The 133937-nt window shown below is 43.8% G+C and overlaps 2 protein-coding genes and 1 non-coding gene across 5 annotated transcripts; 2 read left to right on the forward strand and 1 right to left on the reverse strand.

Annotated features, from left to right (window-relative positions):
* The first annotated feature begins 7453 nt into the window (after positions 1-7453).
* HSPA12A (heat shock protein family A (Hsp70) member 12A) lies at positions 7454-99786 on the forward strand. 3 transcript variants are annotated; one of them, XM_084841963.1, is made up of 12 exons: positions 7454-7787; positions 21507-21592; positions 32654-32781; positions 44705-44891; positions 46317-46421; positions 55191-55307; positions 80946-81117; positions 84620-84706; positions 86183-86287; positions 88122-88380; positions 89223-89326; positions 92463-99786. In XM_084841963.1, the coding sequence occupies exons 1-12, from the start codon at positions 7760-7762 to the stop codon at positions 93095-93097; spliced, it is 2013 nt and encodes a 670-aa protein (XP_084698089.1). In that variant the 5' UTR covers positions 7454-7759; the 3' UTR covers positions 93098-99786. The 3 variants fall into 3 exon arrangements, with proteins under 3 accessions (XP_084698089.1, XP_084698090.1, XP_084698092.1); XM_084841964.1 differs by having other exon boundaries at positions 7473-7787; positions 32657-32781; positions 92463-93893; XM_084841966.1 differs by having other exon boundaries at positions 7473-7787; positions 32657-32781; positions 84626-84706; positions 92463-93893.
* LOC146350993 (U6atac minor spliceosomal RNA) lies at positions 43586-43686 on the reverse strand. The gene has a single exon (XR_014789748.1). It is a non-coding gene; the product is annotated as a U6atac minor spliceosomal RNA (small nuclear RNA).
* A 1535-nt stretch (positions 99787-101321) lies between the features above and the next one.
* SPMIP5 (sperm microtubule inner protein 5) lies at positions 101322-125547 on the forward strand. The gene is made up of 6 exons (XM_084846119.1): positions 101322-101585; positions 106348-106416; positions 111971-112192; positions 118068-118254; positions 120293-120390; positions 124132-125547. Exons 2-6 carry the CDS (start codon positions 106359-106361, stop codon positions 124290-124292), a joined length of 726 nt encoding a protein of 241 aa, XP_084702245.1. The 5' UTR covers positions 101322-101585; positions 106348-106358; the 3' UTR covers positions 124293-125547.
* The last annotated feature ends 8390 nt before the right edge of the window (positions 125548-133937 follow it).

A 133937-nucleotide genomic window follows, 5' to 3' on the forward strand; every position in this document is an offset into this window, starting at 1 on the left:
ACAAGTGGGTAGTACTTTCTGTATTCACAGGTTCCATGGAGATTTCCCTAAGGGGGGATGTGCAACTCTTCACCTTGGACATTGATCATAAGAAAATTAGAATGTAAAACATTTCTCCCTTAAAGAAAAACCTAGGAGAGAAAAATAATATTTCATTGGCCATTTTTATGAAGCCTTTGTGTATGAATGTATGTACACAGACAGAATGAAGACAAAACAGGATTTTCCACAAAGTCCTAGTAGGGTCTCAAAGAAAAGAAAGGTTATTTCATTTAACCATTACTTCTTTTTTCAGTGTTTTATCAACAGGCACTTTGGCATTGGTAATATTGGGGGTGGGGGAGGCACAGATGAACGGAAGAAACTAAAAAAATATGGCAAACTACTATACACATACAATGCTCTGTACAAAATTTGAAAATAAATAATGGAACAGTAGAGTATGTCTTAATACATCAGTTCCACTCCAGGAACAAGACCAGATGATATGGAATGCCAAAATCCAGAGAGAAATTAGGATGAGAATTTTGAAAGCATCCCTAACATAACCTCATCTTGATATACGAAGGGCTGGGGGTGGGAGGCCTTCCCTTGTTGCAGCTTATGTATTCTGATGCTCTGCAGTGATTGGCTACTGAATAAATCTGTATCTTATCCACCAACATGGCTACGGGGACAGAAGGAAGAGGAAACACCATGATTGGGGGCTCCAATGATTCCAGTGGGAGTGCTTTTATGTAAGCCACATTTTCTGCAGGACGAACATTACATCATTGTGGGTGGGACAAACCTTTACAAGCATGGGATTCTGATTAAGCTTCATTTTCCCCCTCCCAGCCATGCCCCTAGCTTTGCTCAGTTTCACTATTTGTGCTTGTGGTGTCCTGCTGGTGTAATGGTTGTAACCAGCACAGCATTATGCCAGTGCAAAAATGCTGCTATGCCATCATAAATCTACTAGGTAAGCATAATGTCTTCCTTGACACAAAAGGATCTAGTTGCTATGCTGCTTGTCCAGCAGGATAGGAACATGCTGTTAGTTCACGGGATCTCCTTACTTATACCTGGCAAATATTTCCCAAAACTTAATGCTTTGTTTCGCAAATTGGGCAGGGGGGGGGGGCTTTCCACCAAGAATATCTTTGAAAAGGATGCAACTCCCAATTAAAGAAGGTGCGTTTGGCTTTCTGGATCTTCCTACATATCATCGGGTCTATCTGCTGTCCTGTAATAAATGTTGGTCTTTACCACTTAGATTTGATTTCCACCTTGGTCAGTGTTGGAATCCTCCAGTCTGGAGCCTCTCTCCAAATGGATGGCATTAGGTTCTTGGCATATTAAGGTGGACAGAGCTCTTCCCACAATCTCAGAGAAATGTGGTGTATAATGTCACGCCAATTACAGTTTGACCCATTTTCCCATGCCAAATTGACTTTATGGGGAAATCCAGATTTAAAAGTGAGAAAGAAAATGTTTTTGTGGTGGACCTGGACAGATAAGATTATTTTTATCCTCGATCAATTATTGGGTGTTGATGAAGAGTTTTTGCCATTTTCAGCTTTGCAAGATAAATTTGATTTGCCTGCTACAGCTGAATGGCAGCATTTGCAACTGAAACATTTGTTAGAATCTAGACTAGGTCCTGCTGCTTTACTGCCTCGCAGTCCCCTTTGCTATTGGAAACACTTACTGATGCTGACCAGGTATATCAACCCACAATTCATATTTATAAATACTTATTATCAGTGAATAAATTTGATACATGGAGTCTTCAGCAGGAATGGAACAGGGAATTGGACTGTCCTATTTTGCATAATCAATGGACCGCCATTTTGGCATTTGTACCTGATATGTCTTTGGACCTCCAGTTACGTCTTATCCAGCAAAACTTTTGTTTCAGGGCCATTGAATGCCACAACATGTCCCTTTAATAAAAGTTTGTCTAACTCAGCTAATTGCTGGAGGTGTAATACAGATAATGCTTCCATTTATGTTTTGGAAATGCCCAATAGTTGCCTTCTTTTGAGAGGAAGTTAACATACGGATAAACTTTGTACTGGAAAGCTGTTTAATATTTACTGACATATATGTTCTCTTAAATTATTTACCTGCTTCTTGGAATGTAACACATGGTCAGCATAAATTGATTTTTCATGCCCTCTTGGCTGCTAAGTGACTGATACTACCATCCTGGAAGAATAAAAGCTCACCACTCATAATGCAATGCATTGAAGACCTAACAACACTAGCAACATTTGAAAAAATGGTATATAGGCACCACTTGCAAATGAACAAATTTGGATATTTGGTCTGTTTTTACTGAAGTTTATGTGTACCTTTTTTCCTTTTTTTTTAGAATGCTGTAATATTTGAAGCTGAGGCCTTTAAAACATGTGAAACACTTGCGATTTTTTGTGGTTTTTTCTTTTTTGTTTGTTTTGTTGAAACTCACAATAAAAAATTGATTAAAAAGGATCATGCTGTTAGTTTTGTAAACATTTTTTTAAAAAATGCAATTGTTTCTTAGCTGCCCAGGAAAAGGTTTTATTTTTGTACCCACTTGTGATGCACATCCAACTATGCTCCTCCTGCATTATTCACAACACCTACAATCAGGCCTGTAACTTAGGCAACCTGACTTGAAAGAGATTAACGGTGTCATGTGCTTGACATTCAAAAAGATGGTACTCCCTAGCAAATTCCATTTTTATGTGGATTTTGGGGCTGTTTCAAGATTCAAGAAAGAGAGAGAGAAGAGAAAAGGAAAAGGGATGCCTATGTGCATATGTTTTCATTCCCTGTTACATATATTCTTGGTGTTCTCAAATTATCTCATTTCAAAGCCCCATGTCAATAATATGATTGGGCGCTGTGGAAGTTTTTTTGCTATTAGGAAACTAACATGCAATGAAAGTTGTCTAGCTTCCTGTTTCCTCTGCGTTTGCCGTCAGATTCTAAATATATAATTGTAGCAGTTGAAAGGCCAGATGTTCTTCCCTGCTGCGTGGTATCGAAGGGGAGGAGACAGCAACCCGGAGCTCCATGGCACGCTGTCCTTATCTTCCTGGGACTTTCTTTCATAATGATGAATAGTTGGTTCTCCACAGTCAGAGCAGCTGATGTTTAATTTAAGTGCTGAGCCTGAAATCCTTGATGGTCACTGGTGTTCAACATAGAGATGTTTCCAAAGCTTTTTTTTAAATGGTAGAAGCCTTTCTCAACTCTGCCTCCCATCCCATAAATCTGTCTCTTGAAGCCTTTTGTACTAGGGCTGTTCCCAGGGCTTAATTTGACCCAAGGCCCTGGATTCAGAGCCAAGGCTCACGTCTGGAGACTGGAACATGTGAAGCAATATTGAAGAAGAACGGAACTCTGAGCATTTGCAGGCATGTTCAACCCTCAATCCCTACAAAAAGGAGGTGAAAGGGCAGAGCTTCCAGCTTTCTGACAATTTGGCTTCCTGCAGGCTGGCAACACTGATTCTGCCCTAGAACTCACTATTGAAAGGATATGAGAACATAAAACATCGAATATAGCTACTTTCCTTTTGCAGCATAATAGTATACTAGATTTCTTCTAAGGTTTTTTATGGCCCTCTGAGAGTTTTTTCATACATTTAAAAAATGACACTGTTTTGGCTCACAGTTCAGAGCACGTCTGGGGTTTATGTTTTGAAGACTTTCAGCAAACATGCAGGGGTTCTCCCCCACCCAGAGATTAGCCACTTACTCACTATTTGCGCACCAGCTTTACTGAATACTTACAGACACATGCAAAAAGTGAATGCAGGGTACATTCATTTCAATAACTGTTAGGTCTGACTACAAAAACAAAACAAAACAGAATTCATGCCCATGTTTATTTAAAGCACGGTACATGCTAAGCCAGCCAGGCAGACAGCACTGATTATAAATTGAACAAAATGGTTCATTAATACAGTATTTATTCAGCACATCAAGTTGCTTGCTTGTCACATTGGCTCTAAGCCATCTCTGGTCCCTCACTCATCTGCATTGCAGATGAATACCATCCAACCAAGAGTACAATATAAACATAAAGTTTACCTACATCATGGTTCCTTTTTGTTCAAGATAAATTCCCCTATACTTCAAAAAGCAGGACCTTCCACCAAGATTCTTACCTTTTGGTGACCTTATATAGGGAGAGGCAGAAATACTACCTCATATTTATTTATTTATTTGTATACACACACACACACACACACACTTTCTTATAAATGGCATTCAAAGGAGTTCAACAAAATTCCATTAAAACATCAGCCATCATCTTACAAATACAGGGGGGGGGGCAATTGTTATTTTAATTCAATGGCATGACATTAGCTGACTTCTTTTTATTTGTATCCCCCTCCTTGCTTTTTGCTAAATGACATTTCAAGATAGTTCAACAAACTTCCATAAATACCATCAGCCATCATAAAAGGAAGACAGCAAACAGAATAAAACGCCATGTCACTGCATAAAAAACAATACATAAGAGTAGGGATTAATTCTTCAGCCAATAAACCACCTACAGCTAGGGATGTACGAAAGTCACTTACCTTTTCGAAGGGTGACATTCGTGGGGGGGGAGGTGCTCCGTCACTCCCCTCGAAATTCTGGCCAGGGGGGGAGGCGCTCTGCCCCCCCCCAAATTCTAGCCGGGGGAGGAGGCGCTCTGTCCCCCCCCCCCGAATCCTGGCCGGCCGGCTCCGCCAATGGCGGCGGCCATAGCCGCCGCTGTTTGCGTCCCTGCAGTCAGCCGTGATAGGCTACGTAAATGTTTACATAGCCTATCACGGCTGATTTAAAAGAAAAAAAACACGCACGTACGTAAATGGCGGCGCCCATGGGCGCCACCATTTGCGTTCCTTATTTTGACATGTCTTAGTCTACGTAAACATTTACATAGACTAAGACAGCGAAAATAAGGGGAACGCAAATAGCAGAGATGCTATGCTATTTGCGTTCCCCTTATTTTCGCCGTCTTAGTCTACGTAAATGTTTATGTAGACTAAGACATGTCAAAATAAGGAATGTTTTTATACGCATGTTTTTTTTCTTTTAAATCAGCCATGATAGGCTACGTAAACATTTATGTAGCCTATCACGGTATTTTTTAAAAATCAAGCCGTGATAGGCTACATAAATCTTTACGTAGCCTATCACTTTTTTTTTTTTTTTACTGGAAATGGCAGCAGTGGCAGCTGGTCGGAAGACCGGCCGCTGCCGCTGAACCGCCGCCGCTGCTGAACCGCTGCCGAACTGCCACCGCAGCCGCCGCCGCCAGGAAGATTCGCCCAAGGTAAGTCCCGTCCCGGGGGGGCGTGGGGGGGCAGCAGACCGTTCCGCCACCGATTTCGGGGGGCCGAATGCGCTGGCATTCGGCTTCCCCGAGATTCGTGGAGAAATTCTCTGACATCCCTACCTACATCCCAAATCAGCTAGACAAGCATAGTGAAATAAAGAAAAAACTACAATAAATGAAGTTAAACCACCACAATTAATGACCAGAAGCCAAAATAAACTCTGCCTGGTACCTCAGGGATAGTAACAAAAGGTACCAGAGAGATCCTCCTTGGGAGAAAATTCCACCGTCGGGGCACAACCATAAAAAGGCCCCTCTCTACATAACCACCTGTCTCACCCTGGGAGGCCAGGGGACCCAATGAAGGGCCTCCACTGACCATCTCAGCAGCTGGGCAAGTTCTTGTGGGAGCAGGCATTCTTCACATATTCTGTTTAGGACTTTAATGGTCAAAACTAACACTTTCAATTGAGCTTAGAAACAAACTGGGAACCAATGAGGCTCTTGAGTATAGATTAATACAAGTGCCTGCAACAAAATGTTGCAGTGTGGAATGTTCTTGTTCAGTGTTCCAGCCATGCCTTTTTTTTCAAGGTACTCCATTCTATGGGGCACTCAACACTCTGTAGCCACTGAGTATGTTTGATCCTTTGTGGGATTGGGGGGGGGAGCTTGGTTCCCCCCCCCATTTCTGCAAACCTTGTAATTTCTTGAACATGCTGGTTCTTCCTCCTTGTTCTCAGCAGCCCCATTTTGGCTACGTAGCTGCTGTAAGTACCTGAGATTTCTATCAGTACATAGGATACTCACACCAGCAAGCTCTTTTCAATAATCTGATTGCTGAGTTTGAAAACTGTGGTTCCGAAGACTTTTCAAAGGCACCCCACATAAAAACAGATTACCGTAATTATCAGCAATATGATCAAAGGACCTATAAAGGACATAGTAAGATATACAAGGCCTTCTCTCTCACACACACAATTTTTGGATTATGTGGATTGTGGGAAGCTCTTCTAGCAGCTCTGTTAATGCGTTAGCAGGAAAGGGGGAGAGTGCTAAGGCACCTTCATGCAACCAAGATGCACGTATTGTGTGCAGATTCCACATTTCTTTCCTCAGGGGTTGCTTTGTTGCAGGGATATTGGTCCCTCAAGCACTCAGTGAATTATTTTTAAGCTGAGAGATTGGGTGTGTGAGAGAGCACGTCCACTGCAGTTCTGCTATGCTGTGCGGAATACAGAAGTCTCTGTGACGTATTTAAAAACTAATGTGACACCCCAAACGATGTCTGTCACTGCTGTATATATATATACCTTTTAAAAAGTTTTGCTTGTTCTTAATTCTTTCAATGCTGTGCACTCCACTCAGCGCTTATTATAACTGCATTGGAGTGCACATCTAGCCAGACTCTGTTTAATGGTAGCAAACAGCTGATCTCCACCCCACCCCCGCAACAAACCTATATCACTCTCATCCATGCTGTGCAGATGGGACGTCATGCTACTGTCACTGCAGCCTCTGACTATTCTGCAGTGGCTCCAATATACGTGTGATACAGTGGAGGCTGGTGGCTCTGGTTCCGGTGGGGCTGTGCATCCATTCTGCACATGAATCAGAACCAGCCAGAACTCTAAAGGAGCTATCCAAAGTGCTGAGCCTATTTTGAGGATAGAGTTCAGCATCTTGGATAGCTCCTTGAGAGTTCTGACTGAAACCCAGAACGGATTCTTAACCCCACCGACATCAGAGCCACCAGCCTCCACTGGCGTAATGCATCTTCTGTGATCACCGGAGAAGGGCCTTAAACACCAACAGATTTATCTGTGGCTCGGGTGTTTGATGTCTTAATTACACAGATGCATCAAGCGTAGACCCGAATTTATATTCAGTGTAGGTGCGGTTAAAACAAACAATCCACCAAGCCAACAAGCCAGAAAACCGTTTAAGGGGCAAGCTTTGAAACGAAGGGAAGCATCCTTTTTAACACAAGGCCATCTGGGGGTCTGGACAGCCCCAAGCCTGTTCCTCGGAGGTCCGGTTGCAAAAGCTCCTTTGTCACTTGCGTCCTCGCTTCCCCCCCGCGCCAGTGCGTGGGAAGGGGTGGGGGTGGGAGGCAGGCAAGCAGCTCGCTTCGAAGGGGAGGGGCGCTGCAGAAATTTGAGCATCCAGAGCCTTGCAGCAGGGAAGAAAGGCTGCTGGGCGCCGGGGTCAGACGCGAAGCCTTCCCTTTGGCTGCCCGCACAGCCAAGCCGGGGGTGGGGTGGGAAGGAGGAGGAAAGCAGACGAACCTTGGCTGGTCCGCAGACCGGGGAAGGACGCGAGCGCCGCAGAACAGCGGCACGCCAAATGGCTCCGGCTGCCGAGTGAGGCGAACGCTCGTCGGTCCCCTCCCGGCCACCTCGCCTCGCGGAGCCGAAGGGCAGAGCCGAAGGTGCAGTCGACGCCTCCAGCCATGGCGGGGACCGAAGGCGTCGCGGCAGGTAACGGTGCTCGAAGGAGCGGGGCCGGGAAGAAGCAGGTCGTTGTCTTGGTCGGAGGCGGATTGTACTTTCACGGCACCCGCCGCTCCGCCCGGAGGCAAGGCTCGTAGGCAACGGAGAAAGAGCCCTGGCTGGTTACGCGCCGCGGGTCTCTTGGCTGCCGTTGTGACGGATGGGGGGGTCGGTCTCAGGAGCCGGGCTTAATGGGGGCGGGGGCAGCGGCCGTCCCCGGCTGCATCGGGCGAGCCCGAGACAGTCGCTGCTCATGCTGCAGTTCGCCCGAGAAAGGAAGCTCTGTAGGCCGGAGCAAGAAGCCATCCAGCTCCTGCATATCTCACCTAGGAGAGCGTCTGTGGCTTTAGAAACGAAGCGCTCTGTACGCTTCTATAATACAGACTCCATATAGACGTGTGTGCGCAGTGCCCTAGACACAAGACAGGAACGGGGCGTGCATAATGGTGTACGGGCAGACAGGGGCACGTGATTCACATACGAACAGGTCCTCCACAGAAAGCAACGCACCCGCGTGCATACATGCGTGTACGAATGCATGCGCAAGTGGCGTGCAGCGAGCTCGTATGTGGGAATCCTTCCATGTGCATTCGATATGGCGATGGCGAACGGAGGAATACGCCATACATCCGCGTGCGCGTGTGTAGATGTTGCTTTGGGCCACCAAACGCCTCTGTAGCAGGCGCGTACCGCTGCCTGAGAGGGCTCTGCGTAGATCCAGCTGCGCCCCGAGCGATTCATTGCAGCGCGCCCACGTACAAAGCCAGTGGAGGCAGGCGGCTCCGATTTCGGTGTGGCTGGGCATCCATTCTGGGTTCCAGTCAGAGCCAGCCAGAACTCTAAAGGAGTTCTTCAAGGTGCCGAACCACAGCCCCCAAATAGCTTCAGCACCTTGGATAGCCCCCGTAGCGTTCTGGCTGGCTCTGACTGGAACCAGAGCAGATGCGCAGCCCCGCCGAAATCGCAGGCACCCGCCTCCACTGCATTAAGCGGAGGGGCGTCTTCACCGCCAGCTAGCCTTTTATTTGTACGGGCGACTGTTGGAAGCCTCTGGAAGGCTCCTTGGCTCGTCTGGCGAGCCGAGGAACCCCGCTGGCCTTTGCTGTCCGTGTGCCGGGCGCCCACCGGGCTCCGCGTCGTGCAGCACGTCCAGGCCTGCGCCGCCGCCGCTCTAAGGCTTGGCCGGGGCTTCCCTCCCCGTCACCCTTTTCCTCGCGGGCTCCGCTTTGCGCCCAGAAGGCCCTGGCCTCTCTTCTGCCGAGGCCGGCCCGTCCAGCCGTCACGTGGTGCCTTCGGGAGGGGGCGACGACGGCTGCGGCCCCGGCTTGTCGCGCGGCGCCGCGGCGGGAGAGAGGACCCAGGTGAGCAAACACTGCGGAGGACGCCGAGGCGCCCCTCCCCCGCGGCGCGTCTCTCCGGCGAGGGAGGGGGGCAGGGAGGAGGCGGGGGTGCTCCGCGCCTCTGCATGCGCCCTGCGGCTGGGCGGGGCTCGGGGCCGCGGAGGGCTACGGCTGGCGATGCAGCGATTTCCCAGAAGCGGTGACACGGCCGCGGGCGGGCCAAGGGGGAAAGGGCTCTGCGTTCTCAGGAAGCACATGAGGTCCCCGGCGCAGGAATGGCTCTTGAGGTCATGGGGAATATAACAGCAGCTGGGAGCCGAGTGCACGGAAACAGCTTCTTTCCGCAGTTCCTGATTCAGGGGAATTTTCTCTCTCTCCCCTCCAACCTCCCCCCCCCCTTAAATCAGGCTAGAGCAGCCTCTCCATCTGGTGCCCTCCAAATGTGTTGGACTACAAGTCCCAGCATCCCCTGCCCAGCCTGGCTGACTAGGAGATGGTGGAAGTTGTAGTCCCAGACAGCTGAAGGGCACCAGGTTGGGGAAGTCTGTGCTAGAGTCTCTTACCAGTCAGATAATGCAGAGGTGTTTCTTTTATGAGGAGAGTTAGCTGAACAATTCGGTAAAATCGGGGGTGGGGGTGGATTTTGCGGAATCCAAAATTGCTGACAGCCTCTAACTTAATTGCACAAAGGCCTGTTATTTCTGCCTAACCCCCACCTTTTGGTCCTTGTTTAATAAAAAAAAAATACTGCATGTCACAAGCACACCAACTTTTTTTAAAAAAATTATATCCTACATTTCTTTCGCCATGGAACTCGAGGTGACTATCTGCAGTTCCCAGGTGTCTCCTCTCCTAGCGCTGACCAGACCCAAACCTGCTTAGCTTTAGCAATGTGGCTGCCTCATGTGCCTTCAGACCTTGCCCTGGGAGTTAGATGCCTTCCCATCTCTGTGGGCTTATTTTAAGGGGGCACCCACAACTCGGCTCTTCTGTTTCCATAGCACGTAATAAGCATACCCCCCAAGTCCATTTTTGTAAGGTTGCTGCATAGGGCCAAGTATCTTTCTGCCTTAGGTGAAAATAATGCTGCCCCCACCTCGCATCTTGTTGCTAATGAGTGGGAGAGCATGTTCCCTTCTCAAAGATTCTTCCTATTGCACTCCCTTTCTCCTTCTCCATTAATGAATAGCTTGAAGACAAGTGACAGCAGTTTGGGGGAGATCATGAGATGTAGGATAAGCCTCGACCTGACCCTGAATGCCCCAAGGTTCTGGTACGGGTGGGGGGGGGCAGATTCTGCCCCCCTTGGGGCTTTCCAGAGTAGCTTCCAGTGGCTCCTTGATTTCTGGGTGTGGCTGGTCCATGCTAGTGTATGATGTACCTCATATTTGGGAACTGAGAAAGTGAGACCGTGTAATTTGCTTCACAGTTGTGAGCTGCACAGAAAATGAGAGACCCTGTAACTTTGAATCCTCTTCACAGTTCTACATGGTGGTGGTGATTTAGGGGCCATGTGGCTGGAGATGATGGGAGCTGCAGTCCCAACATACCTGAAGGGCCCAGGTTGGGAAGGATGATGTAGGGGAGACTTAAGTATCTAAGAGCCATTTAATCTGTCTGCAGTCAGCAGGTGAATGATGTATAATGAAGTCTTTTAAATGCAGGATACCTGAAGCAAGAAAAAAGGGACAGAAATTGTGAAAATTGGGGGGAAATAGCCTTAAAGATAGTTGCTTTTTATGTGTTGAGGGGGTACAGAAAACTAATGTCTCTCCCCCCCCAATTAACATTGATCTTTAAAATCTGATTTCTAATGGGCAATTTGGAAGGGAGGGTGCCTTTTTGGGGTTGTAAATATTTAAAGCGTCAGAGGGTAGACTGAAGTAATGGCAAAAGTGAAAACACCGATTTACTCACCTGTCATATGATGGATGTTGCATATTTTTTCACATGATTATTGAATCTGGTAGAAACGGATGCTAAAATAAAGCCCAAGTAGGAGGGCTTCTATGGTAGTCAGGCATGTGATTCAGTAAAGTACTCGTTTGTCATATGAAAAATTCTGACATCTGGCTTATTGTCTTTGACACTGCGAACAACACTGTTTGGTTTTTTTTAATGTGAAAAATGGTGTTGCATTCTGACATCATTATATGGCAGGCCTAATAGTGATGAAAACTGTTGCAGTAAGCTTTGCTACAGAGACAGAAGTGCCTAAATCAAACTGAAAGCAGTAAAATGTTGCAGCAGTCATCCGCTATTATTTTTTATGGTTCCAGGTTGTACAGCACTGCAGTCTTTCCAGCATAACCTGAGCAGAGCTGATATGCTAAAGCTTTAAATGCCATCAACCCGCCAAAGCTGCAATGCATTTGGTTTGAGCGATGCCCATTTAGCAGATGTGCTTCCTTGCTCGGAGCATTGTGTGACAAATGACAATCTTTTAGTTAAAAACATAGTGTGTGCTGATTTAGAGGTCCAAACTATTTATAACAAGCCCCTAGGAAAGTTATCCCCACGCTCCTTCTCTCCTAGCTGTATTACTGGGAGGAGAGTGAGGTTAAAGCCTCCCTCAAAGCAATCATTAGCAGGAGCAATGGGATGGGCAGAGCGTTAACCTTCCCCCATTCCAGTGGCCTGGATCAAGACTGCTGGAAGGAGGACGAGGTTGAAGGTTCTCCCTCCTTCCAGTGATCTGGATCAGGGTATTTGTGTGTGGGGGTGGGGGTGCAGCCTCCAGCTGCCCACCTAATGTCACATGCAGCCCACCCATATCCTCTGTCTGCCCTCTTGAGAAACACCAGAAGGTGATGGTGGCAGTTCTACTGCTATTGCACCAGCCTTACATGGTGGTCTTTAAAGGAGTGAGATTCAATGACCTCTCTACCACAGCTGCAGTGGGCCTCTGGGGAAGCAGCATCCAGCACAGGAGAAGCGTTTGCCTTACACAAGTAAAAAGAAGCAATCAGTGGCTTGCAGAATTGTTGTGTCTTTAAGGTGTTGGAATCCTGCTGGGGTAGGGGGTGGGCTGACTCTTGTTGGAGCAAAGTAATATAGCCTCTTGAGAAGTGATGGTACTACTGCCTCAGGACACATCATCAGTTCTGCTGACATTAACCCAGGTGTCAAAGACTGAGGATGATGGGAGTGGTAGTCAAATACATCTGGAAGGGCCCAGGTTGGGGAAGGCTGCTACAGAAAGTGGTTTGCTATTTATTACATTTAATTAAATGCTTTTACAAAGAAGGGCTGTGCAGGAACCAAAACCTTTCTATGTAAGATGCAATAGAATCATAGTGTTTATTAATATAGCTTTCTTCCTGATGTCTCTTCTGCTATATATCTAAATCAGTCCACGTTTATTCAGGAGCACATCCTGCATAACTGGGTGGGCCTTACTCTCAGATGCATCCTAGATAATTATTCAGTGTGGGGAGAAGGAAGTGTGTGGCCACTACTGCTTAGCAGCAAACAAGGCAAGGGAACCTCATCCTCTTTCTGGGGTGGTGCTGCAACGGAGGCAGGGGCAGCTGTGGCAGCACCATGCAGGTCCTTGGCTCTTGAATGGGCAGCAGTGCCCAGCCTGACATCATTTGCCTGTGCTGGGTGCTTCTAGTCATTTGTTAGTCATGCATCTGCATTGCTGCTCCTTCCTCTGCTGCCTCCAAGTGACGCCTGCTGGAAAGGGCATGGGCACCCTCCCCTTTGGATGCCACTTAGCCGCCACATACATTCTTCATCCCCACTGTATCAGCTGCTACTATAATTATTCTAATTCTCTTGTCTAGCTTCAGAAACTTGAACATTTCATGGAGCAAGACTATAAACAATTTCATTGCAAACAGTCAGTATTTGGGGGCTAAATGCAGTGATTTCTCGTATTAGATGTCATTTCTTTCTTTTCCTATTACTGATATTCTTGCTGTCTTGCAGGTACAAGTGACAATAGCTTCTTGTTCACTGTTTGTTCAAAAGCAAAATGTCTTGCCATCATTTTGCTTCAGGCTCCGTGGGAGGTGGGAAGAGTAAACAACAGATCCTGAATGTAATGGGAAAGTTCTACAGAGATCGGCTGTTGCAACATATGCTGAACAGCATGAATTACTGTTACCCTAGGTTTTAAGAAGCCAACAGACCTGATGTGCCGTGTCACAACTCACAGATGTAGGCCAAGATCTGGAGGGGTTGCATCCATACTCCATGTATAGTGGGGTTGGGAGGGGGGAATCTGTGGCTCTGATGTTCTCAGACCACAACTCCCATCATCCCTGGCCATTGGCTATGCTGGCTGGAGCTGATGCAAATTGGAGTCCAACAACATCTGGAGGGCTACAGGTTCCCCACCCCTCGTGTATACGCTTGACATTTTTATCAGAGCGATCATTTCAGAAGCTGCTTCTGCAGAACTCCCAGATGGCTCGTTAGACTACCTTTGAGTTCTAAATGTGGAGATTTGGCATACGAATGTCAAAGATAAAACCAGAAGAAAATGTCACATGTACATACTGGAAGAAGTCTCCCTTTAAAAAGCAATTGCAGAAAATCCCCAAACTGCTTCTGGGTACTTGGGCATGTTGCCTCCTTCCCTTATTGTTGCTTTCAGTGATCCAGTGTTAGTTCTACTTACAGTAGGCCCATTGAAAGGAATGGGATAAACAAATATACCGTAATAGCAGCATAGCCACCACTCTGATAGACAGGCAAGTCAGAAAGATCTATTTACTGAGGAGAATTATAGGGTTGTATCCAAGTGGTTATATCCATCAGTCTAACTTAATATTGCCCTTTGCAAAACCTACCCCGGGGCAGTTTAGAGCATGAAAACAATACAATATAAAGCAAACCAAAACATGAAATCAGTAGAATGAATGTAAAAATAATTAAAATGCCTGAAAGAAATGACTTAAGCACCTAAAGGATAACAAGGTGGTCACCAGGCAGGCTTCTTTGGGGAGGGCATGCTGCTACCTTCCTTACTTTTGATGGCGGGGGCACCTGGAGGTGGGCCTCTGCAGAAGCTCTAAACATCTGGACAGGTGAATATGGGAGCAGGCAATCTTTAGGGTACCTGGTTCTGAAGCTGTATAGGGTTTTAAAGGTCAAAACCAGTACCTTGAATTGGGCTCAGAAATGAACTGGTAATTATGTTTGACATAACTTCTGAAGCAGGGAGCCTCTTGCGCTCGAGTTGGCTTCCCTATGCGATTTGGAATCTTGATTATGCTACACGAGCAGTATGTGAATAGGACTTCAGCGGCATTGGTATGGAGAACTCTTTTCAGCCCCTGCATCTGGGGTATGGGGTAGTGATGTAGGTTTTCTAGACAATTTTGAATGGGGAAATTTTCTCGGTCATTCACATCAGATGTCCAAGAAAGTGATCTAATTCAGCAATTTATTTTACTTGTATTTAGTAAAGAACAACACTTATGTTTTGTCACAAAACACCACAGGTATTTGACTTGAAATATTTGAGGGTACATTAAAGCACTCTTAATGTGATTTAAAGGTTATATCATGTATATTTTTTTATTGGAATACTTGTACAAATTTAAAGGCAAGAGCATGTGCTTCCCTTACATTGTTTAAATTTAAGGGGGAGGAACGAAAGGTGCTGAAAAAGTTGGCACACTACTAAATTCTAGTATCCAAAAGAACTGTGCATGATATGCTGAAAACCATTCATCTCTTTCAACAGAGTTCAACTTTCTTCCACTAAGTTTGTTGGGGTGCCTTCAATTTCACTGTCACTACTGATTAGTTCCCTTTAACACTGAGACGTATATGTATTTGAATGACATATCTCTCACATACATGTTAGGGAATAATCACCTGGAAAACATGAGTTACAACTTTGAAACTGCCAAGCTTGCATAATATTGTGTTTGCAATTGGCATCCATTCATTGTTACTAGTGAACATGAAATGGAAAATTCTCCATGGAAAAATAAAGCCCTGGAAAAAATTCTACGAAACATCACTGGTGGGGGTTTACAATAGTTAACTAGGAAGCATTGTAACACATTTGCAGCATGACTCTGTGCATGCTTGCTCAGAAGGAAGCCTTACTGTGCTCAGTGGGGCATAATCTCCATTAAATATGCATAGGATTGCAGCTTTAAACTCACCACTTGTTTTCTTCCCTGTAGCACCTTAACTGTACTCTGCCTTGAAGCATGGGTCTTCCCTTGAGCAATTGCTTAAATCAGAGGGTGTGATTATGAATTTGGATAAGATCGTATTCATGCAGTTTTCCTGGCAAGGAGAATTTGGTCATAGCATTTACTCTCCGTAACAGTCTCTAAAAGCTTTTTTCCTCTTATTATGAAACGATCACAGGCAAAGGGCTGCATCATTGTCCATGATGCAGCAGTTCTGATGATAGAAGTGTTGCTGTAATATTTGGGACAAAAGTGGGATTAAAAAAGACTGAGAACAAATCCAAAGCCAAAAAGTTGCTTTAGTAGCAGTTTGTAACTTTATAATCCCCCAAATAAAAGAGTACGGTCTGTGCCAGCAACTGCAGAGGATGGGGAAAAAAAACCTTCAGCCTCATCAACCCACCTGTGTTGGTAATGGCTCTCTGTAAGAAACTGAAAAGCAGACTGGATCAGGATTATAGGAAGCTGCTTTATACGGAGTCAGACCATGGGTCCATTTAGCTCAGTATTGTGGACACTGACTAGCAGCAGCTCTCCAGCAATTCAGGCAGGAGTTTTTCCAGCCCTTCCTGGAGATGCCAGGGATCAAACCTGGAACCTTCTGCATGCAAAGCAGCTGCTCTACCATTAAGCTATAGCCCTTCCCATAGTTCAGTAGTAGCTCCCCATTATAAATAGCCCCCATTATAAGGGGGCAGGTAGGAACTATGACTGGAGGCCAACATTCATCTTTAGTTGTTGCAAGGTGGTGGAGTAGCAACGAAGTGGGAAAGATGGGAGAGAGCTGCCTGTCACGACTTTCAGCCATAGGCTGAAAAGGTCTTCTCTGCTTTGTTTTCACTGGGCTGTGCCCCATAATCTTCTCACAGATTTTGAGAATTCTTTTGAATAAATATGCTACTACAAAACATTCTGATGGGGCAGACCTTCTTGCAACTACTCCTTCCGAACCAAGTCACTGAAGAGCAGTAGCAAAAGGAGTTTAAAGCTCTACTAATGAAAAATGCTGTATAAATACACAGAAATAATGCTGTTTCATCAGGCAGCAAGACTTATCTTCCTGTAGTTATGCACTGGTAGAATCTAATTTTTTTAAAAAAAATCCAAGTGAATGCTGAGAACTCAGTTTCCTACTTTACTGTACAGACCACTGAGGACCTGGTGAAACTAAAACAGAAGGGAAGGGAAAAATAGCTATAATGGAAGCTTTCTATTTTTTTTTTAATGTAACTACCTCTTATGTCACTGCAAGCTTTAAGTAGACCCCCCCCACACACACTGTTTTGATTATAGGATGTGTGCTCCACTGTGGTGTCCATGGAAACCCAAGAGAAAGGTGCTGAATTAGTTAGGTTGAGCTAAAGTGGAATACATTCTATTTAGACAAGTCCAAATCAGCTCCTTCCTCCTCAACAGGCATTAAAGAAAATGGTAATGGGCATATGAAGGACATTTTGTGTTTCCCTGAGCCTTTGCAAATGTGTGAAATGGTGATAGTGAGACCAGAGTCCAATAAAAATCCATGAATTGGACCATGTGCAATAACGTGTGTCTAACATATGCCTATTATACTAATGTTTGTGTTTATATTGTTAAATGTAACCCAGGTAAAATAGGGTTAATAGTATGCCTGAGAGTGAGTGACAGGTGGGAAGGTTCTGAGGTTGTGTGAGGATTCTAGGTTATATAAAGGGAGAGCTAACAGTCCCTTGGTCAGATAGGGCCTTAGGAAGCAACATCTAGTTAGTAGGGTTTGTGTATAGGATTTCAGAAGGGGTAGAGTAGGTAAGGACATTGTTTTTATAAATCCAGATTCCCATGTGTTGTTTGATTTTACGCTACCTTTTTTATATCTGTTTCCTGGTTACTTCTCCTGTAGGATTGAGAGGACCAGTAGATCATATTGAGTTTCTCTGGAACTCAGAGAGGATAAAAGGGCTGGAGCTTGTGGGACAGTGGGTACAGATGTCCCAAAGTGAAAGCAGAAATTCCTGAGGGGTTTGGTGCTCAGTTTCTGAGGAGGAGGCTGGGGAAAAGGTAAAACCTCCGGCTGTAACATCACAGTGTGCCTTTGCAATATCTGATGTTGACAAAAGAGACCCAGGCACAGCAAGTGATATGTTTGCCACCTGATCATCTGTCCCAGGCTTGGTGTGTGTTTTTTAGAAATAGCAGCTGCAGTCCTCCCCGCTTCCCCTAGTCTACATCAGAAGTATGTCATACAGTGTTGCCCCATTCCCCCCAGCCTCCAAATCCCTGCAAAATTACTATTTCCTTAAAGGTGCCATTGCAGAAAATAACACCTTTTTGGAGCAAATAGCAGCTTGGTGGGTGATTTTTGGCAAGGAAACAAAGCAGCCCCCCTCCCCCATATGCACTGCAGTCCCAGTTTGGATTCCCATCCACCCTATAGCTGCCACTTCTAAAAAAAGAAGAAGCTCTGGATAGACAATCACATAGCAAATACATTACCTAGTCCAGGCCATATTCTCTATGTTTAGAAAGGACTATTTGGAGGGGAGAAGCCCTCAAGCCATTACAGTTCTTAAATTATCTATTGAAGTATTACTGTGTGTTGGATCCTTAGTCATACATAGGGCCAAAACAGGCATTGCTTTAAAACTGTGTCTAGCAGCCTCATCTTTTTAATGTAATGTAATGTAATGCAATGTAATTTTATTTATTACATTTACTTTATTACATGTCTAGCTGAAGCTCCCTGGGCAATTTACAAGACAAAGCTTAAAACCATAAAATACAACAACACAATAAGGGTGCAATCCTATCCAGATAGGTGGCCGTCTCTGAACTCGGAAGTGACCGCCTATCCAAAGCAGGGCAGGAGAAACACGGAGGGGATTGTTCCTTCTGTGCTTTTCCTGCCCTGCATTTTTGGCTAGACAGCCGATTGCGGGAGGGCTGAGCAGGGAAGGAGGCTGCTGTACGACACATAGGATGTGTCATACGGGCATTTCCGCCTTCCCCCACCCCGGAACGCCCCCAGCCATGCCCCTTTTCAACCGCTCCGTGCTCCTCTTGCAAGCACAGAGGACGGGGCTGTTCCACACTACCTCCGAGGCAGCGCGGAAATGGGGGGAGGTCAGTTCCCAGATAACAGAATACCCTATGGCTGTCTATCCACTGTCTAGCGGCCATAGGATTGCTCCCTAAAACATATTATAAAACCATAAGTTTAAAACACAATAAAACCAAAGTAGTAACCAAGATAAAAGCCAGCAGCAGTGCAAAGATCTAAAATGCACTAATGCAATTTGTAAAACTGAAGGGCTAAAAGGCCTGGGAAGATAAAGAAGTGTTCCCCTGGTACCAAAAATACCACAATGTAGGTGCCAGTTGAGGTCCTTCCACAACCAGGATGCCAGCACTGAAAAGGCCCTCGCCTTAGTAGCCACCTGCCTCACATCATTCAGCAGGGGCACCCAGAGAAGGGCCTCTGAACATGAACTTACTGTCCAGGCAGGTATATATGGAAGAACACAATCCTTCAGGTATTCCCTATGCTAGGATCCTGACCTGAACTGCGGTACCTGCACCTACTCTCGAGTAGAAATGAAGAAAAGACGTAGCTGCTAGACACAGATTGAAAGTAATGTGTCATTTAGCCCCTAGAGTAGACCGATTGAAATCAAATGGGACTTAAGTAAATCATGACTAACTTAAATCCCATAGATTTTGATCTATGAATAAGTCTGGAACCAACCCATTATCCTCATGACTGCTCAAAGCTAGTCTTGTTTGTTGCGATTACAAAAGATCACTCTGATAACCTGTCATTGTCAGTAATCATCAGTTTTGCTTTTCTTGACCCATTAGTTTTTCTGCTAGTTTGGATGCTGTTTTGTACAAAGAATCTACAAGCAGTGTGTATAATTTTCTGAACTGTTAAAAAAAATCTGTATATTTTGCGACAACAAAACCCTAAATTTGTGAATATATTGCAAAAATGCAGGGGCATTACTAAAAGGGCTTCCTGCCTGCCTGCCTGCCTGCCGGCCTGCCTGCTTTTTGTCATTCAAATGAGAAGAGCAAAAGTTAGGAATGAAGCCATCACTTTGCCATCAATAAACTGTATTAAAACCGTAAAAATTGTAGGGTCTTCTGGGATTCCAGAGGCAGTCATGTAGCTTAAAGGTTTCCCTGCCAGACTGTCCGCCTTCCCTAACCTGATGATGGGAGTTGTAGTCCAACATACCTGGAGGGCACCAGGTCAAAGAAGACTGATCTGGGTGAGCTGGGTGACATTTCAGATCATAATGTAAATCTCAGTACATTCACTAGCTGTTTAGAACGTTAGTCAAGGTTTGGACGTTTTAACTGTTAAATACACAAGGACCGCAAAGCATCACACCTCATGAATAGTAAGCAGAAAATTAGGGTTCAGAAGCTCCCCCACCTTCATTCCCTGCTAGCTACAGCATGGAAGACTCAAGTTCAGCTTCCCAGCCAGCAATTCTACAGGACTGGGAAAAGCGACGCCATTCCCATTAACTTGCTGCCCTGGAGCTTTTAGGGCAGTACTTGCTGTCTGAGCTTGGGGCTTTAAAAGGTTCTGACAGCTGAGTGAGTTCATTTTGTTCCTGAAAGCAACTTAACATACATGCCCAGCTTACACTGATCTATCAGTTGTCTGCGTGGGGGAATTGTGGTATCAGCTTTGGTAGCCCAGTCTCAATGGATGTAGGCACCCTGAAGCCCCACAACATGTTGCCTTCGTGTGTGTGTGTTTCCCATTTTTCCAGTTGTGCGCTAAGTGATACACCACAATCATGGGGAGACTGTGGTGTGATATAGGGGATCTCTACACCTCAAGTTTATTGCGCGTTCATGGTTGCTCACTCACTGAATTGTGCGGGTCCATTACATGATGTTGTCGTTGGCCAGTCATTATTCCACTATTTCCTCCCACCTATCCCATGTTTTCCTAAAACAAAAAAAATGGGGTATTTTCCCAGATATGCGCAAATGGAGCACCATGTCCTCCCCGTGTATTTCTCCCCTAGCATGAATAAAGTGCTGAATGTGGTTGTTGGGGGCATGGTCATGATGTTGAAGGTGGTGATGAAGGTCTGATGGGTGTTCAGCCTTCCCGCGCCTGCGCCATTTTGGCTCCTCATCATTTTCAGCTTGCCTGGTCAAAACAAAGCAGCAGAGTGGCAGCGCATGGTGGGGGGGCAGAGTGGCAGGGACTGGCTGCATGGAAGAGGGGGGTGGGGCCTGGGAACATCAGTGGGGGGGGGCTGTCTGCATGTCAGTCCCCATCCATCACTAATCTGCAAGGGGAGGGAAAGGGTCAGGAACCCAGGAGCAAGTCTTGCTGAACCTGGAGCGTGTGTAATGCCTCTTCACGGAAACATAACACTATGGGAACGGCCATCTACAGAGAAGGAAGCACATGTAAAGGGAATCAGCTGTGATCCTACATTTAAAATGGAAGTGGAAAGCCCTGTTTTAAATGCAGGATTTTAGGCTGGTGTAGAAATCCTCATAGTCTTAGAACAAAAACAGATTTTTTGCCTCACTCTGGCACTAAGTGAAAGGAAACAGAGAGGAGAAGATACTTGCCATATCCTAGGGAAAGGCATTAGTTGGTTGGGGAAATCGTGCGGAAAGGAAAAAAAGAGAAGCTGCATCCCCCACCTCAAATTCTCTGCACTGACAATCAACAGCAATGGCTGGGCACATTGGTTCTTGCCCTGCACTGATTAGGGGACAGGGGTATTCCCTTTACCTCCAAGCCCAGTTAAGATACTCACTGGGAAAGCTGCTTTGTGAATCATTGCCATCGTTGGTGCTATATCTAGAAGGGTTTTTTTTACTACAACTCCCATAATTCCTGACCATTGACTATGCTGGCTGGGGCTGATGGGAGTTGAAGCCTAAAACATCTGGATGGCACCAGGTTGGAGGAGGCTGACGCTATGTGACTTTTAATACCAGTCAAAATGAATTTGTTCCAGTGCATTTTTTTAACTAGAAGAATGTAATTTAATTGTAAGATTTCAATAATTACATCAATTGTAAGATTTCAATAATTACTTCAATAACAGAGACAAGTAATGGTATTTCTGGAGTTGTTTTGGCACACTGGGCAAACTTGGTGTCATCATGAGTGAATGTGTCCTTTTCAACTGTTTTTCCCTTGTGAAGAATATACAGTTAACTAGAAGACTCCCATGTTATTTCAGATGCAGTTTCAACTTCTGTCTATGCATCTCCAGCACGAAGCCTGGGAGACCCGGGAATAACACCACTCTCCCCATCCCACATTGCGGTAAGCATATGTTTCTGGTATTATTTTCTCCCTGGCAGTTTTAAGGAGGTAATTCTAAACATTATCTGTGGGTTATTTTCATGCCTATTTTCATGCCTATTTTACTTATTTTTAAGCACTTTTAGGGTGCAATTCTATGTATGTTTAGACAGAAAAATGTCCTATATCTCCCAGCATGCCCCAGCCAGCCATGTTGGCTGGAGGATGCTGGGAGTTGTAGGACTTTTTTCTGTCTAAGCATGCATAATATTGTGCCCTTAGGCTGCTTTACAGGAGAGTGTCCTCTCAAGGTGGCTTACAAAATGTATAATACTATAAAATCATAATTCAGATAATACAACACAATTTAAAACAAATGACTTATCCAGAATTCCACAGACCAACAAAAAATAGCTACAGTCTAGTGCCTTGAAAACACTGTTTAGTTCTGCTTAAAGAATAACTAATAATATTCCAGACCCAACAATCTAAATGAATAATCTAAAAGTTAGCAGCAACTTTAGTCGAATCATCTAAGTTAAAAGCCATTCAAAACAGAAGGCCTCCAAATCCTTTTTGAAAGCTGAAACTGACAGGACCAACTGCATGCCCTTGGATAAGAATTCGGTAAGTTAGGAGTCACCGCTGAAAAAGCACTGCCTCTGTTGCCCGTCAGTCTGTCTGATCTTAATCGTGGGCCAATCAGCAGGGCCTCCTTTGATTTTATAGACTATGCTAGAATCTTCACCATAAATATTTATTTTCTGTGTCAATCGGACTTTTTTAACACCATTCAAGACTAAGGTATGTTACATGCCATTCATTTTTATTTTTCCCCGTCTCACCATAGGGGAGGAGTATAGAAGATTAGTTAGCTTTGGTGAGGGCCCATGATGGTTTCCTAATTGTTAATGTGATGGGCCCTTGAGGGAGGCATTCCAGCTCCCCAGGTGTATACCAATAGTCCAATCACTTACCAATAGATTTCTAAGTTAAATGCAAGCTTTACTGATCCGGAAGAAGGGAGGAGATTACTGCAGAAGAGAACTTCTGGAAGAGATCTGTTCTGATACTGTCCTGGAGCTGAGGATCACAAAAACTGTGTCAGCGACACTGACCTTCAGTCTGTCAAGGCCTGGAAGGCAATAGCAGACCAATGTCCTAGACTGAGTGATTACATTGCTTGACAAAGTAGAGAATGTTCTGAGCCTGCAAACATTCACAATGTCAAGCTTAATCTGCCACAAGGAGACTTATTTTGACATTTTGTGTCATTTACTTAATAAGCATTCAACATTTCTATGGTGATGGCAAGTAAAAGTGGTAATTGATGGTAATATTTTTTCCATGGTAGTTTATTCCACAGATAGTTCTCAGAAGTATGTTGGTTTTCTTCTTTCTTTCAAGTCTGTAAACATTACTAACACATAATAATGTATTATTAATACATAATATTGTACACCTGCTGATTGTCCTTGTATTTTCCCAAATTCTACTGCCACTATATAAAATAAATTCTTTTTTCCCCAAATTACCCTGTGTCCCTTACCATAGCTGGTTTCAAGCATGGGAAAAAATAAACCAGAGGTTCAAATAATGTAAACAAAGAGATAATACATTGATTTAAAATTACAATTATATAACAATAGTCAGATGTGTTTTATTAAATATAAAGGGCACTACAAGTTTAATGATCTGTTGATTATAGAATCATAGAATCATAGAATAGTAGGGTTGGAAGGGGCCTACAAGGCCATCGAGTCCAACCCCCTGCTCAATGCAGGAATCCAAGTCAGAGCATCCCTGACAAATGGCTGTCCAGCCTCGTCTTGAAGGCCTCCAGTGTGGGAGAGCCCACCACCTCCCCAGGTAATTGGTTCCATTGCCGTATTGCTCTGACACTCAGGAAGTTTTTCCTGATGTTCAGTCGGAATCTGGCTTCCTGTAACTTGAGCCCATTATTCCGTGTCCTGCACTCTGGGATGATCAAGAAGAGATCCTGGCCTTCTTCTCTGTGACAACCTTTCAAGTACTTGAAGAGCGCTATCATATCTCCCCTCAGTCTTCTCTTCTCAAGGCTAAACATGCCCAGTTCTTTCAGTCTCTCTTCATAGGGCTTTGTTTCCAGTCCCCTGATCATCTTTGTTGCCCTCCTTTGAACCCTCTCCAGCTTGTCTGCATCCTTCTTAAAGTGTGGTGCCCAGAACTGGACACAGTACTCCAGATGAGGCCTAACCAGTGCTGAGTAGAGGGGAACTAGTACTTCCCGGGATTTGGAAGCGATGCTTCTATGAATGCAGCCCAAAATAGCATTTGCCTTTTTTGCAGCCACATCACATTGTTGGCTCATATTCAGCTTGTGATCGACGACAATTCCAAGATCCTTCTCGCTCGTAGTGTGGTTGAGCCACGTATCCCCCATCTTGTAACTGTGCATTTGGTTTCTTTTTCCTAGGTGCAGAACTTGGCATTTGTCCCTATTAAATGCCATTCTGTTGTTTTCTGCCCAGCACTCCAGTCTATCCAGATCACTTTGAATTTTGTTTCTGTCTTCCAAAGTATTAGCTATCCCTCCCAATTTTGTGTCATCTGCAAATTTGATCAGCATTCCCTGCACCTCCTCCTCCAAGTCATTAATAAAAATGTTGAAGAGCACTGGGCCCAGGACTGAGCCCTGCGGTACCCCACTCGTTACCTCTCCCCAGCTTGAGAAGGTCCCATTGATAAGCACTCTTTGAGTCCGATTCTGTAGCCAACTGTGGATCCACTGGATCGTTGTTTCATCTAGCCCACTTCGAGCTAGTTTGCTCATCAGGATATCATGGGGCACTTTGTCGAAAGCTTTGCTGAAGTCGAGGTATATGATGTCTACAGCATTCCCACGGTCTACAAGGGAGGTGACTTGATCAAAAAATGAGATCAGATTTGTCTGGCAGGACTTGTTTTTGACAAATCCATGTTGGCTTCGAGTAATCACTGCATTGTTGTCAAGGTGCTTCCAGATGGATTGCTTTATGATCTGCTCCAGAATTTTCCCAGGGATTGATGTCAGACTGACTGGTCTGTAGTTCCCAGGTTCCTCCTTTTTACCCTTTTTGAAGATAGGGACAACGTTAGCCCTCCTCCAGTCATCTGGCACTTCCCCGGTCCTCCATGATTTCTCAAAGAGAATAGACAGCGGTTCTGAGAGCTCTTCTGCCAGTTCCTTTATGACTCTAGGATGCAGTTCATCTGGCCCTGGAGATTTGAACTCATTCAAAGTAATGAGGTGTTCCTTGACCATATGCCTGTCGATCTCAAGCTGCAATCCTGCCCCTTCAGCCTGTACTTCGCCTTTGCCAGGGGGGTCATAGACCCTCTTTTGGGAGAAGACTGAGCCAAAGTAGGAATTGAGCACCTCTGCCTTTTCTTTGTCATCTGTTATCATTTTGCCATCCTTATTTAATAGCTGAACAACCATTTCTTTCCTCTGCCTTTTACTATGCACGTAGCTGAAGAAAGCCTTTTTGTTGTTTTTAGCATCCCTCGCTAACCTCACCTCGTTCTCCGCTTTAGCCTTCCTGACGCCATCCCTGCAATTCTGTGCTACCTGCCTGTACTCTTCCTTTGTTACTTGGCCTTCTTTCCACTTCCTATATGTGTCCTTTTTTGTTTTCAGGTCATCCCTAAGCTTTTTGTGAAGCCACATTGGCTTCTTCTGTTGTCTTCCACCTTTTCTTCTTGTTGGAATTGTTTGTGATTGTGCCTTGAGAATTTCCTTTTTTAAAAGTTCCCACCCATCTTGGACTCCTTTTCTCGCTAGCATTGCTTGCCATGGGACCTTACTGATCATTGTTCTGAGTTTGTTAAAATCAGCTTTCCTAAAATCCAGGGTACGCGTTTGAGTACACTCGGCTTTTGCTTCCCTTAGAACCAAGAACTCAAGTACAACATGGTCGCTTTCCCCCAGAGTTCCTGTAACTGCTACTTTATCCACTAAGTCATCTCTGTTGGTTAGGATCAAGTCAAGGATAGCCGATCCTCTAGTTCCTTCCTCTACTTTCTGTAGGAGGAAGTTATCCGCCACACAAGTCAGGAATTTCCTGGAGGGGCCATGTTTTGCAGAATTTGTCTCCCAACAAATATCGGGGAAATTGAAGTCCCCCATTACTACTACATCATGCTTCCTTAAAACATTGGCTATTTGCTTTTCAAAAGTTTCATCCTTGGCTTCTCCTTGATTGGGTGGCCGGTAGTAGACTCCGACCACCAGGTTCCTTTTATTCTTTGCTCCATTTATTTCAACCCAGATGCTCTCGATGGGGCTACCAAGCTCCTCCTCCTGTATTTCTGTGCAGAGATATGTATTTTTCACATACAGTGCAACCCCGCCTCCCTTTCTGTTCCTCCTGTTCTTTTTGAACAAGTTATATCCTTCAACTGCTGTATTCCAGTCATGAGAGTCATCCCACCAAGTCTCAGTTATACCTATCAAGTCATAATTTCCCTCCTGTATTAAGAGTTCAAGTTCGTTCTGTTTGTTTCCCATACTCTGGGCATTAGTATATAGACATCGAAGACCATGTGCTTCATAGTCTGGCTTTCTTCCTACATGTGTCTGAAGACTATTATTGGGCGCTATCAGCGCTGTTCTCTCCATTGCAGTGCATGCGCCTACGTCCATTGTTACCCCCAACATTACATCTCCCTTCCCCGTAGGATTCAGTTTAAAGCCCTCCTGATGAAGTTCTTCATGCTGTGGCCAAACACATTCTTCCCAGCCTTTGTGAGGTGCAACCCATCCCTAGCCAACAGCCCATCTTCCAGGAAGTATAGCCCGTGGTCCCAGAATCCAAATCTCTCTCGTCGGCACCACCTTCGTAGCCAGTCATTCACCCGGAGTATTTTTCGTTCCCTTTCTATCCCTCTTCTAACTACTGGAAGGATGGATGAGAAAACTATCTGGGCCCCAAAGTTCTTGAGTTTCCTTCCCAAAGCTTCAAAGTCTGACGTGATCTCTTCGTAGCTCCGCTTGGCGGTATCATTTGTTCCCACATGGATGAGAAGAAAGGGATACCTGTCAGTGGGCTTTATGAGTGCAGGCAACCTTTCAGTCACGTCTCTAATCTGTCCTCCCGGGAGACAACATACCTGGCGAGTCCACGGGTCTTCGCGACATACTTGGGTCTCGATCCCACGCAGCAAGGAGTCTCCCACTACTACCACTCTTCTCTTCTTCTTCTTGTAGGCCTGGGTTTCATCGCCTCTGTTTGACTGACCTTCAGCCTCTTGCTCACTCTCATGCAGGTTCCCCTGTGATTCTTCCTCTGCAGGCTGTCCTCCAGTCTCATCTGCAAGTACCTGGAATCGGTTCCACAGCTCCACCGCTTCCACTGGTGCAGAGTGGCGTCTAGTTCTTCTCCTAACTGTCACCGTTTTCCAAGGAGTATCCTCTACTCCATTTTTCTTCACCTCAGCATTTCCCACTGCCTCATCTTGCTGTTGCTCTTCAAGCTTCTGGTCTGCCCTTTGCTGCTGTAGTTCCCCCATTCTGTCCAAGAACTCTTCGTGTTCTCTTATTCCCCGGAGGGTTGACAGTCGCCGCTCCAGTCCACTTACTTTTTCCTCCAGCAGCGTGATCAACTTGCACTTGTTGCAGGTGTAGGCCATGTTGTTCTCAGGCAAGAAAACAAACATTGCACACACCTTGCAGGTCACCACCACTGGAGAGTCTTGTCCTTCCATAGCCTCTTTTCCCTTTTTGTGTCTAGCTTTGTGATTGTTCTAGACTAGCCTGTGCCTGCTCCTCTACTCAGTAGAGGTTAAAAGCAGAGTCCCACTGGTGTGGAAGTGTGTGTTACAAGACAAATAAATGAAAAAAAGTTAGTAAAAAAAAATAAAAAAAAATGTTAGGGGCCTCCCCCTTGACCTTCCCTGCCAAACTCCCCTGGCCAACTCCTGTTTGCTCCCCCTGTTCGCTCGCTCTGTTCGCTCGCTCTCTGGGAGCTTGCCTGCTTCTGTAGTCCCTGGACCAGCTGGAGCAGCTTGCTCTGCTCTGCTCTGCTCAGCTGGGAGGCGGGAAACAGACTGAAGCTTCCCGCCCAGTCAGCTGCTGGGAGTACTCAGGCCACACCCCTCCAATTCAGTTGGAGCTCTCAGAAGCTCCTGGTGAGCTCACAGCCAGTCAGAAGGATAAAGGGCAGCGCCCTGGGCTTCCTGCAACCCACTTACCTCTTAGCCTCTGTCTCCTTTGTCTCCTTTGTCTCTTCAACCACTGCAACTCCCCTGGCCAACTCCTGTTTGCTCCCCCTGTTCGCTCGCTCTCTGGGAGCTTGCCTGCTTCTGTAGTCCCTGGACCAGCTGGAGCAGCTTGCTCTGCTCTGCTCAGCTGGGAGGCGGGAAACAGACTGAAGCTTCCCGCCCAGTCAGCTGCTGGGAGTACTCAGGCCACACCCCTCCAATTCAGTTGGAGCTCTCAGAAGCTCCTGGTGAGCTCACAGCCAGTCAGAAGGATAAAGGGCAGCGCCCTGGGCTTCCTGCAACCCACTTACCTCTTAGCCTCTGTCTCCTTTGTCTCCTTTGTCTCTTCAACCACTGCAACTCCCCTGGCCAACTCCTGTTTGCTCCCCCTGTTCGCTCGCTCTGTTCGCTCGCTCTCTGGGAGCTTGCCTGCTTCTGTAGTCCCTGGACCAGCTGGAGCAGCTTGCTCTGCTCTGCTCTGCTCAGCTGGGAGGCGGGAAACAGACATATTTCTATAGGTTACTGTTTCTTGTTAAAGGTTTACACATAAACAACACATGTATTACTGTAGCTTTGAGAAACTGGCCATAATAAAGCACTGCTTCCACTCCCTAATGAATATTTAGCTAATTATCCTATAAAGCTCCACCCTAGTTAACTCACTGACTGCTCTAAGGACTGTCTTCTTTCTGGAAGGGTTTCTATGTACTGGGATACGTACATGGCTTCTCTCAAGACTTCTCCTTCAGTCTCCACTCTGGTCCAGCAACCACTGTCACCTTAGATTGACCATCTATTGCTGACACTGTGTTCACAGCTCTTTCTTGAAGGCTACGTCAGGAGATTCCCTCTCCTCCTTTGCAAACCTTCCCAAGCTTCTGTCATGAGCAATCTCAGCCTCTGCTTGAGCTCTTCCCTTAACCTCAGCTGCTGTTAAGATTCCTTCAGGTTTCTTCCAATTTCCCTTGAGCCACTCCTTGGGTCCCTGTTAGCTGCTTCTCCTTCTGTCATCTTCTTCTCAATTCTGACAGACTCTTTGCTGCTCCTTTCTGTTGTAATCACCCTAAATAATTTGGTGTCATCAGCAAATGTGGCCACCTCAAAGCACAGTTCCCAATACTGGTGACTTCTTGGACTTCGTGGTAGGTTTCCTGACCTGTGATATACATTGAAGCTCAGCTTCTATTATTGTGATTTTGAGTAACCCATATGCATTCTGAACATCTTTGACCCTCTTGATTTTCTCTTTGAATACCCCTTTTACCAGTCCCCTCAATTCAGAGAAGTTTCCTCTTTTGAAGTCAAATGTGACTGCACTGGACATCTTTGGCAATGTTTCTCTTGCGTATAAATTAAATTTGATAGAACTATGGTCACTGTTTTCAATTGGTTCAACAACACTCACAACTTGTACTAGGACACATCAATTCCCTAGGCTTCTGTAAACTCACAATTGTATGCCTGAAGGTGTACCTTGCTGGATCAAACCAATTTGATGGTCCATCAAGTACAGTACTTTGTTTTTGACAGTGGCCAGGCAAGTGCCTCAGGAAGGCGATTCAGATGGTAATAATCCCCTGTAGCTTGTGCTCAGCACCTGGTAATCAGAGGTATACTGACTATGAACATGGAGCCCATTATTGCCATTGACTTGGTTCATATGTAATGACAACCTATTAGTTTAAAAACTGGTGGGTTATTTATTTTATTATTTTATTTTAATTTATTAGATTTATTAGCCACCCATCTGGCCGGCTACCCGGCCACTCCAGGCGGCATACAGTACAAATAACACAAAATACATCAAATTTACATAATCAACTGAGCAAAACAACGTTGCTCTAAAACCAAAAAACTAACCCACCCCAAATGCCTAGCTGTCCTGGCTGATGGGACAGAGAGAAGACCTTCAGGGACTGATCTCATTGAGCGGCATCCCTGGTGTTGCTGGAGGTGCTCCTTAAGATAGACTGGGCCAGAACCATATAGGGTTTTAAAGGTCAATACCAACACCTTGAATTGGGCCCAGAAAACAACTGGTAACCAGTGCAACTCCTTCAGCACAGGAGCAATGCGGTCTTGCCGATGGCTGTCTTTAATCAGGCGGGCTGTCGCGTTCTGCACCAGCTGCAACTTCTGAACCGCCTTCAAGGGCAGCCCCACATAGAGCGCATTACAGTAGTCTAGATGAGATGAGACCAAGGCATAAACTGCTGATGGGAGCAGATGTTTAGGGAGGTAGGGGCGCAGCCGCTGTATCAGATGGAGTTGGTACAGCGCCACCCAGCTCACGGCTGACACCTGAGCCTCCAAGGACAGCTGGGAGTCTAAAATGACCCTGAGGTTGTGGACCTAGTCCTTCAGGGGCACCCACACCCCACTGAACACCAGGTCGTCCCCCAACCTCCCCTTGTCTCTGACAAAAAGTACTTTGGTTTTGTCAGGGTTCAGTTTCAATTTAGCCCTTCCCATCCAGCCACTCACCAACTCCAGACACTTGGATAGGGTTTCTACAGCCAACCTTGGTGAGGATTTAAATGAGAGGTAGTGTTGTGTGCCATCAGCATATTGGTGACACTGCACCCCAAACTTCCTGATGTTAGCCCCCAGTGGCTTCACATAGATGTTAAATAACATCAGGGAGATAATAGAACCCTGTGGCACCCCGTATGTGAGCAGCCAAGGGTCTGAAGTCTCCTCCCCCAGAGCTACCCTCTGGTACCTGCCAGAGTGGAAGGAACGGAACCACTGTAATACGGTTTCCCCTATGCCCACCTCCAAGCGGTCCAGGAGGATACCGTGGTTGATGGTATCAAAAGCCGCTGAGAGATCGAGGAGAACAAGGAAGGAGCATTCGCCCCTATCCAGAACCCTTCCCATATCATCCACCAAGGCGACGAAGGCTGTTTCTGTCCCATGGCCAGGCCTGAAGTCCGATTGAAATGGATCCAGATAATCAGCTTCTTCCAAGTGTGCCTGCAACTGCAATGCCACCACCTGCTCAATCACCTTGCCCCAAAATGGCAGATTTGAGACTGGGCAAAAGTTGTTCAAATCTTGGAGATCCAAGGAGGGTTTCTTTAACAGTGGTCTCATCACTGCCTCCTTGAGGGCTGATGGCATCACTCCCTCCTTGAGGGAGGCATTCACCACTGCCTTGATCCCCTCACTAAGTCTCTCCCTGCGACTCATAATGAGCCAAGATGGGCAAGGATCAAGTAAGCAGGTGGCCGGCCTTAAAGATGAAAGCACCTTGTCCAGTTCCTCAGAAAGAAGAAGCTGGAACTGATCCCACAAAACCAGTCTGCCACTGGCCACCCCTCGTTCACTAACTGTATCCACAGTGCATGGAATAGCACTCCTGATCTGGTCGCTTTTATCTCCAAAGTGCTTTGCAAACTCATCACAGAAGGCTTTAGAATGTTCCATTGGTTCTGGAATAACTGGACCGACTAGGTTCCGGACCACTTGGAATAGCCTCTTGGGTTGTCATGCATGTGTGGGAGAGAACAGGTGCACTGCCTGCAGCGTGCCCACCTCTTCTGCTTTTACTCAGCAACCTGCAGTCAGCTCCTTCTGAGCATAACGTCTGAACCCAGACCGCTGGGTTGTTTAGGAGCTAAACAACCCAGCGGTTAACCCATAGTTTGTTATTAGGTCTGGATTCAGACATCATGCTCAGCATGATCTGATTGTGGGTTGCTTAGTAAAAGCAGAAGAGACGGGCGCACTGCAGACAGCTCATTCTTCTGCCCATGCATGACAACCCATCAGTTTTTAAACCGATGGGTTGTTAGTGCAAACAGCCTCCAGCAAAGCAAGGAGTGAAGCTGGGCCTGCTTTTCCAAATGTGGCCCTTCTCACTGAAGGCCTCCAGGTCCTTAGGAGGAAGTACAGAAAAGAAACCTTCACCTCTGCCCAAGCCAGCTTCTGGCTGGAGGGGGAGAAGTTAGCTCATCTTTCATTTTGCTACCATTTAAAAGTGGCACTTTCAGCAGAAGCATTCTTTGAAGGTCCACTGATTTCAAAGTTGTGCACTATTGACAAGCTAGAGCTTGCTATTTCATAATTCCTCAGAGCTAGAATTTGTGCTAATGATGGAACTATGAGTATATGCTCTAGTGTAATACAGGGGTGGGCAGGCTTTAGGCTTATGGGCCAGTTTTTCACAGGGCCATCTACTGGAGCCAGATGCAAAATCATGGCTCAGGAAGGCAGACATAGGATTGCAGACAAGGTGCTTCTGAGCATGTGCTCAGCCCAGGAATTTTTTTCAAGTACCAGAACTGGAGCTTGCATGCAAATCTTTTCACACACAAATATACTCCTGTTTTCCCTCCAAGCTTTCTTGGTTCCAGCAGCCTAATTTAGGAGGGGAAAAAACACTTTTTGTTGTCACTGTTGTTAAACCATTGGGAGCTAGAAACCCTTACTGATCTACTGGAAATCAACTGGTTATTTATCAGTAGATCCTGATCTATCTTCTGCCCATCCCTACTGTAATGCAATCTATTTGATGCGTGCACAGGATATATTTCAAGAACAGTCCATCTTTCACTCATTCCTTCTCTGAATTAAAAAGTGCCTGATCTATTTAATCACAGAAGTTGTAAAGAAGATGATGAGCAAGGCTCTAACTCTTCTGGAGTAACATCACAGTCGCAAATATTAAGTATCAGCCTGATAATGTGCTAAATTCCCATCCCTGTTAAAGTGTGAGGCCTGCTGATATTCAGGGATTGCTGATTTCATTCACTCTAGAGGAGTTTAGAAGTGCTGTATTCTGGCATTAAAGAGCCAGTAACATTTTCAGCTCTTCCTTGAAATCACGTAAGAACTGTTCTATTTCTGTTCTTTTGACAGAAGGATTCTGATACAAATGATGCAGAGGAGCAGTCGTTTCTCGTTGTTGTGGCTATAGATTTTGGCACAACTTCCAGCGGCTACGCCTACAGCTTCGCCAAGGAGCCAGAATGCATTCATGTAATGAGGTAAAGGCAAGCATCGCAGCCTTATGAGCGTGGGAACTGGAGTGCCTGTGCAGTTAGCACTTCAGTCATTTCCCAGCAGTAGCTCAAGGAACTCAAGGGAAGTTCAGCAAACTGCTAAGCAGAGGCAGCCGGGGGAAATGTAATAATCTTAAGGAGCGCCTCCAGCAACACCAGACAGGCCACTTAACAAGATCAGCCTTGGATGGCCTTCTCTCTCTCCCATCAGCCAGGACAGCTAGACTGGTGAGGACGAGGGAGAGGGCCTTCTCTGTGGTGGCCCCCACTCTGTGGAACTCCCTCCCTAGGGAACTCTGCCATGCCCCCTCTTTAATGAGCTTCCGCCACGCACTGAAAACTTGGTTATCCAGGCAGGCATTTGAGGTGGGTTAGGGTATTTTTAAATAATGTTTTAATGTATAATTTTACTGTAAAGCCTTTGATTGGGTGGATCACAACAAACTGGCAAATTCTTAAAGAGATGGGAGTACCAGACCACCTTACCTGTCTCCTGAGAAACCTGTACGAGGGTCAAGAAGCAACAGTAAGAACCGGACATGGAACAACTGATTGGTTCAAAATTGGGAAAGGAATACGACAAGGCTGTATATTGTCGTCCTGCTTATTTAATTTATATGCAGAGTACATCATGAGAAACGCCAGGTTGGATGAATCATAGGTTGGAATTAAGATTGGCGGGAGAATTATTAACAACCTCAGATACGCAGACAATACCACCCTAATGGAGAAAGCGAAGAGGATCTCAAGAGCCTCTTGTTGAGGGTGAAAGTGGAGAGTGCAAAAGCTGGTTTGAAACTGAACATTAAAAAAACGAAGATCATGGCATCTGGCCCCATCACTTCCTGGCATATAGAAGGGAAGAAATGGAAGCAGTGACAGATTTTATTTTCTTGGGCTCCAAGATCACCGCAGGCGGTGACTGTAGCCTAGGGATGTACGAAAGTCACTTACCTTTTCAACGGGGTGATTCGCGGTGGGGGGGAGGCGCTCTGCACCTCCCACTGAAATCCTAACCCAGCCAGCTCCGCTCCGCGGAGATTCTGCAGAGCCACCAGCTGGGGCTGCCCGCAGCCGGACATCCGGCCGCTGGGCAGCCTGCAGCCAAAAAAAACAACAACAGCGTACACAAATGGCAACGGCTACGGCGGCTGCCATTTGCGTTCCCTTTTCTTCACTGTTTTCGCCTATGTAAATATTTACGTAAGCTATTACAGCGGGGAAAAAAAGGAGAATGCAAATAGCATAGTGGGCGCCATTTGCATTCCTTTTCCCCCCCGCCATTTTAGCCTACGTAAATATTTACGTAAGCTATTACAGCAGGAAAAAAAGGGAACACAAATAGCGCCCACTACGCTATTTGCGTTCCCCTTTTTTTCGCCGTAATAGCTTACATAAATATTTACGTAGGCTAAAACAGCGAAAAAATGGAACGCAAATGGTGGCCGCCGTATAGGGATGGACGGAACACTTACCTTCCATTCTGTTCTGTTTTTGCGGTGGGGGGAAGGTGCTCCACCCCTCCCCCCAGAATCCTCAATGGTGGGGGAGGCGATCTGGTCCTCCCCCCCGGAATCCTGCCTGGCTGGCTCTGCTCTACAGCCAAGCCATGGAGCCACCGGCTGGCTCCAGCCACCCGCAGCCGGACATCCGGCCGCTGGGCAGCCCTGCAGGGACGCAAATGGGGGAAGTCGTAGCTGCCGCCATTTGCGTCCCTGTATTTAGCCATGATAGGCTACGTAAATATTTACATAGCCTATCACGGCAAAGGGGGAAAAGCCCAGCGTATGCAAATGGTGGCGGCTACCGCCATTTGCGTATGCTGGGGCTTTTTTCTCCCCGCCATGATAGGCTACATAAGTACTTATGTAGCCTATCATGGCCTCCACAGGAATGCAGATGGCGTCCTTGTGTTAGCCGTGATAGGCTACATAAGTATTTACGTAGCCTATCACGGCTATGAAGAGGAGGAAGCGAATGGCAGCCGCAGGATGGCCGCCATTCGCAAAGCAGCGCGGACGGGAGCAGGTAAGTGCTCCATTTCGCGCGCCTTTTGTGGGTTGGGGGCGGTGGGGACTTCATCCTGCGTGCCTTTCGTGGGTTGGGGGGACGGGGGCTTCGTTCCGCGATGGATTTCGGGGGGCCGAATGCACTGGTATTCGGCCTCACCGAGATCCGTTGCGGAATTCTTTGACATCGCTACCGCTGTAGCCGCCGCCATTTGCATACGCTTTTTTTTTTAGCTTGCTGTGATAGGCTACGTAAATACTTACGTAGCCTATCACGGCTTCCGCAGGGACGCAAATGACGTCCCTGCGTTAGCCGTGATAGGCTACGTAATTATTTACGAAGCCTATGACAGCTATGATGAGGAAGCGAATGGCAGCAGGTAAGTGCTCCGTTTCGCACGCCTTTCGTGGTGTGGGGGGGCAGGGGCTTCATTCCGCCATGGATTTCAGGGGGCCAAATGCACTGAGATTCGGCCTCACCGAGATCCGTGGCAGAATTCTCTGACATCCCTACTGTAGCCATGAAATTAAAAGATGCTTGCTCCTTGGGAGGAAAGCTATGGCAAACCTAGACAGCATAGTAAGAAGCAGAGACATCACCTTGCCGACAAAGGTTCGTATAATCAAAGCTATGGTTTTCCCAGTAGCAACGTATGGCTGTGAGAGCTGGACTATAAGGAAGGCTGAGCACTGAAGAACTGATGCTTTCGAACTGTGATGCTGGAGAAGACTCTTACGAGTCCCTTGGACTGCAAGGAGGTCATATCAGTCAATCCTAAAGGAAATCAACTCTGAGTGCTCATTGGAAGGACAGATGTTGAAGCTGAAGCTCCAATATTTTGGCCACCTAATGCGAAGAGAAAACTCCCTGGAGAAGACCCTGATGCTGGGAAAGATTGAAGGCAAAAGGAGAAGGGGACGGCAGAGGATGAGATGGCTAGATAGCATCACCGATGCAATGAATAGGAACTTGAGCACACTCCGGGAGAGAGCGGAGGACAGGAAGGCCTGGCGTGCTATGGTCCATGGGGTCACGAAGAGTCGAACACGACTTAACGACTGAACAACAACAACAACATTGCCCAGAGTGGCTGGGTGACTGGCCAGATGAGCAATTAATAAATTTAATTAGTTAATTAATTAATCAATCAATCAATCAAGGGCTAAACCTCTTTGTTTGTGTGTCACTTCAAGGGTTGTGGAGTGGGCGCCAAGCAAAGCTGGAATTCTGTTAGTGGGCCTCATTAATAAAGCAATGTGGAAATCGTGGAAATCTGAGTTTGGAAACATGATTTGAAAACAGTTGGGTACTTTAGGTGAGGGGCACCTTACTGTCTTACATCACCATGGCAGCTTGCCAAAAGAGGGAGCTTTTGGCTTGCTTTCTGCTGTGCTTACCCCTCAGCGATGGAGCTGGCCAGAGGGTGGTATTACGGCTTCTGGTACAGCAGTTGTCAGGTGACACAAGGGGGCCAATATGGTTCTCCCATGTTCTTCAAAGCCTGAGGCTCTGCCCTGGCTCCTTAATTTGAGCACATTTTTGCCTGAGTGAAGTTCAAGCTGCTTTCATACAGTTGCTTGCCTGATCAGTGCTTGCTTTGCCTACAGACTGCTGGAACTGACAGTTGGTTTCATTCGCATAATAATTATTGAAAGATTGATGAGTTGCATTGTGTATGGTATAGCCTACCCCTTGCGTACTTTCTCCATGCAGAGAGTGAACAAATGGAGGCAGGAGTGGGATTGCCCTGCTGACCTCACTCCCTGGACCAAAGGCCTGAAAGGGGGCACCTATATGTGTACGGCTCTATACGAACAGGGTTCTTGATTTCATGGAACACCTACAGCCAGAGGTGTTGCTAGACACTTAAAATATTTGGCCAGGCCCACAGGACACAAATCTGCATAATATTTGCATGTACTCATTTATAACTATGTGCAAACTTAGAAACAACTACTAGGATTTATTTACATTTCACAGAAGGCAAGCCAATTCATTTCTCAAATCATCTCAAATAAAATAAGTTCTTTAATTTGCACTTCACCCAAGATCATCCCAAATCAATAATTCCCCTTCAGTTACAATTTGCAATCTCTTGTGTCCCATCCTCACTTCTCTCTCTCCCCTCCCAATTCTCTCTTTTTTTCCTTCTATAGAAAATTACTCCCACCCTATGCAAGCTTAAAAGAAAATCTTCCATTGGCATCAAGGGACACCTGGAGCTCTGGAGAACAGATCCAGGGCCCAAGGAAATAGATCTAGCAGCAGGGCTCCATGAGCCCAGGCCTAGCAATGCCCCTGGCTAGAGCTGTACGTGCCCGCATGCCTCCTTTCAAATCTTTGCCTCTGCACTTAAGAGACCAGGACCAGACAAGAACACAGATGTGGTGACATCAATTGGTGGGATGTGTTCACTGTATGCTTGGAGAAGAAAGTACGAAAGGGACTATGTTAACAAGAGTAATTGACTTGGTTATGATGACTTTATGTAAAATAATAGAGTTAGCCAAGAAAATAGAGAAAGAGTCTTTCTTCTTTTTAATGAAATGGAGGATGTATAAACGATTGTCATAAATGTAGAATTCTCCCAAACATGAGAGTTCAGATTTCTAATCCATAATCATAAAAGCAATGGCCAATAATCTGACAGGATACACTTGGAAAAATTGGAAAAAGGTTCTCGTAGGGATGGAGACATTTCCAGTCCATGTCATTTTCTCATGTGTTCACACACAAGTTTCTACATCACTCTGCAAAAAAGGTGTTTCAAAAATTCACATGTATCTAGAAAGTTAATTTTAAACATGATTTTCATCAAAATATGGATTTCTGCATGTATTTTGATACCTTTTTGAGCTGAGAATGGCATCAGAACATTTGGGCAGTGCAAAAGCCAGTGTAGATTGGAAGTTCCAATCCATACATTTGTCTGGAAGTTGCAGATCCAGGTCAGCTTTTCTTGGAATTCACAAAGACCTACTTTCCTAAGCATCCTAATTTCCAATGTTATTATGCCAGCCAACATTTACATGTTCAGGAAATGCATAAAATGTAATCTGACAGATCCAGTCAACAGATCCAATTACTTCTTCTTTTCTTACAGTCTTGTAACTAAAAACTGTGAGAAAAGCATCTCGTTATCATTTTGAACTGTCATATGTTTATTCGATGTGACACTTCAGTATTTAAACACAATGAATAATATCCAATGTGCCAGTACCATTAACGTAAATTATGTTGTGCTCGCACAAATGACCTCTGGGGCAATGCCAATAGTGCTTGTTGGTGTGATGGATTTCTCTGGAAAACCCACTGCACAAGCACGTACTACTGTGTTGTGCTAGAGGTCATTTATACTAGTGCAAGATAATTTACATTAGCGGTAGTATCGTGTTGGATACTGCTCTATACATTTCAAGTTGTGTGGCGACTGATAATGCAGGTAGGGATGGCAGAGAATTCCGCCACGGATCTCAGTGAAGCCGAATGCCAGTGCATTCGGCCCCCTGAAATCTGTGACGGAACGGCCTGCCACCCCCCCGCCCCCCATAGATCCCCCCCGGGACAAGACTTACCTGGGGCGGATCTTCTGGGTGGCGGCGGCAGCTGGTCTTCTGACTGGCTGCCGCCGCCACCATTTGCAGTCTTGTGTAAAAAAACAAACAAAAAACGACATGATAGGCTACGTAAAGATTTACGTAGTCTATCATGGCTGGGTTAAAAAAAAAAAATGACGTGATAGGCTACGTAAAGATTTATGTAGCCTATCACGGCTGGGTTTAAAAAAAACCCAATACCCACGTACACAAATGGCAGCGGCGGTGACGGCCGCCGCCATTTGCATTCCTTATTTTTGGCTGTCTTAGTCTACGTAAATATTTACGTAGATTAAGACAGCCAAAAATAAGGAACGCAAATGGCGGCGGCTGTAGCCGCCGCCATTTGCGTATGCGGTTTTGTTTTGTTTTTTTCCCAGAGCCCTCCGTGGCCGGAAATCCAGCTGTGGACAGCTCTGGCCTGGCTGGGCCTGGCCGGCTGCTCCGTGGAGCTGCCACGGAGCACAGCCGGCCGTGGAGGATTCCGGGGGGGGAGGAACAGTTCGCCTCCCCCCCATCGAGAATTCTGGAGGGAGGGACGGAATGCCTCCCCCCCCACACCATCAACATAATCCGCGGAAAGGTAAGTGACTTTCGTACATCCCTAAATGCAGGGGTAATTATAAAGACAATACATCATTTGAACAACTTGAAAGAAATATGTTCTGTTAAGTATGGAAAATGACATTTCTGTCTGTGCTGTTGTTTTTGAGAATATTTACATTAAATAGGCACCTTAGTGTTATAGCCTTGTTCTTTTCACTTTAAACTGTTTTTCCCCTCTTGGTTTATATTGATCCTTTTCCAATATTTGCTTTTCTGACAGCCATTAAAAATATCACTTCCTTGCCTTTACTGTTAACACAGCTGAATCAATGAAATGCAATAGGCAGGCAGACAACTGAGTGCTAGGCGTAGTGAGCATGGCCACAGGTAAATAAGAAATTGTGAAACCAACCAAAATCATAGAGTCATAGAGCTAGAGGGAATTTCAAGGGTCAGTAATCCAGTCCACTGCACCAGCCCGATTTGTTAGACGTAAATAATTCCTGACAGATATACGTTCAGTCTCAGAAAATACCCTCCAAGGAAGATTTTGAAGACTTTCCTGGATAACTTGTTTTGTTACCCAGCCATTCTGCCATAGCAGCAATTGGGAATACAGGGGCAAGGATCATACAGTAGAGACTTGCATTCCGTTGTACCTGGAACTAAAAAATGCACCCTCTCCCTGCCTGCAGCTTCATCAGTTGCATCTGCTGCTGCAGTGGGTAAGGAGGGGTGGGTGTGGAGACTATATAATTCCGTACAGCTGAGGCTTATCCCTTTGCACACCTCTTGTTCAGCAATTGGGCCTACAGGGGAATGAGAACCACCCTTCCCACAACAGAAATTCCCAACCCAAACGTCTTTACCCCAGTGAGGTGAGCACTTGGGCCCCTATCAGCCATCATGTGACAACTGTCAGCCTAGAGTCTATGATTCTATGAATACAAATTAGCCTTCTGCTCTTTAGATGGGAGGAAAACCCCTTCTTACCTCCTCAAGAGCTGCTGACAGTTGTTGTAAGACATCACATGATGGCTGATTGGGACTCCATGGTCACCTCACTATAGGGTGAGGATGTTTGTCTTGGGAATTTAACGTCAGTGTATTTATTTATTTATTTATTTAGTAGATGTATATCCCACTTTTCGACTAGAGTCATCAAAGTAGTTTACAATATTTATAAAATACAACAGATACAGCAAGAACCACATGCCCCCCAAGACTAATCTGAACAATACAATACAATACAGCTCTACTTGAGCAGGAGTCAGCATTTGATGTTCCTTCCTACAGGGTAGTTGATGTCAGTCAGCCCTGTGGAAGGGAAGGGGCAGACCGACTAGAATAGGCCCCAAAATCCTTGGCAAAGGATTTAGAGACACCAAAAGAAGAGCTGAATCTGTAGTGAGAAGCTCTTCTAAGTGAAGAAAAAGGAGAAGGCAGTTTGGTTCAGATGGGACTTTTAATATTTGTTTGAAAAATGCATCTTAGGAAGGGATGAATAGGGCATGGGTTTGGAGAAGGTTCCTAAGAAGGAGGGGGGGGGTTAAGTGTTGCACTTCATTGTAAGACTACAGAAAGCATCATCCAGTCAAAATGTTAAGTCCTTTGTCTCAGTGGGAGATGTAAACACATGCTTAACTTTCTCTCATTGAAGCAAGGGGACTTTAAAGGTCAACTGAGCAGGATCACGCTGAGAGATTTTGGATAACAAGTCAGATCAGGCTAAAACATGTCACTCTAAGCATAGTTATATGCTACAAATACTGTCCTTGACATTACTGAGCCCTGCTTAGTAGCAGAATCTTACTCCAACTGTTTAACGTTTCCTTATTACCAGCAAAGTGGTAATAAGTGGTATTCTTCAGAGAATAGAAGCAATGAAGACCCTACCCAGAACATTCATAGTCTACATTAGATGCATCATAAGGGGGAAGAAGGTAACGGCAAGAGTTGCTATGGGTGCAATCCTATGCATGTTTAGACAGAAGAAAGTCCTACAACTTGGCTGGGGAATGCTGGGAGTTGTAGAACTTTCTTCTGTCTAAACATGCATAGGATTGCACCCTAAATGTACAGTGGGGATGAAGTAAGGGTGAATCACTTATGAATAGAGATGCAGTGATGGTGGGGCTGGGATGGTCCAGGAAAAAGATGTTAATCATGTGGCAAGCTAGTTGGATAAAGGGGGGGGGGAGAACTGTTCTGTTCCACCATAGGATGGTCTTAATTATTACACTTGTACTTTACTTTTTATTTCCTTTTTCCTTGACGTAATTAAGCCCTGAATCTCTGCTGATGTACATAGGAACATAAGAAGCTGCCTTATACTGAGCAGACCATTTGATCAATACAGCCCAGTATTGCTGACACTGACTGGGAGCAGCTGTCAAGGATTTCAGGCTGGAAGCTTTCCTAGCCCTACCTGGAGATGCCAGGGATTGAACCTGTGACTTTCTGCATTCAAAGCGGAGCTCTGTGTCCCCTCCCATGACACTGTTATGTCAATCAGTAATATAACGATGGAATCTCTTCCAGCAGAATCTCCCATTATTTTTAAGCTTAGCGCTTAATCATATAATGGATCAGTGTAGATGGCTCACTACATCTCAGCGGGGAAGTCCTGCAGTTTCATGATGGTGAGCTTGCAGATATGTATTCCCCAAGCAGTGATTATAGACTTTTAAATCCATATTTCCCGATGGAGTTATCTTTGCATACAAAACCAGTCTGAACTTGAGGCTAGATTTGCCAAATCCTGGCTTTGAAAGTTCTGTGCCTTTGACAGGAATTGACACATCTATGAAATGAAATATAGCAATAAATGGCTCATGATTCCTTCAGTTGATAATCCTAGCCTAGGGCTTTGCTTTTTCAAAATCCATGCCAACCACCCACATTCTGTAAAATTGTGCATCTTAACTATATTTGCATATGTTTTCTCATGTCACACAATTCATTATTCTTTTCCTAGTCATAAGGAGTTGGAAAGAGCTCTGAGAAGCATGGAAATTCAAACCCCTGTCATAAATTCTGCTGAGTTCTCCCCTCTTTTTCTAAGATTTCACGAGGCATTGGTTAGATAGTTTCAAGTCCATCTTCACATCCTTAAGGGCTAGAAACTTGCTTTTAAAAAATGAAAGCTGGAATTCTCTGGCAGCCAAATTTTGTGTCTGTGTACCAATTTGTGCAATGTCCAGCCCAATTGCTGGAATGCACACAGCCTCACTGTAGGCTCAAGAGTTTCGGGCATCCAGTTTATCCTGGGAATTAAAGGAATTGTGTGTCCAAACACTAAATACAGCTTTGCAAATCTTAGCCACAAATCAGTGAGAAACTATGTTGCTGGCAGAACTGCAGCTCAAAGGAGTTCATCCTAGAAAGAAGTCTAATGCAATTTCTGTTTAGGAAAGAATAGATGGCTGTCACAATTATTCAGCTCCTAAGTGCGCTTTCTATTAACATAACAATCCATGAACAAGTCAAAATTATAGTGATTAAGGATTCTTGATCAAAACAATACCTTTCTTCTCACCCTGAATGTGCAGCTGGTGTGTAGGATTTAACAAGCAGTAGTTTTGGTTCAGTCTCTGAACAATCCAGGGTAGAATTGATGGCATCTTATCTGGCCTTTTTCCAGGAATATCAGAGAGTCATATGCCTGCATTAAAATCTAATTCAAGGTTTTTTAATTGGCCACGTCAGGGTTTGTCATTTGTCCATGGACTTTTAGGACTTGTATACATTCCTGTGACTACAAGCAAATTGAACCAGATTCTCATATTGATAACAAATAGGGGATAAAAAATGAACTCCTAATATAGTATCAGTGGGCAGTATCCAACATTGCTGTGGTGCCAGCAGAAACAAACACTAGTGCAATGGGGAGCTGGCAGTTTCTAGGGCAACCCTGGAAACTAGCCCAAATTGGTGCTTCTGGAATGGGACGAGTCAATGGAACTCATGGAAGGGAGCTCCACTGACTTGTCCCTTCCCAGAAGGATTAATTTAGTCTATTTTCCAGAGTGCACTACCTCCCTGTTGTCATGAGCATTAGATACTGCTCAGCATCTTATTAACACAATTATAATAATAAACCAAAAATGAAAGAGAAGGGTTAAAACTAAAAATAGAAAGAAAAAAAAACACCTTTGAGTTTTGAGAAACAGGAATATCATGTGGAACAAAACTAGTTCCTAACACAATACTATTAGATAAACCCTCTGTTTTCCTTTATCTGCAAAACAATGTGCAATATTGATTCTCTGATAGCTAAAGCAGCACTTTATGCAGTTGGAGGGGTCTTCTTTCCATTAGCTCAGTTGAGGGACTGAACCTCACCCTTTTTTCTCAGTTCTTCCATATAGACAGAAATAGTTGAGAGAGATTTTTGCTCACATTGGGCAGAATCCACTTCTTCTGCCCCTGCTGATTCTTCTTCTCCCCGCTGATTCTATTGCGTAAGTGGCCCCCACTGCTTGTGCAATGGCAATTCAGCATTCCCGGGAGCAATCTGAAACGTGTGCAAGCACTAGTTTCTGGAAGGTGGCAGGCCAGCAGAGCTCACATAAAGAGTCCCACTTGTGCAACAGAATCGGTGGGACCCACTCCTTGCACAGCGGGATTGGCGAGGTAGAAGGGAATTGACGGGGGCAGAAGCACCCTGTTGGATACTGTCCTGGGACCTCTTCCATCCTTATCAAAGGGAGTGCTAACCTTTCCTTTTATAGAGCACAAAACCTATTTTTAGATCCACTTCATGTATTACCTTGGGCCACATTTTGTACACCAAGTATTCTCTTTCTGTGAGCAACATGTCATGAACCAGATGCAATCATTAGACAAATCAGGAGAGTTTTATCACCATGCATGTCTGCATATGGATACTTGTCATGAATTAGATATGATAGTTAGCAAAGCTGATTCTTGTCAGTCACACAGATCCCATTCTTGTCCTGTCCTGATCCTCTGAAGTGCAAAAGAAGAATGGAAATTCACAGGCTGGGGACAAATGGTGCTGTATATGCCAGGGAACTTCTTGCATTTTCTCTTTAGTACTAAAACTGGAGGAATTGAGCTCTGACCTGTGGCAGAAGATAGATCTGGATCTACTGGTAGAACTCTAGGTAATTTGCAGTACGTTCCCAATGATTTCAGACTCCTAGTTGCTTAATAATGGCAGCAATGAAATGACCCTCTCCTTTTCTGGCTGAAATTAAGAGAGCTTGGAATAACCAGGAGTGGATTTTTGTGCAGAAAGACTGTGTGCTCCATTCTGTTCTGGGACTCAAAACAAATTCCTGAGCTCAGAGTTCTTTAATTCTAAGTATATATATTTTGAACCAGGCTCTGGTTAGTTCTAGTAAAAACCACAGTAGATCCTGCCAGCCTGAAGGATGCCCACCCCTGAACTAGATAGCTTTAAAAGAGGATTAGACAACTTCATGATGGACTGACTCCTTGCTTTTGAAAACCTTTCTTTTCTTTGCCCTGTGAACATTCTCATTTCATAGAAGAGGGGTCACAATCCACATAATGTCCCTGACTTTCAAACAGTGGATTTGATTGATTCCAGATCTTCTCAGTTTGAGCCCGGTATTATTTTTTCATTTTAAAAATGTATATACTGCTTTTCATTAAAAACACGCGCACACATTCCAAGGAGCGATTGTGTTCTCTGCAGCATGCATACTAAAGTATGCTGAGATATACTGAGATTTAAAAGATTTTAAATGGCTTTCTCTATATTTTAGGCGATGGGAAGGAGGAGACCCTGGTGTGTCCAATCAGAAGACGCCAACAACTATCCTCTTAACTCCAGAGAGAAAATTCCACAGTTTTGGTTATGCAGCCAGAGATTTCTACCATGACTTAGATCCTAATGAATCAAAACACTGGTTGTATTTTGAAAAATTTAAGATGAAGCTTCACACAACTGGTGTAAGTAATGGATGAATTTTGCACTTCTAAAAGATTTCTTTTAGGTATTTACCAAAAGCATGTAATATATTCTGCAGCATTCTCTCTCTCTCACTCTCTCTCTCTCTCTGAAAGGTTCTCTAGCCTTTTAAAATTAATATTATTCTTGGCACCATCAGTTAAATTTAGTTTCACTTCATAAGCCATCAACATACAGTATATCATACCTGGGGTGGAATTTACCTTAATACAAGCAGATCTCAAATGTAGGGCCGATTCAAACTTTATGTGACAGATGTGTCTCCCAGTGAACATTCAAACATGAAGGAGAGGTAATGAATCTGCAAAAATTCAGGAACAGGTAGGGGACATGCTCTGGAACATAGGAAGCTGCCTTACACTAAGTCAGAGCATTGGTCCATATAGCCCAGTATTGCCAACACTGACTGGCAGCAGCTCTCCGGGTTTTCAGGCAGGATTCTTTTCTAGCCCTACCTGGAGATGCCAGGGATTGGAACCTAGGACCTTCTGCATGCAAAGCAGGTGCTCTGCCACTGAGCTATGGAGAGCCATAACTGGGTGTATCTCCATATGCTGATCCACCACCCTGTTTATGCACATGTCTCCCCTTTACATATTACAGTGGTCACTATGACAAACACTGGTGTATGTACAGCTAATGTATCTACTAAGTAGATAATGAGTTAGAGTTTAGTGGACATTAACACAAAAAACTCTGCAGTCACAACTTGATCCCCATAATCACATGGATAAAGATCATCCTGTGGTTGCAAATATATATATACGTGTGTGTGTGTGTGTGTGTGTGTGTGTGTGTGTAAATAATTTAATGGATTTCTAGCCCGCATTTTAGGGTGAATAACTTCCTAAGGCAGTTACAACAAATCAATATATCATTACCATTCCAAAATTTAAAATCTCAGTAAAAAAATCCAATTAGCAACATTAAAATGATAGCAGCAAATAAAACTGTTCTGAAATAGAAGGACTGTAAACTCACCCAAATGCTAGGCTCTGATTTCTTAATAATGTACAATCAGATTTTTGAGCCTTTGCCATGGCTACTGGTTTTTCTACCCACAGTTTGGCCAGATGAACTTCATCCGAGATAAGTTGATAGCCACCAGGGACATAAATATTAAGGCCGCATAATGCTTAACTTGGAGTTCTTTGAAACCGCAGCTAACAAGGACAAAAAGCTTGCCCCTTGATAAACATGAAAATGGCACAATCTAGGAAATAGTAATGAATGGTGAAATCCTCTGTCAAAAGGAAAATTAGGCAAAAAGTGTAATGCATGGAGTCACATTTTACCAAAACAGGGAATCTCAACAACAACAAAATCCATTGTCTCAAGTCAAGAGCAGTGTCTTTTGACACTTTCCACTTCTTCTTAATTATTTTCTTATTATTGTCTTTCTCCAGAATCTCACTCTGGAAACCGACCTGACAGCTGCAAATGGCAAAAAAGTCAAGGCACTTGAAATATTCACTTACGCTCTGCAGTACTTTAAGGAACAAGCATTAAAGGTAAAGAAACCCCTTCCGTCTCCAGCTCCTTATATTTATAACTGTGACAAATGTTGGCCTAATGAATTTAACCTTGCTAAACTTCAGCCTGCAGCGGGTTTTGATGTAAACAAAGTGGAGCAGCTGTAGGAAATGCAGACGTGCTGATGATGCTGTAGTGTCCTAGATATTGTACACAACCTCCTTCCTGGCCAGGGAGACACTTCTGCAGAATCCCATGACACACAGGCTGGTGGTGCCATTCAGGCTCTGTAGGAATCATTGAAAGCAGCTTTTGACATTATTTCAACACCACCAAAATGTTTTCTCAATGTAACAAAATTCTTAGTATCAAGCAATTTTATATCCAAGATGCTGTGTTTGAATAAGGATCAGCCAAAGACCACCAGGTAGTTCTCTGTCCATTTATGTCTGACCTTTAGTCAAGCCAGAAAGGACGTTTCTCCCAGATTCAGTGAACAGGTTGTTCACTTGGTCCTTGAACCTGGGGGATTACTTTTTGCTTCATTCTATAAGTTCCGTGATAAAACTGATATCCTAGTAGGCATCTCTTCCGTTGTTGCATCTTCTTTTTCCTAGCTAGAAACTTGATGCTCATACGTTCTTCCTTTGATTACATGAGCTAACCTGTGTAGGATTGTTTTTCTCAGTGGAAGGCATTAGTTTAATTGTGAACACCCCCTTTCATATTTACAGTTCTAAATGGAATCCAAGTTAGTTTCAGTGGGCTGAAACAGACCTTACTTCAAATCTGTATCTTGCAGCTGTCTCTTTTTCATTTTTTTTACTCTAAAGTAGGTTCAGGGGGTCCAGTCCAGATCTTAAAAGCCCCCTACTCCCCATGCTAGAGTCATGATCCAAATTAGGCCCTCTAGAGTAAAAATGAAGGAAAAAACTCATAGCTGCTTGATACAGATTTACAGCAATGTCTTTTTTGGCCCTAAGGGTCAGAGAGGTGGGTGAGCAGAGCTTGTTGCTTATTGCAAGCAGGGGCAGCTGGTACCTTCAAAATGAGGGAGACCTACATGTCCCATCCCTACTGCCAAGCCACTCCCACCATACCCTCCCAGCCAAAGCTCCTCCTACCTGTCCAGCTCTACCCAGAGGAGCCTCCCCCTGTCAGTCATGGTAGCTTGATGGAACCTGGATGTTCAGAGGCAGTATACCTCTGAAGACCAGCTGCTGGGGACAAACTACAGGGGACCACTGTTGTCATCACACCTTGTTTGTAAGGTTTCTGGAGGCATCTGGCTGACTACCATTAAAAAAACAACAGCTCACAAACTGAGTATAAGGCAGAGATGGGATCAGAGCGCCAAACACCAATCCCCCAAAATAATTTCCTCTCCCTCAAATTATCTCTCCTGTCCCCATGTTTGCTGCTGTACCATATTGTGCCTTGCTGCTAAGAACATAAGACTGAGACAGACCATTGGTCCATCTGGCCCAGTACAGTAGTATTGACGCTGAGTGTCAAGAGTGCCCTAGCTGTCTCTGTAAGTCCCCTCCAATAGCCAACTCATGACACAGACAAAAGGGATTCTTTCCGAGGCGTTATTCCATTACAACTTAATGACTCTTTCAGATGCTAATCACCAGCGACTAAGCAAGGAAATGCACTGGGGTAGTTAGCAGAGTAGCCTAAGCTCCGGGTAAGGCAGTTGGTCCCCATTTGAAGGGGAAGAGCAGGAAAACTCTGAACGTATGGGCTATGGAGAGGTCCTCCCTCTTACCTGGGGATACTCGGGACGCGACCGTTGTTTGAGCGCCAAGCGGGCAGAGAGCCGCCTCTTGGTGCCCTCCATCAGGCGCCGCTCCCTCCGTCTCCGCCGAGCGTCCAGCAAGATCCCATCCCCCGCTCTCTTACTGCTAGGGTCACTATCTCTCTCAGGAATGCAGGCAGGAGGAATCTCTCCCTGCCGCTGTGCCTGTGAGAGATGAGCGAGCTCCTCTCTCACGGGTGGTTGGTCCTCCTCAGAATCAGAACTACTCCGGGGCTCTATGGGCTCAGTATCCACCCTGACACCGGCGATCGAACCTGGGACCTTCTATATGCAAAGCATGTGCTCTGCCACTGAGCCATGCTCCACCCCTCTCTCCTGGCCCAAGATTTCTCCTCTTTGCAGAAACAAAAGAATAAACAAATTCAGGCAGCCTCACAAACCAGTACTGTACACTTCAGTTCTTAAAAAATAAAATCTGCTTAATTAACTGGAGGAATTTACTGCTACAAGAAGTGGTGATGGACACTGCTATAGTTAAATTCATGTAGGATAGATGTAGTAGAAACTATTAGCTTTAATAGCTCAATATTCAGAGGCAGTACACTTCTGGATACTAGATTATGCTGGGGATAAACAGGGAAAGGACATCACCTTCATGCCCTGCTTCCAGAGGTATCTGATCGCCCAGATTCCTCCCCCTCCCCAGTTCATTTTCCTTCTAGATTGTCCTCAATTAGTCATTCCCTATGCCAGAAACAGTTCTCCCCTTGAGTCATCTCCCACATAGCAGCCCAGTTCTACTTGCCATGTTCTTTAGACTAGATCCCCCTCGATCTGGCTCAGGAGGACTCAGAGGTTTCATCCAGTAATCCATTATCTGCTACTGTGGGACCTTCCAGGCTAGAGGATGTGGCTTTACCAGATTCCTCAGACTCAAGGGGCACCCCTGTGAAGCACTCCTCACCACCTCCATGCTGTAGGAGCCAGTGGCTGCAGAATAGGACAGTGGTCCTTTAAGAAGTAGACTCTTCCTCAGAGGGGGCGGAGTATTAGCAGGTCCAGACCTGCCAACCTTCAGAAGGCCTCTGCATGTTGCTGAGACAACTGCTCTTTGTTTCAGACAGTGATCCGTCCAGGGTCCTGACAGAGCCTTGCCTTGCCTGTTGGGAACTTGCAACCTGTCCTTGCCTCATCAGATAGGACTTTGCAGTGCTAGACTTGATCCAGCCTTTCCAGGCAGTACCACTCCCACAACTCAGTCTCCCCTGGGAGCCCTAGGGCAGGACACCGTTGTTCTGCTCTCTGTGCTCTGCCTCCAGCTGGGAGAACAAAAGTGTGGAATTTAAAATGAGCAGCAGCTGTTCAATCAGCAGCCACCCACCAGTGCCTTGAGAGCCAGCCTGCCTCCACTATTCTGCGATTATGTCACAATGCGGGCACCTAGCTCATGCTGCTCCAAGCCAGCCTGTAGAAAGCAGAAAGGAGCAAACCCTGTGATTCCAGTTTGATATTTCTATGGTAGCTGAAACTTGGAGCCTCAGAAACAACTCCATCATTTTTTAAAAGACTAAAAAGTGCACCAGTCATATGCATGTATCTTCAAGCAATTTTTCCCTTTGCTAAAATGATAGGATGGGCCTACCTTTAGGCAGAGTGAGACAGTTGTCTCAGGCAACTGATTTTGGATGACTTGAAAGGGCAGCAGTTGGGGTGGGGGATATTTAATTCATTGTTATTGTATTTCTGCTGCCCGGGATGGGGAAATGCACTTGTGGAATTTTCTGCCTCAAACACCAAAATAATTTGACTGGCTTTGGGTACTATGCACCTTGACTCAGTGTGTGCACGTGTGTGCGGGGGTGCCATTTGTTGCTCCGCTTCAAGCAGAATGTCCCACACTGGCTGTGGTAGTGTGTTGTGAGCACTGGTGTTCAGTGCCTCACTGAGCGGGATATCCCAGTGTTGGAGAGCCAGCTCTGTATCACAGTAGATGAGTTTGCCTCAGTGGCTCAGTTTATGCAGACAAAGGCTCCAATAATCAGATTGTTAGAAAGTTGATCTACTTTCCTTTATTTATTTATTTTGCTTTGGAAAGGTTTTATTTATCCTCTGTCATTATTTCTTTTTTGGCACTACAATGAAATAGAAAGAAAGGAACAACACCAGCCAATGTGCGCTTTAGCTCAGGGGCAAAGTACACACTTTGTAAGTAAAATATCTCAGGTTCAATTCCTGGTATCTTCATTTCAAATAAATTAATGTTATTGTTTATGCCAAAACAACCAGCACAGTATACAGTTATGAACATACACAGAAATTTTGACAACAGTTACCAATGCAAACTGAGTCCACTCTGTTAGATATTGGCTTGTGTTGACCATTCAGCAGAAACTCAGTTTTATAACAGATAGCTCCCTTGGCAGTCCTGTCTGGGTAAGGGAGCTTCCTGGAGCTTGTATAAAATCAAGAACAAAATAATACGTTATGGAGAAGGTTGTCCACCACATTGGTCACATTTGTACACAGTGATAAGCCAGGGTTCTGGAGAATCCTGGTTCATCATTTACAAGCAGCACGCTCGGGCCTGCTGCCCACTCATTTTCACTTGGCAAGCAGGAGTGACTAAACAAACCACCCAGAATAACAAACCGTGGCTTATAACTCTGGCTTGTTTGGGGGAAGTCAAGCCAGAGTTCCCAGTTCAGACATAACAGTAAGCAAACCACAGATGGAGGGTCTGTGGTTTGTTTGGCCACTCCCACTTCCAGGAGGAGCCAAACAGGAGCAATTGGGCAACGCGCACCAGCACAGTGCTTGATCAGGACAAGCCAGGGTTCCCTGGAATCCTGGTTTATCGTGATGTGTGAACTGGGCCATTGGCTCCAGAAATGCAGATTTTTGTTTCATAAGCACGACTCTCATACCAACCTTCGATATCTATACTTTGCGTTGTTTGAAAAAGAAGGGGAGTGAGTGACTCCTTTAACTTACAAGTGCTCTATAGTCAGTTTCCAACGTGAGACTGTACAGCAGGCCACTCAGTAAATATCTGTTACAAGTAAGTACAGCCCTGTTTTCTTTTTCTGAATATATTTTTATTTATTTTCTTTTTATAAATGAAATAATACCAAAATTACCAACAACCTGATCAATACTTCAATTTCCCAACAGTACAATGTTCTGATGAGGACACCACAATAACAAAGAGAGGAAAAAGAGAAAAAGGGGGAAAGGGAGGAGAAAAGGAAGTGACGAAAAAAAGAAGAAAATTTCCCTCCCCCTCTCCCTCCCCCTTAAAAAATTAAGTTTGAACTCCAACCCCCGGCCTCCAATGCCATTCTATTTTAAAAATTGTATCTATAACCTTAACAATCTTACAGTTTAATAAACAACCTTACATTTCTATATCGTATCATCAATCTTCTATCAAGGAAACAGGTCTACAATTCATTCCTAAAAGCCTATATTATTAGTAATAATAATAATAATAATAATTAATAATAAAATGTATATATAATATTATATAATAAAAAACTTAATATAAACCTTCAACCATCAGTAATAAATTTTATACTAGATATATTATATATTTTAAAATAAAAAATATAAAGAAAAGCAAAAAAAAAAAGATAAAAGAGAATAAACCAATATAAATATAATCATTTATCTTCTGAATTAGCCTGAGTCATATAGACTAAACACAAACAGTTAACCAAGCTTGTTTAAAGATTCCAGCTCATGGGGTTGTAACAGAATTCTCACGCATTTTTACGTTAAGCCAAGCCTCCACCATTTCATGATTTAGGAACTTCTTCATCTGACCTTCAGACACAGTACAAAGTATAGCAGGATATTTTAAGTAATATTGTAAGTTCATTTGTTTTGCCATATTCTTTGCATTGATAAATTGCCTTCTTTTATTCGCCACCTCTTTGATGTAGTCTGGGAATAACATAACTTTATCTTGTTTCCAGGAAAGGCTTCCAGCCTCCCTTGCCAAGCGCAGAATATAATTCTTCGTGGAGACTTTTGCAAATTGAACTATGATGGTGTAATCAGTCCCTTTAGCATTTGGCACAGGAAATGCCTGCTCAATATCAAGTAAATAATCAGATGAAGTAGGGAGTATCTCATGCAAAAGTTTATCCACAAAAATAGGCAATTTTACATCATTAGCCAGATTTTTAATCCCAATAATCCATACATTGGATCTTTTCGTGAAGGCCTCCAGTTGAGAGATTCTATCAGAGATATTTTTAAAACAAATTTGTGATGTGGTTTCATTTCCTGCCAGTCGGTTTTCAAGCTCGTTAATTTTTGTCTCCATTTTTTGCCGTGATGCATTAATTAAATCTACAGCTTCTTGCAGGGCGGTGATGGAATTTTGGATTAAATCCAGCCTTTTGACTTGCTCCATAAATTGCGAAGATCAAGTCTTTATCAGCATAAATAATTCCCCTATATCTTCTGTCTTCAGCACTTTTGACACAGAGGATGTGGGAGGAGTAGATGCCAGCTCCTTTCTTCTCCTTGGCAGAGACATGTTTCTCTCAGACAGATCTTACAGGTCCTCAGATGTTCTCAAATATTGTTAATGTTTCTTAAATCATCCCTCAGAGGTTGTTGATATTTCTTAAAGCATATATTATTATGGGACATATCAGCCCTGTTTCCTCCGATAAAATAGGAGTCTCAGTACAGCTTTTTGCGTTGGAAAAGCTCTGGGGAGATAATCCTGGAATCCAGGCCCCCCCCCCCATCGCGTGGGAGTTACCTTTCTCCAAGATGTTGTCCAGAGCTGTTGCCTTGCCCCCTGCTTTCCATTCCAGGGGGGAAATGAAAAGGTTTTTCAACCTTTTAAAGAGCTGTTTGAGAAAGCTCCCATGGAGACCTGTGGGAAGCTACCAGAGCAACATCGGTCCCAACTGCAGTGCAGCCCTGTTTTCTCAGCTTTGAGATTGCCAACCAGATTGAAGCCACTGCATAGTTAAAGGATCTAAAGTTGCAAGGTTGTAAAGGCATTTGCCTGAGGTCAAACACATTACATCAAGCACATGTTTTAAAGTGCATGTTTACAAGTGCTCCCGCTCTTTCTCTCACAGAGAATCTGCCTCCCTCAATCCAGATCTGGAACCATGGGGAAAGTGGGGAATACTTTTCTCCCCATACTCTTTACCCATTGAAAATCACCTCCTGGTGCTGCCTTTTACCTCCACAGGTGCTATTTCTGTCTGGGGCCAAATAGCAGGGTTGAAGGGCAATTTTCAGTGGGAAAATGGCATGGGAAGAAAAGGATTAACTCCAGCTCTCCTGACACTATGTTCCTGGTCAAGATCAGGGCTCCCCAGGGCTGCTTTTTGTGAAAGAAAGGGAGTGGCAGTTGTAAGCCTGTGCTTTAAAGCACATCTCCAGTATAACGTGTACTTTGACCCTGAGGCTTTGGAGAGCCAATAAGACTAGATCGGTGGTACTCAGTTTGATGGACAATTGCTTTGACTTTGTATAATGCAGTTCCTTATATCTGCTTCTAACCCCTTACATTTTCAAAATACTCTTTGGATGGTTAAAGAAGAGGAGTTGACTTTATGCCTGTCTTTTAAAAAGCTGGAACCATACACAGTGCTGGAAAGGGTTAGGAACAAAGGCGCACATTGAAAGGAACTAGAGAACAGTGACAGTTATATGCTGAAGCACTTCTTCACTAGGCAGCAAACCAAGAGAACTGACAGTGAGCATCTCTACACCAGCCTAAAATCCCACATTTAAAACGGGGCTTTCTGCTTCTGTTTTAAATGCAGGATCACGATGGACTCCCTTTACACACGCTTCCTTCCCCCGTCTTTCTCCCTCCTTTTCCCCCTTATCGGAGTCGTCCATATGTTTCATTATACAGCTGCTAGATGGTGCTGTAGTCTAGCTCCTCTTATGGCGGGTTTTCCTTTTTCACGGAGGGAACTCAAGCGGAACTCAGACACTGTAATTTGATACCTCATTATCTCTGATCTTTTAAGAAATGGAATAAAGGTCATTTAGTGCAGGAGACGCCCTGGAGGTTAACGACGTCATCTAAGGGGCCCACAAACATCTGTGAGTAACCACTCAATAGCAGTATAAAAGCTCCATGTGAAGAAACCCAGTGTGTTTGAACCAAAAATAAATAGGTATAGGAACATTATTTTCTGTGTAAGGTGATCGGCCTCAAAATAGCTACTTCTTGATAAGAAGCTATTTGTTCTCATCCAGGAGTTTAAAATTTTATTATGGCAATCAAGCCTGCTGGTTAAGTACATATAGATTTTATTTTATTTTTTACATTCTGAAGGAGCATATTGTAAACCTTTTTGGATTCTATCCCTCTTGGACAAAGAAGAGAAAAAAGATCCATAAGGTCATTGTATTTGGGATCATTCCTGAACTATGTTACAAATACCACTGATTCTAGAAATTGAACACAGGTTCTTAAAGAAAACACTGAAATACTATTCATTATATACTGGGAACAGTTTTTTTCCCCCCAAGCAGCAAACTCAAATGTTTTCAGGGTTTCCTGCAGGGAAAGGAGTAAGCAATCAAGACAAAAGTTTCAAAGTGTGATTTTATAATGGAAACATACACAGCAGCCATTTAAAATAAGTAAAGTGTGGTAGAATATGGTATTTATACAGCAAATATTTTTCAGCAAGATTAATGCTTAGAAAAGTTAATTTAGAGCAGTCTACTACCACCTTACTTCAAAGATGCATATAAAATATGCTGTTATGTTTGCCAGATCTTGGGCTCCTTTCTGGAGAAAAACTTGCCTTGCCTGATCACACATTTTCCTATAGGCATCCTTGACAAGGTGTAACTGAAACCTTGGCTTTGACATTCTATGCATTCTTAAGATGTCAGTCAGTTATTTAAACAGCCTGATGTAGACATAACATTAAAAAAACATGGAAAGTGCCAGTTATTTTCACAGGAGCCACTAGAGAACAGCATCACTTTTAGAAACAGCTGCTGTCAATTCTGCATCTCACCACTTCTTTGCTTTCATTTACTCCAGGAGCTGAGTGATCAGGCAGGTTCAGATTTTGAAAACTCTGAGGTACGATGGGTCATCACAGTGCCAGCTATCTGGAAACAACCTGCAAAGCAGTTTATGAGGCAAGCTGCATACAAGGTAAGATTAGTATTGTGGGTGGCCTGGAGCCAAAGAAGAGGAGGAGACATTAAAGCCTCCTAATTGTGCAAGCTCAGCTAGCACCTTGTTTAATTTTTTTTTTAAAAAATCACAAAAAGGTTACGATCAACCACTGCCAGTCTAACTTCCTTTGGTATTTAGGGTACCTCAGTTTCTTCTATGAAAATATTGGCTTAAAAATAACTGCATGTAGCACAACAGAGTTTCATAGGAGAAACTGAGGCACGTGAATTGGTAGATGCCAAGGGCTTCAATCCATTGGAACATTAATATATTAAAAATAGGTTTATTGTTAGAGAATCAGCTCACGTGGAATTCAAAACATAGAAAAAAGAAGATATTTCTAAAATGTTTTCTACTCTTGAGAGATAGGGCACTTACTTGCTTAAGTTGCAGAATTCCAGGAATTCCAGGAATTAAAGTCAGTTTCCAAGCCATATTCAGGGTCTGGGAGGCAGGCAGCTTTCCACATGTTGTCCAGAACAGAATGAAACAGGAACTTTTATCCCATAGCAGTGGACTCCACCCGAAAGCTAAATCAGTTAGAATCCCTAGGCATTAAGGTCCTTCCCTTTAAGGGTATCCATCCTTCTCCTTGGGACCTGAAGCTTGGGACATGAAGAAGTACAAGACTGCAATAGGTAGTGAGTATGAAAAACCAGTTTGGAGATGAGCTAAACCAGGGATGGGGAACTTCTGGCCCATGGGCCTAATCCAGCCTGTAGAGGTTCCCCATCTGGTCCGCAGAGCCTCTTTGGATTCCTTCAGGGGACAGAATCCAAGGAGGAATTCCCACTGTTATCTCCAATCTGAGATTGGAGATAACTGCAAGGATGTGGGCAGTGCGGGATTCAGTTAGACAGATGGCATCATATGCCATTGTCAGGGCACCTGATGAGCATTCACACTGAAATTCCATGGGGCCTGCAAGCAGACAATAAACACAAAGCACTTCCTGGAAAGGCCTGGTCAGGATAAAAGGCGTAAGAGGTCCTTTGCTATGTCACACATTTTACTTCGGGCTGGTTAGTTTGCAAGCCTTACTGACTCCCCAAATTGGAGTTTTGTCCTTTTTAAAATGGAACCAAGTTGTGTCAAGCTGGCCAATGTAAGCCTAGTTCATAACAAGTATGCTGGAAAAAGACAGAATGTACAAGATCACCTCTGCTCTTGTACAACTCCCATTCATGTTGGGAGAGGTAAGTGTTTATATGATAGTAGCATTCTGTATGGTGAAAAAAACCATAGAAAGTGCTTCACTTTATGTTCTGGATCAAGCCATAACCTGGCCATTGAGAGTTAAACCTTATTGTTTAACTCTCATGTATCCCCTGATGGCCAGGCTCAGAAGACACGCTGCAACCCCATCAGGGGTGGCAGATTCAAATGGTGCCCGGCATGCACCACAGCTCACTGTGGGTTAAATAACCCACGGTGAGCCTGGGGTGTCACGCAAACTGGCTTATTTTCTACACAAATTGTCAAATTCTGAAAGCACAGGACATAATTTTGAAGTCAAGCTAAAGCCTCAACATTACTTGTGCAAAGGCACAAAGTGTGTAGAAAGGGGTTCTGGAGCTGTTCCTGTGCCCCTGCCAATACACTGATGTTCCCACCCTCGTGGATGTCTGAAGTGGGGACGTGCGTGTGCATAAGCCTCCACACATGTAGGCTTCCCCGAAACCTGGATCCTTGTGTGACCAGGGTTCCAGGATGTGGGGAAGCCTATTAGTGCAGAGGTTTATGTGTGGATGCTTCCTTGCCTCAAACACCCATGTTAACACAGGGACAGTGGGCGCAAGGCCGGGGGAGTTATGCATAGTCAGCTGGGGGCAGAGCAGCAGCCCCTTTCTACATGCTTTGCCCCTTCATGCAAGGAACACATTAAGGGGTTTAAATGAGTCATATTTGCCGACGTTTGCTTCCATTATCCCCCTTTATTCCAGTGGGGAGTATTCTCAATAGGAACTGAGATGATGGACATTATGGGAGGCATTGAAGGTAATATAAGGGCAGAAGGAAATTATTGTGTCGTCTTAGAGAACTGCGTGAAAGGTAGAATGGCTGCTCACTGACAGCTGGAAAGTCCACATGCGTTATCTTTTGGTTTCTGAACCCAGAGTAAGCACTATCCAATTCTCAGTCTTTTCTGTAGAACCATAAGGGCTGTTAAGCATTGCTTTTAAAAAAAGAAGAGGAAACAAAAGAACGGACACATGTGCCAGCAGATTCTGCACCAGACAGATGGGACCGTGCTGTGTGGAGACATCACAGCCGTGTGAATTCCTAGAGTCCTTCCTTACACATACAGTCTCAGTAAGAATATGTTGATCCTGGCAAGGAAGAAATGAAAAGGAGGGCATGATGGGGGCAGGGGAGAGACCACGTTGGATACATTAAGCATATAGTTACGTTACAGATTAGCCCTGTGCAGCCACGCAGCCTGCTCACAGAAGGCTGAAAGCAGGGAAGGGACGGGGCAGTCACGCAAGGTCCCCCCTCCACTCTGTCCCTGACCTTCCGGTGTTGAGGAGGATGGTCTGAAGGAGGATTCTATTCATGATGGCAAGAACACAAGTAGAAGCTTCTGTGTGGTCAAGAATGTTGCTTTTTCTGAAGTCCTTTCAGATCTTGCCCCTCAACACAGGAAGGTTTAGGACTGGAACAGGGATGTTGGGGGTCGGGCTTGTGTGCATGCCCATCTCTCCCCCCCCACACACACACACACACTTTTAGGCTTCATGCGAGCAGGCTGAATGCCTGCCTACACCTGGTGCCTGTTTTCTTTATTTAGATTTCTATAGCACCCATCAACATAGCTGATCTTTCAGCGACTTTATCTGCACAATGCCCTTGCAGTTCTGACTAATCTGCCTGTAACATAGGGCCAAACTAAAAGCTGCACAGCAAATATGTGTAGCAGTCTCCCGATGCTTTTTTATTTTAATGAAAAGCAGCCAGGGGAGGCCACCAGTTTGAGTAGAAGATGGTATGGGGGGGAGGGGGCTTACTTAACCTTTTCCCCAGTGGCCAATTTTCTCCTCAATATTGACCCCCTGCCAAGCTGCTTTTCCACCTGTGGTGGTTGCAGGGGGTGGGGATATTAGTAAACATAGGTTTTCCCCCTGTGGGTGGAAAATTACCCTCAATTTTTGAGTGGAAAAATGGCCAGGGAAAATGGCAGAGCAGCCCCTTTCCCTTGCAGCCTCCCACAATGTCTTTTCGTTTAAAAGAAAAATCTCCTGCAGACTGTTACACACCTGCCTTCCGATGTTTAGTTTGGCCCTGATGGAATGTTAAACTGGATATGCAGCACTGTTATCGGCACAGTCCCTGCGTGTCTTGTGGGAGTCTAGTGCATTGAAGCAGCCTGTCTGTTGCCAGACTGCCCTTAGTCACCATGGAAAAGCCAGAGCTGATGATGTGCAGTTGTAGTTATTACCTGAAAAGAGTGTAGGAATTTATTTATTTTTTTAAAAAGAGAAACTGAATAATTCTAGAGGATCCAGATAGGGCCCATGAATGATCCTCGGGTACCAGTGTATACACCACTGTTCACACACTGGGATTTCCTTTCCTGTTCTGTGATAGGGGAATATTTTGTACATCCAACACTCAGTTCCCATGTGCCCACGGAGTATTTCTATCTAAAAGAATGAAATGGGAAGGTCTGCATGCACAATAATCTGTATCATAGCCAGTTTGTTTCCATTATTGATTTGTACTTCATATAGTCTCATCACTCACCTGGGCCCTATTTCAAGATGTAAATAAATGGCAAGAGTATGGTGTGGAAGGAGGAGAGGGGAGGTAATGCCCACTTCATTTTTTTTGAGAAGCACATGTCAACTCTCCTACTTTCTGATCACCATCTTCCTCAGTATTTACTAAATTCGAAGTAAACTGATGATCCCTTGTTGGGTCCCATTGTGCATCACATGTGATTTATAAAAATGTCCATGTTGCATCTCCGACCTCTTATTTTTGCCTCGTTCGTGTCTTTGCCATGTTTAGATGTGTATGTCTTTATTCCCCCACTTAGGATATCACATATTTGATTTTTGTAGCTAGCAAGAATGACATAACTCACTGGCAGTGACTATGCTGTGCATGTTTTCTAAATGTTTGTTTGGGTATCACGAGTTAACCCCTAACATGTTGTTTAGAGCCACCCTAGTCCCTTTTAAATATCTTGTACCTGTCTCTAATGTTGAGCAACATTTTTTTCAACAGTCTATATTGTGGGATTGCTAATGCTAGTGCCAGAAGCAAATCACTTAGAGGTTTCTGATGGAAGGACACGGTTGTAGGTAAAGCGGAAACATTAGAGACTCGTGTATTATCTCTGTCCATTGTCGCTTGCTTGCTGTTTGTGTGCATGTATACTTCTGGAATAGAAACTAATAGTGTAAGGGAAAGGTAGAAAAATGTTCTCTCAACATTTCCCATCTGTAGCGCCATGGAATGCTGTCGAGTACTGTCTGCATCTGTGGTGGATTCTTGTGTGTGTCGTCTGTAATTGTGTGTTTATCAACCAGATTGATAAATAGTGAGGAATACTAAAGCTTTTAGTTGAGAACTTACATCAGCTCAGAGGAATCATGGGGAAGGGACAAAAGGATGAAAGCACTGGTAGTTGAAACTCACAATTGTCGTATTGTGTCTCACTGTAAGCTGTCTTTTGTACTTCTTTGAGCAAAAAGGGGGAGCAAAAATGGAGGGGGGAATAAAATAAGAAATGCTGATATTGGGCAGATAGCAATAAACAAAGGAAGTCAATGTTGTGGACTAGTAAATGGTATTCCAATAAGATCTGAACCCTAAGGACAAATGTAGACTATAGGTCAAACAGAACTCTCCCAAGTATATTAACTGTACAATCCTATACATGAATATGTCAGGAGTGGCCTTGCTGCCTTCTGAAATCCTCAAGTAGCCAGAATCAACACGCAGAGACAATAGGGCTCTTTTCCAAGGCTTTATTTCCATTCAACCTAATGATGCTTACAGATGCTAATTGCATGAGCCTAATGAGGGAAACTTAAGAGAGCTGCCTACCAGAGGTTTCTAGCCTTAGTGAATTAGTTGATCTCCGTTTGGAGGGCAGAGGCAGGAAACCTCTGAATTTAAGGGATAGGAGGCGAAAGTCCATCCCTTTCCCATGAGGCATCGGGGTGCAGCTATTGACGTCACGCCAAGCGGGCTGAGCGCCTCCTCTCAGCGCCCTCCATCTCCCGCTTGTCCCTTCGCCGGCACCTAGCGTTCCGAAGCTCCAATTGTCCCTCCCCCTGCCTGCCAGGGTCGCTACCACTCTCATGAATGTGAGCAGGGAGGGAATCTCCCTCTGGCAGCCCCTCTGAACAGCGCACGGGTTCCTCTCCCACAGTTTCTATCTCTTGCTCAGAATCAGAACTGCTCTGGGGCTCTATGGGCTCCGATCCAACCCTGACATCATACTCTGAACTAAGAGCCATTGGGTTCAATGATGCTTACTCCCAAGTAAGTGTGTGCAGGCTAATAATTTTACTCATAGTACTATTATTATGTATTAGAATAAGCAGACTTGAGAGAAACGCTCATCTCATGACAGACGAATGTCTTTGACAAGTGACAGAAGGTGCAACTAGAAGTAAAGAAGTTTCTTTTATGATGCTTTAAGATATAGGGCAGTATCCAATGCTGGCAGTCTGCCAGGTCTAAACACATTATGCTAGTGCAGGGGTGCAGAACCTCCAGCCCAAGGGCCAAATCCATCCCTCTGGGGCTTCCAGCCAGGCCCTCTGAGGGTCATCAAAAGCCTACACCCCTTTCTCTTGGCCCCATCCTCTTTCTTCCAGCCATGAATCATTTGGTGCTTTCCTAGCTTCTGTGCAGTTTTATCTGCATTCTATAAGGTGGAAATGCTTCTCCTAAGTCTTAGTTACTGGCAGTAAGAGCTTTAAGCTAAAATATGCTTGTACTTCGAGGGTGGGGTGGCTTTTTGCCTTTGGACCCACCCACCACTTGAATATGGCCCCTGAGACCTTCACCCAAATGGAATTCGGCTCTCAGGTTGAAAGACTTTCCGTACCCCTGTGCTAGCAGGAATGGCCTCCGCTGACTTGTCCCATTCCGGAAGTGGTTGTTTTGTGTTGTTTCCAGTTGCACCAGCAAGCATTAAATTTCCCATTGCACTATCATCCCTGCTAGCACAGCGGCAGTATTGGATACTGCCCATTAGCTTCTCTTCATGGCAAAAGCATCTGTCATGGCAAGCAACAATGACACTTGTTAATTGGGGCGGCAGGGGATTTAATTCTGTTAGGGCATAATCCTATGCATGTTTAAACAGAAAAAAGTCCTATAACTCCCAGCATTCCCCAGCCAGCATGGGGAATGCTGGGAGTTGTAGGACCTTTTCTATCTAAACATGAATAGGATCACACATTTAATTTAGTAGGAATATCATGGTGTTTTGCTATCAAGGAGATTTTTGTTTGTAGGCCTAGAAATAGCAGTATGGCACAATCCCATGTCAGCGATTTTACCACTGGTGTCTTCCATGTAGTTAAATATAACAGTAGCTTTCACACTTTCCAAAGTGATAATGCTGTACAGTCAGCATTATGTTTGATTTGCATAGCTGTGACTGCTGGCATCACTAAAGCATTTAAAAGAAAAGAAAGGAAGGGTAAAGAACTGTTCACCTGAAATTGCATAATAGTACAGTAAAGAAAAAATATGGATATACTTGAGAAATGTTGACTAATCTACATTTCTCATGAGAAATTCTATCATCATCATTTTGCATTGCTTGCATTCATCTTTTCTCCCTGAAGACGGCCCTCCTCATGGGTCTTCTTGTAATAAAACATTGGACACCATGGGAATTGGTCTGTATTTTGCTGACTTTAAGGCTGACCTCTAGCTGTGAGAGGTTTTTTAAATGAAACAAACCTACTAACAAATTCTTTTCAATTATAAAACTATGGGTGGTCCCTGCAATCCTGTCCCTGTACTGTAAGTGGGTACAGGATTGCAGCCTTAATATTCTCAGTAGGAAAAGGATCTATTCTGCTTGACTTCTTTTTTTGGCAAAGACATTCTTTCAGCTCACATTTCACTCCAAATTCTTCAACCACAGCATGTGCACCGGCTGGAATTTCTGTCACATGTCATTGGAAATCATAATATTGCACAAGGGCCTAGGGTGTTGAAAGAATATTTCTTGAAGTGCTGAATGGAGGAAGTTCAATCATGTTAGCCCAGATACAGTCAAGGCAGATCATAAATCATAAGGACAAGGTTACCTGAAAGATCATCTCCCCCGATATAGACACGTTAGACCACTGTGATCTTCAGCAGAGGCCTTGCTGTCTGTGCCGCACCCTGCAGAGTCCCATCTGGCAGCATCATGGCCAGATGTGTAATGAGGTATTGTTTTGTAATACGTTGTGAACCACTTTGGTATTTTTAAAATGGGAAGTAGTATATAAATATTTTAAAATAATAAATAAATCTGATGGATATCTTCTACAGACTTCAGAACGCTAGCTAGTTGATCAGTTCTTAAACTATATTTCTCTATTTAGCCATAATATTTTGATTTTCAGGCCCAGTTCAGATGTAACAACTCCAGTCCAACAAACAATGATTTATTGGACTGGGCTGTATGTCCACATTGGACTGAGCGATGTGCCTGCATGCTCATAGGAAACTGCCTTATACTGAGTCATACAATTGTTCTGTCTAGCTGAGTACTGTCTGCACTGACTTGCAGTGGCTCTCCAGGGTTTCAGGCAGGAATTTTGCAGCCCTACCTGGACATACCAAGCATTGAACCTTCTGCACACAAAGCAGATGCTCTACCACTGAGCTACTTCCTTACAAACCAGGATATTACACTACACTTTGATCCTGGTTTGATGTAGCAGTTGGTATGGCTTGCTCAAACTGCAGTTTCCTGTTTCGGATGTCACAGGAAACTCGGGTTTCTACACAGCAGGAAATATTGAATTAAGGCATAAGTGAGTGGGGAAAAGGAAGCATGTGGGCACACATCCCATTCCCCACCCAGTCAATCATCGTTTGTTGGACTGGAATTGTTGCATCTGAATTGGACCTCAGACTCTCACTTGCAAACAAGTTCCATTGAACTCCGTAGCACTGTACTAAGAGCCACAAGTCATTCCATTTAGGGCTGTATTAATAAAGGCTCAAAAGTTCATTAAATCATGATGCAGTTAGAAGAGTAATGGGCAATAGATATATGCACAGCACATGTACACATATGCACAAGAGCAATCTTTCTAAAAGCAGAAACCAGAAGTTTTGTTTTGTTTTAATTCTCTGGAGGTGCATTCTTCGGTTCCCTTAATGTGGACTAGCTGCATCTATGCAACTACTTAAACTAATTTTAAACTAGTTTAACTGTCATGGTTCTCCCTAAGGAGCTCAGAAGGCCCTTAGGGAGAATTCTTTGTTAAGACATCTTGAGCCTTCTCACAGAACTGCCACTTTCATATTTCCATGGTGGCGGGTAGGATGGGGAGAGCTGTGGAAGGTAAAAGTGCTTCAGATGTGCAGTGTTGATAGGTAGTGGTTGTGATTACTTGCAGCCAAGGCTAGGAAGTGAGTTGCTTTGAAGACATTATAGTAAGTTGGGACCCTCCCCCCTCCAAGCCAGGCAGTTCTTTCTGGAATGAACAGGGCATGCTATAGTGGGCAGAATTCTGTGTCTTTGGTAATGGGAAGACATACATAAGAACATAAGAAGAGCCATTAGGGATGTACGAAAGTCACTTACCTTTTCGCAGGGGTGCTTTGCGGTGGGGGGAAGGCGCTTCGCTGCTCCCCCCGAAGTTCAGGCGAGGGGGGGGGAGCCGTCCCGCCTCGCCCGGCCGAAATTCAGGCTGGGGGGGAGGCTTCCCGCCTCGCCCGGCCGAAATTCAGGCTGGGGGGGAGGCTTCCCGCCTCGCCCGGCCAAAATTCAGGCCAGGGAGAAGCGCACCGTCTCCCCGGCCGCGAAAGTGTAAAAAAAGCAAACAAACCCCGTGATAGGCTACGTAATGATTAACGTAGCCTATCACGGCTAGATCTCCAAAGTCAGCCATGATAGGCTACGTAAATCGTTACGTAGCCTATCACGGGTGACTTTGGGGGGGGGGGAAAAAGCGCGTACGCAAATGGCAGCAGCCTATGGGCACCGCCATTTGCGTTCCTTATTTGGTCCCGGTAGTCTACGTAAAGATTTATGTAGACTACACCGTAGTCTACGTAAATCTTTACGTAGACTACCGGGACCAAATAAGGAATGCAAATGGCGGCGCCCCATGGGGGCCACCATTTGCGTACGTGCTTTTTTTTTTCCAAAGTCAGCCGTGATAGGCTATGTAATGATTAACGTAGCCTATCACGGCTGACTTTGGAGATCTAGCCGTGATAGGCTACGTTAATTGTTACGTAGCCTATCACGGGGTTGTTGTGGTTTTTTTTACTTCAGCTGTAATAGCGGCGGCGGCAGCCAGTCGAAAGACTGGCTGCCGCCCCCGCCGAAAGCCCGCCGAACCGCCGCCGGGACCCGCCGCCAGGAGGGACATTCGACTACGGTAAGTCCCATCCCGGGGGGGGGGGGTGGCGGAGAATTTCAGCGCCGATTTCGGGGGGCCGAATGCGTTGGCACTCAGCCCCCCGAAGATTCGGGGAGAAATTCTCCGCCATGCCTAATGAGCCATGCAGGATCAGAGCAGGGGTCCATCTAGTCCAGCATTCTGTTCACACCGTGGCCACCTAGCTGTCAACCAGGAAACCACAAGCAGGACACAAGTGCAACAGCACCCTCTCACCCATGTTCCCCAGCAACTGGTGTACATAAGCTTACTGCCTCTGGTACTGGAGGTAGCACATAGTCATCCAGACTAGTAGCCATTGATAGACTTCTTCTCCAGGTATTGTGTGTTTGAGAAAAAATAGAAGATGAAAAACCCCATTTTTCTATGTATAAGCAGAGATAGCGTACTAAAAGCAAAACAATAAAAAAGGGCATCAGACAGAGCCAGTCTGGTGTAGTGGTTAGAATTCTGGACCAGGACTGGGAGACCTGGGTTGACATTCCCATTCAACCATGTTAGTTCACTGGGTTACACTGGGCCAGCCACTTTCTCTTAACCCCACATCTTCCTCACAAGGTTGTTGTGACAATAAAAATGGGCAGGGGAAGCAGGTATACCAGCTTGAGCTCCTTGGATGAAAAGCAGGAATATAAACAAACAACTAACGCAATAGAATCTATAGAGTGAAATTGTTGACTTAGTACATTTATGAGATTTATTTATATGAACCCTTGGTAACAAAATACCCCTCTCCCCCCAGGGTTTGTTATTTTTAACTTTTAAAGATGAATATCTGATACAATTCTTAGTAATTTCCACAGGTCTGCCATTCGGGCATCACTGTTGAGAAGGAGCGAGTGCTTAAATATGTATTTATTCATCATGCATATGATCTGCCCTTTACTCTTCAGTGTATAGAGGACAGGAAACACAAAACAATAGAGACAGCATGGACAGTGTCATTTCCTGTACACTGAAGTTATAATTAGTAAGAGGACTAAACAAACCCATGGGCAACATGCCCAAAGGTATGTATATGTCGTTAGCAGATTATAGACCACGTTGGAAGAGGTTTTCCAGTTTGCCAGGCATTCTTATTTATGTGCAGAGTACAAACCTTTTAACCAAGTCCTATATTCCCCCTCCCTTTGGACTATAGACTTGATCCTTAAACTGCCACTTGCTTCTGATGCGTCCAGTGCATAGCAGCTTCCAATGTGTCTGGTGCATAGCAGCTACTTTTCCCCTTCTGTCCCGTGGCAGCTTCTTTTTTTGTGAATGTCATTAGGAAGGTTTGCAATAGTGAACAAAACTGCATCTTCTGCTAAAGAAGCGGGGGGGTAAACATAAATTTGCTTTCATTGTTACATCGTAAATCCTGGCAGACAATCCATCTCAGCTGACCAATTCAGAAGGCTTTCTGTTTAAAGTTTAATTTTTGCAAAATTTAAATGTTCATTATCTGATAGATTTAGCAACATACCTGTAGAATCCTGTACTAGCTATATGGATTGTCAAACACTATGTCTCATTAAATGAGAGATCCTCCTTCCCTCCCTTCTCTCACACCTCCACAGCCCGAGTACTTTCATCCCGTAATCTGCCAGTACTCCAGTAAAAACATTCCATATTCCTTGACAAGATATGGGAAAATTCTGTAGCTAGAACTATGTTTATAATTCCCATAGTTCACATAAAGATCGTTGCGCATGCCACTTCTTAGCAATGAAAGGTTTCAGGGGTTCCAACACTTGTGTTGTTTCTCCAGAAGACAGTTACTGGAGACTTATGGTATTTCTGTGGCATAAGATTTATTTACACATATATTCAGGCATAAAGTGAGGGTCCACAGAATTAACAGGCCCAATAGATTCCTTTTCCCCATCCGATTTCTAGGGGTACCTGTAGGGATGCTGAAGAAATTCGAGATGGATTAAAATGAGCTCAGATTTCTAAGAATCTGACCTGTGGAATCTGCTGCAGAGTGCCCCCCTCAGGCTGCATGAGTCCATGGACTTTGGGATGATTCTTTTACTTTCCTGAAATTTATGCATACAAATCCGTAAAAAAAATACGCAAGGTTCTGCTGAGGAAATGCTGAATGGAATGGGGGACAATACACTAAATGTTACACACAGAGGTAAATTATATAAATACTTACACAAATATTTACGTAATTATTTGCGTAGTTTTCTGCATGACAAAAAAAATATTCGCATCTGTCTGTGGGCGGATGATGGAACAAAAGACACCTGAGAATCGGTGAAACATAGACGGAATGGATTTTACACAGTCCGTACATCCCTAGGTACCTGTAGTGCCATAGGATTTCCTGCAGAGGACAAAGTCAGCTCTCTGCTTCCTTTCCAGTCTCAGTTCCAGCACAGATATTCATCCTTAAAATATAAAAATAAAAGACCTGTGCCTTCATAGGCCATCCTAGTTGCCATTGAAGCACATCACGAGAACCTTATCAGGTGTCCTTTGTCAGGTCTTAAGTGGTATTGCCCCCATCTCCACTGAGGGCTCTACCTACAGAAATGGTCCAGTCAAGACTTACAGGGCAGGTTCCCACGATCATGGAGGTAAATTATACCTCCCTGCCTATATATACCTTCTTGCACATGCCAGTCGCTATCCTCCTCATTAGCATAATTACGCTTGCGAGCACAAGTTGTTGTAATGTCCAAACCTGCCGAGGGTGAGTGGCTGGGGTGGTTTACAAACCTCCCTGAAACCCTAGACAAGCCATGGATTTCAGGGTGGTTTGTAAACCACCCTAGCCACCCACCCTCACTGGGTTCAGATGTCACAGCAATCCATGCTCAGTGAGAGTAAGTATGCTAGTTAGGCGGCTCGCCACTGGCATGCGGGGGGAGGGAAAATAAGCCACCATGGTTTATTTTCCCTCCATGATTGTGCGAACAAGTCACAGAGCCAGAAGGGATCCTGAATCTGATGTCAGAGGTACTGGGCTGGAAGGGATCCCTGAAAGGTCATTTAGACTATCCCCAAACTCATCACAATATATCCTGGAAGCTGGCTTCTGCTTGCAGTTGTAGCTCTCCTTTTTGAAGAAATGGGAATGTTTCGATGTAGAATTCCTAGTAGATTTCTTCGGATATCTGATCTAGTGCTTTAAATTAGTAGAAATTTAGAAAGCATTTTAGAGGGTGGCTAACGTATTTGATCCCCTTCATGGATCACTGCCTTGTTGTGGCGAAGGGGCTTGCATAACTCAGTGAAGCCATAAGCTATGCCATGCAGGGCCACCCAAGACGGACAGGTCATGGCGGAGAGTTCTGACAAAATGTGGTCCACTGGAGAAGGAAATGGCAACCCACTCCAGTATTCTTGCCAAGAAAACCCCATGGGATGTATCACAAGGCTAAAAGATATGATGACGGAAGATGAGACCCTCAGGTCAGAAGGTGTCCAATATACTACTGGGGAAGAGCAGAGGGAATTTCCAAGTAGCGCCAGAAAGAGTGAAGCGGCTGGGCCAAAGCCGAAAGGACACTCAGCTGTGGATGTGTCTGGTGGTGAAAAGAAAGTCTGATGCTGTAAAGAACAGTATTGTTTAGGAACCTGGAATGTAAGATCAATGAATCAAGGTAAGCTGGAGGTGGTCAAACATGAGATGGCAAGATTGAACATCGACATCTTGGGAATCTGCAAACTAAAATGGACAGGCATGAGCGAATTTAATTCAGGTGACCATTATATCTACTACTGTGGGCAAGAATCCCTGAGAAGAAATAGCACTCCTAGTCAACAAAAGGGTGGGAAAAGCAGTACTGGGGTACAATCTCAAAAATGATAGAATGATCTCAGTACGAATCCAAGGCAAACCATTCAACTTCACAGTAATTCAAGTCTATGCCCCAACCACTGAGGCCAAAGAAGCTGAGGTTGATCGGTTCTATGAAGACCTACAACACCTTCTAGAACTAACACCAAAAAAAGACGTCCTCTTCATCATAGGGGATTGGAATGCTAAAGTAGGAAGTCAAGAAATCACCGGGATAACAGGCAAGCATGGCCTTGGTGTACAAAATGAAGCAGGACAAAGGCTAATAAGAGTTTTGCCAAGAGAACACACTGATCATAGCAAACACTCTTCCCCAACAGCACAAGAGGTGACTCTACACATGGACATCACCAGATGGTCAATATCGAAATCAGATTGATGATGTCCTTTGCAGCCAAAGATGGAGAAGCTCCATACAGTCAGTAAAAACAAGACCTGGAGCTGACTGTGGCTCAGATCATGAGCTGCTTCTTGCAAAATTTCGGCTTAAATTGAAGAACGTAGGGGAAACCACTAAACCATTCAGGTATGACTTAATCATTTCCTTTATGAATATACAATGGAGGTGAGGAATAGATTTAAGGGATTAGACCTGATAGACAGCGTGCCTGAGGAACTATGGACGGAGGTCCGTAACATTGTTCAGGAGGCAGCAACGAAATCCATCCCAAAGAAAAAGAAATGCAAGAAAGCCAAGTGGCTGTCTGATGAGGCTTTACAAGTAGCTGAGGAAAGAAGGGAAGTGAAAAGGAAGGGACAAAGGGGAAGATATATCCAACTGAATGCAGAGTTCCAGAGAATAGCAAGGAGAGACAAGAAGGCCTTCTTAAATGAACAATGCAAAGAAATCGAGGAAAACAACAGAATGGGAAAGACTAGAGATCTCTTCAAGAAAATCGGAGATCTCAAGAGAACATTTTGTGCAAAGACGGGCAAGATAAAGGACAAAGAAGGCAGGGACCTAACAGAAGCAGATGAGATTAAGAAGAGGTGGAAAGAATACACAGAAGAACTATACAGGAAAGATCTGAATGTCCCTGATAGCCATGATAGTGCGGTCACTGAACTTGAGCCGGACATCCTCGAGAGTGAAGTCAAGTGGGCCTTAGGAAGCATTAAAACAAAGCTAGCGGAGATGACAGTCTTCCAGCTGAGCTATTTAAAATCCTAAAAGATGATGCTGTTAAAGTGCTGCACTCAATATGCCAACAAATTTGGAACACTGAACAGTGGCCACAAGAGTGGAAAAGGTCAGTTTACATTCCAATTCCAAAGAAGGGCAATGCCAAAGAGTGTTCAAACTAGTGTACAATTGCTCTCATTTCACATGCCAGCAAGGTTATGCTCAAAATCCTACAAGCTAGGCTTCAGCACTATGTGAACCGAGAACTACCGGAAGTACAAGCTGGGTTTAGAAGAGGCAGAGGAACTAGAGATCAAATCGCCAACATTCACTGGATCATGGAGAAAGCAAGAGAATTCCAGAAAAATGTCTATTTCTGCTTCATTGACTACGCTAAAGCCTTTGATTGTGTGGATCACAACAAACTGTGGCAAATTCTTAAAGAGATGGGAGTACCAGACCACCTTACCTGTCTCCTGAGAAACCTGTACGAGGGTCAAAAAGCAACAGTAAGAACCGGACATGGAACAACCGATTGGTTCAAAATTGGGAAAGGAGTATGACAAGGCTGTATATTGTTGCCCTGCTTATTTAACTTATATGCAGAGTACATCATGAGAAACGCCGGGTTGGATGAATCACAGGCTGGAATTAAGACTGCCGAGAAAATTATCAACAACCTCAGATACGCAGATGATACCACCCTAATGGCAGAAAGCGAAGAGGATCTAAAGAGCCTCTTGTTGAGGGTGAAAGAGGAGAGTGCAAAAGCAGGTTTGAAACTCAACATTAAAAAAACGAAGATCATGGCATCTGGCCCCATCACTTCCTAGCATATAGAAGGGGAAGAAATGGAAGCAGTGACAGATTTTATTTTCTTGGGCTCTAAGATCACCGCAGACGGTGAATGTAGCCATGAAATTAAAAGATGTTTGCTCCTTGGGAGGAAAGCTATGGCAAACCTAGACAGCATAGTAAGAAGCAGAGACATCACCTTGCCGACAAAGATTCATATAATCAGAGCTATGGTTTTCCCAGTAGCAACGTATGGCTGTGAGAGCTGGACTATAAGGAAGGCTGAGTGCCGAAGAATTGATGCCTTCGAACTGTGGTGCTGGAGAAGACTCTTACGAGTGCCCTGGACTGCAAGGAGGTCAAATCAGTCCATACTAAAGGAAATCAACCCTGAGTGCTCATTGGAAGGACAGATACTGAAGCTGAAATATTTTGGCCACCTAATGCGAAGAGAAAACTCCCTGGAAAAGACCCTGATGCTGGGAAAGACTGAAGGCAAAAGGAGAAGGGGACGGCAGAGGATGAGATGGCTAGATAGCATCACCGATGCAGGGAATATGAATTTGAGCCCACTCCGGGAGAGAGCGGAGGACAGGAAGGCCTGGCGTGCTATGGTCCATGGGGTCACGAAGAGTTGGACACGACTTAACAACTGAACAACAACAGCAACAGCAACAACAAAATGTATTTGATATTTTCAACAGGCATATTATGTTTGTTATCAGTTCATTGCTAATTCCTACGTTTGCGGTAGAAAGATGGAAAGATCCTTTGGAACAAAGGCAAGTGGTGATTTAGAGCTACAATCCCTCATGACTGTACTTCATTTTCCGCTTGCAGAATATCAAAAGCAACAGGAATTAGACACATTAGCAGTATTAGGGGAAATGGACTTAATTATCACTTGCTGGTAGAGACAGATTGTTGTCAGCGAATGGATTGGTGTTATTATGGCATGTTCTTTTGGATGTGATTCTTCTGGTGATACTTTCACTTATGAATTCTCTTTTCTACAGAAACACTAATGTTTGTTATGAAGCTATAATGTGGTATGAGATTGCATTTTGAAGGCTTAATTAATTAAGGAAGCTTAATTGATCTTGGTGTTAAAATGCATGGCACAAGAAACGTGTGCTAACAAATTTCAATTTACACCTGCTAATTGAAGCAGTTAGGTTTGCACAAATATATGGTTCTGCCACGCTAATGGAATACACGCCAGTCCTGCATTTGTATATGTCGCAAAGCTAACTGCTAATAGCTTAGATACTCAAGTGGAGAAGGACCGGCTGTTGCTCTTTGTAAATGACCAGGAACATTTTAGAGCATTCTTGCAAAAAAGATGAACTCAGAAACTGAAAGGCTTATACAGACTAAATGAGCTATCAAATGTTAGCGCTGTCTATAAAAGCTGTGTTTGATTGCGCCTCTGCACTTCATGGAATAAAATATAATTTATCACTGATTATGCCGTTAGTACTATGGCTTCATCTATCGCGCCAGTACGTGTGTTGGGTTTGTTTGTCTTTACGGCAGCTGTGGTTTGGAAGAAACGAAAGCCACATTGCTGCAGTGGAAGAACAGAGTTTATGCTGGGCAGAGCAATGTCTCTTTCCTGCTTAGACAACCTGTCGGTGTCTAAGTCTACTGATGTCAACTGTAAGAGACTTTTTCAAAGGATTTGTATTTCCAGAGTAAAAACATAATGGGCCAAAATGTTGTAAATGGTGAATGCTGTTGTCCAAACAGGCCCAGCATCAAATGGAGAGGCTGCTGGTACACAGAAAAAGCCCAGTCTACCTGTTTTTTGGTCTGGCATGCCTGGCATAGAGCACCACCTGACCTCACACCCTGCTTGTAAGCATCATAAATCCTAGAAGTGCAGTGGTGCAGCAGTCTCTGGGCTTTTGTATTAATACAATAGTGGTCAGGTTCCTGCACTGAGCACAAAAGGACAGTTGCCGCTTGAGGGCTTGCCGTCATGCGATCATGATTTATTGATACCGAGGATGAATTTTCACACCTACTTTGTCAGAAAAAAATGTTTCCATTTTGTGATTTCCCTTTGCCTCTCTCCTATGAAGGCTCCCAGGAGATTTTATCTTCCATGCCATTCCGAAACTACTTTCAAAACCAATGCTTCTTTGATGACACACTTTAAAGCATTTTTGTTTTTGAAAGTAGTCTATGTGCCAGGACAAGTAGCAGTTTTGCGGGGTGGAGGGTTGATTTTCATTGGGAAAATGGTGTGGGTGTGTGTGTATGTATGTGTGTATTGTATATCTTCATCAGTAAGTTGCTTCAGCGTGGGTGTGTCAAAAGTGCAAAAGGCACAATTTTGCACTTATTGAAAAGTCAAAATTACACCCTTAACCCACCCCGTGTATTTTTAATGGATGAAGAGATTTATGTACTTAGTTGTATGTAGGTAGGTAGGTAGGTATTTAAAATATTTTCAATATTTAAGGATACAACCCTCTCAAGGTAGCATACGTAGTAAAAAACAATACAATAAAATAACAAAAAAAAAACAATAAGAAAACATACACCAGCAATAATACTGTCCAACAGCCAGCCCCCCAAAACTGAAATAATTGGAGCTTAAAGTTATCATCCTAAACAACATTCCAGGAGAAAGCCAACAAAAACAAATGGGTCTTTAGACCTTTCCTAAAGGTCTTCATAGATGGGGCCTGATACAGGGTTATAATCAACATAGGCATGGTTAGACACCTGTCAAGGTCCCACACCCCAGCAGGGGCCCATTGACAAGAGCCCCCTGGACTTGCTCCTCCTCTTCACCATTGCAGCCAGCATTGTTCACCTGTCTCTCACTCTGGCCCAGACAACAGAGGCATTAAGGAGGAGGAGCAGTAGATGCCACTGCCTCGTTGCTCACTGGCTCTTTTTGAGGATAAGAAGCAATATTAGCTTGTCACTATGGTGATGAGAAGGTAGACTCACTGAGGGAGGGAGCCCAACGATGGTGTCGCCCAAGGGACTTCCAAAAACTTGAGCCAGCACTGGCCTGATGGGCCCCAGGTGGCAACTTATTCCAGAGGAATGGGGCCATTACTGAGAAGGCCCTCTCCCTTGTACTTGCCAACCTAACTTCCCTTGGTGGTGAGCAAGTGAGAAGGTCCTCTGTTTCTGACCTTAAAGTCTGGTTGACTGAGGGACCAGAATGGTATTTGCATATGAAATAAAATGCTGGAGGTCCCAGTTTGAGACTTCCCCAGGCACCTTACATGTGACTTAATATGTCAGCTGCAAATGCAATCAACAAGCTGATTGTGACACAACTGGAGACTGGATTTTGTAAGGTGGATCAGTGTTGGCTTAATACAGCCTTCCCCAACCAGGTGCCCTCCAGGTGTTTTGGATTTCCAACTCCCATAAGCCCCAGCCAGCATAGCCGATAGTCAGGAATGGTGGGAATTGTAGTCTAAAACATCTGGAGGGCATCAGGTTGGGGAAGGCTGACTTAGTATAACATATGGATGTACTGCTTGGTGACAGGCTATTTGTAAGCACACAGAAGCACTGTATACCTCGGCGTCACTTTTTCTATAGGCTCCACCCCTTCAGTCCTTGACTTTGCTCCAGGTGCATAGGCTCCACCCCTTTACAACTGGGCTCCATTCCCAGGTGCATGGGCTCTGGGAAGCGAGTCCCATGTTGCAGGTTGGGTATCCAGGTGGGTCCCAGCTCTTGACAAGTTGAAGATCATCAGTTTAAATGGACCAGAAAAGTCATTTCAGACTTCCTATCCATCCTAAACAAATTAACAGAAAAAATGTCAGAAAAACAGATGGTTTTTTTCCTCAACTGGTTGAATTTGTTTGCAGCTCAGCACTGATGAGCTGTCAAATCAGTATTTATTATGAGATGAAAAGCAACTTAACATAACGGCTAAATGTCACTGTCATCAAACATTAGGCATAATTCATTGAACATTATTTGATTCCCTATTCATTTTTTTCAAAAGTGCCACAATTTTTTTTTAGAGCCCCCGGTTCAGTCATTCTCCCCTTGAACAATTACAAGTGCTTGAGGAGGAGGGTGGAGTTGCACTCACTGGTCCCACCCCTGTGGTCCCTTCCCCTGCCAGCCCCACCAACTGCTATTCATGTGTTGGGGCAGAAGCTCAGAAGTGGGGAGCCTGCTCTACATCCAAAGGCTGCTGGCAAAATTTCAAATCCTGCATGATCAGGGTTCTAAATCACAGTCATAGCCAGATTTAGGATCCTGCATGATCAGGGTTCTAAATCACAGTCATAGCCAGATTTAGGATCCTGCATGATCAGGGTTCTAAATCACAGTCATAGCCAGATTTAGGATCCTGCATGATCAGGATGTACAATCTTTGAGACAAGATTTAGACACTTCAGCTGGAACATAGCTAGATTTAGAATCCTGCATGCTCAGAGTTCTAAATCACAGGCATAGCCAGGCTTCCCACTTCAGACCTTCAGCCCCAAGCACGTGGGTGGGGCCGGCAGGGGATGTGATGGTGAAGGCGGAGCGAGTGACGGCAGTTCCACCATCTCCCTCATGTAATTGCCCTTATTTTATGGTTTTTTTAAATTATGTTTCTATACTTCCCCATAGCCAAAGCTCTCTGGGCGGTTTGCAAAGATTAAAAACCATTAAAAATACATTACACAAAGTGTATGATTTACATTTTTTAAAATTCATATTTTATTGTGAATTTTTACAAAACAAAACAAACTGAAAACATTACAAAACCTACCAAAAAAAGAAAGAAAAAAATGAAATAAAAATAAAAATACAACAACATATTCAAAATCCTCAATTTCTAACATTACAATATTCGGCGGGGGAAAGGTTACACATAAACTTCAGTAAAAGCAGACCAAATATCCACATATAAGTCCATTTGCTAGTTACACCTGTATACTACTCTTTCAAATGTTGCTAGTTGTTAAGTCTTAAATGTTGTTAAGTCTTCAGTCCATTGCGTTATACGCGGTGAGCTTTTATCTTTCCAATATTGTAGTATCAGTCCTTTAGCAACCAAAAGGGCGCAAAAAATCCATTTACACTGACCTTGTATTACGTTCCAAGAAGCAGGTATGTAATTTAAAAGAACATTTACATCAGTAAATATTAAAGAGCTTTCCAATAAAAATTTATCTGTACAATAACGTCCTCCCAAAAGGAGGCAGCCGTAGGACATTTCCAGAACATATGAATAAAAGAAGCATTGACTGCATTACACCTCCAACAATTAGCTGAATTTGACAAGCCTTTACTAAAAAGACATTGTGGCATCCAATAGATCCAGAACAAGAGCTTTTGCTGAATAAGGCGTAACCGAAGATCCATTGAAATGTCTGATACAGACGCCGAAGTGGCAGTCCATTGTTTAAGCAAAATAGGACGTTCTAATTCCCTGTTCCATTCCTGCTGTAAACCACTTGTGTCATATTTATTCATTGATAATAAATGTTTATAAAAATGAATTGTAGGTCGATACATCTGATCAGCTTCAGTAAGTATTTCCAATAGCAAAGGAGACTCTGAGGCAGTAAAAGCAGCTGGACCGAATCTAGATACCAACAAATGTTTCAGTTGCAAATACTGCCATTCCGCTGAAGCCGGCAGATCGAATTGATCTCGCAAAATTGAAAATACCAAAAACTCATCATCAACCCCCACTAATTGATCTAAGGTAAAGATCATCTTATCTGTCCAGGTCCACCATAAAAACATTTTCTTGCCAATTGTTAATTCTGGATTTCCCCATAAAGTCAATTGAGCATGGGAAAATGGATCCAACTGTAATTGATGTGACATTATATGCCAGACTTCCCTAACTGCCAAAATTGTGGGAGGAGCTCTGTCTCCCTTAATATGCCAAGAACCTAATGCCATCCATTTAAAGAGAGGCTGCAGATAAGAAGATTCCAATACTGACCACGTCGGAAAATCTAATCTGAGTGGGAAAGACTAAATTTTAGTAGAGATCAGCAAATAGGCCTGATGGTACATAGCTAGATCTGGAAAACCGAATCCACCTTCATTAATTGAAAGTTGCATCCTTTTAAAAAATATTCTTGGTGGAGAGGAACCACAAAAGAATTTACGAAACAAAGCCTTGAGTTTTTCGAAATATTTGCCAGGTATAAGTATAGGGATCCCTCGTATAACATAAATAATTTGGGGTATGGCATTCATCTTAAGTGTATTCACCTTACCCCATAAACTCAACTTTAAAGATGCCCATCTATCTATATCTTGTGAAATATCATTAATCAACTTGTTTAAATTGAAACTAATCATTTGAGATATATTTCTAGAAATAATTATTCCCAAATAAGTAATAAACTCTGGGCACCGTTGAAATTGCCAACTGGCTAATACACCAGAGTATATCGTATGTCCAATCAGCATTATTTCCGACTCTGACCAATTAATTGAATAGCTGGACAATTCACCAAAGGTATTAATCAATTTCATCAAAGCTGGAATTGACAACTGGAGTTTTGAGATAAACAACAAAAGATCATCAGCATAAGGACTAATTTTAAATTCTAATCCAAAATGGACGAATCCATGAATATTATTATTTTGTCTAATAATAGTTCCAAACATAAATTGAATATCAATGGGGAAAGTGGGCAACCTTGTCTGGTGACCCACCCTAGTAAAAAAAAAGCTGAGAATAAACGGTTGGCCAATACTCTCGCTCTAGGAGCTGAGTATAAAATTTTAACCCATTTCAAAAATTTTATAGGAAAACCAAAATAGTCAATTAGTAAAATAAATTTCCAATGAATTTTGTTGAGGGCCTTTTCTGCATCCAAACAAATGATGGCCACCTGATCAGTTCTTTCAGAGTGTAACCAGATCAACAACTAATCTAAGATTATCAGCCCGCTGTCTGTTTTTAATAAATCCCACCTGGTCTGGTCTAACCAATACAGCCATGTCGTGTTGTAATCTATTGGCCAAGATTGCTGTTATTATTGTGATATCTGCATTAATTAATGATATGGGTCGATAGTTTGCGCAATACGTATGATCCTTGCCTGGCTTAGGAATCACATTAATGTAAGCATCATTTAATGACGAAGAAAGGGAGCCCACTTCAAAAATATGGTTATAGAGGCGATACAACTTTGGGGCTAAAAAGCTAGAAAATGTTTTATACCATTCAATTGGGAATCCATCCAGTCTGGGTGATTTCCCAGTATTCATTTTCGTTATTGCATTTATGATTTCCTCTAAATGCAGAGGAGCTAAAAGGAGCTGTTGTTGTGAAGAATCTAAACGTGGAAGATGAATCAGAAAAAAACGTCCATATCTTGCACTGATATCTTATTACCGGTCCTATACAAATCAGCATAAAACTTTAAAAATTGTGAGTTTATGTCTGTAGGAGAGGTATATATTTTACCACTCTCATCTTTAATAGCTGAAATAAAATTTTGATGTTGGCGCTGTTTAAGACGATGAGCAAGGATCTCACTAGGGCATTCACCATTTTCCCAATATTTCTGTTGTAGACATGTCAGAGCAAATTCCGCCTGTTGTGAAAGGGTATTATTCAACTCACACTTAGTATTCTGTAGCTCTTGATAAAGTTGTGCTGCAGGGGAAGTGGCCAACTGAGTTATGAGAGATTTCAGCTTCTTATTTAAGTGCGTCTGTTGAGTTTTTTAAAACTTTTTTTTATAGGAAGCATAAGACATAATTTAGCCCCTTATAAAAGCTTTACTAGCCTCCCATTCAATGGCACACAAACCTGCTGTACCCTCATTAGTACTGAAATACTCTGTTAGTTCAGCTAACATCTGGGTTTTAAACGTCTCATCATTAAGAAGTGAAACATTAAAATGCCAAAGACCAGGGGCCCTGGGAATATCAGGAAATTGCAGTTCCAAACATACTGGGGTATGATCTGACACTACCAATGTATCAATCTTGCAATCTTTGATTTAACATACTAAAGTTGTAGAAATACAAAAATAGTCTAATCTAAGGCAATTATGGTGAACTGGTGAAATAAAAGTATATTCTCTGTCAGCAGGATGTAAAATTCTCCAAGCATCAGTTAAACTATATTCCATCATATAAGTTTGAAGTGCCAGTCTCACTGCAGATTGAGTCTTGGAAGAAGGTGTACTCCTATCTAACAAAGGATCTAAGAACTCTTTAAAGTCCCCACCCACAATCAAATAATCATAGGTAATATCAACCAGTTTAAATCTGGCACACCAATATAGAATGCAGAAATGTTCTTTAAAATGGATCACAGTACAGGCTTTAAATGCTTAGTAATCAAAAGGTGCTACATCTTTAAACCAGTCCTACAATGAACCATCATGTTTGTGACTCACTTGAAGGAGCAAAGTACTGGAAGAAGGTATTTTCTTTAGTGATTAAACTGTTGGAGCCAGTTTTTTAAACAGCGATAGGGAATCAGTGACCTCCAATGTTTGTTTGTTTGTTTGTTTGTTTATTATATGTTTACATTGCCCAATAGCTGAAGATCTCTGGGTGGTTCACAACAATTATGGGCTGGACTACAGCTCCCATCAACCCTGACCATTGGCCATCCTGGCTGGGGCAATGGGAATTGGAGTCCAACATAATTTGGAGGGCCATAGGTTCCGCACCTTCCACTGGCATACTATCTTCAACCCTACTTGGCCATGCATGCTGCAGTGGTAAATACTTATTGGATTCTTCCGCCACAGTTGGGATTGGCCTTCAGACCCCCTGAGAATAAAATACTTCTACTTGAAATGGAGTATGGCAAACAGGACTAGGCCCTGCAGAGAAGAGAAACCAAATGAGGAAAGATGTGTGCCAACCAGCATTTCCTGATACTATGCTCTGACTATTTTATAGCCTATTTTACACGGTCTTCAATGAAATAGTGACAGAGGTTATCATGATATTTCCAATTATATAACTTGAGAATGAACATCCCTCTTAGATAGACAGACTCTTGAGAACCCAAGAATTAGGTTTGGTTGGTTTCAAAAAATTTAAAAATCTATATGATACAGTAGTGTAAAGCTTATTACTTGAGTTCTACCAGACTACTTTTGCTCATTTTTGTGTTAAATTGAAGCTTGAGCAGTGTAGACATGCAGAAAATTTTGAAAGCTTGAAAAAGTTCAGATCTCAAGCTTTACTAACAATTAATTTCCTCCACATCAAACATGGGATGACAGACAGCCCTTCTCAGTCAAACAGCATGGTGCAAAGGTGGGCCCTAGGTGTAGCCATGTGGTTAGGCTATCGCCATCAGCAGGGAGGGGAAGGGGTAGAGACAGCCAATCAGGGTGCATGAGGGAAGGCAGGGGGCCATGCCGCATGCAAATTTCAGAGTGCGGATTCACTATGCATGAGCCACATTTGCATTATTCATGAGCCCCTCCGTGGTGAGGGGACTGAGGGGCAAAAAAGTGGAAAAGGAGCAGGACTACTAGCACCCACGGCGACATGGGCTTTACACTAGTAAATATATGATTCAACCAAAATTAAGCACATTTAACCCCATTGATTTCAAGTCAAATCTGAGATGTAAATGTGCTTAACTTTGGGTGAAATGTGCCCTACATATCTAGCCCTCATTGTTGCATGATGAAGTTTTTGAGTGTAATTGTAGCTGGCAGGAAAGCTAGGAAGTTGATATTCAGGAATCTAGCAAATACCTTAGCAGTCTGGATAAATATTTCCATTGCACTGGGCAACTAGAAGACCAGATTTGGTTAAGTGATTTGGCATTGATCTTCCTCATATGCCACAGGCATTTTTTATGGAAAGTCAGCATAGAAATATAACAAGTATAACAAGTATATAAACAAGCATACCAATTGGGCAGATGCTATCTGGGAGGATAGCCACATTTAATGCTGGTGAGGCAGGAAGGTCAAAGCTAGTTGTCTTTTTCTTTTTTAGGGATCTGGGATCTCCTTAACTAGATGTTTAGATAGTTGATAATTTACTGTTACTTTTAACATGTCTTTGTTTATCTTGGAATATCATATGCACCCACGTCATTATATTCAGTAGGGAAAGTGCATGCATCTCTCCCATTTATAAACCTGTGAAACAAAGTAGATCATCTAACATCAACCACAATACTTAGCATATGATAGAAAGGTTAGCAAAAAATCAGCGTAGTACAAAATAAAAATCAGGATTAACAAAACAACTTCACAGTGAAGGCAATCGGAAATCAACACTGTTTGTACAACTGATTGGCTCATTTGCTTTCCTCTGCCCCCCACCCCTGCTTTATACTTCTCCATTCACAGGCAGGAATGGCATCCCCCGAGATTCCTGAGCAACTGATAATTGCCTTGGAACCAGAGGCTGCATCCATCTACTGCAGGAAACTCCGCCTTCATCAGATGATAGACTTAAGCAGCAAAGGGCCCATCAATGGATATAACCCAAACGAGACCATTGGTACTGGCTTTACACCAGGTGCAACACATTTAATCAGTTTGATTTTGTGCTCTACCTAATTCTATTCACCTTTTCATGTCAAAATCTTTGGTAGCAAGGTATTTTCAAATTTTTACTGGCCTGATTTACACAATGTAGTACTAAGGATGAGTTATCACCTAACAATCCTATTGCTTATATTCAATGTTTTGGACTGCAACGCCCAGCAGCACCAGCCAAAATGGTCATTGGTCATGGATGATGGGAGCTATAGCCCAAAACATCTGGAGGGCTATACATCTGGTTTGGGAAGGACAGTTTATACTGTCAGGCTGATTGAAGTATGAATCAAGTCTGCTGTTTCACAGTATCTTCAGTGTTTCTAAACAGTATTCTCAAATGTCAGACTTGGTGAGGCGGGTGGGGAGGTGATGCTCATTGAGATACAGTTGTGAGAACAGTTTCCAAACTGGGGTGTAAAGGGGAGGTAATTTCAGCCTTTTCCCATTCTGATTATGTGAGAAAAGTTTATTACAGCATGTTAAGACTAACTAATCTTTGACAAGTGTTTCTTAAAATGTATCCAACGTGTGGCATAATATCTGTGTTGATGTACGTGTGGTGGGCATAGAATTAGGATGCAGTACTATTTCTTCCAGATTAACTGTTCCAGACATCAGGGAAACTATGCGTTGTATCCAGTGTTAGTTTAACTTAGATCCCATTCATTTCAATGGGTCTACTCTAAACAGGACTAACATTGGATACAACCCAGTATTTTGAACATGCCCAAGGGCACCAGCCGTTGAGAAATTCTCCTGGGAAAGACCCACTGAAACAATAAGAAGCTCTGCAAGAGCACAATTCTGGAGCTTGCAGAGGAGAAATAATCAGAGCCAGCAGTCTCCTCACAGCATAAAATTAAAAAAAGCACTAGCTAAAGTGGAGTGACTTCCATCCTGGCCCAAGTGACTTCCAAGCTGGACCTGGAGGGAATTGATGGAATGGGCTGTATGCATCAGGCACCAGTTGGCTATCCCTGGTCTAAACAAAACCATACTGCCATCGACATTCCATAGTACAATGAATGGTTGCGATCGATAGATCGATAGTGACATCCTCTGACAATGTGTCCATGTTGAACCCATTTTACAGATGGGTAAGTGAGGCACAGAGCCTATAAGGATATAATCCAAGTCCCTGATCCATGACGTAGCAACTCAGTGCAGCAGAAGGCATGAGGGACATGGCATTGTTCATTTCTCAATAGGAGCAGCAGGTGCTGTGAAAGCACCCAAAATCTTATGTTTCTATCCACACTCTGCAGCTGTTGTAATCTGTTTCAGGTCAGCATACCTTTTCAGTTATTTTCTCTATAGCAACTAGGATGCTTCTGCTACCACTACCTGTGCCTGTGTCCATATACTACTCTGCTAGGTATTTCTCTACCCTGCTGAGCGATGCTATGAACTCCATCTTTAGTACTATGTCTAGGATTCCTGATGAAGGCTACAAATGCAAAATCTTCAAAGCTATTCTCTGTTGATAAAACAAAATGTTTGGGGAAAGAATGATGAAGTGGAAGGAGATTTGAACTAGGATCAGCTCCCATCTTTTCCATTGACTTGTTGTGTAGTCTTGGGCAAATCACTTATCTCTACGGCTCAGGTTTCTCTCTCTGTGAAGCAAGAATAACAGTGCCTTCCTTCACTGGGTTGCTATGAGACCCAATATATTAAAGACCGTAAAACATTTTGCAAAGTAAAACATATACAAATTATATGTAAACGATGAGAATGTAAACGATGAGAAGCAATGCTATGCATCCACTGCAAAATACTATCAGTCTTACGGAGCATTAATATAATCACATGGAGAGCTTCTAAGGGTCAAATGACATGTTACATTAAATATGTAGCGTGCAGCTGACCCTCTCTTTCTTTTTTACTCACAAGTAAGTGTGCGGGCCCCAAATGTAGATTGGGACACTATGAGGAAGGGAGGTCTAACCCTTCTCCTCCAGCCACTTGCTTTCTGAAATTTGCCTCCAAAAGGAAAAAAACACACACATGCCATTTGTTCATTGACCATGGTCGTGACAGATAGGGGGGACTCATGTCATTGTAAGTCAAAAAGAGAGGGTCAGCTAATGTAATGTGTAGTTTGACCCTTAGAAATGAGCTGTAAACTTTATTAGGTAACAAAGTGTAACTGGCATGATAAACAAAATATATTTCTCCACTCCCCTTTATTTCAGCAGAGCTTCACAGGAGAACATCTTGGTGGATCGTGCCTATTATTTTTATATCCTACTCCATGTGCCTTCATTTGCTTCCAACTTCTCTGTTGTCCTTTTATTGCTGGCTTGAGATGTTTGATGTGGGTTCATATTCCTTTGCTCATGTAGATTTGCTTACAGAGCAATTTTATGCACATCCTACTAAAAAGTAAGACCCATTGATTTCAATGCGGCTTACTCCCAGGTAAATGGGTTTAGGAGTGCAGCCGTAGAGCAGCCTGTTACTCAACATCATCTTAGCAAAGCCCGGATATCGAAGAACTCAACTTCATTTGTATTACGTTTTGCAAGAAATACTCGTATTGGATTATATTTTTGTTCCAATTACAGTATGCTTTCCTTGATTTATATATTTTTCTCTATGCATGATAAGGCAACCCTAAACGAATTCTAGAACAAATTCCATATGTGTATGGCTCCATAGTGTAGAAGTGAAAAGAAACTGAAATCTGTAGAAACTTATTTATTCATCCACAGTTTTGCCACAGAGATGCTTCATATAGGACTAACTTTGTATAGGAACTGCCTAACTGCCTTGCTTGTTAACATTCGTTTTGGGGGAGAAAGACAATAGCTCAGCTGGTAGAGCACATGCTTTTTATGCAGAAGGTCCCAGCTTCCATAGCTTCTCTAAGTAAAAGGATCAGATCGCATGTGATGGGAAAGCCCAGTCACAGCCTCCCGTCTTCCTAATTATGTGAAATAAGTAACCCACCCAACCATCCAAATGTATTTTTTAAGTATCACGACTCAAGTGCTGTCCATTCTTAATGTAGCCTAGCTTTTGATTTCAGCAGTTGTGCCCTCTGCTGGCAAGAAATGTAATTTATCCAGAACCAAAAAAACACAACAGAGATTGCATTTTCTTCGTATACAGTTAAGAGCCTTCAGCCACTAAGAGTGCAATCCTATGCGTGTTTAGACAGAAAGAAGTCCTACAACTCCCAGCGTTCCCCACCCAGGCTGGCTGGGGAACGCTGGGAATTGTAGGACTTCTTTCTGTCTAAACACGCATAGATTACACCCTAAAAATGTCCTATTTTGGAATCCGCTTGTCAAAAGAATTAAGGGAAGAGCTCTGCACTGGGGGGGGGTGGCTTTTATCCCCAAAGCATTAGCTAGCGCCTAACAGAATGATGACTAGCCAGCTTTCTGTGCCCTTGCATTTGCTTCCTGCTGCATACGCATTCAGCTTGTTCATGCTTTCTTATACTTAGTCATTTTCTCTCTGTCATCCACTAGCTAAAGAACACATTCGTCGTAACCGGCAGAGTCGCACCTTTTTGGTTGAAAATGTCATAGGAGAGATCTGGTCTGAGCTGGAGGAAGGTAGTGTCCTTTCCTTTGTTCTTGCTGCTTTTACATTGCCAGCAATGCCTGCAAAATGGCTTGGTGCTTTAAAGATACTCAAAGCATTTGTGCCCTAAAGGCAAATTCCTGTCCTGTTCCTTTGGTGGCCTTAAGATTCTGAAAGTTGCATGCTGTTAAAAAAAACACCACATCACTAAGCACTCTTGTTCTAAGAAATGCAGATACTGGTTTTAAGGCAGCCTTGCAAATATGTGTTGAAACTGAACCCCTGCGCTACTTTCCCAAGCTCCTCTTCCGCCTCCACACCCTACTGCCTCTCATTTGGATTACTACTATGCGTTATACGTAGGTCCGCCCTTGAAAATGATCTGGAAACATCAGCTAATCCAAAACGGGTCGGCAAGATTGTTAACAGGGGCCAATATGACCATATTACACCAGTGCTTTGTGATTTGCATTGGTTTCCAGTCTGTTTCCAGGTCCAATTCAGTGTACCAGTATTAACTGTTACAGCCCTAAGCAGCTTGGGGCCAGGTTAACCTGAAGGAGCATCTTCTCCTGTATATACCTGCCTGAACAATGAAATCTTCATCAGAGGCCCTCCTCCATATTTAAAGAGGTGCCACGGGTGGCTACCAGCCCATTTCGGTGGTGGTGCCCCACCCTCCCCAGAGAGACACTCACCTAGTGCCTATATTAGGATCTATTTGGGACCAGGTGATGACCTTTTGTTTCCCCAGGCCTTTTAAATTATGCCTCAGTGCCTTTTAGACCTTGGAACTAATCATTCATTCCCTTTGTTGGACTTTAATGTTGTCTTTATATTAATTTTAGGCTAGTTAATTGGCAGCATAGAAATTCCAGAAACAAATAAAATAAAATAAGCAATTGGCTGTCCATTCAAGGCTAGAAGAGAGAGAAAGAGAGAGCATGTGTCTACGTCAGTGCTACATCCTGTTCCACATGCTGGAAACTGCGACATGGTGCTATGCTATCCCAGTCCTAGCAACCGATCCTAGCTAGCTTTGAAATTCTAGAGCAGGAACCCAGGCTCTATGGCTGTGCCTATAGGAAGGCAGAAAGGGTGGTCAGATGTCATTTGCCATTCTGCTACTCATCCAGGAACAATACATTGCAGGGCTGCTTTAAGGCATGAGCACAGAGCATTTTTTTTAATTGCCTTATAAATCCACTTGTCTATTCAACTCACATATATTAGCCTTATGAAGTCATACTCTTGACTGTTCATTTTTAAATACAAGTTATAATATAGGTAACATGCCCCATTCTGTTTATCACTTACTTGCATTCTTCAGATGTCTGTGCTTAAACCAATTAACATGCTGCAAACTCCATTATCAATCTCTGCCCATTCTTCTTTAGACAGCAAACTAGCAGACAATTAAAGATATTCATGGCTTTTGGCTGGATTTCCTGACACAATGATTTGACGCTAATACAAGCTGCACTTTGCTATTACTCTTGTACTTACAGGTGACCGTTACATAGTCGTCGACAGTGGAGGAGGGACAGTTGATTTGACTGTCCACCAGATCAGATTACCTGAAGGACACCTGAAAGAACTCTACAAGGCAACAGGTAAAAAGTTCCATTCTTCACTCCTACCATTTGTAGAATGTTTGATCCTATGATTCTGTGAGATCAAATTCTCTGCTATTAAAAGATGTGGTGACACTGTTCACAGGAGTGTGTATACTCTGTGCCATGCGAACTCAGCTTCTAGACTTAGAAGGAAATAACAAAATTAAGTCTCTTATATTTGTTTCTTTTTATTTAACCTACTTCCCCAATAATTTTCCATGAAAGGCAAAAAGCACTGGCAAATCAAAGAGAGAAGAGAGTCCCTGAAGCTTCCAGAGGAGACAAGAAACAGGAATTTCCAGAAAGGGCGAAGGGATCACACAGTGCATTGAAGCCCTGTAATCTGAACGAAATGGGGAAGCCTCACTCAGTCTTCTCAGTGCCAAACCGGACATTATCTTAAATTTATAGCTGTCGCCAAATGCAGCAATCATACTCCTCCCTAACGTCTAGTAGATCTTACTCTGTGCCATGACATCGGGATACTGGTAAATTCTACTAGACATTATGAAGGGGAAATCAGATATATAGATGCCATTTTTGGCAATAGTTTCATGTTATTCTTCCCTTGAGGGGGTATCTTGTAGATGACAGGAGACACATTCAAGGAATGTAAGAAGGGTGGTGTGACCATGCAGGCTAGTGCCACACACACACACACACACACACGACATCTATGTGTCTGGTATATATGGAACTCTTCCATTTGAGACAAGACCCTGATTGGGCCAGGATATCTCTTGCTTGGAGAAGCTCAACATAGACACATTAGTATATGTGTGCAGGCCTTTCCCGCACACAGTGAATGTGCAGATACTAGCATGTGTGGCCACTGGGCGCATTAAGGGCAGGGCTAGCCTGTGCACACACACCCCACATGTTCTTTGAACACATGGGGGGGAGACTATGAACACACACACACACACCAGTGTCTCCTGTTATCAGTCTCTGGAGGCAGAGCTAATCATTTAAGACTTCTTGTTGCTCTTTTTGCCATCCTTCTGTGTCTTCCCCACCTCCTCCAGACTGGAGAGGCAACAGGGAGGGAAGGAAATTAAAAAAGAAACAAGAAACCTAGGGCAGACCAGAAGAAACCAGCTCTGTGAAAGAGGAAAGCAGCCACATACCATCACCCCACTAAGGTCAGGCACATAGTCATAGGTCAGATTGTAGTGCGATTTGCAGCAGAAAGCAGGGTGAAAGGCAAGGCAGTCTGACAGATCAAGATAGTTAAAAAAGAGAGAGCCATGCTACACGCTGCAGGAGAAGATCTTCCATCTCTTCACCATATCCAATTGTTCCTTCTCTATAATGGGAATAAATAATTGACATCTGGGAGAGCACAGGGTTATATGAGCAAGAAATCTTCATTCAGTTTAGTATAATTCCCATCTTCATACATGACATTATTGAAGATATCAGCTTGAATGCTGTCTGATTCCACTTTGGAAGTATAGTAGTACAGCATAGGTACAAAACTGTACTTGCAGAAGACGTTTTATATAAATTTCACATACATGCTCCTAAGCGCATTTACTCCATGTCTGGCGGAATTCAATTGACCTTATTCCCTAATAAGTGTATCTAGGATTGCAGCTATAATTTTGTCTTAGGTTTTTCTGTTTTTAGATCCAGACTTAGTCATACTGAGGGTAGACCAGTGATTAAAATGGGTCTACTCTGAGTATCATTAAGTCTGGGTCCTATCAGTATGTTTTCCTATGTTTAATTTTAGAATGCATATTGCAATGGCCATAGAATTTTAATATTTGGACCATATAATTCCTTAAGCAATATGTTTTATTAATGATGCCATTTGTTTCTGATGCAGGTGGGCCATATGGTTCCTTAGGGGTAGACTATGAATTTGAAAAACTCCTGTGTAAAATATTTGGAGAAGATTTTATTGAACAATTTAAAATCAAACGACCAGCTGCCTGGGTTGATCTGATGATAGCATTTGAATCTCGCAAGAGAGCAGCAGCCCCAGACCGGACTAATCCACTCAACATCACTCTGCCTTTCTCATTCATTGACTATTACAAGAAATTTCGAGGACACAGTGTGGAACATGCCTTAAGGAAAAGCAAGTAAGTACAAAGTTAACCTAGCCATTCTATGCCCATTTACTAGGCAGTAAGTCCCATTGGACTCAATGGGACTTATTTCTGAGTAGGCATGTATAGGATTGCATTTTACAAGAATCCAGAGAAGTTCTTGTGTTCTTTGCCATACAAAAAGGAATAATTAATTCAAGGAGGCTGGACAAAATTACCCACAATATGTGAGGGAGATAGTATTCCATTTATCAGCATGTAAATGACACTCCTTATTTTTAGGATTGCATGAGGATTGTGAAATTGCCAAATGCAGCTCTTCGTTCTTAGCTCAGCCTTCCCCAACCCGGTGCCCTCCAGATGTGTTCCAGTACAAATCCCATATTCTGTCCAACACATCTGTTGGGCACCAGGTTGGGGGAAGTTGCCTTAGCTACTTCATGACATAAGAAAAAACTGATTACTTCTCCTTCAGCATGAGTGGTTCTTTTCTCCTTCTCCTCTCCCTTACTATCTCATCTTCCATTTATCATGACTTCATATACTGTATCACAGCCTTTGCTAGTGTACACAACCCCAAGGTTACACAGGAAGGATGTGACACTGGAAGCTAAAGTCTCCTTTCCCTCCCCAGTCTTTTGAAACAAGATTTTCCATTAGTAAGTCGTAGAAGTAATGACTTACTAATGACTTAGAGTAGCTCAGTCAGAAGTGTTTCACTAGCAGTATGAAAATAGCTTATGAAATGGGAATGGATATCCTCCTAAGAGTTATTTTGATTGGTAGCATCCAGTACATCTCAAAGAAGATGCCTTATTCTTAAAACCAGACAACATTATTTTAGAAGTAAGCTTTCTTCTCATGTCTTGTTGCAGCGTGGATTTCGTGAAATGGTCATCACAAGGAATGCTGAGGATGAGTCCAGATGCAATGAATGCCCTCTTCAAACCCACCATTGACCAAATCATACAACATCTCAGTAGGTATCAATGGTCTGTTGAGTTTCTAAGCATTTGTTAAATAATTCAGTAAAAGATTGATTGTTTAAAATTCAGAGACTGTTTCTTCAGGATGGTTATCCTAAGATTTTTTTATCTTGAGATAACTCCTGCTTACATGAAGTTCTAATGTTTCAGTCCATACCCACCTTAACTCTTGAGTTGCTGAAATTTTTCTATATAGAGGCAAACTCTGAGAACCAGAATTTGCAAGAATAATAATAATCTTACTATTTATAGGTTAGCACTCACCTTGGGATGAAAGAGAGGATAGTCACCATCTCTGATTCTGATGGGGTTGTTAATTATTTTTACTTCAATCTCTGATTCCCCCCCCCAAAAAAAAAATTCAAACACACTAGTCACACATACAATCAAGCCAAAGTTGAGGACTTTTAGAACCCATTGATTTCAAAGTTAAATAACCACATAGTGTAGACTCTGCTAAAAATAGCAGCCATAGAATGGCTTCTCCTTCTACGCTCCTACTCTCCCAGTTTGGCCTCATTGTTTAAAATTAGGACATAGCTACACTACATATGTAACCTCATTTAATAGTTATTCACATGAACCATAATGACTGAGGAAAGCAAGGAATTACAGCGGCGTGGACTGAGAGAGCAGAAACACTGCCACTGAATCTGCCCACTCCATCGCATCCTGAGTGGCCTTACCCCATCACTCTCCTTGCACTGGGGCTGAGGATCTGAAGTGGGGAGGCTGCTGTACATGTGTAGGCTTCTGACAACATGTCTAATCACATGAGGGATTGAACACTTGAACAGGGCTCCTGACTCCATGGAACACTGTAGCTCTTAAGGGGGACTAGAATCTCTAACAGACAGTGCTCAGGGAATGCACTCTCACCCAACTACAGTTGCTGATTATCTGCATCTCTGCTATTGAAATCAATGGGAGTTTGTCTAGAATGTGCTCTGATTTTATGCCTTAGATACTGAACATGTAGTCTGCCCATGGCTTTCATAGTGGTTCATAGTGCGATCCTAAGCATACCTACTTGAAGGTAAATCTCATGGAAACTAATTGGAACTTATTCCAAGGAAATGTAGTTAGAATTGGATTGGTAACCTCCTAACAAGATGCATGAAAGCCAGAGATAAAATAAGCAATTATCATTCCTTCATTCATTTCATTTATATCCCACCTTTTTTCCTCTTGCAAGGAACCCAAGGGGGCTTACATAATCCTCCTCCTCCATTTTATCCTCACAACAACAACCCTGTGAGGTGGGTTGGACTGAGAGCCTGTGACTAGCCCAGAGTCACCCAGTGAGCTTCCATGGCCGAGTGGGGACTAGAACCCGGATCTCCCAGCTCCTAGTCCAACACTCTCGCCACTACACCATGCTGGACAGGAATTTGACAGAAATTATTATCATAGCAAGCAAGCCATTTTCCCCACTCCATTGTACAATATTACTTCCTGTCAAAACCAGCTTTATATAATCACAGTACTGAGCTTATTAGTCCAGCTCATGAGTAATATGGCTTGAAAGTACTTTGAAGTATACTGTTTAGGTCAGACGTATTACTTCAATCTAATATTCACATCTAATATTTGGGCAAAATTTTATCTCATCAGATTTTTCTACTCACAAAGTCATAATATCAACCTGTTTCAGCCACAGCGACTTACCTGATCTCCAAAATACATTTTAGAGCTTTAGAAATCATGAAATCGTCATAGCAGAGACATGTGTACTACCAGCTTCCATGTTACATAGTTCTCACAACTAGTCCCAGTACTGGAAAAGTAGCTCTTATGTAATATCTGAACTACCAAGGGAAATAATACAATCAAGATTTTATTCCAGTAACCACAGAATAGATTGTGTAAAATAGCCACTACATGGCTGATGAGATACCCACCTTGCCCACTATTGGCATTGCCCTTCCACGGGGACTCACTAAACTTGCCTGATAATTCAGTGAGGTAAATCTTTTTTCCACCATGAAAATCTATGCACCTGAGATACTGTCAGTGTTTAGGTCTAGCAATATTTGGCTATTCCTGCACACAGATTCATCTGGTTTATGTTATGTATTATTTCAGAGACAACCCTGTTTGGTCTCTTTGAACCCAGTGCATTGGGGGGGGGGAGTGGTCTACCTGTTTTTAAAATCTCTTCCAACTAGGACTATCAGCTGATTAGAAAATATATATATATAATTAATTGATCCCATGCTTTTTAAGTGATCAATTGGCTGATTAATCTATTCTACTTAAATAAATGTGCCATTACAAAAACTTCAAGATGGAGGCTTTTTTTGATAATATTGGAGGAAGTGGGCTAAAACCTTTGCTTGTTAAGCTGTAAGTTATCACTCATCATTAAGAAGGAAAGGCCATTTTTCAATTATATTAACATACTGAAATTAAACTAGTCACAAGTGGTACCTAGCTATTAAAAGTATTATGTTATTAAACAGACTAAAACTTGCCACTCTATTTCCAGTCCTACAGTGACTTCAATCTGTCAGCTAGAGAGGTGGGAAGAATTATTTGAGGTGCCAAGTGAGATTTCAAAATGGCCAGCCTTCCCCAACCTGTTACCCTCCAGACGTTTTGGACTGCAATTCCATAACCCCCTAGCCAGCATGGCCAATGGTCAAGAATTATGGGAGGTGTAGTCTGAATCATCTGGAAGCACCAGGATGAGGAAGGCTGTTTTAGGCCAACAGATTTACTGGTGTCATCATCATCCTAGATGTGAAAGGCATTTTGACTCCTTTGTACTGCCAAACACACACACACACACACACACACACACGTACCTTTTTGATTGGATTCTTCCCATGAGATTACATAGGGACATTGGAAGCTGCCCTATAGCAAGTCAGACCATTCGTCCATCTAGTCCATATTGTCGACTGTGACTGGCAGCAGCTCTCCAGGGATTCAGGCAGGATTTTTCCAGCCCTGCCTGGAGATGCCAGGAATCTAATTTGGGACGTTCTGCATGAAAAGCATGTGCCCTACCACTGAGCTACAGGCCTTCCCATGTATTGCTTTTGTCATTAGGAGTTCTTATTGCTTGGTCCTACTAAATGTATTGTATTAAACATATGACCCCTGTTGATTTCTTTCTGTGCTAAGGTGATCTGTTTGAAAAGCCAGAAGTAACCAATGTAAAGTTCCTATTTCTGGTGGGTGGATTTGCTGAAGCTCCACTCCTACAGCAAGCTGTCCAGAATGCTTTTGGCTCAAAATGCCGAATCATCATTCCTCAGGACGTGGGGCTCACTATCCTCAAGGGAGCAGTCTTGTTTGGCCTGGATCCTGCAGTCATTAAAGTGCGCCGTTCCCCCCTGACCTATGGGGTAGGGGTCCTGAATCGTTATGTGGAAGGGAAGCACCCCACAGAAAAGCTGCTAGTTAAAGATAGCACCCGCTGGTGCACTGATGTCTTTGACAAATTTATTTCTGCTGACCAATCGGTGGCTCTTGGCGAGACCGTGTCGCGCAGTTATACACCTGCCAAGCCTTCGCAGCTGGTCATCGTGATCAATATCTACAGCTCGGAACACGACAACGTCTGTTTCATCACTGAGCCAGGGGTGAAAAAGTGTGGCACACTCCGCCTTGATCTCACAGGAACTGATACATCTGTGCCGAGCCGGAGGGAGATCAAAACACTAATGCAGTTTGGGGACACTGAGATTAAAGCCATGGCAATAGACGTTGCCACCTCTAAAAGTGTCAAAGCTGGTATTGATTTCCTAAACTACTAATACTCATTCCCTCACCGCCACCTATTATTTCAGTATTCTGTTCTCTCATTTCTCATGCATCACCAAATGGGCTTGAATTTTAGCTAGAGCTAGACAGAAAAGGATAGCCATTGCAAAGAAACATCAGGCTTTTTGTTGTTGTTCTTGAAATTATCTATTCAACAGTCTGAACACATGGTCATCAGGTGCTTCACATTAAGCTGAATAACCCCCAAATGGCTACACATATAATGGGAATTAGTCATTGAAATATCACTGCCCTTTTGACCGGGTAAATGAATTGCTTTATTTGAAGTATTTAATATGCTCTGTATTTTGAGCCCACATTGTCAAAGCTGATATTCTTGGTCTTTTTTTTAGACCCCAATGTAGCAAACAGCAAGTTGTCTCCCTAATATCAGGATAGCAGAATGTAATCTTTGCCACACCGAACGAAGGTGCTCTTCAAAGTGACTGATTTGCTGCTGCTGTTGTGATGATCAGCGGAGACGTATAGGTGTTTAGCAGTTTTAAAATAAGAGAGCTCTCTTATTTATATGCTTTTATACAAATGCTATAGTTTCAACCTCTGGCCCCTCATTTTAAAACAGAAACAAACAGCAGTTACAACCCAGGTTTAGAAATTGGCTTTCTATGATAACAAAGTACATCTGTTTAGCAGGGATATAGGATATGTTGATGTGTGGGTTTTGCTTCTGTTTAACAGAATTCCATGTCACAAAATGTATTTGCTGGGGCTGTAACTCAATTAAGGAAATTTTAATCAATCCATCAATTAAATTTGCAGAATATTTCTGAAGCAAAAAGTATACACAATTTAATTTGTAGATGTTCACAAATATTATAGCAATCATCATCTTAGGAAATGCATTCTACTGCCCACCTTCCCATATGAGAAAAGAGGGAATGCCTCTGAAGATGTTGCTTGCCTCTCTGCAGTTTTTATAAGCATTTGTGTGTGTTTTTTAAATAACATGCTGCCCCATTAATCAGGGACACCAATTCATTGATTTGACACTGCAGCCCTAGTATTTGCATTTTTCCCTCTTTTTTGACCATTGGCTAGAGATGTTTTACAAACATCACAACTGTTTCTGCAATTCAGAATGTGTCCCCACCTCACATTTTATCTTTGGACATCCTGTGGTACGTACCTTGTACTTATTTTACGTACCTCCAGCTAGCCAGTTCATGGGACGTTCCCATGCAAAACAAACAAGAGGGTACGGTAGCAGTAGTTAACTAGAGAGCACTTCTATCCTCAGGTTGGAGAAAGGAAGGCGCCATTTCTCATATACGTTTATAGGGAAATATTATTGCGTTGGTCCTAGAGAGTGAGATCCAGTATAAGAAAAGTGATACCTTTTTATTGGACCAACTTAGTTCATCTGTTGATGAAAGAACTATATAAAGTTATTCAGAACTCTTCATCAGGAAAACATACACACACACATACACAGGTTATTAAATCCAAATTATATACAAAGTCAGCTACCTGTCATTAATTCGCATTCACCACGTTTGACTTCCCCTTATTGTTCCCTTGAAGTAACTATATATATATGCCAGGTGTTCCAATTATGAAGTGTGCTGTTTCCAGCTTTCCTCCTCACCAGCTTCCTCACCTCTGTGACAAACCTTTGTCAGGAAGAAGCTTCAAACCCACGCCTACAAAAACTGCCAGGAAACAGACTATCAGCAGGAAATAGCTGCTAACAAAAGTCAAGCTGTGTCGTACCTGGCCAGAAGAGGGGGCACAAACACTATCTCTGGGTATCATTTGACTTAGTAGAGACAAGATAGGAGCGTGTGCGTGCATGTGTGCAGACACACATACACAACCACTTAAGAAGGGAACATGGCACATATCTTTGAGCACTGCCAGCTTCAAAACTAAAAGGCGCTAGGTGACAAGCTCGGTCTCTTCCAAGTGTAAATCAGAGCAACTGAACACAATTGGCCCCACACAGAGAAAGTGCTTTAGACTGAGTGCAACAAGGCTGCCTCTGTGTGGTTTTTCTGGAGTGGCTCATTGTCTACAGCAGCTCATTATTATCCCACACCATGGGCAAATCCACCTAGTGCACGCGTGTGTGTGTGTGGGGGGCGGTCTGGTCAAAATACGCCTCTCTGTGCAGTGGGTCATTCCAGGCCAGCAGTTTGCAGTATGGAGGCTAGCTCCAAGCAGCGCAGTTTAAAACCACGATACAGGGCTGTTGCTGTGTTGCCAAACCCAGACATATTGGATTTGAAGCCAGGCCCCAAACAGCGGATGAGTCTGCTGTTAGCAGGAAAAAGCTGTCATTTTTTACAGCACTTGGAAAAACCCGTCGTCATCCACTGAAATCCATTATGCTTTCAAGACACCAGAAGGCAAATTGTCTAGATGAACCTTTTTCCTGTTAGCTATGCATGAGTGAAAAGCCATAGAATCCTTTTACTTTTAAAATCTCCGATTCTTTATAAGGCACTTACATAATATTTTAGGGGCCAGGTATTCACTGGGCAAACATCTTAAATTGTCAGTGAATAATTTAAGAAAAAAGGTCCCTTTGCATTATATCCATTATATAGTTCCCTGAAAGAATGTGAATAAGCTTTGCTGAATTAACTATCAGAGGGATGGACTGGATCATTTTAGTCACAGTATCTAGCTTGCTGTTCCTTGAATAATTATTCTACTAGAATAATTAGGAAGTGTGCATGCTGACATTCCTTTTTTTAAATCCTGTCCGCTGCATTTTAAAGGCAAATATTTAATTTGTTTTTCTATATGTGTGAGTGTGTGGCCTTCTTATAGTTTACAAATAAGCAATTCCCAAGGATGAGCTATGAACAAAATCATTTGATGTATATACAATATTTAAATATTGTACAGATGCTTTCTTTCTAAAGTGCTATTTTCTTGTACAGAACGGTCTTTATCCCTGTTGATTTGCATTCAGCGGTTAATTTTAAATAACATAGTTTCTCAGTCTGCTTCAATAATTATAGGCTTTTAAAGATGGCAAGATATGTAATGCACAAAGCTGATTTTATAATAAGAGAGGAGTGTCAGAATGTCAGACAATACCACGTTGTTCTTGCTACGCAAATAATAGCATGCAGACACTGCTGGGTTTTTAATTCTTTCTGCTTGAACAGGCAAAATTCCATTTGAAGGAATGCATAGGAATGGGTTGTATCCAGTGGTGCCATTCCACCAGTGGAATGGACACCACTGGTGGTTTGAATATCCCATCCAATCCTACAGCCCGCCGCAAGTGCCCCAAATCTGCTCCAGAGGGCTGGGGACCTTCCAGAGCAGATTTATGGGGCATGCAGAGGAGGGGAAAGGAGTCCACTGTCATAACGCTGGACTTTGCTCAATAAGTATTTCTGTAGAACAAGCTTCCTCTCCTATATGAAAACTAGGTGATCTTTTTACGACACTAACTACGCCAAATGAACTCAAGATTCAAGGTGTATGTTTTATTTCACTGATCTCTCTTTTTGCTAGCCTAGACCTGCACAACCTGTAATCCTGCAAGCTGAACATAGGCCAACAGGCACAGATGATGGCCCACCAGAACATCCTGTATTTGCCCCCTGCCTGGTAAAATAAAAAGAGAGCGATTGCCAAGCATCAGGCAGGTCACAACACATGAATGGTGACTCACAGGTTGCACAGGCCTGCACTATGCTAGAACTGCAAAAGTCATGACAAGCTAGAAAGGCAAAAAGAAATGCAGATTGCTCAGTACAGAATATTATGATGTCAGATGGTTTAATGTAGGCAATGGCGCAGTGGTAAGCAAACTTTTGGGCCCAGGGGCACATCTGGAAATTTGAGAACTGTCCTGGGCACAACCATAAAATGGCTGGCCTGGTTGGGCATGGCTAGTCACAAAGGACAAGTAAACCGCCCAGGGGCATTCATGTTAAGTTAAGATGGAAGCAGCTAGAGGCCCCCATTTCACTTCGAAGCAGTCCAAGCTGCCAACAAAAAAAACCTAAAAAATATTTAGGTGTGGGGGCACACTGGTGCCTATGGGCATCATGCTGACTACCCCTACAATACAGTGACACCCTTTGGTCCGCCACCTCTCCTTTTCTGATGGGCCTTATGCAATCTCAAGTCTTGGAAATTTGGTTGCTGCCTGGGAGTCACATGATCATATTTGAAGAGCTTCCTTGACTGTGTGACTTCTGACATTTCCTAGCCCTGTGATTGTCTTCAAGTAACATTGTTCCATTTGTCCTATCATCATACATTCAATAGAGCAGGCCTCTCTAACCTGGGACTCCCCAGATGTTTTAGACCACAACTCTCAACATTCCTGACCATTGGCCATGCTGGCTGTGGTTGATGGGAATTGAAGTTCAAAACATTTGGAGAGCACCATGTTGGGGAAGGCTGAAGTAGAGGGAGGCCTTTAAAAATAATTTTAGCATAATCCTATACATGTCTTTTCAGAAGTAAGTCCCACTGAGTTCAATGGGGCTTACTCCCTGGTAAGTGCATATAGGATTGCAGACTTAATGACTAACTTGGATATTGCTGTCATGAGGACTGGGTAAAGCTGTTCTCCTTCTCATTACTTCATATATGTGTTGGGAAGAGGTTTCGTTCTATAGAGATTCTTAAGCAATCATCACCAAAGGCCATGAAGTCCCTGCTGCTAGGAGTTTTGTTCTGTCCCCCCGCCCCGGCATTGGAGAAATATATCGCTGCTAGTGCATTGCTTTCCAGTCTTTATTTCTGTAACTGTCAGTCATTTCTGATCCTTTACAGCAGATAGTAGAATGCCATCTTTACATGTTTGCGCAGTCTCTCCTCCTCCTCACTATCACAAAGGCCAAATAGAATCACCGGTCCCCAATTTAGGTCGCATATCAAGGCCATTTGTGGACTAATCAGCTTGTTCACACAGACAAATTTAAAGTGTGTTGAAGTATGGATTTTTTCAGTATTCTAGCATATGTTTTATGAGAGTGTTCTCACTAGTTTGTATTTATCCATGACTACTTTTTTAAAAGATGTGATGTTTCCCCAATACATTAATGTTGATTAAAAGCATGATTCCACTATCTGTATGCAAAAACATGATAAAGTACATTATAAACCCATTACCAGTTATCTTCTCTGAACAAAAGTATGTGTAAATGTTTTGTGTATTAACTTATCTTCATTAATCACTCTTTTGAATGTCTTATCATAATAGCTATCATTCCAGGTTGAAAGCACTGTAATTCTGTACTAATGAGAATCTGCTCTAAATTATCCCAAAATTGTGATACAAGATCTTAAGATTTCCATCTCATCTCAAACCAGAGGTTCCTTAACTTCTGCATAAAGATTTATTCCATTTTGATAGCAAGATAATTCTATTCATTGAGGTGAAAGCTACATTTTGCCCAGCAGTGCACTGGCTTACATGAACAAAACTTTTGGATGTGTCCACACATGTGGGCGTGTGGGTGTCTGATCTGATTAATTCCCTGGATGTAATTTGTTCAGCATACCTGCAGCCAATGAAAGGAGGTAACTCATGGATGGCTGCAGCTCTTCAGAAATATAACATGCAGCTAACAGACAAACCCCTTCAGCCAGAGTTCTTGCCAACAGAATCCCAGTGGAGTAAATCAAATAGGGCAACTGCAAATATGTTGGCTGAAATATTCTTTGGATGATAGCTACTGAATTCTGATTCACTGCCTGTAGTAACCATTTCAGTATAATCAAACTGCAGCGGCCAGTTTAAAAATGCTGCTGTAGTAGCACTGTTGCCATTATTGTGAGATGCATTTTTAAAAAAGTTCCCACACCCCAGCCTCCTCAGCCCTAAAACTGAGTATAGTTTTGCTGGGCATGCTGCCAAGAATTCATCCTCACTCCCCAAAATAATAGCAGATCTAGGTTAGGCGTCTAATGGGATTTTTTTAGAAATAGAATGTGATGCTGTGACTACATGCTTTAGTATGGAGCCCTATGCGATGTTTAAAATAAGCGGCACATGAATGTTCCGTAATAGGTAGAATTTGCCCCATCTTGTTAGGTTGGTAGAAGTAATCCAGATGTGAGTAGATGCTAAAGTTTCCATAAGGTAGATATTCAAGTGTTTTCTGCTGCAGGTTTTTTGCAGACCTTGATCGACGGAAACTTAAGGGGAAGGTTGTGCTGTGTGTCCTGTCACAAAGACGCAGACTTGCACCCTATCAGCAAAACTCCCTTTGCTTTCAATAAAAGTTTCTGTCTGAGCAAAATTATGGAAAAATCAAGGTGACTTAAATCTGGTAATTAAGAATCATGGCAGAGTTTGGCAAGATACAGTGCTGTTAAAAGACACCTCAACCAATGCTCTGTGTAGTACTTCCGAATAAACATTTATTTTGAACATATAATGATGTAATTTTCAACCTGCAGTAATGTAATTGCTATGGTAAACTGCATATTTACACTTTAAAAATACACACACAATGCATTGTGTACAGATTGTTGGGCATAACGCTCCAGTATTCATCTCTGCTTGGGTAATTCTTCAAATATATTGTAAAAAATAAACCCATCATTGTGATCTCATTCACTTCCCTCCCTGTGCAAGACTCCAGACCTTAGTAAGTACTGGAGCAAATCACAAACTTTTCACATTTGCATCTTCTGAATACACTGTGTTCTTCAAAAGTATCAAATAAAACACAGTAAATCATACGGGAAGTAGTGTTTTGCTGATTATTTCTGGCTCTTGTGTAAAAGTTATTTCCAGTACTAGGCAGAATCCCACAGAAAGTTCTTTTGTGCAAGACACTGTTTAAATTCAGTTCAGTAGGATTTGTGCAGAACTTTCCTGGACTCTTAGCTTGGAATTTTTTTAAGCCTCCAATGTACTGCTTTGGCCCAATGACAATGATAGTCATTAAGAGTTTGGAAATGGTTGTTCTAACAGAATATAAATATTAGAATTTGCTTTCCATACATTCAAAAAAGGTATTATGAAATGCTTTTTTTCCGAGTGCTTTTAGTGAAAACATCCTGCATCCACAGAACCAAAGCCCATGTTCTTCTAACAAGTCCTTCCCTGATATCTTTGCCCTCTAGACTACTTCCCCAGTGAAGTCTTTTGTTTTTTTTATGTCCCCCCCCCATTACAATCTTTTTAGATCTGCTGTGCAGCAAAATCCTATGTGTGTTTATGCAAAAGTCCCATTATATTCAATGGGGCTTACTCCCTAGAAAGTGTGTTTAGGATTGAAACCTTAGTCATGCAGTGAAATACAAGGGAAAATTACATTAATTATTATTGTAATGCAGCCCTAGATTAAATATTGTGGTTGGATACAGACTTAGTCATACTTAAAACAAAGCAAACCAACTGAAATCAATGGAACTTAAGTTAGTCATAACACTGATTTCAATGTGTCTACTTTAAATATGATTAAGGGTATAATCCTATGCATGTTTGGACAGAAACATCTCACAACTTCCAGCATTCCCCAGCCAGCCGTGCTGTCTGGGGAATGCTGGGAATTGTAGGACTTCTGTCCAACATGCATAGGATTGCGTGCCAAGTCCGGCCCCAACCCAATGCCCTCTAAACCAATATTGGAGTGTAGTACATCTCACCTCAGAGGAGCCCAGTTATCTTGACTTGGGCTAGATGGGCTGAAGGCTGAGAGAGAGTGTGATGTCGTGGCTAGAGTATCAAACTAGCTCCTAGGAGAAATCCCTACTGAGTCATGAATTTTACTGGGTAACCTTATTTATTGATTGATTAAATGCCTTAATCGCGCATCTGGCCGGTCACCCAGCCACTCTTGGGCCATTACCGCCCAGCCCTTCAGTTAAAAGCGAGGCGGGGGGAGGACGGGAGGCCCATGTTCTCTGCCTCGGAGGAAAGGTGGAATATAAACGTGTCAAATAAATACATCAGCTGTGGGAATGCATCCCGGGTACAGGAGTAGCACAGATGACAATGATCACAGCTAGCAAACGCGCCTTAAGAGCATCGGGCGTCCAGGGCGCTGCGCGAGGATCCGCGCACAGGCAGCAGTAATCCCGCTTTGCGCGCGGCTCCCGTCTTGCCGAGGGCCCGCTTCCGGGCCTGGCTCGGCAGAGCTCTCCGGCTGGCACCAGCACCCGGAAGCAGCAGCCTCGCTCCCGCGCGCCTCCCTGCCCAGCCCCGGGGCGCCCCTGCGGAGCTCCGCCTCCCGCGCCTGCCCCTGGCTCGCCGCTCCGCTCCGCCCCGCGTCGCGAGGGCGAGCCGGCTGAGGTCACAATGCCGCGGCGGGACGGGGCTGCGTCGGCTGGCCCCGCGCTGCTCCGGGCGGGAGGGAAGCAGCCCGCCGGCCCGGCCCGCGAGCGTGCTCGGGGCGGGATCGCATTGCGCGCGGCGCCGCTCCCGGTTCCTCGCGCGAGTCGTTCTCGTGGGAGCGTCCCTGCGGCGCCCGGCCTGGAGGGCTGCCGCGTTTTCTGCCCTCTGCTGCCGGTGGCGGCAGGCTTCGGCGGCGGGTGCGTCCGCTCCCCCCCTCCACGTTTTTTAAACCCTCGTATTCGCTTGTTATAGAAGATCTCAAGGGGCTGGACCCCGACTTAGTCATGCTTAGAGAAGACCCATTGCAGTGGAAATACTTAAGTCCCATTGCTTTCGATGGGTCTACTCCAGGAGTAGGCAACCGGGTGTCTTCCAGATGTTTGGGGCGACAGCCCCCATAATTCCCAGCCAGCATGGGCAATGGTCAGGGATTATTGGAGCTGTAGTCCAAAACATCTGGAGGGCACCAGGTTGCCTACCCGTGATCTGCTGTAACTATGACTAAGTCTGGATCAAGCTAAAGCCTTTTATTTTCCACTCAGCATCTCATTCTGTCTCCTTTGTACTCTGATATTCTGTATACCAAGAATGGGGACCATGTGGCCTTCCAGATGTTGTTGGGACTGGAATTCCCATAAATCCTCATCATTGATTCTGCTGGCGAGGGCTGATGGGAGTTGTAGTCCAGCACCATCTGGAGCGCCACACATTCCCCAGGTCTGCTATATACCAAAATTCTGACCCATGTGGAGACCCAAAGCACATCTTACTTTAAAGATGTAGTGACAGCTATTTTTTTTTTTATTATTCTAGAATCTACGGTCTTGGTAGGGGGCCTTTAACCTCTGCCCCCTACAGTCCTGATCCAGATTAGGGGATGTGCCTGCAATACACATTGCCAAATAGTGATCCATTAAAGCAAATGGATCAGTATTTGGCAATATTGCAGGCATTGTGGAGGGTGATCTGGATCAGGACCACATGAGGGGGGAAAGGGTCAAAGCCCCCACCCCTACCCCTCCATGCTAGTGTTCAGATCTGGATTGGGACACTTGTACTTACTCTAGAGTAAATAAAAGTAGCTGCTGGTTACATCTACAGTAATGTGTGCTTTCCCCTTCATGGATCACTGCCTTGTTGTAGCGAAGGGGCTTGCGTAACTCAGTGAAACCATAAGCTATGCCGTGCAGGGCCACCCAAGACGGACAGGTCATGGCAGAGAGTTCTGACAAAATGTGGTCCACTGGAGAAGGAAATGGCAACCCACTCCAGTATTCTTGCCAAGAAAACCCCATGGAACGTATCACAAGGCTAAAAGAGATGACGCCGGAAGATGAGCTCCTCAGGTCGGAAGGTGTCCAATATACTACTGGGGAAGAGCAGAGGGTATTTCCAAGTAGCGCCAGAAAGAGTGAAGCGGCTGGGCCAAAGCCGAAAGAACACTCAGCTGTGGATGTATCTGGTGGTGAAAAGAAAATCCGATGCTGTAAAGAACAGTATTGTTTAGGAACCTGGAATGTCAGATCAATGAATCAAGGTAAGCTGGAGGTGATCAAACATGAGATGGCAAGATTGAACATCGACATCTTGGGAATCAGCGAACTAAAATGGACAGGCATGGGCGAATTTAAGTCAGGTGACTATCATATCTATTACTGTGGGCAGGAATCCCTTAGAAGAAATGGAGTAGCACTCCTAGTCAACAAAAGGGTGGGAAAAGCAGTACTGGGGTACAATCTTAAAAACGATAGAATGATCTCAGTACGAATCCAAGGCAAACCATTCAACATCACAGTAATTCAAGTCTATGCTCCAACCACTGATGCCGAAGAAGCTGAGGTTGATTGGTTCTATGAAGACCTACAACACCTTCTAGAACTAACACCAAAAAAAGGTGCCCTCTTCATCATAGGGGATTGGAATACTAAAGTAGGAAGTCAAGAAATCACCAGGATAACAGGCAGGCATGGCCTTGGTGTACAAAATGAAGCAGGACAAAGGCTAATAGAGTTTTGCCAAGAGAACACGCTGATCATAGCAAACACTCTTTTCCAACAGCACAAGAGGCGACTCTACACATGGACATCACCAGATGGTCAATATCAAAATCAGATTGATGATGTCCTTTGCAGCCAAAGATGGAGAAGCTCTATACAGTCAGTAAAAACAAGACCTGGACCTGACTGTGGCTCAGATCATGAGCTTCTTGTTGCAACATTTCGGCTTAAATTGAAGAACGTAGGGGAAACCACTAAACCATTCAGGTATGACCTAAATGATATCCCTTATGATATCCCTATACAGTAGAGATGAGGAATAGATTTCAGGGATTAGACCTGATAGACAGAGTGCCTGAGGAACTATGGACGGAGGTCCGTAACATTGTTCAGGAGGCAGCAACTCAATCCATCCCAAAGAAAAAGAAATGCAAGAAAGCCAAGTGGCTGTCTGATGAGGCTTTACAAGTAGCTGAGGAAAGAAGGGAAGTGAAAAGGAAGGGACAAAGGGGAAGATATATCCAACTGAATATCCAACTCTGTTCCAGAGAATAGCAAGAAGAGACAAGAAGGCCTTCTTAAATGAACAATGCAAAGAAATCGAGGAAAACAACAGAATGGGAAAGACTAGAGATCTCTTCAAGAAAATTGGAGATCTCAAGAGAACGTTTTGTGCAAAGACGGGCATGATAAAGGACAAAGAAGGCAGGGACCTAACAGAAGCAGATGAGATTAAGAAGAGGTGGCAAGAATACACAGAAGAACTATACAGGAAAGATCTGAATGTCCTGATAGCCATGATAGTGCGGTCACTGAACTTGAGCCGGACATCCTCGAGAGTGAAGTCAAGTGGGCCTTAGGAAGCATTACTAACAACAAAGCTAGCAGAGATGACAGTATTCCAGCTAAGCTATTTAAAATCCTAAAAATGATGTTGTTAAAGGGCTGCACTCAATATGCCAACACATTTGGAAAACTCAATAGTGGCCACAAGACTGGAAAAGGTCAGTTTACATTCCAATTCCAAAGAAGGGCAATGCCAAAGAGTGTTCAAACTACCGTACAATTGCGCTCATTTCACATGCCAGCAAGGTTATGCTCAAAATCCTACAAGCTAGGCTTCAGCAGTATGCGAACCGAGAACTACCGGAAGTATAAGCTGGGTTTCAAAGAGGCAGAGGAACTAGAGATCAAATCTCCAACATTTGCTGGATCATGGAGAAAGCAAGAGAATGCCAGAAAAATGTCTATTTCTGCTTCACTGACTACGCTACAGCCTTTGATTGTGTGGATCACACAACAAACTGTGGCAAATTCTGAAAGAGATGGGAGTACCAGACCACCTTACCTGTCTCCTGAGAAACCTGTATGAGGGTCAAGAAGCAACAGTAAGAACCAGACATGGAACAACCGATTGGTTCAAAATTGGGAAAGGAGTACGACAAGGCTGCATGTTGTCGCCCTGCTTATTTAACTTATATGCAGAGTACATCATGAGAAACGCCGGGTTGGATGAATCACAGGTTGGAATTAAGATTGCTGAGAGAATTATCAACAACCTCAGATATGCAGATGATACCACCCTAATGGCAGAAAGTGAAGAGGATCTCAAGAGCCTCTTGTTGTGAAAGAGGAGAGTGCAAAAGCTGGTTTGAAACTCAACATTAAAAAAACTAAGATCATGGCATCTGGCCCCATCACTTCCTGGCATATGGAAGGGGAAGAAATGGAAGCAGTGACAGATTTTATTTTCTTGGGCTCCAAGATCACCGCAGACAGTGACTGCAGCCATGAAATTAAAAGACGCTTGCTCCTTGGGAGGAAAGCTATGGCAAACCTAGACAGCATAGTGAGAAGCAGACATCACCTTGCCGACAAAGGTCTGTCTAATCAAAGCTATGGTTTTCCCAGTAGTAACGTATGGCTGTGAGAGCTGGACTGTAAGGAAGGCTGAGTGCCGAAGAATTGATGCTTTCGAACTGTGGTGCTGGAGAAGACTCTTACGAGTCCCCTGGACTGCAAGGAGGTCAGTCCATCCTAAAGGAAATCAACCCTGAGTACTCATTGGAAGGACAGATACTGAAGCTGAAGCTCAAATTTTTTGGCCACCTAATGCGAAGAGAAAACTCTCTGGAAAAGACCCTGATGCTGGGAAAGACCGAAGGCAAAAGGAGAAGGGGACGGCAGAGGATGAGATGGCTAGATAGCATCACTGATGCATTGAATATGGACTTGAGCACGCTCCGGGAGAGAGCGGAGGACAGGAAGGCCTGGCGTGCTATGGTCCATGGGGTCACAAAGAGTCGGACACGACTGAACGACTGAAGAAGAATGTTTGCTTTGGCTCATAGTAACAGTGCAAGCCAGTGAGGATAACCCAGATTTGCTGGACCCATTGCCACAAGATTGGTGGTGGTGGTGGTGGCAGCCAGGAACTTCAGTGGGTTTTTAAATGATGAGATAAATTCATGGAATATATGTCTATCAGTGGGTATTTGCCATGATAGCTAAATGGAATGTCCTTATTCAGAGGTTGTATATATCTTGAGTACCAGATACCCAGGGATAAACCAGGGGGTGGGACTGTTGCTTTTACTCCTGGCTTATGAGCCTCCAGAGGCTGGCTGCTGTTGGGAATAGAATACTAGACCCTTGTTCTTGGGTTGCTTGAGAGTTTTTTGTTTTTTTTTGCTTGTCCGTGTGAATTACAGGCTCTCCTGTACAACGAAAATGAAATCTTAATAGAGTTCTTAATCTGCTTGGAAGACTTTCTCATCAAAGTTGGTTCCTATGAACAGAGGGATGATACTTCTGTAATATATTCACATGCAGAAGCGAAAGACTACTTAAAGGTTTTGACAAATTGAAACGTTAATATATTTCGAATGGTGTATTTCTTGAATAGGCTTATTAATATTAGGGTATGGCTTCTATTGTGAACGTTCCTTTTCTTTCGTCATAGTTTGGAAAAGCATGAAAGCATATCGTCGACAAGTAGATGAATGCCACCCTTTGATACCAGGATACACAGGTAATAACTCATAGCCAGGGCCTGAGGTTTGACCCTGTTTCTCAGCTGATAATTTGGCAGAGAGTAAAATGTCCTGCTAAAAAGGGCAGCCAAGGAATGGCTTCTGCACACTCGCAGCCAGACCACTTGGTTTTACTGGAGTTAAGTCTTCCCCAGCCTGGTGCCCTCCAGATGTTTTGGACTTCAACTCCCAACAGCCCCAACCAGCATAACTAATGGCCAGAAATTCTAGGAGTTGTGGTTCAAAACATCTGGAGGGCACCAAGTTGGGGAAAGCTGCTGTAATTGTTACTTAGTATACCAGTATACACCAGTAGTAAGCACCTAGGGGTGCTTCCAGATAAGGCTTTTATCACTCCATCGCCCTGCCTCATTCATTTTGCTGTGGTGGTGGTGTCCAGATAACAGCATCTTCCATTCATGACCCTTCAGTGTTTTTCCACCTGCTGCTTCTGTCTTTTTTTGTACGGCAGAAAATCTGTTAATGAGAAACAGAGGGAATAGCTGCACAGAGGTTCATCACATGGAGCTTTTATCCTGCTATTGGGATGGCTCGCCCTTGGAAGTTTGCAGGCTCTTTAGATGACCCTCCAGGGTGTCTCCCGCAATTTCCACCAGCCTATCCCATGTTTTCCCCAAATACAATAAATGTGGTATTTTTCCCAGCCCATGGAATAGGAGCGGCATGACCTCCCTGTGAAATTCTCCAATAGCAGAAGAAACTGCTCTATCTGCCTGCTGTGGGTGTTTGCTTTCAGTTGCTGGGGGCGTGCGTGGCCAGGATTGATGAAGGCATTAAGGATGGGAGCGGAGTGTGCAGGAGCAGATTTGACAGGCACGAGGGCAAGAATTGCCTGCCAATTACAACTCCTTCCTCTGCTAGGGATGTATGAAACACTTACCTCGCTCCGCGCCGGGCAATCCACGGTGGGAGGGAGGCACTCCGTCCCTCCCCCCGGAATCCTCCTCGGCTGACTCCGCTCTGCGGCAACTCCGCAGAGCCGCCAGCCGGGGCCGCCCGCAGCCGGACATCCGGCCACTGGGCTGCACAGGGACGCAAATGGCAGCCGCCATAGCCGCCGCCATTTGCGTCCATGTCTTTAGCTGTGATAGGCTATGTATATATTTACGTAGCCTATCATGGCAAAAGACAGGGGTGCAAATGGCGGTGGCTACACCATTTGTGCCCCATCTTTTGCTGTGATGGGCTACGTAAATATATACGTAGCCTATCACGGCTAAAGACACGGACATAAATGGCGGTGGCTACGGCGGCCACCATTTGCGTTCCTTCCTATTGCTGTGATAGGCTACATATATATTTGGTAGCCTATCACAGCCTCCGCAGGGATGCAAATGGCGTCCCTGCGTTAGCCGTGATAGGCTACATAAATACTTACATAGCCTATCATGGCCATTCGAGGAGCACCAGAACGGCCGACAAAGGTAGGCTCCATTCCAGGCCCATTTCGCGGGGTGGTGGGGCGGGTGGCTTCATTCCGCCATGGATTCCAGGAGGCCGAATGCGCTGGTATTCGGCCTCCCTGGAATCCGTGGCGGAGTTCTCCAACATCCCTATCCTCCGCTCAAGTCTTGCTGAAGAAGGACTTTCCTCGATTCCCAGATGCCTGCGATGTAAATGCTTGAGCCCATTTCTCAGTTGGAGGGAGAAGAGGGTAAAATGCCTCCCTGTAACGAAGGGAGACACATCTGATCCCCCACCCCACCAAGCTCAGAAGCAACATCTTCTGCTGATTCAGAGCACCCCATTCAGTTCAGTGGGGCTTACTCCCAAGTAAGTGTGCTGAGGACTGCAGACTTACAGGACAATCTTATGTCTACTCAGAAGTAAGTTCCACTGAGTTCAATGGGGTTTACTCCCACATAAGTGTGCCAAGGGTTGCAGACTTATGGCACAATCTTACATTTTATGTCTACTCAGAAGTAAGTCAGAGGTTTCCTGGGGGCTGTGAGAAAAGAGTACAGCAGAAGTTAAGCTACGAAAACAAGAACACCTCCCCCGACCCCAGCTCCTTTGCACACATGCCAGTAAGGGAGAGAGGCACTCCCTCAGTTTCTTCCCTTGTAAAGGAGCCCTTCCTAATCCCGCAAAGAAACCGAAAGCAGGAAGTTCCGGAAAGGATGCGATTTTTGCGAGGGTTTTGCTTAATGTAGAAATGCCCACAGTGTCTCCATGCCTCTGATCTTGGCAGCTAAACCAAGGCAACCACCCCTTAGCTAAGGACCTATCCCCTTCTAAGGACCTATCCCTTTCTAAGGACCTATCCTAAGGATGTCAGAGAATTCCGCCACGGATCTCGGTGAGGCCGAATGCCAGTGCATTTGGCCCCCCGAAATCTGTGGTGGAACGAAGGCCTCCCGCCCCCCCGCCCCACAAAAGGCACGCGAAACGGGACACCTATCTGCTGCCGTTCGCGCTGACTTGTGAATGGTGGCCGCGGCCGCCATTCGCTTCATCACTATAGCTGTGATAGGCTACGTAAATACTTACGTAGCCTATCATGGCTAACTCAGGGATGCCATTTGCGTCCCTGCGGAAGCTGTGATAGGCTGCGTAAGTATTTACGTAGCCTATCACGGCAAAAAAAAAAGGGAACGCAAATGGCGGCAGCTACGGCGGCCTTTTTTTTTTTGGCCGTGATAGCCTACGTAAATATTTACGTAGGCTATTACTGCAAAAGAGAGGGGCGCAAATGGCGTAGCCGCCATTTGCATCCCTGTATTTTTCCGTGATAGGCTACATAAATATTTACGTAGCCTATCACGGCCAAAAAAAAAAGGGAACGTAAATGGCGGCCGCCGTAGCCGCCACCATTTGCGTTCGTTTTTTTTTTTCAGTGATAGGCTACGTAAATATTTACGTAGCCTATCATGGCAAAATACAGGGACGCAAATGGCGGCGGCTACGGCCACCGCCATTTGCGTCCCTGGAGGCTGCCCAGCAGCTGGATGTCCGGCTGCGGGCAGCCCCGGCTGGCAGCTCCGCGGAGTCACTGCGGAGCGGAGCTGGCCAGGGAGAATTTCGGGGGGAGGGACGGAGTGCCTACCCCCCACCGCAAATGTCACCCTTTGAAAAGGTGACTTTCGTACATCCCTAACCTATCCCCTGCTAAACTAAGACAATCACCCCTTATCTAAGGACCTATCCCCTTCTCTCCACATCTGAAGATCCTGCCCATTCTATTGCTTTCCCTGTTCTCACTCTTGTCTCCTTGCTCCTATCTCCATCATTATCCACTTCTGTTTCTCTTTCCAAACATTGCCACTTTCAGCATTTCATGTGCTCTCCCTACATCAGGGGTGGGCAGAAGGTAGTTTTCTGGGCAATTTGCAGTAGATCAACCAGGATTTCTGACTCCCAGTTTTTTGTAACAATAACAATACAAGCAAATAAAATACAACCACCACCACCCTTATATTGCTGCAATGAAGAAAGCTTGTTGTAACTTCTAGTGGATTATTGTGTGGAAGGACTATGAGCTCCATTCAGTTCTGGTACTCAAAACAAATTCCTGGAGTTAGAACTCTTTAATTCTAAAGGACAAAGCACACGCTACTTTAAAATGTAGCTAACAGCTATGCTTCTTTTAGTCTAGACTAAGCATATGGGTCCCAATCTGGATTGGAACCTTAGCATGGGGGCTAGGGGGGCTTTAAGCATTTCCCCCCTGCTGCTGTCCTGATCCTGATTGGGACTTCAGTGCCTGCAATATATATTGCCAAAAAGTGATCCATGATGGATAATGGATTCATAATGGAAAGTGGATCACTACTTGGCAATATAAATTGTAGGAGCGGAGACCCTAACTGGGACAGAAGCAGAGGGAAAGGGTTAAAGCCCACCTACTCCCCACACTAACATTCCAATCCAGATCAGGACACTTGTGCTTACTCTAGAGTATATATATTTTTTAAAAGCATGTACCTTGTATCTTAGTGTATTCCTTCTGCACCAGGCTCTAGTTGGTGTATCTTGGGGTTCTAGTAAAAACCAAAGTAGATCCACAGGCCTGAAGCCTGTTTACCCTTACCCCCACATTGCCTGAGGGTGCTGGGGCCACCACCATACAGATACACTTCTTGTTCACTACCTTTCTGAAGATTGGGGGAGTTATTTTATTCTGGCGGATTAGTGAGTCTCTTGCCCACATGATTTTCTAGACCAGCCTTCCCCATACTGGCACCTTCCAGATGTTTTGGTCCACAACTAGCATTCCTGACCATTGACCATGCTGGCTGGGGCTAATGGGAATTGTAGTTCAAAACAACTGGCGGGCACCAGGTTGGGGAAGGCAGCATTAGAACATGCTGTCACAATGCTGAATTAAGGGTGCAGTTCTATGCATGTTTAGACTGAAAAAAACCCTACACCTCCCACCATGTCTGGCTGGGGACTGCTGGAAGGTGTAGGGCTTTTTTCAGTCTAAACATGCATAGGACTGCGCCCTAAGAATCTTAAGATCGTGTTCCCACTCCAAGCTGCCTCCACCTTACTTGCTTCACTGTGGGGTGAATATGTTCAAATTGGGGGGTGAACATTGGGGAGCCCTTTATGAAACTGCAAGCTCTAGCCCTTCGCTTCCCCAATTTTAGCCCAATTGTGCCCCTCTTGTACCTTTCTAAGAACAGTAGCTAAGGGGACCATTGCAAAAGGTAAAGTGTCCAGGTCCCCTCTCTCTGCTCTGCACCCCCCTGCTAACTTGAGCACTGGAAACCCAGAATTTCAGTGGAGTTTATGGGTAGTTCTAGGATAAATTCTCTGATTGCTTCTGTTACAGAGGTTTAGATGGGAAGCATCAATATCAAATCTGCCTTTGACCTGTTTCTTGGATCATTAAACATCATACAAAAGATTCAAGAGGAAGTTTAAATACCTGGGTTTTTCCCCAATTCTTTTCACATCTATGTATGCATGTAAATATAAAAAGTCGTATCTAATTAGCCTTTCAGTCTTCTTCACCCCCACCCCACCCCGGTGTTCCATTTTAAGGAGTTTCCTGCTGCCAGCCACCTCCCTGCATGAGTAGCGCTCCCACAAACAACCCTGTGCTCAGAAGACACGTGTGTCTAATGGCCTGCAGAAGGATTCCACTAAATCAAGCCAAAGGGATCCCAGAATGTGGGGTCAAGGACTGATTGGTGCTAAGGGTGGGGATTTGTACTATGGTATGGTGGGGTGCAGTGTGGTGTATGTTGTGGGTGTGGGGCCGCTGCAACAGGACAGATTTCATGTTTTGAATATAAATTATTCCCCAGGCCACAAATGTCAAACTGACAAGGTGGTGATAGCCAGGCAAGGATGATCTGGGAAATGTCCATCACCCACCTGTTCTGTCCTTTTGGCACATTTACTTTGAATTCACACAAAGCCCATTTCGGCCACTTACTTAGATAATGAATAAATAATGGGATTATCCATGTGACGACCCTGGGGCTACAGACATAGGAAACTCTGTCTGGGAAAGCCTTCTGGACTAGCCTGTGGATGGCTTCTTAATGATGCTTATGGGATTTTTCCTGTTGCTTTTTCTAGGCTACATGCCTTTCAGATTCTACCGAATTGGAACTAGTTTTGGAAATGATTCCGTGTGGTGTGTGAATGCATTTCGGGAAGCTACTCAGAGAAAGAGTGACCAAGCGAATGAGCTGAGATGCACAGCAGCTACAGCACTACAGCTCCCACCTCTTTGCTCCAACGAAGATATAATAAACGTACTTGACGACTATAATTACAAACGTCATCCCAATGTGCTGGGTATAGTATACAAAATTTCTAATAAATTTGGGTTTAGCTAAATCTATCCAAACGTTATCATGTTGACATTGTTATCAGGCATGGAGCTTGATTGTAAAGGCCAAACTAAATGTGCTTCTAATCTTGCACAGCAGAACGTTGGTGGGTGAGGATGAATTTTCCCAGCAACAACATATTGTTTCCTGGAATAGAGGGGTTTTCCCTTTGTTTTTAACACACACACACACACACACCCATGAGGAGTGGAATTTCAGGATAAAAATAAGGTGGGGGGAGCTTAAAATCCTCCCTCCCAGAGCACTGAGTCCAAATCTGGATTGGGGCTGCACATGCTTACTCTGAAGTAAATAAACCAATCATGCATTGCTCTGTTATACACTGATTAGAAGAACACTTATTTTGGCTCTAAGCTTCTGCTTTAGCCTTTGCAATGTGCAGGATCCATGCTGCTTTGTTGTTGCAGAGCTGTAGAGGTGGATCATATCAAAGGCTGATGGGAGTCTTTGGAAGTCAGTTACTCCACTCTAAAAAGCCTCTTGCACAGGACATCCTTAGATTCACTGCTATATTTGGCAACCTTGAATATTTAAGGCCAGGCACAATGGCCATGTTTGCACATTAAACCCTGGTTTAATGCTGGCTTATGATCCTGGCTTGTTTGGACACAATAAATCAACCTTCCCCATCTGGGTGACCTCCAGTTGTTTCAGACTACAACTCTTATCGGCCTCAGACAGCATGGCCAATGGTCAGCGAAGATGGGAATTGTAGTCCAAAACATCTAAAAGGTGCCAGATTGGGGAAAGTTGCAGAAATTCATAATCTTTCATTTGGGCATCAAGGATCCCCAATGCATCACCCGCAGGTACTATTGCACCTGTGGGGACCTCCAAGGTGCCCCATGAAGCTTTCCACTCCCTCCCCCCTTCAAAAAATCATGTGTAATTAAAAAACATAAAAAATGTTAGGATGCCAGTTCTTCCTGTTGCTGAACCTGCTGCTGATCAGCGGTTGTGAGGGCAGGAAGAGAAGGAAAGAGTTGCTTCCTGCCCCTGCCCAAGCTTCTTCCATCCACACAGGCCTTTCCTCTTTGCTCGCTCTCTCTCTCTCTCTCTCTCTCTCTCTCTCTCTCTCCCCCCACTCCCAGCCTCTCACCTTGCTATTTCTCTACCACTTTGCCTCGCTAGTTCTCTCTCCCGCAGCTGTTTACCTTGCTGTTTCTCCCCACTCCTAGCCTTGCTCTTTCTCTCCCTAATTCCCCCTCCCTCCCAGTCCCTAGCCTTGCTGTTTCTCTCCCTCTCACCCCATTTATCTCACTGTTTCTTGCTCTTCCAAGCGCCTAGCCTTCTCTCCCTTCCCAGCCCCTTCTTTCATTCCCACACACAGAGCACCTTCCCAGGTGGGGGCTCTGCTGGCAGAGGAGGAAGTAGGTGGGAAATGGTCTGGTGAGCTTGGGATCGAGGTAGGGAAAATGTTTTCTTCCCTTTTGGTGCTGGGGGCATTTTCTTTGCCTTTGGAGCTAGAGAAAGGTGTGCATGTGGATAGGATGAGAAAAGCAATCCTATACAGGTACACTCAGAAGTAATTCTCCTTGAGTCCAGACTTTTGTCATACTTAAGAGTAAGGCCCATTTCAATAAATGGGACTTAGGTTCATCCTATTGATTTCAATTGGCCTATTCTAAGTGTGGCTATGTCTGGACCCAACCCATAGTTTGACATAAGTGCCTGTTTCCCTAATGTTTCAAAAAGCAGTCCTCCTTAAGGAACCAAAACCTTGGATCTAGGGATGTCGGAGAAATCTGTAATGTATTCAAGTAAGTCCCAATTTCTTCCCCCTTTTTTGCATGAGCAGATGCCCTTTCGATCGAAACCAGTATTTTATTTAGGGAAGAGAGGGGAGGGGTGAAACATAGCCTTGTGACTTTGGGGTAATTGTCCCCTGAGTGGGGACCAAAGGGAGGGGAGCAGTGATCATCATAGAAATGAGCTAGCTTAGAATGTGCAGGTGGAAGGAAGCCAAAAGGCAGTCAGTGAGGCTAAAAAGAAGAAGAAAATGTGAAAAATAGGGAACCCTGAATGGAATTGCGTGGAGATATTCTGGTGCAGAATAAGGCATTGCCCTGGAATTTTTGGTTCTACTCTGCACTTGCATTTTAAGAACTGGACATGTCAGGCCTCCATTAAGAGCAGAACTGAACGATAAGAGTAGGACAATTTAAATGCTAAAAACAAAGAAGTGCAAAAATAAATGAGCATTTCTTGAGCTGTCAGTGGCTATCATGGTAGTCTAGTCTTAACTCTGTGTGTCAGTGTAACAAGGTAAGCAGTGAGGACCTGCGTAACATTATGAAACAGGAAAATGCTTTGGGATGGATGCCTAGATGAGCTGAAATCCATGCAATTCAGGATTACTGGAGCAAAAAAGTTACCAAAAAATACATGTTTTAAAACCAGCCTTACACATCATATTTTATCACATATATTACTTTGAAAGGCATTACCTTCATTGGCCCATGAAAAGGTTTATATGGAAAATGTCTTACACTGGTTTGGATTGTATAAATCATGGTGCAAACTGAGTTCTGAAGAAGTCTTTTTCTTGCGATGTCTCAGAATGTAGGGGAATTGCTCAAGGCCGCAAGAAAGTCAATGTGCTACCGAAAAGAACTGAGTCCCAAGCTAAAGCCTTCATACATTTCCAGTTCTCAACATACTGATGGGGCAGTAAGCTGTAGGAGCTTCTTGGCTCTGAGCTTTGTGACATTTCTTTCCATTTACATGTCTCACAAATCTAACAGAGTTATCAGTTAACTGTTGTTATCTGCTCCTCTTGTAAGATACTGGTATAGGGTCATTTGGCATCCATAGTGACCAAATGCTCATCTGTTTGGACAGTGTCAACTTGTTCAGATTTGCTAATAAAATAAAAAGAATCACATATATAGAACTGAATCTGAGGTATAAAACATTTCCAAAAAATTGAGGCAAAGGCTCAAAAACTAAATGATTACCCAAAACAATGAGATGACCTGTAGGGGAAATAACCCCTTTATGGGTTTTGGATAATCCGTTAAAAAAGTTATGTAGAAATTGCTGATTTACAGATGAAATATAGTCCACAATAAAACTGTCCACCACCTTAGCAAAGATACCCTTCAAACTTACCTTCTCTACCAGCTGTACTAGAGATCTTCACCTTTTCAGAGTCAAGACTCACCATTGACCCTAACATGAAGCACAGGCCCAACTTTTGATGCTTTAGCACAAGGCTGGGGAACCTTTGACCCTCCAGAAGTTTTGAAGTTCAACTTCCAGAAGCCCCATCTAACATGGTGAATGCTGAGGGAATATGGGTGTTGTAGTACAAAACATCTGGAAGGCCAAAGATTCCCCACTCCTGCTTTAGCATTTCTGTCTCTGTCTCTCTCTCTCAAAGGAAACCCAAAACTGGGTGTGGTGTCACTGATATAATCTATATTAGGTTGGGGCATGTCCCACGTACAACACACCAGTAGAACACCTGGGAGCTATGTAGTTTTGTTCCTATGACTGAATAGACCATCATCCCAAGAGCTTTCATACTTATAACTCCTGACTCCAACTTTCCTAGTTCTCTGCATTCTCTGGCTCCTTCCCAATAGATCATAAAGGAGACACATTTGAGCGGATGGCTTTTTGGCTTAGGACACATTCCCGTCTTCACTCATGCTGAGCAGTGTTTTGCTCTGTGAGTGGCTTTAGTAGGTTGAGGAGCAGAGTAACGTCCTATTCACTGTGAGCCATTGTGGCAAAAATGGCTGTGAACGTTTCTTGCTATTTTCTTGTAAGAAAATGTGGAAACTTGAGGCAGCTTTGATTTTCTTTGAAAGTAAAGCATTGACCTTTGTTCCTGCACTATCATGTGCAGGCGCCAAATTCTAGTAGCAAAAGTCTTTTTGCTTTGTCGTAGGGGAAATTCGCATGTGGCCTGAATGCTGCACAGGAGATATTACGTCTGTTTTGATGAATTGTAGTGGTTAAAGGGGTAATGACAGATCCTTCTTTAGGAGAAGTACTAGGAGCTTTTCTCAGGTCTTTTGTAAAAAAAAAATAAAAATCCATCTCTGAGACTCGCAGCTCTAAGCCATGACAAAGGGCTCTAATAGCTTTGCTATTACAGACAAGGAGCAACAGAAATTGCTTTCTGTCTGTGATTTTATCTACAGCTACATGGACCTGCTCCGTGACCCCGAAAAACTCAGGCAGAGGAACAGAAAAGAAGTAATGTGTGTTCAGAGTTAATTTTCCAACAGGGAGGTTTCTGGCTTATTACATGTACATTATTTTTTTTACAAATGGGACCTGAAACAAAATGATACAGTGCAGAGTGATCCCATTTAGGACACTCCATTCCTTTGGACCTCCCACTCAGTTTTCCATTCCGACCCCCAACAGTCAGTCAGTATTCCATGGCCACTGAGTATGCTGAGTACATTGGACTGGTGTTGGGGTTCCCCCCTCAGTGGGGTGTGTGTGTGTTCTAAATATCTTTTCTACTTCTACAAACCTTAGGGTTCCCCCATGCCTCCTGATAATTCCCCAAGGGCAGGCCTTTGACTATGGAAAGACCTGCCCTTGGAGAATTGCGGTCGCTATTAGTGTGTGTGTGTGTGTGTGATTCTTTAGGGCGCAATCCTAACTAAATAGTTGACCACCTATCCAAAGCAAGGCAGGAGAGGCATGGGGGGATCGTTCCCTCTGCGCCTCTCCTGCCTTGCTCTTTTTCGCTAGACAGTCATTTTGGGCTGCCTAGTGGCGGGCGGGCCGACTAGGAGAGGAAGTTGCAGCTCCACTCTCCCTGCCCCCGAAACCCCCCCAGCCCCACCCCTTTTCAGTTGCTCTGCGCTCCTCTTGCGAGAGTGGAGGATGGGGCTTCTCCACGCTGCCTCCGAGGCAAGGCGGACGAGAGGGGCAGTCAGTTTTCCAGGAACCGACCTCGGAGCGTGGGCTCCAAGGTCAGTTCCCAGAAATTAGCATATCCTATGGCCCGCTAGACAGTGTCTAGCGGGCCATAGGATTGCTCTCTTACGAACTTTGCCCTAACATTCACATTTTTAGCGAATACAGGTAAGAACACAGTGTCATATGCTTCAGTTGCCGGAGTGCAACCAACACTTCACTTTTTAAAGTGCTGTAAGCAGAGAGCTAATCTATTTACTATTGAACCACTTGAGACCTCTAGCTTTTGACCTATCATATGACCTCTTAGGTTGTCTTCTCTCAGGGCATTTGGATTCTTGATCTAGACCAATGAGCCATTTGGAACTCTTGCTGACTGAGGGAAATTGTAGTTCTCTCTCTCTCTCTTTTGTAAAATTGTGCTTTTTCTTGACCCCTTCCTTTCCCTTGAAATTGTAGTGTTTTTAAAGAGTGCCTTTAGTGAATATTCCATTCTTCCTCCAGTTCATGTTAAACAGTCTCTAGCTGATGAGATAATATCTGCTGTAACACACCCAAAGAGCTGGAATGGGACCCCAGGCGGGCCAGATTTGGCCCACAGGCCTAAGGTTTAACACCTCTGCCCTTTGCCCAGTGTTCCACATGTCAGTTTTTGCACACTTTATATGTCACAATATTGCAGCCTTTAAAAATACATAAATAAACTACAGGCCATTCCCTGGCAGCTAATTGAGGACCAAATAAAAAGTGCAAGCATCTAGGGAACATTTGCAGAAATGCTAGGGAACAAAGCCAACCATAGTGCAAATTTCCCTTTCTGAGTTTAAACCATTGCTAATCTGATGAGCCCAATTTATATCATTTTCCTCCCTCCATCTACAGTTGCTGTTAGCCTCAGTAAGCATTCAAATAATACCTGTTGGATCCTTTTGCAGGGCCCGTGGAAACAAAAAGAAGTCTACTTGAGCCACCCATTCCAGGCTGGACAGGCTTTGTGCCCAGGTCCAAGGTCACTGAGTATGGTCATGGAGTACGCTACCATGTGATGGCAGAAAACTGCTATCAAGATTTTAAGAACTCCTTGGATAGAGCCAAGTGTGAGTCTGCTGCCAAGGAACCAATGTACGTTGCCATAAAGACCTTTGAAGCATGCTGCTTCTGACAAGTCATTTTGACGCGATGTTACAGGATCCTACTTATTCATATATGTTCAAGTGTTGTATTATCTTGGTCTTAAACCTTTTTCTCATGTATGTGTTTTAATACCTTGATCATCTTGCATGAGTACCTGTTAACATGGTGGGAAGAGAGAGGAAAACCTGGGAAGTCCTCATGCTGCCATGACTGCTAGGAAAGGGAGCATGCAGGGACAGTAATCCCAGTATGCCCTCTTTCCCTGCAGAATCAGGCAACAGCTTTTTGGCAGGCTGACAGGAGCCTAATCGTACTGCTGTGCAGTCTGGGATGACTGTCCTTGCACGCTCTTTTTCCCAGTAGAATCAGGCTGGCAGGAGCATGTGGGGAGCATCTTATATATCAAAACTTTAGATTGGGGTAGGCAGCCTTTTTGGGCTGTGGGGACATTTGACAGTTTGTGAAACTGTCCTGGGCACCACTACAAAATGGCTGACATGGGAGGTATGGAAAAGGACAGGTACAAGACTGAGTACAAGGCAGAGGTGGGGTCTGAGCCCCAACACACTGAATAACTCCTTTGAACCCACAGTATTTAGCACCAACAGAAATGTATTTTACAGCAATCACAACTGCCAATAAGAAAGTGTGTGTGTGTGTGTGTGTGTGTTTAAGGAAGTGGGAGGGCTGGGACAGCTGGGTGGGTGCCAATAGAGGTGTCCTGGGGTGCATTGGTTCCCACAGGCAACATGTTGCCAACCCCTGGTTTAGATAATGCTTTGTAATGTATTTCCAAAACTTCTCAGGTGTTTCTAAACTTTGCCTATTGCATTCTTCAGAGTGGGTGCTTGGATCTGACTTTTTGTGGGCACCTTCCATGTTGGTGATGCCAGTGCAGAGGGGGTGAAATTAAGGTTGCCACAATTTTTCCTAAGAAAACCATATAAGAGCATTAATAGCCAGGGTTCTACAAACACAGATGTCAGATCACCAGTTGTTGTTGTTCAGTCGTTCAGTTGTGTCCGACCCTTCGTGACCCCATGGACCATAGCACGCCAGGCCTTCCTGTCCTGCGCTCTCTCCCGGAGCGTGCTCAAGTCCATATTCATTGCATCAGTGATGCTATCTAGCCATCTCATCAGATCACCAGAGGCAACCATAAAATTAATTCTGTCAAGCAGCAGGGAAAGGCTCTAGTTGTAATCCACCATCAGATCAATGTTTGTTTTTTAAAAAGCACTGGCAACGCGGGGTGGCAGAGAGTATCTCTGTCAAAATGGTGCCAGGTTGAGTCTTTGACACAAGCAATTTCTGAAGCAATTTCTCTCCTCCAGGCCTTGCTACGAATGTAGCAGTCTGATACATTCGTAGCAAGGCCTGGAGGAGAGAAATTGCTTCAGATACACGCACACATTGTCCACTGCGCTTCTCCCCAGTAAAATATCCTTGCCAGAGAGTGGGTACAAAAGTAATGTGCTTGCTTCCCCCCTGGAGCAGGAAGCAAGAAAGCCAAACCTCACTGGCTATCAAGTCCAGCCCAAAATTTGTGGACGTTTGCTCCTAGCAGTATAGAAGACCAGGTATTCAACAGCTTCCCACCCCACCCAGCATAGGTGATGCAACAGATGGGAAAACTGTGCCTGTTTCACTTCTGTCTGTAACACAGCTATTAAAGACACAGGGCCTCTGTAAGGAGAAAAGATGGCAAACTTAGGCGGAATTGCTCCTCCCCCCCCCCCCAATTAAGGTTCAACAATTAGCAGGAGAAGAAAACTGACCAAGGAAGAATATGGCAAGACTCTCTAGATAGCATCACCGATGCAATGAATATGAACCTGAGCACACTCCAGGAGAGTGCGCAGGACAGGAAGGCCTGGCGTGCTATGGTCCATGGGGTCACGAAGAGTCGGACATGACTGAACGACTGAACAACAACAACATAAACAACAACTGTGCAAAGCATACTGATAGTCACAAACACTAGAAAATTGCAAATGCTAAAACACTAATGCTGTTTGCTTTTCAGGAAAGATGTATATGTAACCACACCCAAAGAATTACGCCCACACCAGAGATTCTACAGACCCGAAGGGATGCTGCCTAAGTATACTGGTCATATTCCACGTAAGGGTTCAGGATTTTATTGTTTGAAACTGACTGTTTACTATGGGCCTCTTCACGGGATTATGTTCCCCTGCCTCAGCTCTAGGTTGGGAGAAAAAGGTAGAGGCAGGCTTCAAGCTGGCACCTGGATGTAGCAAACATGGAAATTGCCCAATGCATTTCGACCCTATAGTCTTCCTCACAGGCAAAGGCACACGAGTTAAAATAACTTTGTCAAAATATATATTTTCCAGTATATCTCTTCAGTGAGTTGATTTAACTGGTGTATGAGAGTAAGACACATGCACACCAATTACCTCTGAGCAAGACCATTGGGTCAAAACACATTGGGCAACCATCATGTAATTGCTTCTTTCAAGCACCGGCTTGAGGCTCGCTTCTCCCCCATTGTGTGTACAACTCTGGATTTGCCTGCTCCAGCCCCACCCTCCACATACTTGATGTAATGTGTAAATGATATTTGCATGTGCATTCCTATGTGCACAGGCCAGGGAAATGTTGCATTAATTGAAATGTATGTCTATCAGTGTCATGCTTCTCTTGGCTTTCTGCTGATTTTGATTGTTCTGCTTGATTGTACTGTTTTACTGATGTGAGCCCTCAGAGGTGTTAAACTGGAGGGCAGCTTGCAAATACTCTGTCTGTCTGTCTGTCTGTCTGTCTGTCTGTCTATCTATCTATCTATCTATCTATCTAGCTGTGAGTTTAGCTGAGCTGCTGAATGTGTGAACAGCCCCAATATGTATACTTACCTATTTATTTGAATTATCTAGGGCAGGGATGGGTAACCTGTGGCCCTTAGCCTAATCTCAAAAGCCCTCTGGAAACAATCAGTTCAGACCTCCAGCAAGAGTGATCTGTCCCTCTCCCAGCAGCTCAAGGGAAAGACGAAAGAGGGTGACAGAGAGAGAGAGAAAAGGGGGTGACAGAGAGAGAGAGAGAGAGAGAGAGAGAAGGAGTGGCCCTGCCCACTTTTGGCTCTGGCCCTGCCCACCATCAGCCTCAGCCCCACCCACACTTGAGAGAATGTGGCCCTCAAGAAAAAAAAATTCCCTACCCCTGATCCTACGGTATTTATTTGTTTAGTTCTTGTGTTGCCTTGAGTCATGTAAGCATTTCAACATACATTTTTAAAAGAATAAACACCTCTCATTGCACTACTCCTAAATCTCGTGAAACCTGGAGTAACATAAATGCAGAATTTAGTAATGTATAGTACTGGCTCCCAATTTATATATATACTGGAGAGAAGTGACACTGTATTCCTTCTGTATTCCCTTGCCACTTCTTCCCAGTTTATCATGGCAAACAATTCTGAGCATTTGACTCCTAAGAAAATGTTATTTATCCTCAAGTGGTTTCAGCACAATCTCAGGCTACAAAGTGAATTTAAAGAACTCACAGTTAGGAAGTAAAATAGAAGAGAAGAGAAAAGAAAAGAAAGTAGAGAAAAAGTTGATAATATACCACGGTAGAAACTGAATACATCTATCCAGAAAACCTAAATTGGATTGAAAGCCTTCTCAAAGCTTTTGATTGGTTGTTTAAACTGACAACCCACAGCTTCAGAATCCCAAATGCTCTCAGGCAGGTTCACAATGAAAATGATAAACGATATAATAGTCACGTAAAATCAATAAAATGGCAGCATAAAACAGGAAATAAAATGTCTTTTACAGTGGCTTAAAGAAGGGTTTTTTTTAAGGATTCATTGAAAATATTGAAAAAGATGTATGTGAACTGACACACTTTAAACTATGGAGCAGAAAAATACCTGCAATAAAAATGATCTAAAACCCTATTTGCATTTTTATAGATTCAGATTTTTATACTTAGCAATATAGTAGAGAACTGTTTAAAAATGATGATGAAATTCTTCTGTCAGCATGAACACCCATGGGTAGGATTAAAAACATTGCAACAAGCCCCTGAATTAGGGAATAATGGCAATTTCAAATCTGGAAGCAATGAGGAATTATCAGCATTTCAACACTATGGTTCCTGTATTCAGCCTTCCCAAACCTGGTGCCCTCCCGATGTTTTGGACTTCAACTCCCATCAGCCCCATCCAGCATGGTCAAAGGTCAGGAATGTTGGGAGTTGTGGTCCAAAACATCTGGAAGGCACCAGGTTGTGGTAGGCTGCTGTATCTAGAGGAGAGTGGTGGCTCCAATTCCGGCGGGGCTGTGAGTCCATTCTGGGTTTCAATCAGAACCAGCCCAAACTCTAAAGGAGCTATCCAAGGTTCTGAACGTATTTTGGGGATGGGGTGTAGCACCTTGAATAGCTTCTTTAGAGTTCTAGCTGGTTCTGACTGAAACCCAGAATGGATCCACCAGCCTCCACTGGCTGCACCTATAACTGTTGAGTAGATGGAGAACTTTCAGAAGCTCAACCTACAGAATTGTGGCACAATGACAGATGCACCCACATGTCCTTCACCATACAACAATTAAAGCCAGAGGAGACATTTTGCCCAGATTCAAAGTTGCTGATGTGAAGCACCTCTGACTGCACATGAGGAATCCTTTCCAAACAGCTAGAGTCCCAACAATCAGATGTTCTGTTGGCCGGGGTGGGGAGAAGAGACACAGACTCCAGCCCCTGCACCCTCCCAAACAGCCAATCAGCAGAATTTTAGCCTCTTGGAAAGACCTCTTGTGCACAACCCCAACAGTTGGATTGGAGGCAGGAACTGTATGAGCACAACATATACACGTCTTGCATACGCACATCTCTATCTAGCTGAGGACATGTGAGTGGAAGCCGCCTTCTGTGCATGTAGCACCCTTGAGGTGCCACAAGATTCTTTGTTGTTTTTGCTGCAGCAGACTAACACAGCTACCCCTCTGGACGGTGGCATTTTGGCCATCCTTGAGAACAAGGGTTATGCACTGGAACAAACTGTAAATCGCAGGTGCCAAAGCATTTTCAGCCTGAGGACAGAATTAGCTCAGGTGGGGATGTTGGGAGCTGCATGCCAGGACTGGGAGGGGCCTCTGCCCTGTGTGGATGGAGCCGCTGCTGACATGTGCCTCCATAGTCAGTCATTCATATTCTCTCTCTCTCTCTCTCTCACACACACACACACACACACACACCATTCTTGCACATACATACATACATTCTCTCCCCCCCCACACACACACACACTTCCCAGCCCCACCTACTCAGCTGATCCATGCAGATTATGCTGGTAGCGTGGGTGGGATTTTCCCTGCTCCATCACTGGGACAGGAGACTCTCTCAGTGCCGGAGCACAGCAAAGGGTTCGTCTCTGTTCTGCAGCAGGTCAGAGATAAGCCCTTTCCCTTCTCTCAGCGCTAGGGCAGTACTTGGGAAAGAAACTTGGTGGGGAACTCTGTGGGTGGAATTCTGCCCTTGGGCTGGGGATTCCCCATGCTTGCTGAAAATATTCCACTACAGTACCTACCCTGGTGTTTTATGGCCAGAAGACACATTACGTTTACCGAGGGGTTGTTGCTGAAAAAGACTTCCCTGTACTAACTGATTCATCCTCCCTATTATAATGTGTCAAGTACTCACCATATGGATTGGAGCCATCCCAGTCTGGAGTCTCTGCCCACCCTGCCACCCGCCTGCCCACCCACCCTTGGTTTCAGGTTTCAGAACACAGGAGTTGCAGACTCCTTGAGGGACTGCACTCGTCCGGTGGCTTTGAGCATTAACATAAATCTTTGCGTGGCTTTGAGCATCAACATAAACCTTTGCATCTTGCAGATGAACGTTCCGGCATTGGAAAGACCTTTGGGAATGTGTGCAGAAGCTGTTCTGTATGTAACCACCCTGACATGAACTATGGCGCTTATCTTGCCAAGAAACGTAAGGCTGAAAAGCTTCAAGAGCAGATCAAGGAAGACAAGAAAGCCTTAATCACATAATGTTTTGAACTTTGGTAGTAGGCAATTAAAAACATACAATAATATCTGAGATGAGCCTGCCTAAAAGCCTTCTGTATCTGTTCATCATCATATGTAGCGGGCTTGTGAGTATTTCAAATATGCTGCCATTATCACTTGCAAAGGAGTGTGATGGTAGATGGCAGGAACCATAGCATGCTTTATAAGCTGTGAACTCATCTGGATCAACTGAAGGTGAGGCGGGGGCGGGGGAATGATTCCAGTGACATTCTCAGGGGAGGAAAAAGGCGCAAAGATATGGCCAGAAAATTCATCCTCCCTTGTATTGAAGGAAGCATAAAAATGTAATGTTGAATGTTCGCATGGAATTGCAAGCTTCAGACTGAAAATTCTCAAAGTGGAGGCATCACTCATTCCAATGGGATTAGTCAAAACTGGAGTAAACAGTTTGTGTGTGTGTGTGTGTGTGTGTGTGTGTGTGTGCGCGTGCATGCTACGCTATGCTACGCTATGCTATGCAAACATGCTATGAAGAAATATGATCTTTTCAGCAGCTGAGAAAGGTTTAGTCCCACATTTCCTGTTGCCAGCTAAGGGTGTATCATAAATGATAACATACTAGTGTCCTTTAAAAGCAGCAGAGCAGCTCTAAGCTGGGAGCAGAAACTGATTAGGAATATGTAGCAGGCAGTTAGAAGCTATGAACTTAAAACCATTCCAGTCTGCCCAGTGTTGAACAGCCCCACCTGTTACAGCCTCACCTGATTCAGTGGAACTCTGGAACGCAGGACAAAGTTTTTTAGAGCAGAAAACAAAGCGTTATAACTGAAGTTGAAAAAACCTTGCTGAAGACACACCTGCACCTGGGATTACTCCAGACTAAGTGTGTCCTTGACCACAATTCTTCTCCTGCAGCTTCAGGAAAAGTATTTCAAGGATTCTAATATATTAAATGAATCCCACTGCCTTCATAGATCAGGTACTTTGCTATCAAATAATGTTAGCACTTCTGGACAGTTTTTAAGACATCTTCTTAACTTGTAAATGTTCCTTGAACAAAAAAAGTGAGAGTGGTGAGAGTTGTAGGACTTTTTTTCTATCTAAACATGCATAGAATTGGACCCTAAGCTTTTTACATATGTCATATCTGACTGACATTTGAAAATATTTCTGCTGTGTTTTATATATAGCAGATGTATGTCTGACATCTTGTTTGCTCTGACTGCTTTGTACGAAGGCTGATTATGTATATATTAAACTTATCAGGCTGGTAGACAAATGATTGCAGTTTCGAGACAAATCTATCTCAGTATTTCTCTCTAGGGCATTTCTAGATCACAGGTGGGCAGACTGAAGGTTTGGGGATCTACTTTGTTTTTGACTAGACCCTCAGGGTCCACCAACTGGCACCAGGTGCAAAATAGTGGCTCAGGCACATGGACATAGACTAAGTATTAAGAAAAAGGGTGCTTCCGAGCATGTGCTCAGCCTAGGAATTTGTGATCAGTATTGGAACCAAGCTCACAAGTCCTTTCATTCAGAAAAACCACTCCTTGATTTCCTCCAAGTGTTCTTTTCCGGTTAGTTATTGCTCCTGTTAGACAGTTGCGAGTCAGAAACCTTGATGCAAGTCACTCAGAGATCTACCAGATGATCTTGATCTACCTTCTATCCACTTCTGTCATAGATCACTGCAGCAGCATTAGTGTAAGTGGAGGAAGGGTCGTGGCTTGGTGATAGAGCACATGCTTTGCATGCAAAGGGTCCCAGGTTCAATCCCCGGCATCTCCAGGTAGGGCTGGAAAAATTCCTGCCTGAAATCCTGGAGAGCCACTGCCAGTCATTGTCGACAGTACTGGGCTAGATGAACCAATGGCCTGACCTTAGTATAAGTATCCCATTCTCCTGTGTTCCTATGCTGCCCTGGTGATTGGCGCACACCCTACCTTCTACGCATGTGAGGTGAGACAGAATGTCTCCAGATTGCGCTCTACCAAGGTGCATGTTTCAAAACATTATGTGAACTAGGCCTAAACTAAAGGCATTCCACTAGTTTGCATCCCAGTAAAACTCTACTGGTAGCATAGCATAGTACCTGCAGGTTTCCCAGAGCATGATATACTATCTGCATGTGGGTCGGTGTAACCATGAGCTGCCTGTTCCATCCTGTGTCTCAGCACTGTGCCACCAAGCGGTCTGCTTGCTTTTGCCTTGTCAGCTGGAAGTGACATCAGCCAAGCTGCTGGTGGGCCTCAGGCTGAGCCAGAAAGGGAGTGACCAGTGATCCTTTGGCGGGGTGACTGCTTACTGCTGCCTACAAAATTCTCCAAGAGGTGAGAGAGTGGAATGCATGACCAGATGCAACCTCCACAGGTCAGCAGAGGCCCTGGAGTGGGGACACAGGCCAGCGCTGTGGCCCTCATAAACATGGCAGGCATCCTAATTCTCTCCTCTGATACAATGAGGAAGGGCAGCATGTATACACGGGATTGTTTGAAGGAGCTAGAGAAGAGGGCAAAGGCTTCTCTGCTGAGTCAGTTGGTTCTCTGAAGACCAATGGAGGCAGAGGGACAGCCTTGCTATGGAAAAGGGAAGGACAACTTGTGGCACTCCAGATGTTTTTGGCCTACAACTCCCATCAGCCCTACCAGCATAGTCAATGGGAGTTGTAGGCTAAAACATCTGGAGGGCCACAAGTTGTCCTTCCCTGTTGTTGGACACAAGCCATTATCTCGTTGCTGTTCATTCTCTTTAAGAAAATAACTTTATAGGTGGGGTTTACTCTGCACTAAAGATAATCAATTCTGTCTGAAGATAACCCAAGAAGAGCTGGATTCTGCAACTAAATCAACATGATTTCTTTTTTGTAGTTCATTCTGTGTTGTTTACGGGGGCAAGCCAACTGACAGAAGATAACAAAAAATATGAAATTTTGTAGATCTATATGTGAAACATGTAAGAGACTATCAGTATCACAGAAATAATGATAAAACCACAAATAACGTGAGAATATGAACACCCCAAATCCCCTTCTGAATGGTAAGACTTCAGAAGTTCCTGTTCCAACGTGATGCTGGGCAGTCTCACATTTTGGTTTTGTAATTCACTCGGTGTCTCTGGCAGCCATTTTCAACAGGCCAAATACATGAACAGTGATAGAGTAGCTGTGTGGGAAACTACATTTTCCCAGCTACAATATGTTGTGGTTTGAGTGCTTGGGAAACGCAGCAATCTCACAACAGAAGGGCTGGTTGGAGGGAAAGCACCTGGAGTCCCAGCAACAACTGTGCATTTCTTGTGTTGAGAAAGTAGCCATCTAAAAAGGTTGTTAGAGTAGGTGTGAACACATTCTTAGAAATTGTAGAGCTGTTCTCAATCCATGTTTCAAAAATACATCAGGGAAGTGCAAACCTAGCTCACGCATTTGACTTTGGGGAGTCTTCACATTTCCTGTGGTAATTGCGGTACCTTTCTTTTCCCTATCTTCTCAAGAATATTGGTGTGCGTATATCTGTTTACATAATGAAAGCATCACCATTTATCTCATCAAAATCTGAAGGAAAAGTTCAGAGTTCAGCTCTCTCTGTTCAGTTCTATACTACGGTAAAGGTTTGTATGTGGGGTGTGTGGGGGCAGGGGGGCACTTAAAACAAATGTATATCTTAATTAGATTGCGTATTGCGTTTGGTTGTGTGGTACCTCACTGAGCATTTTAAAATTCTAAATCTTTCACTTAATCTCTTAACCTTTAGACTTTGATTTTTCTCCTCAGCCTATAATTTGTACTCCCATCAGAAGAGGGAGGTAGATTAGATGGCATCTGCTATATTGCAAACTATAATTATTAACATTATTAGCATGATGAATTCACTCTTAAACATGCTTCTTAGTGGAAGAGCACTGCTTCTGTAAAACTTTGCATGGGAAAATGGCATAAACCACTGGGCCCATCTGAACCTTCTACCTATAGCAGGGGTGGGAAGTTTCAGGCCGCAGGCCAAATCCAGCCCTCCTGGGGTCCCAGTCTGGCCTCCCGGGATTCCCAGAAGTCCAAGCTCTCTTCTCCCAATCACTGATCCTTTGGTGGTTTCCAGCTTTTGTGCAGTTTTCCCCATTGTGTAATTGTAGATTTAGTGTCTGATTACTTCTAGAAGAAGTACATCTAAAATAGGAAAAAGCCTAATCTGTTTGCTTTCTAGACTGTTCTCTGGCTTTCTTGAGGACTAGTCTCTGAGATTGTGCAGAATGATATTGCCACAGTCTAGAGAACTTCTCAGTAAGCTCCACATGCCCAGTTGGCTTTCTTACTTAAAAAAAAACAATACAAAAAATCAGTCCTATGGGCTGACTGACAAGATACTTGTAAAGGTCCACTTTTAAAAGCCTTTTATGTTATACACTGTGAGTCAGGGGAAAATGCTGTTGAAATGAGCAAAAGACCTGCTAAGTGGAGGGACACCAAAAAGTGCATTCAGATTTGTTTCCATTGTACAATATTTTGGCAGTTTCTTTTGTACAATGAAATTTATTGATATCCAGTAAGGCCTGAGGGGTAAAAAGCAATACTGTAGGAGAAAATGGAATACACCAGCTGAGTCCACAATTCAAATTTACAAGAAGCCTACTGCAGCCCAGCATAATAATAAATTCTGTCAGATTATGAATCTGAACGACCATGCCATCACACTTTTCCTTCTATAATCAGTGGTGACAGGATGTTGTTGATAGCAAAAGCTGCATTTTGAAGTTGGAAATGTATTTAATAAGCTACACCAGCTTTTCAAATCAAATGTCTCTTAATTGATATGATGCTGATAAAATCTTGAATGTTTCCTCATTTAATGTTCAAATCAAAAACTTTGCTGTGAATAGCACAATATTAAAGTAAAGGGGGGAGGGAAGACCAATCAATCTTGTACATATTTTGAACATGTTTTGTTGCAAGTAGCATTCTAATAGATATGACTGATTACATGTTAAGAAGCCTAATTTATATATCACGAGCAATGGGTCTTTTGTCACTGACATAGCCAAAGAATTTGACACCTTTACAAGAGAACAATATATGTCAACCAAAATATGTACCAATTAGGCCTCAGTGTGACACTGAAATGAAGGATTCAGGAACATGCTGTATTTACAAATAATATGTGGTTTACAGCCACTTGCATTTTCAAACAACAAATCTTTTTATGTTGCTATTTAAAAAAATAATTAAGCATTTGGAAAGGTCACAAAAATATCTCCATTAGCATTGAAAGCCAGGAAAATGGACAGTAATTTAGCATTCATTTAACTTTGCATTTGTAAAGTGTTGTTTGTTAAACACTACTCAACCAAATGATTGCTGCTCTACTTCATTATTAAAAGAAGATGTTTGGGAACCCATAGTTAACTGTGAATGCATTGATGTTGTGAGCAATTGCACCAGAAAGGCTTAACTGTGTGTGTGTGGGGGGTATTTTCTATGGAAAAATTGAAAATGGGGAGGAGAGAAGAACATGGCTCTTCGACCCCACTCTGGTTCCGCTACCTATGCACAAGGACAGCTTGCAGAATTAGAGTCCAAGAGCGGGGGAACCTTTTTTCCCTCCATCAAAGGCTGCACTCCTGTGGGGGCAATACGTTGGGAGTCACATGCCAGTGGTGGGTGGAGTTGGAGCCAAAGGTGGGTGGAGCCAGAACCAAAGTGGATGGAATTTGCAAAGTGGGCAGGATGAGGTCTACATAGACTAGGCTCAACTAGGCTGAGGTCTAGATAGGATGGCCATGGGCCCTAATTTACAGAGATCAGTCCTCTATTTGAAGCCATCCTCTTATTAGAAGGGCTGACCAGACCAAGTCCAGTTTAAAGAGAAAGAACCCTAAGATAGGAGAGTAGGGGTCCTGAAGTTGTCCAACAACTATTAGCACCTGCACAGCAGACTGGGCAGGCACACAGGTCACCTGCTCACATTCTTCCCCACTGTGATGAGGGATGTTGTATTTCTATTAAAATTATAGCAATTATTTCTAAATTTTCACCTATACATATAAATTAGCCTATGCACATTTTATGCAAATTTGTCTCCTCTTTGCTCCTCTTTTTTTTTTTTTGGCAATGTGTAAGTGGCCATCCTAGGTCTGCGTGCAACTAAGCCATGGCCCACTTATGCTCCTCAGGCTGCAAGTTTTCTACCTCTGTTACAGACTTTGCAGAAGCGTCTACCCCAGGAAGTGCAACTGAGGCTGGATGTCCACATAAGAATGTCAGTCTTGTCTTTTCTGGCAATACTTGTGTGACCTTAACAACAAACAAGAATTTAGCTTTTCCAGGCATGAAAATGGTGCAAAGGGGGCGGGGGGAACCGTGTGTTGAATTTCTTCTTGTCACACAGCCGGTAAAGGCTTAGGAGCCCAATCAAGAAAAAAAAGCGGGCAGCCCTAAGTTCTTATCACATGTTGGAGGGGGAGAGGAGGGGGGTCTGAAAGTGTCAGTGTTAGTGAGTAGGATAATATTTGCTTATGCTTAAATGAATTAACAAAGACAGAAAATACTGTCCCTTCTTAGGAGACATAAAAAATTATACCAAGTGTATGAAATAGAACGTTTATGTACCACAGTAAATAATAAGTAGCAAGTAAAGGTGCGCAAAACAGGGCCCCTACTCTGGATTTCCTTTTGCTTTGTCTTTCTTTGATTGTTTCTTTATATACCATGATATATGAGAAATTTGGTTCCTACTCTCTAATAGTCAATTTTTGCAATACAGGATGTGATACAGATTTCTCAGAAGTTGAAATGTCATGTGATTTAAACATTTTCTAGTGTGCTCTCAATATTGAGTAATTAATATATATACATTTCTCCTAATTACTATAGGTTTGATCAATCTATATTTTAATCCACAGCAATGTAGTCAAGCTAGTAGATCACAGATGGCAATTGTCTTGGAATAATAACCTACAGATAATTTAAACACAAGATGCTGTCACTCTCCACCCCACCCCCCACCTTGCTAATTTAAATAATAACTTTCCGTTGTTGAGAGTTTAGTGTATTGTGTGATAAATTATGGAAATCCCAGCAGTCACTGTGGACTGATTAATACATGCATTTTCATAACAGGGAAACTTTAAACAGAAGGTCAGTGGGTCCAATTGACACATGCTGATGTCTCCCCATGTGATTAACTCCTTGTATGAATGAGTATACATGTTACAATAATTAGATTTGGAAGAGACTTTAAAAACAGAAGTAAATTCCCCAGGAAAATCTATAATTGGACAAATCAGGTGAGTTAATCAGGTGGGTTAACCTATTCAAGCAAGTAACGATATGAAGACAAGCCCTTTTGGTTTTGGACCATCACCACAAACATATAAACTGGGCAGTACTGTACATCCCTGAAGTACAAAAAGTTCTTCCATCTACATAAAGTACAATCGTATGAAGCATGTCTTACAAAAGTAAGTACCACTAAATTTCAATTAATTTATTACATTTCTGTACTGCCCAATAGCAGAAGCTCTCTGGATGGTTGTTGTTGTTGTTGTTGTTGTTATTTCAATGCAACCTACTCCCAGTTTAGTGTGTATACAATTACAGCCTAAAAATATCTGCATTTGTAACTTGCCTTGCTCTAATTATAGATGAGAAGTAGCTACTTTCCTCCTTTTGCCTTATGTATGTTGTATTACTCAAAAGCTTGTATAGACTCTGGTATTGTAGGCATATTTTAGATATCTTTATTTCTACAAAGCTTCAGTTGTCTGCATCAAGTTCTGTGGTGAGGAAAATTGACTAAATTAGGTTGCTTTCCCTTATGTAAATAATCCATGCATCCTGGGATATTAAAAGTCCACTTTCAAAGCAAGGACAGATAAATACATTTCTATTAAAGGAGCTCTTGCAAACACTTTATGCTTAGCTGAGATGAGAGTGAGAGAGGACTGAGCAGTGTAATAGATAATGTATTTTGTTTTGCATATTAATAATTGAGCCACTATATACTGTACTAAATTTACAAACACAAGGAGAAATAACTTCCTAATTTACTTGTGAACATATATTCCATAGATACATAAAGATAATTGCTCTAGAAGAATAGACATTAAGGGTGCAATCCTATGCAAGTTTAGACAGAAAAAGGTCCTACGACTTCCAGTATTCCCCACCCAGCTATTTCTTTTTTGACAGATTTTTTTTTTTTTAACTGTGTCTTTTTGTTCTAATAGTTTTTGGTGTGTGGCTGAAAATTGGCTGCCTTAGGGCACAATCCTATGCATGTTTAGGCAGAAAAAAGTTCTACAACTTCCAGAATGCTGGGAGTTGTAGGCCTTTTTCTGTCTAAACAGGCATAGGAATGTAATTTTAAAAGCTTTTGACATCAGACACAATCACTCCCCTACAAGCATGCACCAAAGTTTCAGCACATGTGGAGGGGAGGACACAGAAAAGGACTATATTATACACATGATTTATGGCCTAAATTGGGATTCATGGGGGCTGGTACCTTAGAGATCTAAAACGAAATGCTTCCATATGGGAAATCTCTCTGTCTATAAACTGATGATTTTTGAATTTGTTATTATGTATTTTAATCTGTTTAGTCTGTCTCTTGTCAGCTGCTTAGAGATAACCTCTGATCTGGGAAGCAGTATTTAAATGTATTAAATAAATAAATTCTCAGTTAGTTAATTTAAAATGCAAATAAAGTGCTTTCTGAAAAGCTCAATTGAAACTAATTTGGGTAGGGAATCTCCTACACTTTTTGGTAGGAAATTCCAAAAGGTTGACATTTTGCACTAAACCACCAGGCCAGCGTCTGATGAATTACTCAGCTGGTGGTGGATGTGTGTTACCTTTGGTATGGCAGCTCGGCTGCTTTGACTTGTGTCCGAGGCCTGTTGTGAGACAGCATCAGGCCCCCAGCCCAACCCCTCCTTGTTTATCAGGTGCTAGAAAATTCAGCTTGGCCAAAATTTGTTGGTAGCTTGACTATGTCTCCTCCCACCTCCCATCTCAATACAGCGTCATGCCCTGATTCAGCCGTTTCTTGGAGCCGTAAACTCAGTGTGTTTTCAGGAGAGCAGCCTTGCTGACATACACTCAGTCTGACTCTTAGAACACCCAGGGTTGGGCGCCATCGTTGCACCCTCTCATCCAGTGATCCTTACCCCCTTAATGCTTGCCATGGCCAGGGAATGGCTGTGTTTCCTGCTGAGCACCTCCCTCCCTCTTCCTTTGATGAGATTTCAGACACATCCGTAAGGAAGGGTAAGCATTCAATCCTATGCACATTTAGACAAAAATAAGTTTCACAACTCCCAGCATCCCCCAGCCAGCAATACTGGCTGGGGAATGCTGGGAGCTGTAGGATTTATTTCTGCCTAAACATGCATAGGATTGTGCCTTAAATATATACTCACAATATCACCCATTCCCCCAGTCTCTCTCTCTCTCTCTGTCTCTCTCTCTCTGCCTCTTTAGCTTTCCAGTTTCCACACCCCCTTTGCCCCTGAACACTAAAGCATCACTGTGTAGACACTCTTAGCTCCTTGCCATCTCTTCCTCATGCCTGTCCCCCTTCATACCTGTCGTCCTCTCCGGATAACAGATAGGTGTCAATCATCCATCTGTAATGTAAGGCAGACGGTTGATTGGGATCCCATCCCAATGAGGTT

The sequence above is a fragment of the Heloderma suspectum genome, chromosome 3 (genome assembly GCF_057233095.1).
Source record: "Heloderma suspectum isolate Gila_16-S chromosome 3, 16-S_ref, whole genome shotgun sequence".
In the NCBI taxonomy this organism is placed as follows: Eukaryota; Metazoa; Chordata; class Lepidosauria; order Squamata; family Helodermatidae; genus Heloderma; species Heloderma suspectum.

Coding starts and splice junctions, on each gene's coding strand:
- SPMIP5 (XM_084846119.1), top strand. CDS start 106,359: ATGAAAGCATATCGTCGACAAGTAGATGAATGCCACCCTTTGATACCA. Junction 118,255..120,292: donor TCTGCTGCCAAGGAACCAAT/GTACGTTGCCAT, acceptor TTTGCTTTTCAG/GAAAGATGTATATGTAACCA. Junction 120,391..124,131: donor GTATACTGGTCATATTCCAC/GTAAGGGTTCAG, acceptor TGCATCTTGCAG/ATGAACGTTCCGGCATTGGA.
- HSPA12A (XM_084841963.1), top strand. CDS start 7,760: ATGGCGGGGACCGAAGGCGTCGCGGCAG. Junction 46,422..55,190: donor TTAAGGAACAAGCATTAAAG/GTAAAGAAACCC, acceptor CATTTACTCCAG/GAGCTGAGTGATCAGGCAGG. Junction 88,381..89,222: donor CATGCCTTAAGGAAAAGCAA/GTAAGTACAAAG, acceptor GTCTTGTTGCAG/CGTGGATTTCGTGAAATGGT.